We start from the raw sequence: 116,913 nt of genomic DNA on the forward strand, positions 1-116,913 counted from the left end.
ATTGTATTTCCTTCATATATTCTTATAGTAATAGTAGGAATATTTCCAGCAGTATTAGTGATAGTAGGAATATTTCCAGCAGTATTGGTAATAGTAGGAATATTTCCAGCAGTATTAGTAATAGTAGGAATATTACCAGCAGTATTGGTAATAGTAGGAATATTTCCAGCAGTATTAGTAATAGTAGGAATATTACCAGCAGTATTAGTAATAGTAGGAATATTACCAGCAGTATTAGTAATAGTAGGAATATTACCAGCAGTATTAGTAATAGTAGGAATATTACCAGCAGTATTAGTAATAGTAGGAATATTACCAGCAGTATTAGTAATAGTAGGAATATTACCAGCAGTATTAGTAATAGTAGGAATATTACCAGCAGTATTAGTAATAGTAGGAATATTACCAGCAGTATTAGTAATAGTAGGAATATTACCAGCAGTATTGGTAATAGTAGGAATATTCCCAGCAGTATTGGTAATGGTAGGAATATTTCCATCAGTATTAGTAATAGTAGGAATATTACCAGCAGTATTGGTAATAGTAGGAATATTTCCAGCAGTATTAGTAATAGTAGGAATATTACCAGCAGTATTAGTAATAGTAGGAATATTACCAGCAGTATTAGTAATAGTAGGAATATTACCAGCAGTATTAGTAATAGTAGGAATATTACCAGCAGTATTGGTAATAGTAGGAATATTACCAGCAGTATTGGTAATAGTAGGAATATTACCAGCAGTATTGGTAATAGTAGTAATACTACCAGCAGTAATAGTAATAGTAGGAATATTACCAGCAGTATTGGTAATAGTAGGAATATTACCAGCAGTATTGGTAATAGTAGGAATATTACCAGCAGTATTGGTAATAGTAGGAATATTACCAGCAGTATTAATAATAGTAGGAATATTACCAGCAGTATTAGTAATAGTAGGAATATTACCAGCAGTATTAGTAATAGTAGGAATATTTCCAGCAGTATTAGTAATAGTAGGAATATTACCAGCAGTATTAGTAATAGTAGGGATATTACCAGCAGTATTAGTAATAGTAGTAATATTACAGCAGTATTAGTAATAGTAGGAATATTACCAGCAGTATTAGTAATAGTAGGAATATTACCAGCAGTATTAATAATAGTAGGAATATTACCAGCAGTATTAATAATAGTAGGAATATTACCAGCAGTATTAGAAATAGTAGGAATATTACCAGCAGTATTAATAATAGTAGGAATATTACCAGCAGTATTAGTAATAGTAGGAATATTACCAGCAGTATTAGAAATAGTAGGAATATTACCAGCAGTATTAGTAATAGTAGGAATATTATCAGCAGTATTAGTAATAGTAGGAATATTACAGCAGTATTAGTAATAGTAGGAATATTACCAGCAGTATTAGTAATAGTAGGGATATTACCAGCAGTATTAGTAATAGTAGGAATATTACCAGCAGTATTAGTAATAGTAGGGATATTACCAGCAGTATTAGTAATAGTAGTAATATTACCAGCAGTAATAGTAATAGTAGGAATATTACCAGCAGTATTAGTAATAGTAGGAATATTATCAGCAGTATTAGTAATAGTAGGAATATTACCAGCAGTATTAGTAATAGTAGTAATATTACCAGCAGTAATAGTAATAGTAGGAATATTACCAGCAGTATTAGTAATAGTAGGAATATTATCAGCAGTATTAGTAATAGTAGGAATATTACCAGCAGTAATAGTAATAGTAGGAATATTACCAGCCGTATTAGTAATAGTAGTAATATTACCAGCAGTAATAGTAATAGTAGGAATATTACCAGCAGTATTAGTAATAGTAGGAATATTACAGCAGTATTAGTAATAGTAGGAATATTACCAGCAGTAATAGTAATAGTAGGAATATTACCAGCAGTAATAGTAATAGTAGGAATATTACCAGCAGTATTAGTAATAGTAGGAATATTTCCAGCAGTATTAGTAATAGTAGGAATATTACCAGCAGTATTAGTAATAGTAGGGATATTATCAGCAGTATTAGTAATAGTAGTAATATTACCAGCAGTAATAGTAATAGTAGGAATATTACCAGCAGTATTAGTAATAGTAGGAATATTACCAGCAGTATTAGTAATAGTAGGAATATTACCAGCAGTATTGGTAATAGTAGGAATATTCCCAGCAGTATTGGTAATGGTAGGAATATTTCCATCAGTATTAGTAATAGTAGGAATATTACCAGCAGTATTGGTAATAGTAGGAATATTTCCAGCAGTATTAGTAATAGTAGGAATATTACCAGCAGTATTAGTAATAGTAGGAATATTACCAGCAGTATTAGTAATAGTAGGAATATTACCAGCAGTATTAGTAATAGTAGGAATATTACCAGCAGTATTGGTAATAGTAGGAATATTACCAGCAGTATTGGTAATAGTAGGAATATTACCAGCAGTATTGGTAATAGTAGTAATACTACCAGCAGTAATAGTAATAGTAGGAATATTACCAGCAGTATTGGTAATAGTAGGAATATTACCAGCAGTATTGGTAATAGTAGGAATATTACCAGCAGTATTGGTAATAGTAGGAATATTACCAGCAGTATTAATAATAGTAGGAATATTACCAGCAGTATTAGTAATAGTAGGAATATTACCAGCAGTATTAGTAATAGTAGGAATATTTCCAGCAGTATTAGTAATAGTAGGAATATTACCAGCAGTATTAGTAATAGTAGGGATATTACCAGCAGTATTAGTAATAGTAGTAATATTACAGCAGTATTAGTAATAGTAAGAATATTACCAGCAGTATTAGTAATAGTAGGAATATTACCAGCAGTATTAGTAATAGTAGGAATATTACCAGCAGTATTAATAATAGTAGGAATATTACCAGCAGTATTAGAAATAGTAGGAATATTACCAGCAGTATTAATAATAGTAGGAATATTACCAGCAGTATTAGTAATAGTAGGAATATTACCAGCAGTATTAGAAATAGTAGGAATATTACCAGCAGTATTAGTAATAGTAGGAATATTATCAGCAGTATTAGTAATAGTAGGAATATTACAGCAGTATTAGTAATAGTAGGAATATTACCAGCAGTATTAGTAATAGTAGGGATATTACCAGCAGTATTAGTAATAGTAGGAATATTACCAGCAGTATTAGTAATAGTAGGGATATTACCAGCAGTATTAGTAATAGTAGTAATATTACCAGCAGTAATAGTAATAGTAGGAATATTACCAGCAGTATTAGTAATAGTAGGAATATTATCAGCAGTATTAGTAATAGTAGGAATATTACCAGCAGTAATAGTAATAGTAGGAATATTACCAGCCGTATTAGTAATAGTAGTAATATTACCAGCAGTAATAGTAATAGTAGGAATATTACCAGCAGTATTAGTAATAGTAGGAATATTACAGCAGTATTAGTAATAGTAGGAATATTACCAGCAGTAATAGTAATAGTAGGAATATTACCAGCAGTATTAGTAATAGTAGGAATATTACCAGCAGTAATAGTAATAGTAGGAATATTACCAGCAGTATTAGTAATAGTAGGAATATTATCAGCAGTATTAGTAATAGTAGTAATATTACCAGCAGTAATAGTAATAGTAGGAATATTACCAGCAGTATTAGTAATAGTAGGAATATTACAGCAGTATTAGTAATAGTAGGAATATTACCAGCAGTATTAGTAATAGTAGGGATATTACCAGCAGTATTAGTAATAGTAGGAATATTACCAGCAGTATTAGTAATAGTAGGGATATTACCAGCAGTATTAGTAATAGTAGTAATATTACCAGCAGTATTAGTAATAGTAGGAATATTACCAGCAGTATTAGTAATAGTAGGAATATTACCAGCAGTATTAGTAATAGTAGGAATATTACCAGCAGTAATAGTAATAGTAGGAATATTACCAGCCGTATTAGTAATAGTAGGAATATTACCAGCAGTATTAGTAATAGTAGGAATATCACCAGCAGTATTAATAATAGTAGGAATATTACCAGCAGTATTAGTAATAGTAGGAATATTACCAGCAGTATTAGTAATAGTAGGAATATTACCAGCAGTATTGGTAATAGTAGGAATATTACCAGCAGTATTGGTAATAGTAGGAATATTACCAGCAGTATTAGTAATAGTAGGAATATTACCAGCAGTATTAGTAATAGTAGGAATATTACCAGCAGTATTGGTAATAGTAGGAATATTTCCAGCAGTATTAGTAATAGTAGGAATATTACCAGCAGTATTGGTAATAGTAGGAATATTTCCAGCAGTAACAGTGATAGTGATACTTTGGTTTCCATCAGTGGCAGCAGTGTCTCTTCTTCTTCTCAGTGGTAGTATTATATTATTACACTACAATCCTGAGACCCCTCACATCCCCACATTCTCTGCAGAGGACCCTCCTGGATAATAAGGTCCTATCCTCATTATTTATACCTGCAGCCCCCCATCTCTGCTGCCTGTGGAGCTGCTGACAGGGGTGAGAAGCACCCCTCTTTTTCCATACACCCCTTCCCATCTTTGGGGTCTCTCTGGCACCTGCTGGAGGGATAGTGAGACCTTTAGTGGAGTCGTCTCTTGGTTTCTTCTTCTCTGCAGCAAGTTCAGGAGTGAAGTTAAAGTTTCAATTTTTTTTCTTCTTGAACATCTGTCACCAAAAAGGAAACCAAAGTGACATCACTTCCCCAAAAAGAGGGGACCCAGAGTCAGAGAGCAGCACACAGTCACACACAGCCGGCTCTGCTGCAGAACCTCACCTGGACATGGCCTCCTCCTGAGGCTCCTGCAGCACCTGCTCCTGAGCTCCACTCCAGGTGACATGGACTGCACCATCAAGGTAGGTGATGCTGCAGCAGCAGCAGGGAGCCCAGGAGCTGGACACCAGGGCCTGCAGCCACCCCCTTCCTTCTTCCCCTGTGACACTCAGCCCTGGGGCGGTTATTCCGAAGCCCCCACTCTTTCCTTTTGGTACCAGATTTCCTCTTCCTTTAGTGGTTCATGTCTCAGCTTAAATAACAGCAAGAGAAACCTCCAGATCTAGAGCTCAGAGCTGGGACCTGGGGAGGGACCCAGCACCACCCAGGGGAGCAGCATGGGGGACCCACTGCAGACCCCTGGGGGGCTCAGCAAGACTGGGGGGCTGCAGCTGTTACCTGTAGTCAATGGACACGAAGGGAGGAGCAGAGCCTGGTGCTCAGGATCCTGGGGCTGAACAGGTGGGTGATGGCAGCAGAAGGGATAGGTGCTAGGGTGAGGGGAACTAGGAGGAGACCCCCACCCCAGACATGAAAATCTGTAATAAGTCCCAGGACGGTGTAATATAGAATCACTGTCTGTTATTCATTGTTACATTTATATTCTTTGTATTGTTTAATATATTGTGCAAATTGGCTTCAACATTTTGTTTTCCATAATTGCTAAAAATATAATATAACGAGATAAGGTAGAAGTATTTTATATGAAATAATATTCTGCTGCCTCCACTTATATAGTCGAAAAAGATATCATTTCCAGTACTGGGATATTTTATAATTATATATATATATATATATATATATATATATATATATAATTTTATATTAATTTTACCTATTTATATGTATATTTTGCTTATCTGTATATGAGATAATATTCTGCTGCCTCCACTTATATAGTCGTAAAAAATATAATTTCCAGTACTGGGATGTTTTATAATTATATATATATATATGTTAATTTTACTTATTTATATGTATATTTTGCTTATCTGTATATACGTGTGTGTGTGTGTATATATATATATATATAGATATATATTCACATTTTATATCCTATTACATTTAGATTTATATATAATTATTCTTATTAATAACAGTTGTAATTAATGATAGTTCTTTTATAATTATTAATAATTAATATAAACGATAGATTTTATATTTATACATTCTGCACATATATTATATATAGATGCTATATATATGTGAGCCCATAGAGATATATATATATATATATATATATATATATATATATATATATATATATATGTATATATATTCCTAAATGCTCACATTCTAAGCTTCTGCATTTGTAACATTTCTTTCGCAGTGCATTTATTTCTTTAATATTTCTTTTCCTTCTCTATAACTTTTCATGCTTCATTTTTAGATTGTCGTTTAGATTCTAGTTCTCAAAGACATTTGCGCTTTTTTTTTTATCATTTTCCATCAGGGCAGGGGGGCTCATGTTTAAAAAGCTGCAGCTAAAAATGGCGAATATGGAGGGTTGATGAGATGAGTAAAGATTAAGAGATAAAAGGAATCTGGGCGCGAATAAGATGATGATGATGATGGTGGTTGTAGTCTCAGGTTGGGGACCACTATAAGTAAAATTCTCTCCCAGATTCTGGATCTTTTGTGTAACCATCTTTATTATTACAGATCTTTATGTTATGTCTGAATTTATACGATTGATGTGAATGCATCGATTACATTTCCATACCTGTGTTATAGATTTATGTTTTGTTATATTTGTTCTATTATTTGCCCTAATTATGATTTCTTATTGCTGCATTTATTTTGTTTACTAAGATATGTTTATATATATATATATATAATCTTTTTCTTTTTAAATATTGCTGCATTTATTTTGTTTACTAAGATATGTTTATATATATATATATATATATATATATATAATCTTAATCTTTTTAATTATTGCTGCATTTATTTTGTTTACTAAGATATGTTTATATATATATATATATATATATATATATATTTATATATATATAATCTTTTTCTTTTTAAATATTGCTGCATTTATTTTGTTTACTAAGATATGTTTATATATATGTGTATATATATATATATATATAATCTTTTTCTTTTTAATTATTGCTGCATTTATTTTGTTTACTAAGAGATATATATATATATATATATATATATATATATAATCATTTTCTTTTTAGTTATTGTGGCCTTTACTTATTTATTATATTTTGGCTTGGTTTTCATTTAATATTATTTGATTATTTTATTTGCAATTTATTTTTATTCTTTTGCATTTGTTAAATGTCGTTTTTTTTTTTCAGATTTTTTTTATTGATTGATTTCACTTTTTTTTATTTGTAGTTTTTTTTTATTTTCATTTTGTATCATTCTCTGAAAAAAAAAAAAAGGGACCAATTAGTGCAGTTGTTCTGATCTCCATCAGTAATGTTCTTCACACGATAACTCCTAGCAGGAGGCATGCTGAGAGTTGTAGTCAGAGCCACTGGTTGGAGTCCAGAGTATGTTTTCTATGGGGCTGCATTAATAACAAATATAAGTCCTATAATAATAAGAGAATTAGAAGGAGACGTGATGGAACGTTCATGAATTATCCAGATAAATGGAGTTTTCTGTGTTACTTAGTTGCAGTTTTTGGTGAGTTTAGCAGATGAGGAAGCTGCTGTTTCCGCAAAGTGAAGCAGATTCGGAGAGGGGGAGTTAACCCCTTGTGGGGAGAATAGTTTCAGAGCTCCAGATGTAGCAGAGCCGAGAGTGTCATAAAGGTGAACACTAATGCATAGAATTGTGATCTCATCTTTAGCCAGGTCTAAGGACACACTCAGCTCTGCCTCATCCATGTCAGGTGTCCACTGTAATGGAGGGAAAATGGAAAACCAGATGACAAACTCAGCTTTCCTACTTATATATTATGATAATACTGTAAGATTCAAAAACCCAGATGCCGATTTCTTGAGTTTTTTTGAGAATGGAAAAACTCAGCTCTGCTACATGTGTATATGAGGTTTGGTGTTAGAAGATATTTTACCAACTGTAATGCTGATTTCTTCAGTTTTGAGAATGACAGTCTCATCTCTGCTGCATTTATATATTAAAAGATGTTTTAGCAAATATAATAAATGCTGATTTATTGGATTGTGGAGTATGACAAACTCAGCTCTGCTACAACTCTATTAGGAATTTATAATAATGCTGAGAAATGAAATATATAAAATAAATAATAATAATAATAAATATATAATATAATAATTATATATTATATTATATATGATATATTATAATATTATATATTCTATTATTATTATATATTAGATTATATATAATAATAATAATAATAATAATACAATAGATACTGCTTTCTGGAGTTGTAAATTAAAACAAACTCAGCTCTGCTACAACTCTATTAGGAATTTATATTAATGCTGAAAGTTTAAATATGTAAAATAAATAATAATAATAAATATATAATATAATAATATTATAATTATATATTATAATATTAAATATATTATTTTATATATTATATTTTTATTTATATTATATATATTACATATTATTATTATATTATTATTTATATTATATATTATAATAATAATAATATAATAGATACTACTTTCTGGAGTTAAAAAGTAAAACAACTCAGCTCTGTTACAAGACTATGAAGAATTTATAATGACGCTGAGAGTTGATATATATTATATATCATAAATAGTGAAAAATATAATATATCATAATATAATAATATAATATGATATAGTATAATATAACATAACAGATGCTGATTTCTGGAGTTTTAGAGTAAAACAAACTCAGCTCTGCTACATCCCCATATTGTGTCTCTATATTAGGCATAGATAATATGAATTATATATAGGTAAGTTTACTTCCACATAAAACTATTAATACAATTCATTATTTTATGGCATACAGATGTAGCAGAGCTGACTTTGTCATTCAACTCTCTGGGTATTTGTAGGCAGTACATTCTGATAGATAGGCAGTTAATGCAATCTGGGGTTCACATGTGAGGGTCTGAGCTAATGAGACGTTCCCACAATGGGGTCCTCTGCTGTCTGCGCCCGCCATAATCTAGTTTCGCCCTTTGTGGCGGTCACCATTGTTGCAGATGTTGTGTTCTTGCACGTTGGTGTCAGCGTTGTGTAACCTCAGCCCCACCGTCGCACGCCCGCCACCATTTACGGAAAGTGCTTACACAACACTGTTAACCCTTCTCGTGCTGCAGGAAATCTGCTGAATCTCTGGGCCCATTGTTGTGTCAGAGCCGGGGCCCCGGCAGCATCCTCTGGTTTCAGACCAGCATGTTTGTACCTACGGCATATTGTGGACCAAATCCTGACCCGTCCGCGGGTCCAATCACCCAAAGTGACAACTTCAGAGGCGGGGGAAGATCGGGGCTGTAATATGGGCCCAAAGATCTGAAAAACTGCCCGCCGCCTCCATCATCAGTATCTGGTGACTGCCCGTCACCTCCATCATCAGTATCTGGTGACCACCCGTCTCCTCCATCTTCAGTATCTGGTGACCACCCATCACCTCCATCATCAGTATCTGGTGACCGCCCGTCACCTCCATCATCAGTATCTGGTGACCGTCCGTCACCTCCATCATCAGTATCTGGTGACCGCCCGTCACCTCCATCATCAGTATCTGGTGACCGCCCGTCACCTCCATCATCAGTATCTGGTGACCGCCCATCTCCTCCATCATCAGTATCTGGTGACCGCCCATCCCCTCCATCATCAGTATCTGGTGACCACCCGTCTCCTCCATCATCAGTATCTGGTGACCGCCCGTCACCTCCATCATCAGTATCTGGTGACCGCCCGTCACCTCCATCATCAGTATCTGGTGACCGCCCATCCCCTCCATCATCAGTATCTGGTGACCACCCGTCTCCTCCATCATCAGTATCTGGTGACCGCCCGTCACCTCCATCATCAGTATCTGGTGACCACCCGTCTCCTCCATCATCAGTATCTGGTGACCGCCCATCCCCTCCATCATCAGTATCTGGTGACCGCCCATCTCCTCCATCATCAGTATCTGGTGACCGCCCATCCCCTCCATCATCAGTATCTGGTGACCGCCCATCCCCTCCATCATCAGTATCTGGTGACCGCCCGTCACCTCCATCATCAGTATCTGGTGACCGCCCATCCCCTCCATCATCAGTATCTGGTGACCGCCCATCCCCTCCATCATCAGTATCTGGTGACCGCCCATCTCCTCCATCATCAGTATCTGGTGACCGCCCATCCCCTCCATCATCAGTATCTGGTGACCGCCCATCCCCTCCATCATCAGTATCTGGTGACCGCCCATCTCCTCCATCATCAGTATCTGGTGACCGCCCATCCCCTCCATCATCAGTATCTGGTGACCGCCCATCCCCTCCATCATCAGTATCTGGTGACCGCCCATCCCCTCCATCATCAGTATCTGGTGACCGCCCATCCCCTCCATCATCAGTATCTGGTGACCGCCCATCCCCTCCATCATCAGTATCTGGTGACTGCCCGTCACCTCCATCATCAGTATCTGGTGACCGCCCGTCTCCTCCATCATCAGTATCTGGTGACCGCCCGTCTCCTCCATCATCAGTACCTGGTGACCGCCCGTCTCCTCCATCATCAGTATCTGGTGACCGCCCATCTCCTCCATCATCAGTATCTGGTGACCGCCCATCCCCTCCATCATCAGTATCTGGTGACCGCCCATCCCCTCCATCATCAGTATCTGGTGACCGCCCGTCACCTCCATCATCAGTATCTGGTGACCGCCCGTCTCCTCCATCATCAGTATCTGGTGACCGCCCGTCTCCTCCATCATCAGTATCTGGTGACCGCCCGTCTCCTCCATCATCAGTATCTGGTGACCACCCATCGCCTTCATCATCTCTGTCCTCTGCTGATGGTTTGTTACATTGTATCAAGTTTTGGAGAATAGAGAATTGTCTAAACTGGATGCAACAGTAACAAACGCTCTGCTGTGCAATAATTAGGACTTGTTCTGATCCTCCCTGTTGTGGTAGGCGGCTCCTCGGGGGCGGGGCTAAAGGTGCTCAGGTCAAAGGTCATTCTGGATGAGAGCTGCACAATGTAAGAAAGTGAACGAGAAAAATCTATAAAGGAGAAATCTCCGAATATCTATCTGGTGATAAAATATAAATTACCGGCAGTCACATGACCGGCGCCGCGACTAACGCTGACCGAGATCGGATACAGCAATGCACACCACGGGCCGGATCTGAGACTGTACCACACATTACAGTCTTAGGTACACTGGACTGGGATTAGATACACAGCTCAGCAGTCGGTATCACACAGGAGAGGATTAGATACACGGCTCAGCAGTCAGTATCACACAGGAGAGGATTAGATACACGGCTCAGCAGTCAGTATCACACAGGATAGGATTAGATACACGGCTCAGCAGACAGTATCACACAGGATAGGATTAGATACACGGCTCAGCAGACAGTATCACACAGGATAGGATTAGATACACGGCTCAGCAGTCAGTATCACACAGGAGAGGATTAGATACACGGCTCAGCAGTCAGTATCACAGGAGAGGATTAGATACACGGCTCAGCAGACAGTATCACACAGGAGAGGATTAGATACACGGCTCAGCAGTCAGTATCACACAGGATAGGATTAGATACACGGCTCAGCAGACAGTATCACACAGGATAGGATTAGATACACGGCTCAGCAGACAGTATCACACAGTAGAGGATTAGATACCAGGCTGAGCAGACAGTATCACACAGGATAGGATTAGATACACGGCTCAGCAGACAGTATCACACAGGAGAGGATTAGATACACGGCTCAGCAGACAGTATCACACAGGATAGGATTAGATACACGGCTCAGCAGACAGTATCACACAGGAGAGGATTAGATACACGGCTCAGCAGACAGTATCACACAGGAGAGGATTAGATACACGGCTCAGCAGTCAGTATCACACAGGAGAGGATTAGATACACGGCTCAGCAGTCAGTATCACACAGGAGAGGATTAGATACACAACCCAGCAGACAGTATCACACAGGAGAGGATTAGATACACGGCTCAGCAGTCAGTATCACACAGGAGAGGATTAGATACACAACCCAGCAGACAGTATCACACAGGAGAGGATTAGATACACGGCTCAGCAGTCAGTATCACACAGGAGAGGATTAGATGCACGGCTCAGCAGTCAGTATCACACAGGAGAGGATTAGATACACGGCTCAGCAGTCAGTATCACACAGGATAGGATTAGATACACGGCTCAGCAGACAGTATCACACAGTAGAGGATTAGATACCAGGCTCAGCAGACAGTATCACACAGGATAGGATTAGATACACGGCTCAGCAGACAGTATCACACAGGAGAGGATTAGATACACGGCTCAGCAGACAGTATCACACAGGATAGGATTAGATACACGGCTCAGCAGACAGTATCACACAGGAGAGGATTAGATACACGGCTCAGCAGACAGTATCACACAGGAGAGGATTAGATACACGGCTCAGCAGTCAGTATCACACAGGAGAGGATTAGATACACGGCTCAGCAGACAGTATCACACAGGATAGGATTAGATACACGGCTCAGCAGTCAGTATCACACAGGAGAGGATTAGATACACAACCCAGCAGACAGTATCACACAGGAGAGGATTAGATACACGGCTCAGCAGTCAGTATCACACAGGAGAGGATTAGATGCACGGCTCAGCAGTCAGTATCACACAGGAGAGGATTAGATACACGGCTCAGCAGTCAGTATCACACAGGATAGGATTAGATACACGGCTCAGCAGACAGTATCACACAGGAGAGAATTAGATACACGTCTCAGCAGTCAGTATCACACAGGAGAGGATTAGATACACGGCTCAGCAGTCAGTATCACACAGGAGAGGATTAGATACACGGCTCAGCAGTCAGTATCACACAGGAGAGGATTAGATACACGGCTCAGCAGTCAGTATCACACAGGATAGGATTAGATACACGGCTCAGCAGTCAGTATCACACAGGAGAGGATTAGATACACGGCTCAGCAGTCAGTATCACACAGGATGGGATTAGATACACGGCTCAGCAGTCAGTATCACACAGGATAGGATTAGATACACGGTTCAGCAGACAGTATCACACAGGAGAGGATTAGATGCACGGCTCAGCAGTCAGTATCACACAGGAGAGGATTAGATACACGGCTCAGCAGTCAGTATCACACAGGATAGGATTAGATACACGGCTCAGCAGACAGTATCACACAGGAGAGAATTAGATACACGTCTCAGCAGTCAGTATCACACAGGAGAGGATTAGATACACGGCTCAGCAGTCAGTATCACACAGGAGAGGATTAGATACACGGCTCAGCAGACAGTATCACACAGGATGGGATTAGATACACGGCTCAGCAGTCAGTATCACACAGGACAGGATTAGATACACAGCTCAGCAGTCAGTATCACACAGGAGAGGATTAGATACACGGCTCAGCAGTCAGTATCACACAGGATAGGATTAGATACACGGCTCAGCAGACAGTATCACACAGGAGAGAATTAGATACACGTCTCAGCAGTCAGTATCACACAGGAGAGGATTAGATACACGGCTCAGCAGTCAGTATCACACAGGAGAGGATTAGATACACGGCTCAGCAGTCAGTATCACACAGGATAGGATTAGATACACGGCTCAGCAGTCAGTATCACACAGGAGAGGATTAGATACACGGCTCAGCAGTCAGTATCACACAGGAGAGGATTAGATACACGGCTCAGCAGTCAGTATCACACAGGATGGGATTAGATACACGGCTCAGCAGTCAGTATCACACAGGATAGGATTAGATACACGGTTCAGCAGTCAGTATCACACAGGAGAGGATTAGATACACGGCTCAGCAGACAGTATCACTCAGGAGAGGATTAGATACACGGCTCAGCAGTCAGTATCACACAGGAGAGGATTAGATACACGGCTCAGCAGTCAGTATCACACAGGAGAGGATTAGATACACGGCTCAGCAGTTAGTATCACACAGGAGAGGATTAGATACATGGCTCAGCAGTCAGTATCACACAGGATAGGATTAGATACACGGCTCAGCAGACAGTATCACACAGGAGAGAATTAGATACACGTCTCAGCAGTCAGTATCACACAGGAGAGGATTAGATACACGGCTCAGCAGTCAGTATCACACAGGAGAGGATTAGATACACGGCTCAGCAGTCAGTATCACACAGGATAGGATTAGATACACGGCTCAGCAGTCAGTATCACACAGGAGAGGATTAGATACACGGCTCAGCAGTTAGTATCACACAGGAGAGGATTAGATACACGGCTCAGCAGTCAGTATCACACAGGAGAGGATTAGATACACGGCTCAGCAGTTAGTATCACACAGGAGAGGATTAGATACACGGCTCAGCAGTCAGTATCACACAGGAGAGGATTAGATACATGGCTCAGCAGTCAGTATCACACAGGATAGGATTAGATACACGGCTCAGCAGACAGTGTCACACAGGATAGGATTAGATACACGGCTCAGCAGACAGTATCACACAGGGGAGGATTAGATACACGACTCAGCAGCCCGTATCACAGAGGAGAGGATTAGATACACGGCTCAGCAGCCAGTATCACACAGGGGAGGATTAGATACACGGCTCAGCGGACAGTATCACACAGGAGAGGATTAGATACAGGGCTCAGCAGTCAGTATCACACAGGAAAGGATTAGATACATGGCTCAGCAGACAGTATCACACAGGAGAGGATTAGATACACGGCTCAGCAGACAGTATCACTCAGGAGAGGATTAGATACACGGTTCAGCAGTCAGTATCACACAGGATAGGATTAGATACACAGCTCAGCAGACAGTGTCACACAGGATAGGATTAGATACATGGCTCAGCAGACAGTATCACACAGGAGAGGATTAGATACACGGCTCAGCAGACAGTATCACTCAGGAGAGGATTAGATACACGGCTCAGCAGTCAGTATCACACAGGATAGGATTAGATACACAGCTCAGCAGACAGTGTCACACAGGATAGGATTAGATACATGGCTCAGCAGACAGTATCACACAGGAGAGGATTAGATACACGGCTCAGCAGTCAGTATCACACAGGATAGGATTAGATACACAGTTCAGCAGTCAGTATCACACAGGATAGGATTAGATACACAGTTCAGCAGACAGTATCACACAGGATAGGATTAGATACACGGCTCAGCAGACAGTATCACACAGGATAGGATTAGATACATGGCTCAGCAGTCAGTATCACACAGGAGAGGATTAGATACACGGCTCAGCAGTCAGTATCACACAGGAGAGGATTAGATACATGGCTCAGCAGACAGTATCACACAGGATAGGATTAGATACACGGCTCAGCAGTCAGTATCACACAGGATAGGATTAGATACACGGCTCAGCAGACAGTATCACACAGGAGAGGATTAGATACACGGCTCAGCAGTCAGTATCACACAGGAGAGGATTAGATACACGGCTCAGCAGACAGTATCACACAGGAGAGGATTAGATACATGGCTCAGCAGTCAGTATCACACAGGATAGGATTAGATACACGGCTCAGCAGTCAGTATCACACAGGATAGGATTAGATACACAGCTCAGCAGTCAGTATCACACAGGATAGGATTAGATACACGGCTCAGCAGTCAGTATCACACAGGAGAGGATTAGATACACGGCTCAGCAGTCAGTATCACACAGGAGAGGATTAGATACATGGCTCAGCAGACAGTATCACACAGGATAGGATTAGATACACGGCTCAGCAGTCAGTATCACACAGGAGAGGATTAGATACACGGCTCAGCAGACAGTATCACACAGGAGAGGATTAGATACACGGCTCAGCAGACAGTATCACACAGGAGAGGATTAGATACACGGCTCAGTGTACAGTGTGATGGGAGTTGTAGTCCTCCATAGCTGATAGTTGTTATTACAGGTTTCCTGTTCTCTCAGTGTCACCTGCAGTCGGACCTTTATCTCACTGACTGTTTCCAGGTTTGAGCAGTTTCCTTCCTCCTTTGCTCCCGGCCCATCCGCAGCCCCTCAGATCTGTGCCCCCCGGACTGTGACGCTGGGGATCGTCCTAGTACTTAACCCAAAGAGATTATACCTGCTGCCATATTGGACAGTCATGTGATCTGGGGGTCTGGGCCGGGTTCACACTCTGGGGGTCTGGGCCGGGTTCATACTCTGGGGGTCTGGGCCGGGTTCACACTCTGGGGTCTGGGCGGGGTTCACACTCTGGGGGTCTGGGCCGGGTTCATACTCTGGGGGTCTGGGCCGGGTTGATACTCTGGGGGTCTGGGCTGGGTTCACACTCTGGGGTCTGGGCCGAGTTCATACTCTGGGGGTCTGGGCCGGGTTCACACTCTGGGGTCTGGGCGGGGTTCACACTCTGGGGGTCTGGGCCGGGTTCATACTCTGGGGGTCTGGGCCGGGTTGATACTCTGGGGGTCTGGGCTGGGTTCACACTCTGGGGTCTGGGCCGAGTTCATACTCTGGGGGTCTGGGCCGGGTTCACACTCTGGGGTCTGGGCCGGGTTCACACTCTGGGGGTCTGGGCCGGGTTCACACTCTGGGGGTCTGGGCCGAGTTCATACTCTGGGGGTCTGGGCCGGGTTCACACTCTGGGGTCTGGGCGGGGTTCACACTCTGGGGGTCTGGGCCGGGTTGATACTCTGGGGTCTGGGCCGGGTTCACACTCTGGGGGTCCGGGCCGGGTTCACACTCTGGGGGTCTGGGCCGGGTTCACACTCTGGGGGTCCGGGCCGGGTTCACACTCTGGGGGTCTGGGCCGGGTTCACACTCTGGGGGTCTGGGCCGGGTTCGCACTCTGGGGGTCCGGGCCGGGTTCACACTCTGGGGGTCTGGGCCAGGTTCACACTCTGGGGTCTGGGCGGGGTTCACACTCTGGGGGTCTGGGCCGGGTTGATACTCTGGGGTCTGGGCCGGGTTCACACTCTGGGGGTCCGGGCCGGGTTCACACTCTGGGGGTCTGGGCCGGGTTCACACTCTGGGGGTCCGGGCCGGGTTCACACTCTGGGGGTCTGGGCCGGGTTCACACTCTGGGGGTCTGGGCCGGGTTCGCACTCTGGGGGTCCGGGCCGGGTTCACACTCTGGGGGTCCGGGCCGGGTTCACACTCTGGGGGTCCGGGCCGGGTTCACACTCTGGGGGTCTGGGCCGGGTTCACACTCTGGGGGTCTGGGCCGGGTTCGCACTCTGGGGTCTGGGCCGGGTTCGCACTCTGGGGGTCTGAGCCGGGTTCACACTCTGGGGTCTGGGGGGGTTCACACTCTGGGGGTCTGAGCCGGGTTCACACTCTGGGGTCTGGGGGGGTTCACACTCTGGGGGTCTGGGCCGGGTTCACACTCTGGGGTCTGGGCTGGGTTCACACTCTGGGGGTCCGGGCCGGGTTCACACTCTGGGGGTCCGAGCCGGGTTCACACTCTGGGGGTCTGGGCCGGGTTCACACTCTGGGGGTCTGGGCCGGGTTCGCACTCTGGGGTCTGGGCCGGGTTCGCACTCTGGGGGTCTGAGCCGGGTTCACACTCTGGGGTCTGGGGGGGTTCACACTCTGGGGGTCTGAGCCGGGTTCACACTCTGGGGTCTGGGGGGGTTCACACTCTGGGGGTCTGGGCCGGGTTCACACTCTGGGGTCTGGGCCGGGTTCACACTCTGGGGGTCTGGGCCGGGTTCACACTCTGGGGGTCTGGGCCGGGTTCACACTCTGGGGTCTGGGCCGGGTTCACACTCTGGGGTCTGGGCCGGGTTCACACTCTGGGGGTCTGGGCCGGGTTCACACTCTGGGGGTCTGGGCCGGGTTCACACTCTGGGGGTCTGGGCCGGGTTCACACTCTGGGGGTCTGGGCCGGGTTCGCACTCTGGGGGTCTGAGCCGGGTTCACACTCTGGGGGTCTGGGCCGGGTTCGCACTCTGGGGGTCTGGGCCGGGTTCGCACTCTGGGGGTCTGAGCCGGGTTCACACTCTGGGGGTCTGGGCCGGGTTCGCACTCTGGGGGTCTGAGCCGGGTTCACACTCTGGGGGTCTGGGCCGGGTTCACACTCTGGGGGTCTGGGCCGGGTTCGCACTCTGGGGGTCTGAGCTGGGTTCACACTCTGGGGTCTGGGGGGGTTCACACTCTGGGGTCTGGGCCGGGTTCACACTCTGGGGTCTGGGCCGGGTTCACACTCTGGGGGTCTGGGCCGGGTTCACACTCTGGGGTCTGGGGGGGTTCACACTCTGGGGTCTGGGGGGGTTCACACTCTGGGGTCTGGGCCGGGTTCACACTCTGGGGTCTGGGCCGGGTTCACACTCTGGGGGTCTGGGCCGGGTTCACACTCTGGGAGTCTGGGCCGGGTTCACGCCCAGGGGGCAATACCGTCCGTTTCTTATGGGACCACCTTTGATCACTTCTCTGTGACTATTTGTGGATTGAGACATGTTATTTGTTCTGCTCCGGAGTCCGATATGTCTCAGTCTGGAGTCCAGAGGATTATTGAGACTGGATACATTGTAGCAAACCTTCAGCTGTGAGAAGTTTTGGAGGATTTTTTAGATAAGGTTCGTTCCCTGACAGCAAGCAGAGGGATGTCAGCTCATGAGCCGCCGCTCACTGTGGATGACTCCGACAGCGGCCGAGTGCAGCCATTCCAATACCATTACATTGGAAAATCGCTCGTAAGGCAATTCCCACTGCCCTTGACCTTCAATTACTGGCGCACCTCGCTGTAACGTGTAGTCGACGCCGCGTCTCCGAGCTGGAAAGCTGCCGAAACGGGCGGTTACCTGTCTTCAATACGTGGAATTGGCGACTAATGGACCCCCACGCGACTAATTAAAGGTTACGGGGTCGCCGCTCCTACATTGCATAGGACAGGGGGGCACCTACATGACTCCATGTAAGCTGATGGCTTGCTGGGACTTGTAGTGAGGCCTGCAGCCCCCGTTATCAGGACTGGTGGCCGCTCACCACTTCTTCTCCAGCACAGGAAGCCGCGCGTCCATTGTGATAATCCGCTCTTATCTGAAGCTCCAGACGGTAGGAAATTTCCGTCCCGGCATCCGGAGTATCCCCCCTGCACAATCAGGGAGAGGCCTGGACCCAGAGGAATGCGGGATCTGGAGAAACACCCGATCCCCCCAATCCTGAGACCCCCGGACGCCAATCCGCTACATGCGATGCCGCATTACGACCGTCCGCGATGGCGAGACGGAGCCGCAAACGCTTCCAAATCTGAAAACTCACCGTAGACTTCAATGCAAACCCCGGACCACCGAAAACATCCCGGCCTCGCCGCAGTGCGGCCATATTAGAGATACGAGTCGCCACCGTGCACGACTCACGTTGAAGTCTATGGAATCTAAGTCGCATGCAACTCGCAACCTGCATCTGAGCGACACTGCGGCAGCCGCGCCGTGGTCACAGTCGGCCGTGGGTCGCAACGTGACGCTATTGACCACCGCTAGACGCCGCCATCTTCATGCCACGCGATACACGGCACCCCGCGATATAGTCAGGACTTTGGCCACGTGACATTTTTGCCCCCAAACGACCTTTCAGCAATTGCGACTGTTGCAAATGAAAAAAACAAAAACTTTTAGGTCGAAGTTGCAAATTGCGCGCAACTTTGCCCCAAAAACGTAAAGACCCCGGCAGGTTCTGTCGGAGCTCGGTGTGACTCTCATTGAAGTCCATGCACCTGGCCAGAAATCCATCAGGTTTGGACTCATTGCGATCTTATGGCGTGATGTCAGTGGCCCCAATGCAAATTCTCCCATGGGGCCCCGTAGTCCCCAGGGCCCGGGTGCATCCCCTGCACCCACCATAGTTACCCCCTGGGGCAGCACATGTGACTCTTGCCAGCGGCTGGCAGCGAGATCATGCGATGTCTTGGCGGCAGGGCGCGGCTCGGGTGCGGTGCCGCTTGTGGTTTTTCAGATTTCGCAGCCGGGTCACGTAACGTCTGATGGTTTCCTATCATAACAGAATCTTGCAGCCTCCGGCCGTCGCCATACAGCGGCTCTGTAGTTAGCGGAGCTGAAATTCAACATTGGAGCCGTTTTTATTGTATTATTTTGCTGCTGTCACTTTTTTTTTTTTTTTGCAGTATTTTACTTCCATCTGGAAACCGTCAGCAAGCAGCTGTTAACGCAATCTGTTCATAAAAAGGAAAATCTGACACATGCGTTAAGCGTACAGGATGACCCGTGTTAACACTGGCGGGGTCTGTTTTTTTGGCTCTGCTCCATTGAAGTGTACGGGACTGAGGTGCAATACCACGACCTACCAGCGGACAGGTGTGGTGCTGTTTTTGGAGGAAAGCAGCCACGTTTTGCTACTCTTGATCCATGGCCTCCATATATTGCATGTAACCACCCCGCTATAACGTGGGGGCGCAGGTTGGGCAGGAGCGCTGCTCTGATCGCTTGTGGTTTCTGCTCTTCCTGTTTACCAGGGAACCTTCTATCTGTTCTCTCATCTCCTCTCTTCACACATCTTACTATTTTCGTCCGTGCCGTCATTCACATTGAGCGGAAATGACGGTTTCTGTCAAACGGTTGCTGCAATGGCGTCCTCGGGGCTGAGAGTACCCACGTTTACCGAAACTACTCCGCTGCTATAACATAGGGCTGCAGCACAGAGCATTTCAGGAGAAGAGCAAACGAGAAGTCACTTTAGAACATAAGAATCTGTGGGTTTCACAGCAGGACAGAGTATTTAAGAAAAGAAAACTCCGGGAGGACGATGGAGAAAGTTGTACAGTGCCTTGCGAAAGTATTCGGCCCCCTGGAACTTTTCAGCCTTTTCACACACATCATGCTTCAGACATAAAGATGCCAAATCTAAATTTTCGGTGAAGAATCAACAAGTGGAACACAATTGTGAAGTTGAACGAAATTTATTGGTTATTTTAAACTTTTGTGGAAATTCAAAACCTGAAAAGTGGGGGGTGCAATATTATTCGGCCTCTTTACTTTCAGTGCAGAAGTTCATTGTGGATCTCTGAATGATCCACTGTCGTCCTAAATGCCTAATGATGATAAATATAATCCACCTGTGTGTGATCAAGTCTCCGTACAAATGCACCTGCTCTGTGATAGTCTCAGGGTTCTGTGTGAAGCATCATGAAGACCAAGGAACACAACAGGCAGGTCCGTGATACTGTTGTGGAGACGTTTAAAGCCAGATTTGGATACAAAATGATTTCCAAAACGTTAAACATCCCAAGGAGCACTGTGCAAGCGATCATATTGAAATGGAAGGAGCATCATACCACTGAAAATCTACCAAGACCCGGCCATCCCTCTAAACTTTCATCTCAAGCAAGGAGAAGACTGATCAGAGATGCAGCCGAGAGGCCCATGATCACTCTGGATCAACTGCAGAGATCTACAGGTGAGGTGGGACAGTCTGTCCATAGGACAACAATCAGTCGTACACTGCACAGATCTGGCCTTTATGGAAGAGTGGCAAGAAGAAAGCCATTTCTCATAGATATCCATAAAAAATGTTGTTTAAAGTTTGCAACAAGCCACCTGGGAGACACCAAACATGTGGAAGAAGGTGCTCTGCTCAGATGAAACCAAAATCGAACTTTTTGGCAACAATTCCAAACGATATGTTTGGCGTAAAGGCAACATAGCTCATCACCCTGAACACACCATCCCCACTGTCAAACATGGTGGTGGCAGCATCATGGTTTGGGCCTGCTTTTCTTCAGCACGGACAGGGAAGATGGTTAAAATTGATGGGAAGATGGATGGAGCCAAATACAGGACCATTCTAGAAGAAAACCTGTTGGGAGTCTGCAAAAGACCTGAGACTGGGACGAGGATTTGTCTTCCAACAAGACAATGATCCCAAACATAAAGCAAAATCTACAATGGAATGGTTCACAAATAAACGTCTCCAGGTGTTAGAATGGCCAAGTCAGAGTCCAGACCTCAATCCAATCGAGAATCTGTGGAAAGAGCTGAAAACTGCTGTTCACAAACGATCTCCATCAAACCTCACTGAGCCCGAGCTGTTTGCCAGGAAGAACGGGCGAGAATTTCAGTCTCTCCATGTACAAAACTGATAGAGACAAACCCCAAGAGACTTGTAATTGCAGCAAAAGGGGCGCAACAAAGTATTAAGTTACAGGGGCCGAATAATATTGCACGCCCCACTTTTCAGTTTTTGAAATTCCACAAAAATGTAAAATAACCAATACATTTTATTCAACTTCACAATTGTGTTCCACTTGTTGATTCTTCACCAAAAATTTACATTTGGTATCTTTATGTTTGAAGCATGATATGTGGGAAATGGTTGAAAAGTTCCAGGGAGCCGAATACTTTTGCAAGGCACTGTATATAAACTTCATAACATGAGCTACAGCACAGATTATTTCAGGAGCGGAGAGTGCTGTCCTTATGGGAAGTTACTATTTGTGAGTGACATAAGGGAAGAAGCCGAGTTTTCCATTAGTACAGAGTATTTCTGGAGAGGAGAGTGCTATCCTTGTGGGAAGTTACTATTTGTGAGTGACATAAGGGAAGAAGCCGAGTTTTCCATTGGTACAGAGTATTTCAGGAGAGGAGAGTGCTGTCTTTATGGGAAGTTACTATTTGTGAGTGACATAAGGGAAGAAACCGGGTTTTCCAGTAGCGCAGAGTATTTCAGGAAAGGAGAGTGCTATCCTTGTGGGAAGATACTATTTGTGAGTGACATAAGGGAAGAAGCCGGTTTTTCCAGTAGCACAGAGTATTTCAGGAGAGGAGAGTGCTGTCCTTATGGGAAGTTACTATTTGTGAGTGACATAAGGGAAGAAGCCGGGTTTTCCAGTAGCGCAGAGTATTTCAGGAGAGGAGAGTGCTGTCCTTATGGGAAGTTACTATTTGTGAGTGACATAAGGGAAGAAACCGGGTTTTCCAGTAGCGCAGAGTATTTCAGGAAAGGAGAGTGCTATCCTTGTGGGAAGATACTATTTGTGAGTGACATAAGGGAAGAAGCCGGGTTTTCCAGTAGCGCAGAGTATTTTTGGAGAGGAGAGTGCTATCCTTGTGGGAAGTTACTATTTGTGAGTGACATAAGGGAAGAAGCCGAGTTTTCCATTAGTACAGAGTATTTCAGGAGAGGAGAGTGCTGTCCTTATGGGAAGTTACTATTTGTGAGTGACATAAGGGAAGAAACCGGGTTTTCCAGTAGCGCAGAGTATTTCAGGAAAGGAGAGTGCTATCATTGTGGGAAGAAACTATTTGTGAGTGACATAAAGGAAAAAGCCGGGTTTTCCAGTAGTGCAGAGTATTTCAGGAGAGGAGAGTGCTGTCCTTATGGGAAGTTACTATTTGTGAGTGACATAAGGGAAGAAACCGGGTTTTCCAGTAGCGCAGAGTATTTCAGGAAGGGAGAGTGCTGTCCTTATGGGAAGTTACTATTTGTGAGTGACATAAGGGAAGAAACGGGTGTTCCAGTAGTGCAGAGTATTTCAGGAGGGGAGAGTGCTGTTCTCATGGGAAGTTACTATTTGTGAGTGACATACGGGAAGAAGCCGGGTTTTCCAGTAGTGCAGAGAATTTCAGGAGAGGAGAGTGCTGTCGTTATGGCAAGTTACTATTTATGAGTGACATAAGGGAAGAAGCCGGGTTTTCCAGTAATGCAGAGTATTTCAGGAGGAGAGAGTGCTGATCTAGAGAGGTACAAATTCCAGGAAACATGGTCCCCAGCAGCACAGAGTATGTCAGGAGAGGAGTATCTGTGAAAATGACAGACTGAGAGGTACAAGGTAGAAGAAGTTGAGTCAGGGGAAGGAGCGGTGTGTGTGTTTGTTCATGCAGGACCAGTGCTCTAGCCGATGGGAGGCGATTGGAAACATTGGGTAGGTAGTTTCATATTCAATAAGAGCATTACCATACTGGCAGTACAGAGTATTTCAGGAATGGCGTGCACTAATCCTGTAGTAAGCAATAACCTGTATATAACAGGAGGAGAAAGCAGCAAAACTGAACATCAAGTGGGCGAACGGCAAAGGAAGGGTTAATTCTGGGCAGTCACCAAGCGACGCGTTTCGCCCTCAGACCAAGGTCTTCATCAGGCTCTTGGGACGCTGAGCTGGGTGTGATCTCGGTCACTCTGTGGCTCTGATTCTAACCCCATGTCTTACGTCACTCCCCAAGCATTGGTTCAGGTCACCAGCAGCACAGAGTATTTCAGATGAAAAGTCAATTACATTACCAGAAATGGAAATAAATGCAGTTTTGCAGAAATCTTTCCCCCTCTGTAGAGAAGACTCTGTGTCCCCTCAGCTACGAGATCATTTACCGATATAGACATCACAGTCATTGTGAAACTCCAATAAAGCAGCGACACTTCTGCTGTAAGAAACCAGAAAACACAGACGAGGCCAGAAAGTGCACAAAAGATGGCGGATTCTCACCAGCGTCCATTACCATCTACTTATAATGGCTCTGACTACAAGCTTGCTGACTGTTTCCATAAACAATATGCAGAATAAAGAGATAGAATGTATCAAAAATGTGTCGGCGCAGTGTAAGAAGGTGACAGAGATTGTAAAATAGCAAGAAGGTGATGACACCAGAGAACAGTAGAAATGGCCGCACTGCTTCACCTGGAACTGATCCACCCGGACCGAGCGGACGACCTGTACAGAGCGACCCGGAGGCCAGAGCTCGGAGTACAGGATCATAACGCCGGACCAGTCCACTCATGGAGAGGAATGATGGCAACGATGAGAGCCCTAAACCCAACCTGAGTGATACTGACTGCTGAGCTGTGTATCTAATCCTCTCCTGTGTGATACTGACTGCTGAGCCGTGTATCTAATCCTCTCCTGTGTGATACTGTCTGCTGAGCCGTGTATCTAATCCTCTCCTGTGTGATACTGACTGCTGAGCCGTGTATCTAATCCTCTCCTGTGTGATACTGACTGCTGAGCCGTGTATCTAATCCTATCCTGTGTGATACTGACTGCTGAGCCGTGTATCTAATCCTCTCCTGTGTGATACTGTCTGCTGAGCCGTGTATCTAATCCTCTCCTGTGTGATACTGTCTGCTGAGCCGTGTATCTAATCCTCTCCTGTGTGATACTGACTGCTGAGCCGTGTAGCTAATCCTCTCCTGTGTGATACTGACTGCTGAGCCGTGTATCTAATCCTCTCCTGTGTGAAACTGACTGCTGAGCTGTGTATCTAATCCTCTCCTGTGTGATACTGACTGCTGAGCCGTGTAGCTAATCCTCTCCTGTGTGATACTGACTGCTGAGCCGTGTATCTAATCCTCTCCTGTGTGAAACTGACTGCTGAGCCGTGTATCTAATCCTATCCTGTGTGATACTGACTGCTGAGCCGTGTATCTAATCCTCTCCTGTGTGATACTGACTGCTGAGCCGTGTATCTAATCCTCTCCTGTGTGATACTGACTGCTGAGCCGTGTATCTAATCCTCTCCTGTGTGATACTGACTGCTGAGCTGTGTATCTAATCCTCTCCTGTGTGATACTGACTGCTGAGCCGTGTATCTAATCCTCTCCTGTGTGATACTGTCTGCTGAGCCGTGTATCTAATCCTCTCCTGTGTAATACTGTCTGCTGAGCTGTGTATCTAATCCTCTCCTGTGTGATACTGACTGCTGAGCCGTGTATCTAATCCTCTCCTGTGTGATACTGACTGCTGAGCCGTGTATCTAATCCTCTCCTGTGTGATACTGTCTGCTGAGCCGTGTATCTAATCCTCTCCTGTGTAATACTGTCTGCTGAGCTGTGTATCTAATCCTCTCCTGTGTGATACTGACTGCTGAGCCGTGTATCTAATCCTCTCCTGTGTGATACTGACTGCTGAGCCGTGTATCTAATCCTCTCCTGTGCGATACTGACTGCTGAGCCGTGTATCTAATCCTCTCCTGTGTGATACTGACTGCTGAGCCGTGTATCTAATCCTCTCCTGTGTGATACTGACTGCTGAGCCGTGTATCTAATCCCATCCTGTGTGATACTGACTGCTGAGCCATGTATCTAATCCTCTCCTGTGTGATACTGACTGCTGAGCCGTGTATCTAATCCTCTCCTGTGTGATACTGACTGCTGAGCCGTGTATCTAATCCTCTCCTGTGTGATACTGACTGCTGAGCCGTGTATCTAATCCTCTCCTGTGTGATACTGTCTGCTGAGCCGTGTATCTAATCCTCTCCTGTGTGATACTGACTGCTGAGCCGTGTATCTAATCCTCTCCTGAGTGATACTGACTGCTGAGCCGTGTATCTAATCCTCTCCTGTGTGATACTGACTGCTGAGCCGTGTATCTAATCCTCTCCTGTGTGATACTGACTGCTGAGCCGTGTATCTAATCCTCTCCTGTGTGATACTGTCTGCTGAGCCGTGTATCTAATCCTCTCCTGTGTGATACTGTCTGCTGAGCCGTGTATCTAATCCTCTCCTGTGTGATACTGTCTGCTGAGCCGTGTATCTAATCCTCTCCTGAGTGATACTGACTGCTGAGCCGTGTATCTAATCCTCTCCTGTGTGATACTGACTGCTGAGCCGTGTATCTAATCCTCTCCTGTGTGATACTGTCTGCTGAGCCGTGTATCTAATCCTCTCCTGTGTGATACTGTCTGCTGAGCCGTGTATCTAATCCTCTCCTGTGTGATACTGACTGCTGAGCCGTGTATCTAATCCTCTCCTGTGTGATACTGACTGCTGAGCCGTGTATCTAATCCTCTCCTGTGTGATACTGACTGCTGAGCCGTGTATCTAATCCTCTCCTGAGTGATACTGACTGCTGAGCCGTGTATCTAATCCTCTCCTGTGTGATACTGACTGCTGAGCCGTGTATCTAATCCTCTCCTGTGTGATACTGTCTGCTGAGCCGTGTATCTAATCCTCTCCTGTGTGATACTGTCTGCTGAGCCGTGTATCTAATCCTCTCCTGTGTGATACTGACTGCTGAGCCATGTATCTAATCCTCTCCTGTGTGATACTGTCTGCTGAGCCGTGTATCTAATCCTCTCCTGTGTGATACTGACTGCTGAGCCGTGTATCTAATCCTCTCCTGAGTGATACTGACTGCTGAGCCGTGTATCTAATCCTCTCCTGTGTGATACTGACTGCTGAGCCGTGTATCTAATCCTCTCCTGTGTGATACTGACTGCTGAGCCGTGTATCTAATCCTCTCCTGAGTGATACTGACTGCTGAGCCGTGTATCTAATCCTCTCCTGTGTGATACTGACTGCTGAGCCGTGTATCTAATCCTCTCCTGTGTGATACTGACTGCTGAGCCGTGTATCTAATCCTATCCTGTGTGATACTGTCTGCTGAGCCGTGTATCTAATCCTCTCCTGTGTGATACTGACTGCTGAGCCGTGTATCTAATCCTCTCCTGCGTAACACTGACTACTGAGCCGTGTATCTAATCCTCTCCTGCGTGATACTGAGTGCTAAGCCGTGTATCTAATCCTCTCCTGTGTGATACTGACTGCTGAGCCATGTATCTAATTCTATCCTGTGTTATACTGACTGCTGAGCCGTGTATCTAATCCTCTCCTGTGTGATACTGACTGCTGAGCTGTGTATCTAATCCTATCCTGTGTTATACTGACTGCTGAGCCGTGTATCTAATTGTATCCTGTGTGATACTGACTGCTGAGCCGTGTATCTAATCCTCTCCTGTGTGATACTGACTGCTGAGCTGTGTATCTAATCCTCTCCTGTGTGATACTGACTGCTGAGCCGTGTATCTAATCCTCTCCTGTGTGATACTGACTGCTGAGCCGTGCATCTAATCCTATCCTGTGTGATACTGACTGCTGAGCCGTGTATCTAATCCTCTCCTGTGTGATACTGACTGCTGAGCCGTGTATCTAATCCCGTGTGTCATTCTTCCCTCTGCCCTGATAAGGCGGTCTATGGGGTAACATGGGTTTGTGTAACCTGAGGTCCATGGGGCAATGTCTGCTGGTCGTACAAAGTGAAGCAATATGGAGGAGGCGCTGGGTGAGATCTTGCGGATCTGCAGTCCTGTGCCAGGACACACGGGACTGCAGGTATTACCTGTGGGATGAATACGGGACAGGAGCATAAAGAGCAATTTCCTGATATAACGATTATTAGAAATCCTGTAGTCGTGGCCAAAAGTTCTGATACTGACAAAAAATGTTGCTTCTCATGTACTTTTGCTGCTTTGGTTTTTATATTGCCAGTTTCCATTAAATCTGGATTATTATACAAATTAATTGCAAAATAAACTTCTGCTCCCCCTTCTCATCCCCCTCCTCCTCCACCTGCGGCTCCTCCTGCTCCCTCTTCTCCACCTCCTGCTCCCCCTTCTGCTCCTCCACCTCCTACTCCTCTTCCTTTCCATATTTTGCAGTCATCATATTATACAGCACTGTGTACTTACAATTGCTCATTTTACCCTTGTACCCAGATAATTCTTCTCTTTTCTCTGCTCTATGAAGAAACAGGAAGTCTCTTGTTCCTGCAGAAATCATTCCCCTTTTCAACCCCTGTCCAGGCTTCTCCCTCCTCCTCCAGTCTGTCATTGACTTTTGCAGTGAGTGTTGACTCATTCAGGCAGAATTGACCTCCTGTTTCTACTTAGAGCTTAGGAGGATTCAGTTTTTAATCGCATGATGTCATAGACTTAATGAAAAACTGAAGAATTAGCTGGGTAGAAAGACAAAATGAGCAACTGTAAGTGCACAGTGTCATATCATATGATGACTACAATATATTAAGAGGATAAAAACTTTGATGGGAGGAGGAGGAGAAATAAGGGGGAGGAGGAGTGCTTCTCTAAAAGCAAAAAACATTTCCACGTAATTTCAGCTCCCCTCACAAATGATCTGCTTAGATTATTTCAGTGATCGTCTCGTAAGTTCAGGAGAAAGTGTTAACCAGGACAAGGCAGCTGATATCACATTGTGATGCTGATTGACATATCAGAGCAAACTGGTTGCTTTATTATAGGGCTTGTTCTTGAAATCATTATTTTCTTCTCTAAACCATCATTACTTTGCAGTTATAATTGTTTGGCATTTTAAAGAGCTTTACATGCAAGGGCATTGATCTTGTAAGCATTGCTTTGCATGAAAAGGGCTTTATAGGAAAGGACATTGCTGCTTGTAAGATTGACCCTAAATCAACCATTTATCAAATCATGAAAAGATTCAAAGGCAAAGGGTTCAATTGCTGCGAAGGAGTCTTCGGGGTGTCCAAGAAAGTTCAGAAAGTGCCAGCAACTTCTCCTAAAGAGAATTCAGCTACAGGATCGGTTATGCACAGCTGCAGAGCTTGCTCTGGAATGGCAGCAGACAGGTGTTGTGAAGCGAAGGCTTTTGGAAGCTGCCTGGTGTTGCTTTGCTTTTTCCACTGTATTTGGATACAGAGTGAGGACATCCCAATTCCACGGACACATGACATCACCATATAACCACCCCACCCTTCCACCACATCTCATGAGATGACATCATGGGGCCTGGGCGTGATGTCACCTGGATGACATCTTATCAAAAAAATCTGAAAAAGGGAAAAAAAAAAAAAACTTTTAAGTGGAAATCCCCTTTAAGACTTCTGAAGGTCAAGGGTGGAGTAGTAACCCAAAAAGAAGTCTGTGGAATTTCCGGAGATACAAAGAATCGCAATAAAATGTATTTATACTCAGATGATAACTTCTAGAAATTTCTTGGCTGAAGTTTCGGCCATTGTTGTCGCTTCCCCTGGGAAAATGTATTTGTTTCAGCGGTTTAAAGAACTATTTACCTGTTTACATAGACTTGACGGGGGTCTGGTCAGAAGGAGAGCCAAATATTGGGGGGGGCAAAAAGCCTTAGAGGAAAAAGAACGAGATGATCTGTTATATGACACCTCTTAGCCAGTCAGAAGAACTATCTGAAGTCACATATGACACCCATTAGAAATAACTGAAGTGACGTGACACACTTCCTGCTGCTGCATTAAGTAGGAGGTGACCTCTATTAAGGAGTCAGGAAGGCGGGGCTAGCTTCTTCTTGACCTCTGAGTGACACCTCTGGGGTTATTTAGGGGGGTTTGATTGTAATCATGGTTTTAATACTTATGAGACATTGTATAGATGACCTATTTAAATCCGGAGACGGTATCCCTTTAACTCATTGAGTGACACCCATAGATATCATTGTGTTGGACACTATGTATGGTCTTCTCTTCCAGGAGGCCCTCACAGTGGTCAGTGAGGACCACCATCTCTACCCTCTTCTGATGAAGACTGAGATGCCCGATGAATATTCACCCAGCATTAAGGAACGTGGTGGGAACCTTCCCGAGGCCACATGGGTGTCCACCAGTGATCGCCATCAGAACATTAAGCAGGAGGCTGAGGAGCACTCTCAGAACCGGTGAGAGAGCATTGAGTCTAGATATATCTATATATATATTTGTATCTAGAAGTCTTGTGGTTGTTTTGCAAACTCTGCAGAACCAAAAGTCAAGAGAAGACCCATCCAAATATATCCACAAGATGTGATGATTCCACTCATGATGAAAGCTGATACATCTTGGACCATACCAGAAGGATGGTGTCCACCATTCAGGAAGACCAAGCATGGGCTATGGTGTTGGAGATTCATCTCCCCGACCTGAAGTACTTAGTGCCCATGGTCGGCCATACCAAGTTCTCACAGTGAAGACAACCCTCGAGGAGTAGATCTTCACACTCAAGAATTTCCAACCCCAATGAGGAGAAGAGGCTGAGATATCTGGTCATAGATCTGTAGGAATCCCATCAGTCCCGATGGATCAATGCAACCTCAAACAGCGCCCCTGGTGGTTGAAGTGCAACACACAATCCCTGTACAACATCAATACTCCTCTTTTCTTCTCTCGTTCAGACTCTCCCATGTTGGGGCAACTATAGAAGAAACAGAAGAAGAAAGCGAGACCCCACATACAAATTACCAGACCAACTACCCTGACTCCACGAGCAACAGGACACAGTCACCGAGTCAAATTAACGGCAACGAGGAAAAGAGGGTGATCGTACCGGCAGGTCAGGAACTATGTGTAACACGGAAAATCAAGTCACAGCAGTATTATAGTACTTATATTCTTGTACATAGGTGCAGTATTATTGTAGTTATATTCTTGTACATAGGAGCAGTATTATAGTAGTTATATTCTTGTACATAGGAGCAGTATTATAGTAGTTATATTCTTGTACATAGGGGCAGTATTATAGTAGTTATATTCTTGTACATAGGAGCAGTATTATAGTAGTTATATTCTTGTACATAGGAGCAGTATTATAGTAGTTATATTCTTGTACATAGGGGCAGTATTATAGTAGTTATATTCTTGTACATAGAGGCAGTATTATAGTAGTTATATTCTTGTATATAGGAGGCAGTATTATAGTGGTTATATTCTTCTATATAGGGGCAGTATTATAGTGGTTATATTCTTGTACATAGGGGCAGTATTATAGTAGTTATATTCGTGTACATAGGGGCAGTATTATAGTGGTTATATTCTTGTACATAGGGGCAGTATTATAGTAGTTATATTCTTGTACATAGGGGCAGTATTATAGTAGTTATATTCTTGTACATAGGAGCAGTATTATAGTAGTTATATTCTTGTACATAGGAGCAGTATTATAGTAGTTATATTCTTGTACATAGGAGCAGTATTATAGCAGTTATATTCTTGTACATAGGGGCAGTATTATAGTAGTTATATTCTTGTACATAGGAGCAGTATTATAGTAGTTATATTCTTGTACATAGGAGCAGTATTATAGTAGTTATATTCTTGTACATAGGATCAGTATTATAGTAGTTATATTCTTGTACATAGGAGCAGTATTATAGCAGTTATATTCTTGTACATAGGAGCAGTATTATAGTAGTTATATTCTTGTACATAGGAGCAGTATTATAGTAGTTATATTCTTGTACATAGGGGCAGTATTATAGTAGTTATATTCTTGTACATAGGAGCAGTATTATAGTAGTTATATTCTTGTACATAGGAGCAGTATTATAGCAGTTATATTCTTGTACATAGGGGCAGTATTATAGTAGTTATATTCTTGTACATAGGAGCAGTATTATAGTAGTTATATTCTTGTACATAGGGGCAGTATTATAGTAGTTATATTCTTGTACATAGGAGCAGTATTATAGTAGTTATATTCTTGTACATAGGGGCAGTATTATAGTAGTTATATTCTTGTACATAGGAGCAGTATTATAGTAGTTATATTCTTGTACATAGGATCAGTATTATAGTAGTTATAGTCTTGTACATGGGAGCAGTATTATAGTAGTTATATTCTTGTACATAGTAGCAGTATTATAGTAGTTATATTCTTGTACATAGGGGCAGTATTATAGTAGTTATATTCTTGTACATAGAGGCAGTATTATAGTAGTTATATTCTTGTACATAGGGGCAGTATTATAGTAGTTATATTCTTGTACATAGGGGCAGTATTATAGTAGTTATATTTTTGTACATAGGAGCAGTATTATAGTAGTTATATTTTTGTACATAGGAGCAGTATTATAGTAGTTATATTCTTGTACATAGGGGGCAGTATTATAGTAGTTATATTCGTGTACATAGGGGCAGTATTATAGTGGTTATATTCTTGTACATAGGGGCAGTATTATAGTAGTTATATTCTTGTACATAAGAGCAGTATTATAGTAGTTATATTCTTGTACATAGGGGCAGTATTATAGTAGTTATATTTTTGTACATAGGGGCAGTATTATAGTAGTTATATTCTTGTACATAGGGGCAGTATTATATTAGTTATATTCTTGTACATAGGAGCAGTATTATAGTAGTTATATTCTTGTACATAGGGGCAGTATTATAGTAGTTATATTCTTGTACATAGGGGCAGTATTATAGTAGTTATATTTTTGTACATAGGAGCAGTATTATAGTAGTTATATTTTTGTACATAGGAGCAGTATTATAGTAGTTATATTCTTGTACATAGGGGGCAGTATTATAGTAGTTATATTCGTGTACATAGGGGCAGTATTATAGTGGTTATATTCTTGTACATAGGGGCAGTATTATAGTAGTTATATTCTTGTACATAAGAGCAGTATTATAGTAGTTATATTCTTGTACATAGGGGCAGTATTATAGTAGTTATATTTTTGTACATAGGGGCAGTATTATAGTAGTTATATTCTTGTACATAGGGGCAGTATTATATTAGTTATATTCTTGTACATAGGAGCAGTATTATAGTAGTTATATTCTTGTACATAGGGGCAGTATTATAGTAGTTATATTCTTGTACATAGGGGCAGTATTATAGTAGTAATATTCTTGTACATAGGAGCAGTATTATAGTAGTTATATTCTTGTATATAGGAGCAGTATTATAGTAGTTATATTCTTGTACATAGGGGCAGTATTATAGCAGTTATATTCTTGTACATAGGATCAGCATTATAGTAGTTATATTCTTGTACATAGTGAGCAGTATTATAGTAGTTATATTCTTGTACATAGGATCAGTATTATAGTAGTTATATTCTTGTACATAGGAGCAGTATTATAGTAGTTATATTCTTGTACATAGGAGCAGTATTATAGTAGTTATATTCTTGTACATAGGGGGCAGTATTATAGTAGTTATATACTTGTACATAGGAGCAGTATTATAGTAGTTATATTCTTGTACATAGTGAGCAGTATTATAGTAGTTATATTCTTGTACATAGGATCAGTATTATAGTAGTTATATTCTTGTACATAGGAGCAGTATTATAGTAGTTATATTCTTGTACATAGGAGCAGTATTATAGTAGTTATATTCTTGTACATAGGAGCAGTATTATAGTAGTTATATTCTTGTACATATAGACAGTATTATAGTAGTTATATTCTTGTACATAGGGGGCAGTATTATAGTAGTTATATTCTTGTACATAGGAGCAGTATTATAGTAGTTATATTCTTGTACATAGGATCAGTATTATAGTAGTTATATTCTTGTACATAGTGAGCAGTATTATAGTAGTTATATTCTTGTACATAGGAGCAGTATTATAGTAGTTATATTCTTGTACATAGGAGCAGTATTATAGTAGTTATATTCTTGTACATAGGAGCAGTATTATAGTAGTTATATTCTTGTACATAGGAGCAGTATTATAGTAGTTATATTCTTGTACATAGGGGCAGTATTATAGTAGTTATATTCTTGTACATAGGAGCAGTATTATAGTAGTTATATTCTTGTACATAGTGAGCAGTATTATAGTAGTTATATTCTTGTACATAGGATCAGTATAGTAGTTATATTCCTGTACATAGGATCAGTATTATAGTAGTTATATTCTTGTATATAGGAGCAGTATTATAGTAGTTATATTCTTGTACATAGGAGCAGTATTATAGTAGTTATATTCTTGTACATATAGACAGTATTATAGTAGTTATATTCTTGTACATAGGGGGCAGTATTATAGTAGTTATATTCTTGTACATAGGAGCAGTATTATAGTAGTTATATTCTTGTACATAGGAGCAGTATTATAGTAGTTATATTCTTGTACATAGGGGCAGTATTATAGTAGTTATATTCTTGTACATAAGAGCAGTATTATAGTAGTTATATTCTTGTACATAGGGGCAGTATTATAGTAGTTATATTTTTGTACATAGGGGCAGTATTATAGTAGTTATATTCTTGTACATAGGGGCAGTATTATATTAGTTATATTCTTGTACATAGGAGCAGTATTATAGTAGTTATATTCTTGTACATAGGGGCAGTATTATAGTAGTTATATTCTTGTACATAGGGGCAGTATTATAGTAGTAATATTCTTGTACATAGGAGCAGTATTATAGTAGTTATATTCTTGTATATAGGAGCAGTATTATAGTAGTTATATTCTTGTACATAGGGGCAGTATTATAGCAGTTATATTCTTGTACATAGGATCAGCATTATAGTAGTTATATTCTTGTACATAGTGAGCAGTATTATAGTAGTTATATTCTTGTACATAGGATCAGTATTATAGTAGTTATATTCTTGTACATAGGAGCAGTATTATAGTAGTTATATTCTTGTACATAGGAGCAGTATTATAGTAGTTATATTCTTGTACATAGGGGGCAGTATTATAGTAGTTATATACTTGTACATAGGAGCAGTATTATAGTAGTTATATTCTTGTACATAGTGAGCAGTATTATAGTAGTTATATTCTTGTACATAGGATCAGTATTATAGTAGTTATATTCTTGTACATAGGAGCAGTATTATAGTAGTTATATTCTTGTACATAGGAGCAGTATTATAGTAGTTATATTCTTGTACATAGGAGCAGTATTATAGTAGTTATATTCTTGTACATATAGACAGTATTATAGTAGTTATATTCTTGTACATAGGGGGCAGTATTATAGTAGTTATATTCTTGTACATAGGAGCAGTATTATAGTAGTTATATTCTTGTACATAGGATCAGTATTATAGTAGTTATATTCTTGTACATAGTGAGCAGTATTATAGTAGTTATATTCTTGTACATAGGAGCAGTATTATAGTAGTTATATTCTTGTACATAGGAGCAGTATTATAGTAGTTATATTCTTGTACATAGGAGCAGTATTATAGTAGTTATATTCTTGTACATAGGAGCAGTATTATAGTAGTTATATTCTTGTACATAGGGGCAGTATTATAGTAGTTATATTCTTGTACATAGGAGCAGTATTATAGTAGTTATATTCTTGTACATAGTGAGCAGTATTATAGTAGTTATATTCTTGTACATAGGATCAGTATAGTAGTTATATTCCTGTACATAGGATCAGTATTATAGTAGTTATATTCTTGTATATAGGAGCAGTATTATAGTAGTTATATTCTTGTACATAGGATCAGTATAGTAGTTATACAGCTTTGGCAAAAATTAAGAGACCACTGGAAAATGTTTATTTTGTCTGATTTTTCTCTTTATATTTTTGAGTAAAATGTCCTTTTATTCTATAAACTACTGACAACATGTCTCTGAAGTTCCAAGCAATACATTTTGTATTTATTTTCTGAAAATGAGAAATAGTCAAAATATAAAAAAAATTGCATTGCTTGCAGACCTCAAATAATGCAAAAAAAAAAAAAAACAAGTTCATAATCATTTAGAACAACAATACTAATGTTTTATCTCAGGAAGAGTTCAGAAATCAATATTTTGTGGAATAACCATGATTGTTAATCCCGGCTTTCATGCGTCTTAGCAGCTTTCCTCCAGTCTCTCACACGGCTCCTGGGTGACCTGATGCCGCTCCTGGTACAATAATGTCAGCAGTTCTTCTTTGTTTGATGGTTGTGATGATCCATCTTCCTCCTGATTACTTTCCAGAGGTTTTCAATGGGGTTCAGGTCTGGAGATTGGGCGGCCATGACAGGGATTTGATGTGGTGGTCCTTCATCCACACCTTGATTGACCTAGCTGTGTGGCATGGCGCATTGTCCTGCTGGAAAAACCAGTCCTCAGAGTTGGGAAACATTGCCTAATCAGAAGGAATCAGCTGTTTTTCCAGGAGAACCTTGTATATGGCTTGATTCATAAGTCCTTCACAAAGAACAAACTGCCCAATTCCAGCCTTGCTGAAGCCTCCCCAGATCATCACCGATCCTCCACCAAATTTCACAGTGGGTGCAAAACACTGTGGCTTGTACGCCTCTCCAGGTCTCCGTCTAACCATTAGACGACCAGGTGTTGGGCAAAGCTGAAAATTAGACTCATCACAGAAGATTACCTTACTCCAGTCCTCTATGGTCCAATCCTTGTGGTCTTTGGCAGTCTTCAGCCTGGCTCTCCTTTGCTTCTCATTGAAGAAAGGCTTTTTTTCTAGCTTTGCATAACTTGAGTCCTGCCTCTATGAGCCTGTTACAACTATTCTTGCCGTGCACTTCACCCCAGCTGCCATTCCTTTCGTAGGTCACTTGATGTCCTCCTGCGGTTGCTGAGTGACATTCGAATAAGTTGACGGTCATCCCGGTCAGTGGAGAGTCGTTTTCACCCTCTGCCGGTCTGTAGCTTTGTTGTCCCTAATTTCTGCTGCTTGACCTTGTTGTAATGGACTGCCATCTTAGAAATTTTAAGGATGGAGGCAACAGGACGCTCACTGTGTCCCTCTGCTAGTAAAGCCAGACTTGAGCCCTTCTTTTCCTCACTCAATTCTTTTCTTTTCATCTCCTTTGGCATGGTTAAAAGTTATTTTTTCATTCTTATTACTTTTGGGATATTCCTAGCACTTGTTTTGCCATCCAGCTTGTCCTATTGCAGGAGGATTGTGAACACCACAGCAGGGCTTTTTATACTTTCCTTCATTAAATAAGATTTGGTTCAGGTGATCACCCAATCAGAAGCTCATTAAGTAGAATGAGGCGTCCTCTGGTCGGAATTCAGCTGACACTGGGATGGGATGGAAGTCAGACATGGAGAGAAGCGGATTTTTGTAAAACTGTGCAGTGGTCTCTTCATTTTTGCCAGAGCTGTATTCTTGTACATAGTAGCGGTATTATTATAAAGTTTATAGTGATGCGATTATGTCTCTGACTACAGACCCCTTGGCGTGGACGCAGGAACATGTCACCCAGTGGTTAGATTGGGCGGTGAAGGAATATGGCCTCTGTGATGTGAACACCTCGCTGATGCAGGGAGTGGACGGGAAGGAGCTGTGCCGGATGACCCGGGAGGACTTTCTACGCATGGCCTCATTATACAGCACCGAACTGCTCTTCTCACATTTAGCATTTCTTCGCCAAAGTATGTTCTCCCCCCAAATGTCCTATCAGTCATTAACTCTTTCCCTCCCGGGACTGATATTTTCCTTCTGCTTCCCATAGACAGCCCGACGTTCACATATTCGGTGGCTCCGGCTGCTCCGTCTCATCCTGTGACCCCAAGGAACCCGGTGAAGTCAGGTAGGACAGGTGACCAGATGTCACGTCAACGCTCCGTGCCTTTTGCCCTCTTGGTGTCCGACTATCTTTCCCGCCATATTTACAGAACCGATGTATGAGGACGTGCGGCGGACGAGCTGGAATCCCATCAGCAGCGGCACCATCCACCGAGGTGAGAAAGAGTCTATCGATCGATCCCAGAAATGACCCCCGGGGATCAATAGAAATAAGACGGAATATATTTATTGTATATTTTATTATAGGTTCTCCTTCCCCGACTCCGGCAGCCCCCATACGCAACACCCCAGGTGAGAGGGCACCGTACACACTGGAGACTAGAGAGCAAATGGATCCAAAAGAAAGTTCTGCAACTTTGTAGCGTCAAAAAAAAGTGATGAAATGTGTAACATTAATGACTTTCACTGACAGCAAGCGGAGATCTGCACAGTGATGAGAAACTGACGCATAATATTAACTTTAGAGCTGCAAAAGTTCTGGATCATTTCTTTGCACTGAGAAAAAACACTTTTTTTTTTGCAGATCCGTATCAGGTTCTGGGGCCGACAAGCAGCCGTCTGTCTAATCCAGGTGAGAGAGCACATCACATAGTTGGTGGAGTGGAATTTAGCAAAAATTATAAATATAATATATATATATATACACACACTGCTCAAAAAAATAAAGGGAACACTAAAATCCCACATCCTAGATATCACTGAATGAAATATTCCAGTTGTAAATTTTTATTCATTACATAGTGGAATGTGTTCAAAACAATAAAACCTAAAAATGATCAAAGTAAATCACAACTAATATCCCACGGAGGTCTGGAGTTGGAATGATGCTCAAAATCAAAGTGGAAAATCAAATTACAGGCTGATCCAACTTCAGCGGAAATGCCTCAAGACAAGGAAATGATGCTCAGTAGTGTGTGTGGCCTCCACGTGCCTGTATGATCTCCCTACAATGCCTGGGCATGCTCCTAATGAGGCGGCAGATGGTCTCCTGAGGGATCTCCTCCCAGACCTGGACTAAAGTATCCGCCAACTCCTGGACAGTCTGTGGTGCAACGTGACATTGGTGGATGGTGCAAGACATGATGTCCCAGATGTGTTCAATCGGATTCGGGTCTGGGGAACGGGCGGCCAGTCCATAGCTTCAATGCCTTCATCTTGCAGGAACTGCTGACACACTCCAGCCACATGAGGTCTGGCATTGTCCTGCATTAGGAGGAACCTAGGGCCAACCGCACCAGCATATGGTCTCACAAGGGGTCTGAGGGTCTCATCTCGGTACCTAATGACAGTCAGGCTACCTCTGGCGAGCACATGGAGGGCTGTGCGGCCCTCCAAAGAAATGCCACCCCTCACCATTACTGACGCACTGCCAAACCGGTCATGCTGAAGGATGTTGCAGGCAGCAGATCGCTCTCCACGGCGTCTCCAGACTCTGTCACATCTGTCACATGTGCTCAGTGTGAACCTGCTTTCATCTGTGAAGAGCACAAGGCGCCAGTGGCGAATTTGCCAGTCCTGGTGTTCTGTGGCAAATGCCAAGCGTCCTGCACGGTGTTGGGCTGTGAGCACAACCCCCATCTGTGGATGTCGGGCACTCAGACCATCCTCATGGAGTCGGTTTCTAACCGTTTGTGCAGACACATGCACATTTGTGGCCTGCTGGAGGTCATTTTGCAGGGCTCTGGCTGTGCTCCTCCTTGCACAAAGGCTGAGGTAGCGGTCCTGCTGCTGGGTTGTTGCCCTCCTACGGCCCCCTCCACGTCTCCTGGTGTACTGGCCTGTCTCCTGGTAGCGCCTCCAGCCTCTGGACACTACGCTGACAGACACAGCAAATCTTCTTGCCACAGCTCGCATTGACGTGCCATCCTGGATGAGCTGCACTACCTGAGCCACTTGTGTGGGTTATAGAGTCCGTCTCATGCTACCACGAGTGTGAAACCACAACCAACATTCAAAAGTGACCAAAACATCAGCCAGAAAGCATTGGTACTGAGATGTGGTCTGTGGTCCCCACTATGCTCCTTTATTGAGGGGGTCTTGATAATTGCCAATAATTTCCATCTGTTGTCTATTCCATTTGCACAACAGCATGTGAGACTGATTGTCAGTCAGTGTTGCTTCCTAAGTGGAAAGTTTGATTCCACAGAAGTGTGATTTACTTGGAGTTAGATTCTGTTGTTTAAGTGTTCCCTTTATTTTTTTATTTATACATACACCCTCAAGGAACATGTTAATATATCAAAAATGGGATACACATAGTGAATGACTCTAAAAGGGCCACTAAGGACGCGGTTGATATTAGCACTGCTGTTGCCCGGAGAAACACCTTGAGATCACTCCCATCATCCTTCGAGGTGGAGCAGGTTTCTCGGTCCCATCTTGCAGGGAAGAACTGGGCTCGATGTCGCCCCCTGCTAAGTAACACTATATATACACTCTACCCATAGCACTGAAAAAAAGTTTTTTAAAAGTTCTGAAATGGTCAAAATAAAATGGTAAATTGCGTACAAAGCGATTACAAATGTGCATGTATTAAAAAGCAGGGGGTCCATCACTGATCAGATTGCTCCATAAGCCGGGAGGATTTGGTAATGGCCCCCACGCTGCCGCTGCGTGTTGTGTCAGTAAACATTGCCGTGTTGTAATTCTCATTAGGGGACATCTCCGCTGCCCCCCAGGATCGCTGCCCGTCTCCTCCTGCCATCCACTGACTTCTGCCTGATCAGCTGGCGGCCACTTGTAGCTCCCAGCGAGCAGATTAGGCCTCTCCGCGGGGCGTCTGGCCCTTTAATTACTTGCTCTTTAAGACTACAAATGTGTAAATGTTTTTATTAGTCCGTCCCTAATAATCCGGGCTTATAATAAACGAGCCTGTAATCGCCTTATAATGACTTCAGCCCTAAAGTAAAGCTGAAGAGATGTGGGACAATTTCACGTATTTTTAATCTGGGGGGGTGGGAAATGGGCGAACGCGCAATGTTATCGTTATTAATCCGACTTAAATGGGGGTCGTCCAACTTTTTTCTTTAAATCCATGCGTTCAGGGATAAAATAAATCAATCACGTTTTCATTAAAAACTTTTGTATTGTTGGCTGCAGAATGAGTTAACTGAGGATCCATCAGCGAGCTCCTTCCAAGCCGAGTTTGTAGCTTTTAACAATTGACGACCAGTGATCGCATCGAGGTAGAACCCCAACATTGGGGCTCGCTGACTTTTCCACCATTTTTTTCCTGTAGGCAGCGGCCAGATCCAGCTGTGGCAGTTCCTCCTCGAGCTCCTGTCGGACAGCGGGAACGCCGGCTGCATCGCCTGGGAAGGAGTGAACGGCGAGTTCAAGATGACGGATCCGGACGAGGTGGCGCGCCGCTGGGGGGAGCGCAAGAGCAAACCCAACATGAACTACGACAAGCTGAGCCGGGCGCTGCGCTACTACTACGACAAGAACATCATGAGCAAAGTGCACGGCAAGAGATACGCCTACAGGTTCGACTTCCAGGGGATCCAGGTGGTCCAGCAATCCCACCACAACAACGACCCGTCAGGGTGCAAGTATCAGGACGGGAACTATTATACCCAGCAAGCCAAGTCCGCCGTGCAGCCACCCCCCCACCATAACCAGTCCCCGACCCTGCCCGCCATCATCCCCGTGCAGTACTACAGCACGCCTCCAGGGGGCGGACTGTACCCGGGGCAGACACGGCAACACGGCGGCCAGCTGGGGGCGTACTACTGAAGAGGGCGAACTACAGAACCCAGGAGAACTTTGTGAATAGTCTCAGGCACTGAGATTTGGATCTACGCCGGGGTCTTGGGGGGGTCTCGCCCCTTTCTGTGAATTTTCTCGGGGTTTTATATATTTTGTATTTTACTTATTACGTGCATTAGGCTTGGACTCGTCTTCTAGATTCGGGCCGGATTCGGGGAGAAGTTCTGGCTCAGGTTTATGGGGGGTTTTTTTTTTGCAGATTTTGGTTGAGGAGGTGAAAGGGTTAAGCAGGATGGTGTAAAGTGTTTCCTATCTGTAATAATAAATTATATTCTCCTGTAGATTATAAGATCGCGCCGATACATTATATCCGTCCGGGGGAGGAGGAAAGCCAGGCTGTAAGAATACTACAGCTATTGCTCTCTGGTTTCAGCCATTTCACACAGGGAAGAAGCGGACTTCTATCTTCCTGCATTTCTAGAGAGGTCCTGTCCTCATAGTTGGGGGGCTGGAGACCCCACAGTTGGGCTAGGAATTGCCCCCACTATACCGGCAAACGTGCTGAATAAAGTGACCTCGCGGCCCCCGCTATACCGGCACACGTGATCCGTGCAGTGACCTCGCGGCCCCCGCTATACCAGCACACGTGATCCGTGCAGTGACCTCGCGGCCCCCGCTATACTGGCACACGTGATCCGTGCAGTGACCTCGCGGCCCTCGCTATACCAGCACACGTGTTCCGTGCAGTGACCTCGCGGCCCCCGCTATACCAGCACACGTGATCCGTGCAGTGACCTCGCGGCCCTCGCTATACCGGCACACGTGATCCGTGCAGTGACCTCGCGGCCCCCGCTATACCGGCACACGTGATCCGTGCAGTGACCTCGCGGCCCTCGCTATACCGGCACACGTGTTCCGTGCAGTGACCTCGCGGCCCCCCGCTATACCAGCACACGTGATCCGTGCAGTGACCTCGCGGCCCTCGCTATACCGGCACACGTGATCCGTGCAGTGACCTCGCGGCCCCCGCTATACCGGCACACGTGATCCGTGCAGTGACCTCGCGGCCCCCGCTATACCGGCACACGTGATCCGTGCAGTGACCTCGCGCCCCCCGCTATACTGGCACACGTGATCCGTGCAGTGACCTCGCGGCCCCCGCTATACCAGCACACATGATCCATGCAGTGACCTCGTGGCCCCCGCTGTACCGGCACGTGATCCATGCAGTGACCTCGCGGCCCCCGCTATACCGGCACACGTGATCCGTGCAGTGACCTCGCGGCCCCCGCTATACCGGCACACGTGATCCGTGCAGTGACCTCGCGGCCCCCGCTATACCGGCACACGTGATTCATGCAGTGACCTCGCGGCCCCCGCTATACCGGCACACGTGATTCATGCAGTGACCTCGCGGCCCCCCGCTATACCGGCACACGTTATCCGTGCAGTGACCTCGCGGCCCCCACTATACCGGCACACGTGATCCGTGCAGTGACCTCGCGCCCCCCGCTATACCGGCACACGTGATCCGTGCAGTGACCTCGCGGCCCCCGCTATACCGGCACACGTGATCCGTGCAGTGACCTCGCGGCCCCCGCTATACCGGCACACGTGATCCGTGCAGTGACCTCGCGCCCCCCGCTATACTGGCACACGTGATCCGTGCAGTGACCTCGCGGCCCCCGCTATACCGGCACACGTGATTCATGCAGTGACCTCGCGGCCCCCGCTATACCGGCACACGTGATTCATGCAGTGACCTCGCGGCCCCCGCTGTACCGGCACGTGATCCATGCAGTGACCTCACGGCCCCCGCTGTACCGGCACGTGATCCATGCAGTGACCTCGTGGCGTCCGCTATACCGTCACACGTGACCCATGCAGTGACCTCGCGGCCCCCACTATCCCAGCACACATGATCCATGCAGTGACCTCGCGGCCCCCACTATCCCAGCACACTTGATCCATGCAGTGACCTCACGGCCCCCGCTGTACCGGCACGTGATCCATGCAGTGACCTCGTGGCGTCCGCTATACCGTCACACGTGACCCATGCAGTGACCTCGCGGCCCCCGCTATCCCAGCACACATGATCCATGCAGTGACCTCGTGGCCCCCGCTATACCGGCACACGTGATCCATGCAGTGACCTCACGGCCCCCGCTATACCGGCACACTTGATCCATGCAGTGACCTCACGGCCCCCGCTGTACCGGCACGTGATCCATGCAGTGACCTCGTGGCGTCCGCTATACCGTCACACGTGACCCATGCAGTGACCTCGCGGCCCCCGCTATCCCAGCACACATGATCCATGCAGTGACCTCGTGGCGTCCGCTATACCGTCACACGTGACCCATGCAGTGACCTCGCGGCCCCCGCTATCCCAGCACACATGATCCATGCAGTGACCTCGTGGCCCCCGCTATACCGGCACACGTGATCCATGCAGTGACCTCACGGCCCCCGCTGTACCGGCACGTGATCCATGCAGTGACCTCGTGGCGTCCGCTATACCGTCACACGTGACCCATGCAGTGACCTCGCGGCCCCCGCTATCCCAGCACACATGATCCATGCAGTGACCTCGTGGCCCCCGCTATACCGGCACACTTGATCCATGCAGTGACCTCACGGCCCCCGCTGTACCGGCACGTGATCCATGCAGTGACCTCGTGGCGTCCGCTATACCGTCACACGTGACCCATGCAGTGACCTCGCGGCCCCCGCTATCCCAGCACACATGATCCATGCAGTGACCTCGTGGCGTCCGCTATACCGTCACACGTGACCCATGCAGTGACCTCGTGGCCCCCGCTATACCGGCACACGTGATCCATGCAGTGACCTCACGGCCCCCGCTATACCGGCACACGCAGGAGGATGATAACTGTACCCTGGAAAGAAAAGAAGGGCTGAAAGGGACTACAAGTACCAGCCCCACCAGCTTAGATGCGCATCCCATTTTAGTGATCACCGTGAGGGTACCATGTTTTGGGTCTTTTATGCTACACGGAGGGTCCCGTGAGGGCTGACAGTGACAGCCGCCCCCATATCCTGTGTGATCGTATACCCGCAGACCATTAATGCACATCCTGTGTACGCCACATGCGCAGCCGGCTTCCTGTTTATCAGGAAATAGGACAATGGACGGGCCGGGCTCCCACAATCCCCAGCTCCTGAAGGGTGAAGGAGGCACAAGGAAAGAGGTAGTCAATGATTACTGAAACGTGGGGGCTTTCTTCCAAGAACAACGCCCCTCATATCCACAGGAGGCCTCTGGTACTGCAGCTCCTTATTCCCCACAATGGACAGAGCTATGGTAGAGGGTCCATAGATAGCGAGTGTAGTCACATCGGGGGGCAGTGGGGTAGGGGGTCCCCAGTGATCAGGAGTAGTGCAGTAGGGGGTCCCCAGTCAGAGTGTAGTTAGTGGGAGTAGTGCAGTAGGGGGTCCTAAGACATAGGGTGTAGTTATGGGGAGCAGTGTGGTAGGGGGTCCCCAGAAATAGTGTCTAGTTATTGGGAGTAGTGTGGTAGGGGTCTCCCAGTTAACGGGTGTTATTATGGAGAGCAGAGCAGTAGAGTCCCCAGATAGAAGGTGTAGTAATGGGGAGCAATGCAGTAGGGGGTCCCCAGTGATCAGGAGCAGAGCAGTAGGGGGTCCTAAGACATAGGGTGTAGTTATGGGGAGCAATGCAGTAGGGGGTCCCCAGTGATCAGGAGCAGAGCAGTAGGGGGTCCTAAGACATAGGGTGTAGTTATGGGGAGCAGTGCTGTAGGGAGTCCCCAAACATATGGTGTAGTTATTGGGAGTAGTGCAGTAGGGGGTCCCCAGTGATCCGGAGCAGTGCAATAGGGGGTCCTAAGACATAGGGTCTAGCTATTGGGAGTAGTGCAGTAGGGGGTCCCCAGTTATAGGGTGTAGTTATGGGGAGTAGTGCGGTAGGGGGTCCCCAGTTATAAGGTGTAGTTATGGGGAGTAGTGCAGTAGGGGGTCCCCAGTTTTCGGATGTAGTTATGGGGAGCAGGAGATAAAACAAAAGCTCCCAGTAATTTGCTTTGGGGCGCAGAGCGTTTCAGCTTACGTACGAGAACGAGTGGTGGAGAGGGGAGCAGCATGGAATAGGGGTACACAGCTATAACAGTAATGTGGTCCAGGCCGGGCTACTGATATTCCCAGGATATAAGTCAGAAGAAAAAAAACCATGAAAAGAAAATGGACATTAACTTTATTTACACTGTACATCGGCCGACCATGAAAGACCAATCATCTGCGGGGAAATCTGATATAAATATACAGTAAGACACAAGAGGGTGCGGCGCAGAGGGGGTTAATATTTCCGGACTCCTGTGAAGGAGACATCTGCAGCTTCTTATAAGGGTGTATGGCGTCACCTGCTGGCCATTAGTGGTAGTGCCACATCCCGCACTTGGGGAAGGTCCCGGACCCCCATGTCCCCCGGATGTAGCAATCAGCCATAAACAACAAACAACAAATCAAAAAGTTGGCTTTATAGACTCTAATAAAGGGGGTGGGGGATCTGATGCCGCACTGACCGGACAGACCAGGCTCAGGCTGTCACTTGGCATCGCTCAGCAGTTCCCGTGTGTCTGGGGTTATCTCAGGCCGAGCTTCTTCTTCTCCCGCTGCTTCTTGCGCACAATGTCTATATTTCGGTCCTTCCACATGCTCTTCCGGAGCTTGATGGGCCGAGAGCCGACATATTTGCCTGCAGAAGATGAAATAAGTCAGGAAAAAAATAAATCCTAAGCATCGGCGCGAGCTTCATAGGTGCGGACTCGTTACAGTGTATCAGAGCTCCACGATCAATCCAGATGTGCACAAGAATATTCACATTCACTGACAGCAAGCAGGGATATTGAAAATGAACCATTCCTTACAGAACGATGGCCACAGAGGACACGCCAACATGGCTCCACGGATCAGAGGGAAAGGAAGCGACAGCCCCCCATCTTCACTCACCGTTCATCTCCCTCATTGCCCGGACGTAATCATTGGGGTCTTTGAAGCTCACGAAGCCGTATCCTTTTGTTTTGCCCGTACGCTTGTCTCGAATCACTTTGGCCTTCAGGAAGGAGGGGTAGCGACTGAACGCCCGGGCCAGTATGTCGTCGTTCACCTCGTTTCCCAGGTCCCCGCAGAATATCCGGAAATCATCTGTGGGGTTTAAGCAAAATGCATTTACATATTGTCAGACGCAGTAAGATCCTACCAAGGAGCCGACAAGGGGCTAAAGCCATGGAAGGATGGGCTGCAGCCTTAATACGTGCCAAGTGGCAGTACGGACGGGCCTCGACCAGACACCCCCGCTCATCGGCTCGTATGGTGGGGGGCTGTCCCAGCCTAGAAGTCTTCAGGGGCCACTACCACAGGTGCCAGGACGCTTCTGGGACATCCTGCAGAAGTGGCCGCTTTCCCCCTGGAGCCACGTCTGCCCGCGGCGGAGACATCTGTCCAGTCCTCACCAGTATCCCACTCCAGTAGACTCTGGTCTTCCCAGGACGTCCCGGCTGCGGTTCGGATACAGCGCTTCAGCTTTTCCGGCTTCATCTTTTTTTTGTCTTCCTGCACTGGCTCCGGGATCACCTAGAAGACCACGGCTGTAAATAACGGGGACAGACCGGACTACAGACCCCATCATCTTCATACACGGACCTCGGGCTGTACGGGCTCCAACTCCGGCATGCTGGGGCCAATCACCGCTTCTTCATAACTCAGCTCCTTGTCCTCCGTCAGGGCCGGAGGTTCTGGGATTTCCTCCTAAAGACATGAGTGATGTGAGGAGCAGTGGAAAACTGGGAAGGACGCCGCGGCAAAAAGGGCAAGGACGCCGTGGCAAAAGGGGCCAGGACTCACCTCTATCTTCCTCACAGGAGGGGCTGTATACACCGTGGGGGCTGCCTGAATGACCGTCGGGTTGATTTTTGGAGAAGCCTGTATAACAGGACGAGGTGGAGGCGGCATTGGACCGACTGGGGCCGGCTGCAAGAGCAAAATCATAAAATGTTGACACTTCATGTGTGGGGTCGCACGCATTCAGCAAAGCATCGCATTAGCTAAGCATCAAGCTAAAAGGCAGTTACTCCATGGCAGTCAGTCAGGGCAGGAGTCGGGTAGCCCACACTCTGCTCTCCCTGTTATCCATGTGCTTTATTCCTATCCTCCTATGTTCCCTTGCAATCCACATCCACCGCCCCATCCCCCCTCCATTACGACTCATACATCAGCCCCTCTCTCCTTCCCTCTCCCATGTACAGCTCCCATGCACTTCTCACCTTCCTGAAAAACCTCAGCCCATCTTGCCCAAACACACTGCACAAAAAAATCTTCGTACAATTTCAAAAACTTCTTGCTTTTTATCCTCCTACTGATTTCGGGGGACATCTCCCCCAACCCAGGTCCCCCATCTCCCAACAGCTACCGTACCTCACATCAAAACCATACTAACCTTATTAATATTACTTGCACTCCCTCACCCCTCTCAATTGTGCCCTTTGGAATCCACGGTCTGTATGTAACAAGCTTCCTTTCCTGCACAACTACTTTCTGAACAACTCTCTTAATCTGTTGGCCCTCACTGAAACCTGGATCCAGGATTCTGACACGGTCTCCCCTGCTGCCATTTCCCATGGTGGCTTACAATTCTCCCATTCCCCGAGACCCACAAACAGACCTGGTGGTGGAGTCGTCATACTCTTGTCCCCACAATGCACCTTCCAGGTCATCCCCCAGCTCCATCACTCTCATTCCCTTCTTTTGAGGTCCACACCATCTGGCTCTTCCGTCCCCTTTCCCTCAGAGTAGCGGTCATATACCGGCCCCCAGGCTCACCCACCCACTTCCTGGACCATTTCTCTGCCTGGCTGCCGCACTTCATGCCCTCAGAACTACCAACCCTTATCCTGGGAGACTTTAACATCCCCACTAACAGGCCCACTTCCACATCTGCATTCCGGCTTCTATCACTAACCACTTCGCTCGGCCTCTTGTAGCTCTCAACCTCTGAGACACACAAGGACGGTAACACCCTGGACCTGGTCTTCGCCCGGCTTTGCTCAATCTCCTACCTAAATAACTCACCGCTTCCCCTCTCCGACCGCAACATTCTCTCCTTCACACTCAAAATCCCTCGCCCACCCCAGCGAGCCTCCTACCTACCACACATTCAGAAATCTACATGCTGTCAACCCTCACACACTTTCAGACTCCCTACACTCATCACTGTCCCCAATCTCTTCTTTTTCCTGTCCTGATCTGGCGGTACATCACTACAATGACACTCTTAGAAGCACCCTGGACCAAGTAGCTCCCCTCACCCTCAGAACCTCCAAACACAGAGTGAAACAGCCCTGGCTCACAAACTCTTGAGCACCTAGTCTACTCCCGCCTTACCCGTTACCTCTCCACTTACTCCCTCCTAGACCCTTCACAGTCCGGCTTCCGCCCCCTACACTCGACAAACTGCACTCAAAGTGACCAATGACATTCTGACAGCAAAACGGAATGGTGACCACTCTCTGCTCATTCTTCTCGATCTTTCTGCAGCTTTCGACACTGTTGACCACCCTCTCCCACTCTCTAGGCTCCAGTCACTAGGCATTAAGGACACTGCTCTCTCCTGGTTCTCCTCATATCTTTCTGACCGCTCCTTCAGTGTTCTGTTCTCTGGCTCCACTTCATCTCCTCTTCCTCTCACTGTTGGGGTACCTCAGGGCCCAGTCCTTGGCCCCCTTCTCTTCTCCCTCTACACGGCCCCAATTGGACAGACCATCAGCAGATTTGGCTTTCAGTACCATCTTTATGCCGACGACACACAACTATATACGTCATCCCCTGACCTTACCCCCGCTGTACTACAGAACACCACTGTCTGTCCGCAGTCTCCGACATCATGTCCGCTCTCTATCTGAAACTCAATCTCTCCAAAACTGAACTTCTTCTGCTCCCGCCATCTACTAACCTCTCTAAACCTGACATTTCCCTCTCCGTGGGTGGCACCATAATAACACCCCGGCAGCAGGTGCGCTGTCTGGGTGTTATGTTTGACTCCGATCTCTCCTTCACCTCCCATGTACAATCTCTTGCCCGCTCGTGCCGCTTACACCTAAAGAACATTTCTAGAATCCGCCCTTTTCTCACCATGGAAACAACAAAAACCCTCACTGTCGCCCTGATCCACTCCCCCCTGGACTACTGTAATGCTCTATTAATTGGCCTCCCCCTCACTCGACTTTCCCCTCTCCAGTCCATCCTTAATGCAGCAGCCAGGGTCGTCCATCTGGCTAATCGTTACTCAGACGCGTCCGCTCTTCGCCAGTCGTTACACTGGCTGCCCATTCATTACAGGATACAATTCAAAGTACTTGTTCTCACCCACAAAGCTCTCCACAGTGCGGCACCCCCTTACATCTCCTCCCTCATTTCTGTCTATCGGCCTAGCCGACCGTTGCGCTCTGCAAATGACTTTCGGCTAACCTCTGCACTAATCCGTACCTCCCACTCCCGACTCCAAGACTTCTCCCGTGCTGCGCCAATCCTCTGGAATGCTCTACCCCAAGATATTAGGACCATCCACAATTTGCATAGTTTTAGGCGCTCGCTCAAAACACATTTCTTCAGAGCGGCCTATCATGTTCCCTAATCAAAGTTATGTTATGTTTGTGTGTGTGTCGCCCATTCACTGTCTCCATCTACCCCCACCCCCTGAAGATGGCCGGACCCTCATTGTAAATACATCATTGTAAATACACACCTGTACTTTGTATCTCCCCCACCTCATTGTAGATTGTAAGCTCTCACAAGCAGGGGCGGCTTATTTTGCTTTAAAGGGACTCTGTCACCTGAATTTGGCGGGACTGGTTTTGGGTCATATGGGTGGAGTTTTCGGGTGTTTGATTCACCCTTTCCTTACCTGCTGGCTGCATGCTGGCTGCAATATTGGATTGAAGTTCATTCTCTGTCCTCCGTGGTACACGCCTGCACAGTGCAATCTTGCCTTGCACAGGTGTGTACTATGGAGGACAGAGAATGAACTTCAATCCAATATTGCAGCCAGCATGCAGCCAGCGGGTAAGGAAAGGGTGAATCAAACACCCGAAAACTCCGCCCATATGACCCAAAACCTGTCCCGCCAAATTCAGGTGACAGGTTCCCTTTAATTATTGTATTGTTAACGTTGTTACTCATGACTGTTGTGTTTGAAACTGTTAAACTGTAAAGCGCTGCGGAATATGTTGGCGCTATATAAATAAAGATTATTATTAAATGTTGCCTTGGTTATCGGCCACTTCAGAGTGGCCAGTCTATTAAGCAGTAATACACGCTTGCAAGCGTCGCTCTCGATGTTAGCTGGATCACTAGATCCCCCAGCTTCAGTGCACCTGCTCTCCCTCAATGATGCAACCATTCCACCAGCTAGAGCTGTCAAACATCAGAGGACTCACCGGTGGGCCGGTTCTCATGTTTAAAGGGGGAGGAGGCATATGACTCATCAGAGGTGGCGGAGGTCCGTGCATGGGATGTGCCATCAGAGGCTGTGGTGGAGGCATGCCGGGGTGTCGGGGACCCACTGAGGAATAAAGACAGAGTTACAACAGGAACGGCAAAATAGAAAGCTATTTCAGAAGCAACAAGAGGCCGCACTTACTGGTTCGCTGGTGCTGCAGGACGTGTGGGATGAAGGACAGCCGCGGCGGCATCACAGGATGAGGCTCCGAGGGTCTCTGTAACGCGTGAGGGATAAAACTGTGCCTCATAATAGGTGGTCTGGGGGGAGGGATCGCTGGTGGGCAAAAAGGAAAATAGGGATTTTTGTGTACTCACCATAAAATCCTTTTCTCCGAGCCACTCATTGGGGGACACAGGACCGTGGGTGTTATGCTGCTGCCACTAGGAGGAGACTAAGTAAATACAAAAAAGGGTTAGCTCCTCTTATGCAGTATACACCACCCACTGGCTCCGGATAGAACCAGTTCAGTGACCAAGCAGTAGGAGATTAACAAAAATTAACCGTAGGTACAACATGTCAAAACTAGAACACTCATCATAGGCAACAGGCCAAAAGGGTGGGTGCTTTGTCCCCCAATGAGTGGCTCGGAGAAAAGGATTTTACGGTGAGTACACAAAAATCCCTATTCTCCATTGCCACATTGGGGGACATAGGACCGTGGGACATCCCAAAGATGTCCCTGGGTGGGAAGTAACAACATAACAGAGTAAACTCCCGGCGCCTGCTGTCTAAAGATACACTACCGCTGCCTGCATGATAGGTCTACCCAGGCTTGCGTCTGCAGATGCCAGAGTATGGACATTATAATGCTTTGAGAAAGTGTGCAGGCTTGACCAGGTCGCAGCTTTACAAACCTGCTGGATGGGGACGGTCTGAGGACCACCTTGTCATGGTGAATAACCAGAAAGGGAGCTTGACAGGAAAGAGAAGCCAACTCAGACTCTTCTGATCCAAGTAATCGCTACAAGGAAGGCAACCTTCCATGAAAGTAGAGATAGGGAGATGTCACGTGGGAGACTCCCTGAAAGAACGTTCTCATCTGGGGTTTGGAAGCAATCTTAGGCTGGCACAGGACGGACAAGGCCGAGACCTGCCCTTTGAGGGAACTTGGCGCTAGACCGAAGTCCAGACCAGACTGAAGAAATTCCAAAATGGTCTGAATGTTGAAATTGAGCAGAGGAGGACCTCTGCTTCTGCACTAATCGAAGAAGATTTTCCGGATCAGATGATAGATACACACACACACACACAGACACCGGCTTTCGAGAATTGATCATAGTGGAAACTACTTTGCGGGAAAAACCCACTCGAGTCAGAACCCAGGATTCAACGGCCAAGCCGTCAAACACAGGGCCCCTGAGTTCTGGTGGTAAATCAGACCCTGAGAAAGCAGATCCGGCCAATCTGGGAGTCCCAAAGGGACGTCTGTGACCAACTGACCGAGTTCTGCGTACCACTCTCGGCGTGGCCAGTCCGGGGCAATGAGAGTCACCGGTACCCCCTCCGCCTTGATCTTCCAGATGACCTTCGGAATCAAGGGTAAGTGGGGAAACAGATATGGAAGACGGAAGTAACTCCAGGGGAGGACCAGCGCATCCACCCCAATAGCTCTCGGGTCACGGGATCAGGCCACAAACTTTGGTACCTTTGCACTGAACCGAGAAGCCATCAGGTCTACGTTAAAAGTCCCCCAGAGAAGGCAGATCTGCTGGAAAATGTCCTGATTGAGAGATCACTCTCCCGAGGCCAGGCCTTGACGGCTGAGGAAAACCGCAGCCCAGTTTTCCGCTCCTGGAACGTGAACGGCTGATATGACTGAGTGGTTCCTTTCGACTCAGCGAAGGATGTGTTCCACCTCGCGCATTGCGGCTTTGCTGCGAGTGCCTCCTTGATTGATGTAGGCCACAGCTGCGGCATTCTCCGACTGGATATGGATGGGGCGGCCTGCTAGGAGACGATGGAACTGACGCAGGGACAGCCAAATCGCTTGGATCTCCAGGACATTGATGGGAAGCAAGATTCTTGCGGGGACCAACTGCCCTGAGCAGTGTGATGATGAAAAACAGCTCCCCAGCCGAGAAGACTGGCCTCAGTCGTGACCACCAGCCAATGGACCGGGAGAAAGAACTTTCCTTGAAGGAGGGAGGACACGAAAGTCCACCACTGGAGTACCTGCTTGATCCGAGGGGTCAGTCGACATGGACGATCGAGGGAAGGACTCTTGTCCCATGCATACAAGAGTGCGTGTTGCAGGGGCCGAAGATGGAGTTGGGCGAACGGGATTGCTTCCACTGCGGCTACCATCTTTCTGAGAATCCTCATGCCGAAACGGATGGAACAAGGAAATGATTGACAGAGCTCCCGAACTCCATGTTGAAGGGCTAGGACCTTGTCCTGAGGGAGAATCACCAACCCTCGTGGAGTGTCCAGGATCATGCCAAGGAAGGACATCTGCTGAGCCGGAACGGGAGAGGACTTGTTCAGGTTGATTAACCAGCCAAGCCGAGAAAAAGTATCCAAGGAAATGCGGATGCACTCCTCGCAGGCTTGGAAAGATGGCTCCTTGATCAGTAGGTCGTCTAGATAAGGTAGAACGACTAAGCCCCCAGAGTGTAGAATGGACATGGCAGCCGCATTGACCTTTGTGAATACCCTGGGGGCGGTGGCGAGGCCAAAGGGCACGGCTGTGAACTGAAAATGTTCTTTAGTGAGGAGGAAAAATTGGGATGTGAAGATCGGCATCCTGAATGTCGATGGAGGCTAGAAACTCCCCTCGGTCCATTGAGGAGAATAAGGAACAGAGGGACTCCATCCTTCTTTGGTACCGTGAACAGGTTTGAATAGAACCCTTGGAACCTTTTGTTCTCTGGGACTGGGGTAATAACCCTGTCTCGGTGGAGAGACTCGTTGGCTTGGTAAAAAGCCCGACCCCGCGTACCCGCCTCGGGCGAATGGGAAGCAAAGAATCGGGTTGGAGGAGGGGAAGAAAATTCTATTTTGTACCCGAAGGACACCAGATCTCTGATCCACTCGTCGTGAACGACTGCGAGCCAGACATGCTCACGAGCACCTCCCCCCCCCACCCCCCCAGATGAAAAACTCACCGCTGAGGTTTCCGGATCTCCTCCTGGAGGAAGCGATGGGAAGAGCTGCTACAATACACGCAGGTCAGGGCTGCAATAGGGACAGTGCAGGAACCCTCAATCCGCCATCCCTTTGACAGGGAGGGGGAGAGGGACCGTCCAGCTCCCTGCAGCTCCGCTGTTCCATCAGTGGTGGTGCAGTGGGAGCAGCACGGACGCCATGGAGGGGGGAGAGCCTCTGTTTCCTAAGGGTTCGCTCCCCTAGGATTTCACAAAGCTGTGGCCTGGCTCAGAAGGGGGTACATGGAGGCGACACTCCGTGTTCCCGTCTGCTGCTGATGGAGATCGGCGCCCTGAAGGGAACAGTCGCCCCTAAAATAGCTCAGACCTGGCATCCCACGTCGCAGGAGAGGGTACAGGGAGGCGACTCTCGCCTGTTGTTGTTTGGGGGAGATCGGCCGCTTGAAAGGGTCCGTCGCACCAGTCTACCTTTTGCGCAAAAAGTTTTATAAAAAATATAAAACATAAAAATGGGTATGGTCTGAATAGCAGACCCCAGTGTGCCTCCTACAGACACTGTGCATGAACTGGTGCTATCCGGAGCCAGAGGGCGGCATATACTGAAGGGAGGAGCAACACTTTCTGTATTCACTTAGTGTAACAGCAGCAAACACCCACGGTCTGTGTCCCCCAATGTGGCCAAGGAGGAACATCACATAGGGGTCTCTTACTACAGCAGAAGAAGAAAGCAAAGTCCAGAGCTGAGGCAAGACAGGTAATGTATGTAGACAGTGACTGCACCAGCAGAATAGTGAGTGCAGCTCTGGAGTATAATACAGGATCAGTAATGTAATGTATGTACACAGTGACTACACCAGCAGAATAGTGAGTGCAGCTCTGGAGTATAATACAGGATCAGTAATGTAATGTATGTACACAGTGACTACACCAGCAGAATAGTGAGTGCAGCTCTGGGGTATAATACAGGAGGTAACTCAGGATCAGTAATGTAATGTATGTACACAGTGACTGTACCAGCAGAATAGTGAGTGCAGCTCTGGAGTATAATACAGGATCAGTAATGTAATGTATGTACACAGTGACTGCACCAGCAGAATAGTGAGTGCAGCTCTGGAGTATAATACAGGATCAGTAATGTAATGTATGTACACAGTGACTACACCAGCAGAATAGTGAGTGCAGCTCTGGGGTATAATACAGGATGTAACTCAGGATCAGTAATGTAATGTATGTACACAGTGACTGCACCAGCAGAATAGTGAGTGCAGCTCTGGAGTATAATACAGGAGGTAACTCAGGATCAGTAATGTAATGTATGTACACAGTGACTGCACCAGCAGAATAGTGAGTGCAGCTCTGGAGTATAATACAGGAGGTAACTCAGGATCAGTAATGTAATGTATGTACACAGTGACTGTACCAGCAGAATAGTGAGTGCAGCTCTGGAGTATAATACAGGAGGTAACTCAGGATCAGTAATGTAATGTATGTACACAGTGACTGCACCAGCAGAATAGTGAGTGCAGCTCTGGGGTATAATACAGGATGTAACTCAGGATCAGTAATGTAATGTATGTACACAGTGACTGCACCAGCAGAATAGTGAATGCAGCTCTGGAGTATAATACAGGATGTAACTCAGGATCAGTAATGTAATGTATGTACACAGTGACTGCACCAGCAGAATAGTGAGTGCAGCTCTGGAGTATAATACAGGATGTAACTCAGGATCAGTAATGTAATGTATGTACACAGTGACTGCACCAGCAGAATAGTGAATGCAGCTCTGGAGTATAATACAGGATGTAACTCAGGATCAGTAATGTAATGTATGTACACAGTGACTGCACCAGCAGAATAGTGAGTGCAGCTCTGGGGTATAATACAGGATGTAACTCAGGATCAGTAATGTAATGTATGTACTCAGTGACTGCACCAGCAGAATAGTGAGTGCAGCTCTGGGGTATAATACAGGAGGTAACTCAGGATCAGTAATGTAATGTATGTACACAGTGACTGCACCAGCAGAATAGTGAGTGCTGCTCTGGGGTATAATACAGGAGGTAACTCAGGATCAGTAATGTAATGTATGTACACAGTGACTGCACCAGCAGAATAGTGAGTGCAGCTCTGGGGTATAATACAGGAGGTAACTCAGGATCAGTAATGTAATGTATGTACACAGTGACTGCACCAGCAGAATAGTGAGTGCAGCTCTGGAGTATAATACAGGATGTAACTCAGGATCAGTAATGTAATGTATGTACACAGTGACTGCACCAGCAGAATAGTGAGTGCAGCTCTGGGGTATAATACAGGAGGTAACTCAGGATCAGTAATGTAATGTATGTGCACAGTGACTGCACCAGCAGAATAGTGAGTGCAGCTCTGGAGTATAATACAGGATGTAACTCAGGATCAGTAATGTAATGTATGTACACAGTGACTGCACCAGCAGAATAGTGAGTGCAGCTCTGGGGTATAATACAGGAGGTAACTCAGGATCAGTAATGTAATGTATGTGCACAGTGACTGCACCAGCAGAATAGTGAGTGCAGCTCTGGAGTATAATACAGGAGGTAACTCAGGATCAGTAATGTAATGTATGTGCACAGTGACTGCACCAGCAGAATAGTGAGTGCAGCTCTGGAGTATAATACAGGATGTAACTCAGGATCAGTAATGTATGTACACAGTGACTGCACCAGCAGAATAGTGAGTGCAGCTCTGGGGTATAATACAGGAGGTAACTCAGGATCAGTAATGTAATGTATGTACACAGTGACTGCACCAGCAGAATAGTGAGTGCAGCTCTGGGGTATAATACAGGATGTAACTCAGGATCAGTAATGTAAAGTATGTATACAGTGACTGCACCAGCAGAATAGTGAGTGCAGCTCTGGAGTATAATACAGGATGTAACTCAGGATCAGTAATGTAATGTATGTACACAGTGACTGCACCAGCAGAATAGTGAGTGCAGCTCTGGGGTATAATACAGGAGGTAACTCAGGATCAGTAATGTAATGTATGTACACAGTGACTGCACCAGCAGAATAGTGAGTGCAGCTCTGGAGTATAATACAGGATGTAACTCAGGATCAGTAATGTAATGTATGTACACAGTGACTGCACCAGCAGAATAGTGAGTGCAGCTCTGGGGTATAATACAGGAGGTAACTCAGGATCAGTAATGTAATGTATGTGCACAGTGACTGCACCAGCAGAATAGTGAGTGCAGCTCTGGAGTATAATACAGGATGTAACTCAGGATCAGTAATGTAATGTATGTGCACAGTGACTGCACCAGCAGAATAGTGAGTGCAGCTCTGGGGTATAATACAGGATGTAACTCAGGATCAGTAATGTAATGTATGTGCACAGTGACTGCACCAGCAGAATAGTGAGTGCAGCTCTGGAGTATAATACAGGATGTAACTCAGGATCAGTAATGTAATGTATGTGCACAGTGACTGCACCAGCAGAATAGTGAGTGCAGCTCTGGAGTATAATACAGGATGTAACTCAGGATCAGTAATGTAATGTATGTACACAGTGACTGCACCAGCAGAATAGTGAGTGCAGCTCTGGAGTATAATACAGGATGTAACTCAGGATCAGTGTAATAGTGATTATGAGACACGTTTATTCCTACCTGGTCCTACAAACGGCACGGGTGGAGCCATCAGCGGGGGGACCACACTCGCGGCGGCGGCGGCCCGCGCGTCCAGGCTCTGCTGCACCTGTGATGGACGCACACATTACTATCTCCCGGTGGTGCTGGCTCGGCCCCGCACGGTGCTGAGCTCCTACCTGGCTGTAGGTGTTGGTCCCTATAACCGGGCGGATCACGGGCACGGCAGCGGGGGGCACCGGCTCTCCGGGCGGCTGCGCTATGGGGGCGCCCAGCACCTCCTGTTCAAATCTGAAAAAAAACATAAGAAAGTGACAAGTTCTACACAGGAGTGAGGGGAGGACGGTCTCCAGCAGCTGTGGCGGCGGGCAGGTCACACGGCCTCCTCTCTGCCCCTACGAGTGCTGAGAGAAGCACTACAAGTCCCAGCACACCCCGGACATCACTCACAGCGCCATCTCCGCCTCCATCGCCTTCAGCTTCTCCTCCCCGCTCTTCCCGGCCATGGCGCCGCTTCACAGACAAGGAACAAGTAGCGACACTCCTCTCCTTCCCTCCTCTCTCTCCGCCATACACTGGTGCACGTCGCGGCGCACGGTTTCTACGTCACTTCCGTTTCTGGCCTTGCGTGCATGGTAAATGACAGACTTCCGGGTGTGACGTCACTTCCGGGGGCGTGTTCTGATAGCACAGGCTGGAGGAGAAGCCGCCATCCCTCTGAGCCGTGTGACGCCGGTGTAGGGGAGCAGCAGCGAGGAGGTCAGTGTCTCGGTGGGAAAACAGCAGGGTTTATCTATTAAAGGGGTTGATGTTTTCTTAAAGGCTACTTTCACACTTCCGTCTTCCAAACCTGCACAGGATCCGTCAACATGTTGAAATGGTGGATCCTGTGCAGATTGTGGTAAGGCTACGTTCACACTAGCATCGTACCGAGGCAAACTGCGGAAAAAAATGAACAACGGGGGGCAGCGGATGCAGTTTTACCAGCGCATGCGCTGCCCCATTGTAATCTCCGGGGAGGAGGGGGCGGAGTTTTGGCCGCGCATGCGCGGTCGGAAATGGCGGACACAACGCACAAAAAAAACGTTATATGTAACTTTTTTTTGTGCCAAGGGTCCGCCAAAACACGACAGAGCCAACGTGTGGCCATGCGTCGCAATGCGTCGGCTAATGCAAGTCTACGGAGAAAAAACGCATCCTGCGGGCAACTTTGCAGGATGCGTTTTTTTCCCAAAACGAGGCATTGCGACGGACATCAAACGACACAAGTGTGAAAGTAGCCTAATACAAGTCTATGGGAAAAACGACGGATTGTGACGCGAGCTGAAAAAACGGAAGTGTGAACAAGGCCTTAGGCTACTTTCACATTTCCGTTTTTTTTGCCATCCGTCGTTTTGGTAAAAAAAAAAAACGGATCCTGCAAATGTGCCCGTGGGATGCGGTTTTTTTTTTTGCCATAGACTTTTATTGACGACGGATGGACACACGTCGCATCCATCGTGCGACGGATGCGTCGTGTTTTTTGCGGACCATCGTGACGGAAAAAAACGTTCAAGGGAACGTTTTGTCGTCTGTCGGATCCGCCATTTCCGACTGCGCATGCGCGGCCGGAACTCCGCCCAGGACTTCAGAATTGGACAGCGGATGCGTCGGAAAACTGCTTCCGCTGCCCACGTTGTGCACAATTTTGCACAACGTGCGTCGGGCTGACGGAAATGTGAAGGGCTGCGTTCCCATTGCGTTATGGGACCGCGTTTAACGGACAGTGTTGCACGGCGAAATTAACGCCGTGCAACGCGTCCGTTAACGCGCCCATTGAAGGCAATGGGAACGCGCTTGACTAGCGCGTGCCATGTTCGGCACGCGCTAGCGACGCGCCGGTGATTCCTGGCGCGCCGCGGACGCTGCTTGCAGCGTCCGAGGCGCGCCCGCGGTCCGTTCCCCGCTCTCGCAGATCGGGGACGTTACCGCAACCCCGACCGCAGCCCCATAGAAAACATTGCGTTAGCGCAATCCGCTAGCGCTAAACGGATTGCACTAACGCAATGTGACCCTAGGGCTTCTTTCACACTTCTGGCGGCCGTCACAATGCATCGGCGCGACGTACTGACGGATGCGTCAAAAATAGTGAGAAACGGATGCAACGCATACAGTATTTCAACGGATCCGCTAGACCAGAGGTGTCAAACTGCATTCCTCGAGGGCTGCAAACCGGTCATGTTTTCAGGATTTCCTTAGTATTGCACAGGTGCTGGAATCATTCTCTGCAGGTGGTTAAATTATCACCTGTGCAGTACAAGGAAATCCTGAAAACACGACCTGTTTGCAGCCCTCGAGGAATGCAGTTTGACACCTCTGCGCTAGACGGTTCCGTCGAAAAACTTGATCCGTTGCATCCGTCTTGTCCGTTTTACCATCCGTTTTTTTGACGGATCCGTTTTCCATGCCTAATAATGGGAGTCTCCCAAATGTGATTGGCTACTGGAAAATAAGGGAAACCATTATACTGACTGTTTTTATTCCCCGTCTTTGACAGGGTTTAGAGAAAGTGGCAGAGATGGAGGAAGTCCTTATGAAGATTGCGAACCTGGTTACTGATGTGATTTTTGAGACCAATCGGCTGGATATAATAGTTCGGGAGAAGGAGGCAGCAGCAGAAAGACGGTGGATTCTTCAACAGCGACGTCGCCGGCGCCGCCGCCTATCGATACATCCCATAAACGCCCAGCGGATGACCCGGGGCGTGTACTCAACTCTCTACATGGAGTTGCGGCAGAACCCGGATAGATTCTTTAATTACGTTCGAATGAGACAGGATCACTTCGATGTTTTGTTGGAACGTGTTGGGGATGTCATCCGTAGGCAGGACACGCGGTTCAGTGGTTCCATCTCACCGGCGGAGCAGCTGATGGTGACACTGCGGTAAGCCTATGTTTATGGTTTTTTTTTTTATAATTGTTCATAGTTAATACCGTGTGCACATGTTAACCTATGGAAAACCACATCAGCGGTGAACACGCTGCAGAAAATACTGCGCTGAAACACTGCGTGTGTTCAACACCTGCTCCATAATAGGGTTGCACAGATGTAAAAATGCTGGTTTAACCCCTTTCTGCCATTAGACGTACTATTCCGTCCATGTGGGGTGGGCCCTACTTCCCAAAGACGGAATAGTACATCATAGGCGATCGGCCGCGCTCACGGGGGGAGCGCGGCCGGGTGTCAGCTGCTCATCGCAGCTGACATCCGGCACTATGTGCCAGGAGCGGTCACGGACCGCCCCCGGCACATTAACCCCCGGCACACCGCGATCTAACATGATCGCGATGTGCCGGCGGTGCAGGGAAGCATTGCGCAGGGAGGGGGCTCCCTGCGGGCTTCCCTTAGACCCCCGCAGCAACGCGATGTGATCGCGTTGCTCCAGGGGTCTCCTACCTCCCTCCCTGCAGAAAGTCCCGGATCCAAGATGGCCGCGGATCCGGGTCCTGCAGGGAGGGAGGTGGCTTCACAGAGCCTGCTCAGAGCAGGCACTTGGTGAGAGAGATCGGTGATCTGTCAGAGTGCTGTGCAAACTGTCAGATCACCGATCTGTATTGTCCCTCCCTGGGACAAAGTAAAAAAGTTAAAAAAATTTTTTACAAGTGTGTCAAAAAATTAAAAAAAAAAATCCTAAATAATGAAAAAAAAAAAAATATTATTCCCATAAATACATTTCTTTATCTAAATAAAAAAACAAACAATAAAAGTACATATTTTGTATCGCCGCGTCCGTAACGGCCCGACCTATAAAACTGGCTCACTAGTTAACCCCTTCAGTAAACACCGTAAGGAAAAAAAAAAGCGAGGCAGAAAACAACGCTTTATTATCATACAGCCGAACAAAAAGTGGAATAACACGCGATCAAAAAGACAGATATAAATAACCATGGTACCGCTGAAAACATCATCTTGTCCCGCAAAAAACGAGCTGCCATACAGCATCATCAGCAAAAAAATAAAAGTTATAGTCCTGAGAATAAAGCGATGCAAAAATAATTATTTTTTCTATAATAGTTTTTATCGTATAAAAGCGCCAAAACATAAAAAAATGATATAAATGAGGTATCGCTGTAATCGTACTGACCCGAAGAATAAAGCTGCTTTATCAATTTTACCAAACGCGGAACGGTATAAACGCCTCCCCCAAAAGAAATTCATGAATACCTGGTTTTTGGTCATTCTGCCTCACAAAAATCGGAATAAAAAGCGATCAAAAAATGTCACGTGCCCGAAAATGTTACCAATAAAAACGTCAACTCGTCCCGCAAAAAACAAGACCTCACATGACTCTGTGAACCAAAATATGGAAAAATTATAGCTCTCAAAATGTGGTAACGCAAAAAATATTTTTTGCAATAAAAAGCGTCTTTCAGTGTGTGACGGCTGCCAATCATAAAAATCCGCTAAAAAACCCGCTATAAAAGTAAATCAAACCCCCCTTCATCACCCCCTTAGGGAAAAATTAAAAAAATGTATTTATTTCCATTTTCCGGTTAGGGCTAGGGTTAGGGTTAGGGCTAGGGTTAGGGCTAGGGTTAGGGCTATGGTTAGGGTTAGGGCTACGGTTAGGGCTACATTTAGGGCTGCAGTTAGGGTTAAGGCTAAAGTTACAGTTAGGGTTTGGATTACATTTACGGCTGGGATTAGGGTTAGGGGTGTGTCAGGGTTAGGGGTGTGGTTAGGGTTACCGTTGGGATTAGGGTTAGGGATGTGTTTGGATTAGGGTTTCAGTTATAATTGGGAGGTTTCCACTGTTTAGGCACATCAGGGGCTCTCCAAACGCGACATGGCATCCGATCTCAATTCCAGCCAATTCTGCGTTGAAAAAGTAAAACAGTGCTCCTTCCCTTCCGAGCTCTCCCATGTGCCCAAACAGGGGTTTACCCCAACATATGGGGTATCAGCGTACTCAGGACAAATAGGACAACAACTGTTGGGGTCCAATTTCTCCTGTTACCCTTGGGAAAATACAAAACTGGGGGCTAAAAAATAATTTTTGTGGGAAAAAAAAGATTTTTTATTTTCACGGCTCTGCGTTATAAACTGTAGTGAAACACTTGGGGGTTCAAAGTTCTCACAACACATCCAGATAAGTTCGTGGGGGGGTCTAGTTTCCAATATGGGGTCACTTGTGGGGGGTTTCTACTGTTTAGGTACATTAGGGGCTCTGCAAACGCAATGTGACACCTGCAGACCAATCCATCTAAGTCTGTATTCCAAACGGGGCTCCTTCCCTTCTGAGCTCTGCCATGCGCCCAAACAGTGGTTTACCCCCACATATGGGGTATCATCGCACTCAGGACGAATTGTGCAACAACTTTTTGTTTCCAATTTCTTCTCTTACCATTGGGAAAATAAAAAATTGGGGGCGAAAAGATAATTTTTGTGAAGAAAAAAAAATGATTTTTTATTTTTACGGTTCTGCATTATAAACTTCTGTGAAGCACTTGGTGGGTCAAAGTGCTCACCACACCTCTAGATAAGTTCCTTAGGGGGTCTACTTTCCAAAATGGTGTCACTTGTGGGGGGTTTCAATGTTTAGGCACATCAGTGGCTCTCCAAACGCAACATGGCGTCCCATCTCAATTCCTGTCAATTTTGCATTGAAAAGTCAAACGGCGCTCCTTCCCTTCCGAGCTCTCCCATGCGCCCAAACAGTGGTTTACTGCCACATATGGGGTATCAGCGTACTCAGGACAAATTGTACAACAACTTTTAGGGTCCATTTTCTCCTGTAACCCTTGGTAAAATAAAACAAATTGGAGCTGAAGTAATTTTTTTGTGAAAAAAAAGTTAAATGTTAATTTTTATTTAAACATTCCAAAAATTCCTGTGAAACACCTGAAGGGTTAATAAACTTCTTGAATGTGGTTTTGAGCACCTTGAGGGGTGCAGTTTTTAGAATGGTGTCACACTTGGGTATTTTCTATCATATAGACCCCTCAAAATGACTTCAAATGAGATGTGGTCCCTAAAATAAAATGGTGGTGTAAAAATGAGAAATTGCTGGTCAACTTTTAACCCTTATAACTCCCTAACAAAAAAAAATTTTGGTTCCAAAATTGTGCTGATGTGAAGTAGACATGTGGGAAATGTTACTTATTAAGTATTTTGTGTGACATATCTCTGTGATTTAAGGGCATGAAAAATCAAAGTTTGAAAATTGCGAAATTTTCAAAATTTTCGCCATATTTCCGTTTTTTTCACAAATTAAACGCAGGTAATATCAAAGAAATTTTACCACTATCATGAAGTACAATATGTCACAAGAAAACAATGTCAGAATCACCGGGATCCGTTGAAGCGTTCCAGAGTTATAACCTCATAAAGGGACAGTGGTCAGAATTGTAAAAATTGTCCCGGTCCATAACGTGCAAACCACCCTTGGGGGTAAAGGGGTTAAATGTGCACTCAAACAAAAAAAAGCAAAAAAACTTCTGCAGTGCCGTTTAACAAAATTAAAAAAAATTAAAGATATTATTATATTTTTGAAAATTGCTTTAACCCCTTCCCGACCTGTGACGCCACGTAGGCGTCATGAAAGTCGGTGCCAATCCGACCTGTGACGCTTATGTGGCGTCACGAAGGGTTATCATCCCTGCAGATCGGGTGAAAGGGTTAACTCCAATTTCACCCGATCTGCAGGGACAGGGGGAGTGGTACTTCAGTCCGGGGGGGAGGGGGAGGCGCCTACGATCGCACTGATTGGCTGTTGAAAGATGTCGCCATCTTCCAAAATGGCAGGCGCATGTGCAGTGCGCCCGCCGAATCTTCCGGCCGGCAGATTTGTCCCAGGTACATTTTGATCACTGTGATAGGTTATATCACAGTGATCAAAAAAAAAAAAAATAGTAAATAAAGCCCCCCGCCCCCCCCCCCCCTTCCCTTATCACCCCCATAGGTAGGGACAATAATGAAATAAAATATATTTATTTTTACTTTTGGGTTGCAATTAGGGTTAGAATTAGTCTATGTGCGGATTTGGCTGCGGATCCGCAGCAGAGTTCCATCACGTTTACAGTAACATGTAAACCTATGGAAAACCAAATCCGCTGTGCCCATGGTGCGGAAAATACCGTGGCGGAAACGCTGCGTTGTATTTTCCGCAGCATGTCAATTCTTTGAGTGGAATCCGCAGCATTTTACACCTGTTCCTCAATAGGATTCAGCAGGTTAAATCCGCACAAAAAAACACTGGAAATCCGCAAGTAAAACGCAGCGTGACGCCTGCAGACCATTCCATCAAAGTCTGCATTTCAAAACGTCACTACTTCCTTTCTGAGCCCCGACGTGCGCCCAAACAGTGGTTTACCCCCACATATGGGGTATCGGCGTACTCGGGACAAACTGGACAACAACTATTGGGGTTCAGTTTCTCCTGTTACCCTTGTGAAAATAAAAAAATTGGGGACAAAAAAAATATTTTTGTGGGGGGAAAAATTATTTTTTATTTTCACGTCTCTGCGTTATAAACTTTTGTGAAGCACTTGGGGGTTCAGAGTGCTCATCACACATCTAGATAAGTTCCTTGGGGGGTCTAGTTTCCAAAATGGTTTCACTTGTGGGAGAGTTCAAATGTTTAGCCACACAGGGGCTCTCCAAACACAACATGGTGACCGCTAACGATTGGAGCTAATTTTTCATTCAAAAAGTCAAATGGCGCGCCTTCCCTGCCGTGTGCCCAGTGGTTTGCCCCCACATGTGAGGTATCGGTGTACTCAGGAGAAATTGCCAAAAACATTTTAAGATCCACTTTATCCTGTTGTCCATGAGAAAATGAAGAATTTGAGGCTAAAAGAATTTTTTTGGTGAAAAAAAAGTACTTTTTCATTTTTATGTATCAATTTCTGAAGCACCTGGGGGTTTAAAGTGCTCACTATGCATCTAGATAAGTTCCTTGGGGCGTCTAGTTTCCAAAATGGGGTCACTTGTGGGGGAGCTCCAATTTTTAGGCACACGGGGGCTCTCCAAACGCGACATGGTGTCCGCTAAAGAGTGGAGCCAATTTTTCATTCAAAAAGTCAAATGGCGCTCCTTCCCTTCCAAGCCCTGTTGTGCGCCCAAACAGTGATTTTCCCCCCACATATGGGGTATCGGCGTACTCTGGACGAATTGTACAACAACTTTCGGGGTCCAGTTTCTCCTTTTACCCTTGGGAAAATAAAAAAAATTGTTGCTAAAAGGTGTTTTTTTTTTTTTGTTTTTTTTTGTAAGTTAAATGTTCATTTTTTTCTTTTTTTTTCCTTCCATGTTGCTTCTGCTGCTGTGAAACACCTGAAGGGTTAATAAACTTCTGGAATGTGGTTTTGAGCACCTTGAGGGGTGCAGTTTTTAAAATGGTGTCACTTTTGGGTATTTTCAGCCATATAGACCCCTCAATCTGACTTCAAATGTGAGGTGGTCCCTAAAAAAAACAAATTTGTAAATTTTGTTGTAAAAATGAGAAATCGCTGGTCAAATTTTAACCCTTATAACTTCCTATAAAAAAGTGTTTCCAAAATTGTGCTGATGTAAAGTAAACATGTGGGAAATGTTATTTATTAACTATTTTGTGTCGCATAACTCTCTCGTTTAACAGAATAAAAATTCAAAATTTGAAAATTGCAAAATTTTCAAAATTTTTGCCAAATTTCCATTTTTTTTTCACAAGTAAGCGCAAAAATTATTGACCTAAATTTACCACTAACATGAAGCCCAATATGTCACGAAAATACAATTTCAGAACCGCTAGGATCCGTTGAAGCGTTCCTGAGTTATTACCTCATAAAGGGACACTGGTCAGAATTGCAAAAAAACGGCAAGGTCATTAAGGTCAAAATAGGCTGGGTCATGAAGGGGTTAAAATGTAATATTGGTGCTTCCATTTTTTTATTTATTTTTATTTTTTTTCCACAGATTCCTTGCTACCGGAGAATCCGTAACATCACTGCATTATCAGTTTCGTCTGGAAATCTCCACAATTTCTGGAATTGTTAAAGTGACCTGCCGCGCAATATGGGATACTTTGCACCAGGAACACATTCCGAATCAGACCATGGACATCTGGCAACAGAGTGCTGAAAATTTTGAAAAACTGTGCCTTTTCCCTAATTGCGTGGGTGCCGTAGATGGCAAACATATCCGGATTTCAAAACCTGCAGGATCTGGCTCCGAGTACTATAACTACAAAAAGTACTTTTCCATAGTACTCATGGCCATAGCGGATGCCAATTGTAAGTTTATTGCAGTGGACATTGGAGCCTATGGCCGCTCAAACGACTCTCAGGTCTTCAACACATCTCCTATTGGCCGTTGTCTATATGGAGACGGCTATGATTTCCCACCACCAAGACCACTCCCGGGAACATCCGGCCCACCCATGCCATTCGTCTGTGTTGGTGATGAGGCTTTCCAGCTGTCACCACACCTACTGAAACCTTATTCGAGCAAAGGATCGACCAGAACCAAACGAGTGTTTAATTACCGTTTAATCAGAGCCAGACGAGTGGTGGAGTGCGCGTTCGGCATTTTAACCGCAAAGTGGCGCGTGCTGCTAACCGCCATCAAACTGCACACAGAGACCGTGGATGAGGTCGTCAAGGCCTGTGTGGTGCTGCACAATTACGTGATTTCCCAGGAGCCGGTTTCCACGGATGATGAGGACTCTCGGACAACCTTGTGGGACTATCAAAGCAACTCTGTCCGGACCGCAGATGCGGTTTCCAGAATGAGGGACAACTTCGCTGATTATTTCATGTCACCTGAAGGCAGAGTTCCATGGCAGGATTACATAGTTTGAGATGGTTCTGTCAATAATGTTTCTGTACAAAGTCTCACGATTTTCTTGACACCAAGTTTTACTTAGTTCCCTAAAGTTTGGTATGTTTTCTAATAAACCAAAATGTTACAGCTTGTCAACGTGTGTTATGTTTTTGTACCTTTTTTTTTTTTTTTTCTTACCGTACTTAAATGAAGACACTTAACAATAAAATAGTTTTTAAACAAAACCAAATTTTATTTTACATATTTTTATTAAACACTTTTTTTAACCTTTTTGGGTAAAACACATTTTTGGGTTAAACAAAATACTTTTAAAAATGTTTATTACACAAAATTATAAAACATTACACTTTATAACACCAATAGAAATTGCAGCAGCAGCACTCACCGATCTTGTGTGGTCCAAGTCCTTTATTAAAAACAATTACAACGACATCTTCACGGCTTGAGGGAGCAGAAGCTGAGAGGAGGTGAGCAGGGAATAAAGACGACGGCCGTTTGGCGTCTACAACAGCGCTTCAACGGGTCTCTTACCCCCTTGAAGCGCTGTTGTAGACGCGAAACGGCCGTCTTTATTCCCTGCTCACCTCCTCTCAGCTTCTGCTCCCTCGAGCCGTGAAGATGTCGTTGTAATTGTTTCTAATAAAGGACTTGAACCACACAAGATCGGTGAGTGCTGCTGCAATTTCTATTGGTGTTATGGATTCATTACTGTTTTTCATGTGAGCACCTCCGGTCTGAAGACTGGTTCCTCCAGCACACCACGCAGGCATAACGGCCAGTACACAGTACGGTTGTGCAGCCCCACCTTTTTTTTTTCTTTTCTATTACACTTTATAAATCTGTAAATTGTGGGGTGGAGATACTAACGGAGGGGCTGGAAGGTTGGACCACGTCGATAGTGGGGGAAAGCCTACTGTGTTGGGGTTGATCTGTAGTGGAGTAGGGGGAAACGTGAGGCTGAGCAGGGAGGTCAGTTTGGACAGGGGGTGGTGTTGAGGTAGGTGGAAAACTAAACGGGGAAGGAAAATTTGATAGGGAAGGAAACAGTGGGGAGGACATTGGGATTTGGGCTTGGGTTGGGAAACGATAAGTAGTTGGAAAGGGTTGGTAGGAGAGACAGTGGCTGTGTGGGAGTTGGAGGGGCTTGGGTGATGGCCTGCACTAGAGCAGCATGGCAGCCTTGCATTACCTGCACCTGCTGGTCAAGAGTTAGCTTTTCCATGCTCCTGAGCGTTGATTGAAAAAAAAGATTATTTGGAGCTTCCCTTGCATCTGAATGCAGCCTATCCAAGCGACTGCTGAGTTCACTGATGCGTGTTGGCACCATGCTGAACCCAGCAGTCACTTATTCTCCCAAAAGTTTGATGGCGCTCTGGAAGGCTGCATTCACATGCAAGAACTCAGGAGCATAACTCCTTTCCTGACCCCTCCGTCGATGCCGCCCCGAACCTAATGGTGTTCTAGAGGTGGCAGGATCAGAAGGGTGGGGTAAAGGGAACGCTAACTCGTCACCAGCATGTAACGAAGTCTGCGATGATGCTCCAGCGCTGGCGGATATTGGCATGGATGGGGCAGAGGTACCGGAAGGGTCAGAAGAGGGTTGGGGTCTACCAACCTGGCCCACGGTGGCGGACTCCTGTGGGATCGCTCCAGAGGGGTCCAAGGTAAAAGCAGGCTCCCGAGTGCTACAGAAAGTGCTGTGAAATAATAGAAAAAGATAACAATATACTGTTAGGAAAAAGCCCTGCCTGAAACAAAAAAAAGGTTTGACAGGTAAACATGGTGAATTATTCAATGGGCTGTTGAATATTTACCTTCCTCTCAACATTGTTTCCCGGAGGGAGGACAGGGCTATGTTTGTACTGTGGCCTGCGTCCTCTAGATCCACCCGGGGCCTGCATCTCCTGGTTAAACTCCATCTTGAAGCGATCCCTGAGTGACCGCCACCGCACGATAACCCTGTTACCTGTAAAGAGAAGAATGAAATAAAAAAAAAATGGGTTAATTACGACACATTCCGTCCTGCTCCAGAAATGACTGAAATGTGACTACTTACGTTCTCGAGTCTGCTGCCTTGGATCAAGGTCCTCGCAGTTGGCCGCAACGTTGTCGCAGACTTCCTCCCAGAGCCGACGGGTCACCAACTGATCTGCATGCCTGCGGTCAGCCATGTTCCACAGCGGCTCCCGCTCGCGGACCTCCTCCACATCTAGTCCGCTGTCCTCAACATCTGAGTCGGGAGCACGTGGGGAAGACTGTGAAAAGAGCACAAAAAAAAATGAGTACACTGAAAAACAACTCACTGGAGGCTGACCGCTGCGGCGACTACAACGCCGACTCTGGGAGGTTCTTCATGGCGTTGGCCAGAATGTGCAGCAGACTAAAAAAAAAAAGGAAAAAGAATTATGTTGGATGTAGGCATATGTTGTATGTGTACTGTGATGTATGATGATCAGTTTTGTATGTGTTGGGTGCACTGTGATGTGTGAAGCGACTGTTTCGGCACAACTTACGCTCTGTGCGCCCGCTCCGGGCGTTTCTCCACCCATCACGTCTCCTTCTGAGAGGCCCTCGGCTGCTTCAGCTTCCTGTGAAAACATAATGTATATAGTGATCAACCGAAAATTGACCACATATGTGATCTAAAAAGATCCCTTTAAAAATTACTTAAAAAAAAAAAAAAAAAATACATATTAAAAATTTTCAATAACCTTTAATATTAAAAAATAAACCCTCAACCAACACTGTATGGCGTGTGTGGACATTTGTACATACACCACACTTTAAAATTTACCTTTATGAAATGATACTACGGACATTTTGAATTAAGATTTTTTAATAATTCTTTTTTAATTTTTTTTTTTTTTTTTTTTACCATCACAATTTGGAGCTACAATGCTCTTTATTTTAAATACAAGTACGCTAACTGTAAATGTTTCTCCAGTCACCTTCCACGACAGCGGTACTGGAGGATGTCTCCCCGCCCTAATGGGGGACAGGAAACACAAAGAGGTTAAATACCCTCCCCTTCCTGCCACCTCCAGTGTTTTTCCTGTCCCCTATGGGGCATGAAGAGGTCCTGCGGTAGTGCTGCCGTGGCCGGCGATCGGAGCACTCAAGATCTTACCTAGCCGGGCAGCCTGGGTCGGGATGTTTCTCCTCCCTGCGGCGCTGCTCCCGTCTCCCCACAATGTGCGGACTCGGGACCCTTCCTCCGCTCCTCCCGCGCTCCTTCGGGAGTAAAGCGGAGCGGTGTGGTGCGGCCGGAGTCCCCGCGCGGCTCCCCGGCATTCCTCCTCTCCTGCATGGCCGGAAACGGACGCGCGAACCGGAAGTACCCGAACTTCCGGTTCACGGCATGTGCGTTCCAGCGGTGGAACGCACGCGCGTCGGAAACCAATTCTGATAGGGCATGGCAGTTCTCTCCCCTATGCCTGGGACCGGGAGGAGGAGCACACGATTGGACGCAGCTTCCACGGTATTTAACCCTGGTAGTCACCTCCAGGTAAGGCCCCCTGTCTGACTGACTGGACTTCAGTACTGACTGACCATGGAAGATGACAGACCTATTTCTGCTTCTGCCGAGCCCTGCGTCCTCCCTCCTACCGTGAGTAGCGGCTTAAGGTCCCTTTATCCCTGTATTCCTTAGGGTGCTATATACTTAGTCCTCCTTCTCTCTCTCTTTTAGGGAGACAAGGCCTCTGCCCCTAGGAAGGACAGATCTTCCAAGACAAAATCGGAAGATCGGAAATGTGGTGTTTGTGCACCAAAGCTACCTTCTTCTTACAAGAAGAGACTGTGCCAGCCCTGCACCGATGAAATATTACGCTCAGAACAGCCATCCTTGTTTGAGAGCATTAAATCCCTCATTAAACAGGAAGTTCAGTCCTCAGTATCGGCCCTTTCCCAGTCTCTGTTACCTCCGCCACCTCCTCCTAAAAAAAGGAAGATGGCAACGGTTACGTCTGATTCAGACTCTGGTGAACTTCATTCCTCCGGCTCGGAGGATTTGTGGGAGAATGAGGGCTCCACTTCCACCCCCAGAGAGGAGAGTAAGAAATACTATTTTTCCTCAGAAGACATACATGAGTTAATTAGTATGGTCAGGGGGACAATGGGCGTTGAGGAGGAGGAGAAACCATCAGTGCAGGATGAGATATTCGGTGGGTTAAAGCCAAAAAAAATTAAAGGGGTTCCCTATACATGAGAATGTACAGAGTCTCATCCTTCATGAATGGGAATCGCCCGAAAAGGGACTTACTGTTCCCTCTGAGCTTAAAAATCGTTTCTCTCTCGATGGAGACGTCTCTCTGTGGGATACCCCTAAGGTAGATGTGCAGGTCTCTAGAGTGTCAAAAAAGACAACCTTCCCTTTCGAGGATTCTTCCCAACTCAGAGACCCTATGGACCGCAAGATGGAGAGTTTACTAAGAAGATCGTGGGAGACGTCTACCAATCTCCGCACGCTTGAAGACCACCTTACCCAGGGAACATCTAGGGAAGTAATCTTAGATTCTCTCCCGCTTCTCCAGAAAGCTACAGGCTTCCTTGCCGATGCTTCGGCAGAGTCCGTAAGAGTGGCTGCCAAGTCGGCAGTTCTCTCTAACTCAGCCAGAAGAGCTCTATGGCTCAAGTCTTGGAGTGGGGATATAACGTCCAAAACAAAGCTCTGTGCCATTCCCTTTCAGGGCCGCTATCTGTTCGGGCAGGCCCTGGATGATATTCTGGAGAAAGCAACGGACAAGAAGAAAGCGCTTCCGGAACAGAGGAATCCGAAGAAACGTTTTTTTCGTCCCTCAAAAGAACAACCCTTCCAACGGGAGTTCAAAGGGAAAGGCAAATCCTAAAGGGGGGAAAGGTAGGAACATCCTGGTTCCCCAGTCCCAGCAGACCCCGGATAAGCAGTGACTACGCCCAGGGCGTTGGGGGGCGTCTCTCGAGCTTCATCAACCAGTGGAGTTCCATTTTGTCGAACCAGTGGGTACTCGACACTATTCAGAATGGACTAAAATTAGAGTTCGAGAGCCCTCCCCCTCATCACATAAGGATGACCTCATTGCAGAGTCTCAGCCCTCAGGGCGCATTCCTTTCCGGCCTCCAGAACTTACTCCAGGAAGGAGTAATTTCCCCAGTACCTCAACAAGAAAGAGGCAGAGGACACTATTCCCACCTGTTTCTGATCAAGAAGCCTTCGGGAAAGCACCGAATAATAATCAACTTGAAACCCCTGAATCGAGTAATAACCTACAGGAGGTTCAAGATGGAGTCGGTCAAAACTGCGATCCCTCTGATAGGACAGAACTGGGCGATGGCTACAGTGGATCTGAGGGACGCTTATTACCACGTCCCAATCCATCCAGAATTCCGGAAGTACCTAAGATTCGCAATATCTCAGGATCGGGAGATTACTACCAGTTCAACTCCCTTCCCTTCGGAATCGCCTCAGCTCCCAGAGTCTTTACAAAGATCATGACAGAAGCCATTATATTCATCCGTCTTCAGGGGATCTGCATAGTACCCTATTTAGACGATCTACTCATTGTCGCTCCTTCAGTTTCCCGCCTCAGGGCGGACTTATCAAAATCTCTAGAAATACTAAAGTCGTTGGGTTGGATCCCGAATCCAGAGAAATCGGACCTACTTCCCTCCAGGAGGAAGAAGTTCCTAGGGGTCTTTCTGGACTCGGAGGTGAGGAGTTCCTTTCTGCCCAGAGAACGTCAACTCGATCTGGTACAGAAGATAACTGCATTCAGAACCCTGAAGACTCCTACTCTACGACATTCCATGTCTATACTGGGATCTCTAACATCTTGTATCCAGATGGTACCTTGGGCACAAGCCCACACGAGAGTCCTCCAAACCCATGTCCTATCATTTTGGGACGGACAGCAGAGTTCTCTTTCCAAAAGGATTTCCCTCCCCAATCATGTCAGGACAACCCTGACATGGTGGCTACGGCTCCGAAACCTCCAACGGGGGGTCAGTTGGGACCAGATCCCGCTAAAGACACTTACATCGGACGCCAGTCAAAGGGGATGGGGTGCTATAGTCGAAGGAACCCATTTCCAGGGCACCTGGGCCCCAGACATCAGAGCAAGCTCTTCAAACTTCAGAGAACTGAAGGCGGTGGAAGAGGCGTTAAAAGCCGCATCCTTTATTGTTCAGGGACACCATGTCAGGATATATTCCGACAATATGACCACAGTAGCATACCTTCGTCATCAGGGAGGCACAAGATTCAGGAAACTAAAAACCTTAGCCTCAAACATTTTTTTTCTGGGCAGAGAGGCACCTCCTCTCTATTTCGGCAGTTCACCTGAAAGGGTCAGCCAATACCCAAGCGGATTTCCTGAGCAGAAGGGATGTACATCCAGGGGAATGGTGTCTGGACCAGGAGGTCTTCCTCTCCCTGATTTCCAGATGGGGGATCCCAGAGGTGGACCTTTTTGCCAACAGTCAGAATGCTAAGATGCAAACTTATTTCTCCCTGAATATGGCAGACAGAGCACTGGGCATGGATGCGTTCTCTCACCCATGGAGGTTCAACCTCGTTTATGCTTTTCCTCCGATCCCATTGCTGTCAAAAACTCTACAGAAGATCCGATCGGAGCGAGTTACGGCGATTCTAATCGCGCCAACATGGCCGGGGAGGAGTTGGTACAGCGCCCTGTTAGACATGGCTCAGGAAGGTCCAGTATGTCTACCTCAGAAGGAGAATCTTCTTCATCAAGGGCCTTTGCTGCATCCAAACCTTCACAGGTTAAATCTTTCAGCATGGCTTCTGAGGCCGAGATACTAAAGGCAAGAGGTCTCTTAGATGAAGTAATTCATACTCTCCAAAACAGTAGAAAACCCGTGACAAATGCCATTTATGCCAAGACCTGGAAGAAGTTTTCTTCATGGTATCTTCCAGATATTCCAGACCCATTTCATCCAAATATTGCCAAGATTCTGGACTTCTTGCAAAAGGGTCTAGAGTTGGGTCTTAGGCCCAATACCTTAAAAGTACAAATTTCAGCACTTAGCTCCTATTTTGACGAGGAACTAGCCAAACATCGGTGGATCAGGCGTTTTATAACTTCAGCAAGTAGAATCCGTCCCAGAGTTCTCAACAATACTCCTCCTTGGGACCTTAATTTGGTCCTTAATAGTCTAACTCGGGACCCTTTCGAACCTTTATCTCAGGCTTCATTAAAGGTTCTTACCCTAAAAACGGTCTTTTTAGTGGCTATTACCTCTGCCAGACGGATAGGAGAACTACATGCCCTATCCATACAAGAGCCTTACTTATGGGTAACATCTGATAGTATAATCCTTTGTCTAGATCCTACTTTCCTACCTAAAGTAACATCAGACTTTCATAGAGGTCAGGACATAGTGTTGCCCTCATTCTACCCGGATCCTTCTAATGTGAGAGAAGAGTTCTTCCACACTCTGGATGTCCGCAGAGTGGTTCTATATTATCTTTCACAAACAGAGAGTTGGAGGATTGATCAAAATCTCTTCATTCAACTCTCCGGAAAAAAACAAAGGTAGAAAGGCGACAAAAAATACTATCGCCAACTGGATTAAACAAGCCATATCTCTGGCATACTCATCCCAGAATCTATCACCTCCTCCATCACTGAAGGCCCATTCTACACGGTCGGTGTCAACATCATGGGCAGAGAGGGGTGACACTTCTACGGAGCAGATTTGCAGAGCCGCCACCTGGTCATCAGTACATACGTTCACCAGGCACTACAGGCTTGATTTCAACCGGGATTTAACTTTCGGCAGAACAGTTCTGCAGGCGGTTGTCCCCCCCTAGAAATTGTTTGTTGGTACTACTCCAGTACCGCTGTCGTGGAAGGTGACTGGAGAAAATAGAATTATTCTTACCGTTAATTCGGTTTCTAGGAACCTTCCACGACAGCACTAATTTCCCTCCCTATCTGATAATTTTATTGGATGATTCCTGCACTTAAGTGGTAACTATACATGCTACTGTGTCCAGAAAAAACACTGGAGGTGGCAGGAAGGGGAGGGTATTTAACCTCTTTGTGTTTCCTGTCCCCCATTAGGGCGGGGAGACATCCTCCAGTACCGCTGTCGTGGAAGGTTCCTAGAAACCGAATTAACGGTAAGAATAATTCTATTTTTCAACAATGCAATTAAAAATTTTTTTTTTTAATAAAAAACAAACACACACACACACGCAAGACACACGCTCACACCACCATTACACACACACTGAAACCACATGCTGCACACACCGCACTACTTGATAAATACATCACGAACAAACTATCCATACAAACGTAGTCATAAGTCCAAATATGTGCAAAATACAAAAATTCTTTTTTAATCACAACAGGCTAAAAGACAGCAGATAGGAATGGTCCCTGTGCTACCCTCAGCACGTACAAAAAAGGGAGCAGGGGTGGGTGCAAGAGAATTATGTCAATGATATCAACATAAATAATACCCATGTAGTATCCTCATCAATAGGTCGGTACCATCATTTATACATAGTGCCAGTAGCAAGTATCAGCAAATAAGACAGATGTACAAAATATACATACCAATCAACGTGAAAGCACCAGTGTGCAAGCACCCCACACCCGTCCACCCCGACGCGCGTTTCGGAGAATGCCTTCCTCAAGGGGACTTTCCCCTATTGGGAAAATAATTACTGGTGACTGTTATGTATTCCATAAAGTGTTTATACGATGTGCCACTACGGATCCTGCGTCCATAGGCTTCCATTCTAGCCAACGACGTATGCCGCAGGATCTGTCGTGGCACGTTTTTTTGACGCAGATAAAAAAAACGTTACATTGAACGTTTTTTTTCCAGACGTCGTGTCGCCAAATTCTGACGGATCCAGTGCACGACGGACGAAATGTGTGGCCATACGTCGTGATCCGTCGCTAATACAAGTCTATGGGAAAAAGACGCATCCTGCGGGCAAATTTGCAGGATGCATTTTTTTCCCAAAATGACGCACTGTGACGGATCTAAAAAGACAGAAGTGTGAAAGAGGCCTTAGACTTTTGGCTGAGGGAGCCTGATACTTGGGGCTGTTTAGTGGGACTCGGGGTGTTAATGTTTGTGTGATCTGGGAGCTTTGGGGGGATTAATATACGCCTGTGGGGCTCCCCGGGGCAGATTAATGCACACATGTAGGGTCTGGTTGGACCTGGTGAGTGAAGGGGTTAATGCACGCTTGTGTGGTCTGGTCAAGCTCCAGAGGGGTTAATGCACGCTTATAGGGTCTGGTTTGGCTCCCGTGGGGTTAATGCACACTTGTTATTACTACTAATAATATATATTCATTGGTAGAGCGGCCGTGGCCCAATCAGACAGGCAGCAGTTATGATATTGGCCTGAGGGGCCGGTCTAGAAACCTGACCTCAGACCAAAGTTATAAATTTAGGCTGCAGACAGAGAATTGTGTTCACATGTGAGGGCAGCCTGGGAAGCTGGTGTGATCCACCAACTCCATTCACCCCCCCCCCCTCAGGGAGTAGAAAGCAACTACCAGTTAGATGATTTCTGTAGGTTTTTTCCTGCTTATTTTGACATTGTTTGCATAAGTTGTATGTCTTTTTATTATCATATTGTTATACCTTTTTCTTATTGTAAGCATTGAACCTTTTGCTATTAAAGTATAAAACTTTAAGTTGAACCTTGAATGTTCTAAAGAATCCATAGCCTAAGTTGTGTGAGCTTTATGAGTGATAAACATATTTTTATTAGTTATTTCTGGGACTCATCGCCCGTGTATTCGATGAGTGGTGGCAGCGTGAATGAGCGGGTGTGTGGCCTGGGTCGGTGTGTGATTTATGCTCCCATTACAGCATAGGACAGAGGTTGAATGCTGGACTGAGAGTGGGGAGATAGATTAACCCTTGCAAGCACAACCCCAAGTCACGTGTGAGAGCAGGCACATGACGAATAAGTGACACCACGGAGAAGGGATCGGTGACAATGTGTAAAAAAAAAATCCTAAATAAATAATAAAAAAATATATATATTGTTCCAATAAATACATTCCTTTATCTAAATAAAACAATCAAAACAATAAAAGTACACATATTTAATATCGCCACGTTCGTAATGACCCGACCTATAAAACTGTCCCACTAGTTAACCCCTTCAGTAAACACAGTAAAAAGAAAAAAAAAAAAAAAACAGCACAAAATATGCAGCATTTACGCTACATGTGAACACGCCTCTAGAGTTATATTTTTATTTCATTTTTTATGGGTTTAATAGAGAAAAAAAAATCACGCCCTTTTTTTACGTCACTGAACGATCCTCGTTAATAATTTAACCCCTTTCTGACCTCGGACGGGATAGTACGTCCGAGGTCAGATACCGTGCTTTGATGCAGGGCTCCGGCGGTGAGCCCACATCAAAGCCGCGACATGTCAGCTGTTTTGAACAGCTGACATGTGCGCGCAATAGCGGCGAGTGGAATCGCGATCCACCCGCAGCTATTAACTAGTTAAATGCTGCTGACAGTGGCATTTAACTACCGCTTCCTGCTGCGCGACCGGAAATGCGCTCATCGCCGACCCCCATCACATGATCGGGGGTCAACGATGCGTCGGCATAGTAACCAGGGGTCTTCTTGAGACCTCTATGGCTGCTGATGCCGGTTTGCTGTGAGCGCCACCCTGTGGTCAGCGCTCATAGCAATGCAGGAATTCAGCTACATAGCAGCGATCTGATCATCGCTCCCATGTAAGAGCCGATCGAGTTGTGCCTGCTTCTACTATTGAAGCATGACAAAAGTAAAAAAAAAATTGTTTAAAAAAATATTAAATAAATAACATAGTAACATAGTAACATAGTTAGTAAGGCCGAAAAAAGACATTTGTCCATCCAGTTCAGCCTATATTCCATCATAATAAATCCCCAGATCTACGTCCTTCTACAGAACCTAATAATTGTATGATACAATATTGTTCTGCTCCAGGAAGACATCCAGGCCTCTCTTGAACCCCTCGACTGAGTTCGCCATCACCACCTCCTCAGGCAAGCAATTCCAGATTCTCACTGCCCTAACAGTAAAGAATCCTCTTCTATGTTGGTGGAAAAACCTTCTCTCCTCCAGACGCAAAGAATGCCCCCTTGTGCCCGTCACCTTCCTTGGTATAAACAGATCCTCAGCGAGATATTTGTATTGTCCCCTTATATACTTATACATGGTTATTAGATCGCCCCTCAGTCGTCTTTTTTCTAGACTAAATAATCCTAATTTCGCTAATCTATCTGGGTATTGTAGTTCTCCCATCCCCTTTATTAATTTTGTTGCCCTCCTTTGTACTCTCTCTAGTTCCATTATATCCTTCCTGAGCACCGGTGCCCAAAACTGGACACAGTACTCCATGTGCGGTCTAACTAGGGATTTGTAGAGGGGTTACTTGGCGTGCACTCAACCAATGAAGGGCGAGGTGCTGGTGTAATGGGCCAAGGCCCAATAGCAGTAAAGTAACAAATTTCACCGCACTCTCTTAGTAATAAATTGTGCAAAGGTTCTGTACATTTATTAGTGTAAACTAGGAGCACAACAGAATATTACAGTATATGCGATGAGCAACGTTTCGGCTTTAACCTAAGCCTTGATCCCGTATCGCTGTAAAAAATATGCAAAGAAAATAAACAAAATAAATAACAACAGAAAATAACCAGAATAAACATAACAAAATAGATAAATAGTGGGTCGTCCTAGGGATCAAGGGACATATGTCTACCAACAGACATAAAGGGACGTCAAGGAAGTGATAGACCAGGGATCAAGTGTCACAGTGAGGTGCAAAAGGGTCCTGCGTATCCTGCGGGTAGGGATATTACAATGAGTATACATCAACATGAATATACGTCAGAGAGAGGAGAAATGCAATTGACATATAATAGTGGTAGAACAGAGGGTTTCAGACCCATAACTGGAAGGAGTAGCATAGGTAGTTACCTTATTCCAAAGATGGAATATAGTGCAGATAGGGAAGAATCCCAGCAATAGATTGAAAGTTCTGTAGAAAACATTAGGCAGAGATTAGCTGGGACCAGCAAAGAAGGCCGTGTCCATAGAATCTAAGAAAATACCTTAAGCAATATCTTTAATACATAGGCAGAGGCTCCTTAGTAGAAATGTAAACCTGTATAGGGTAAACAATAAGCTGGTGATATCTCCGCGGAATATGGGAAGGAGTAGTGCACAGGGGTATATAGAATGATGTGCCCGTAAGGACTACCTGAGTACCTTAGAGTGATTCAATTGCTGCGCTTGCAAAGAGCTCATTGGTGGACAGTATGGACAGAGGTTGAATGCTCGACCAACTCCAACCGCAAGCGTTTTTTACCCAAGGGACCCAGAGGGGGACACCATCAAGGAGACCCTGTAGGCGAGCAAGGCGAAAGAATGGCAACAAGATCACAGGTGAGACCCCTAACCTAGTGGTCAATATATCTGATCATCTCCTTTCCCCGGCCGAATTTGCAGTACTCCAGAAAGGACTTTCTTTCTGCCCCACTCCAACCTGGGACGCCTTGCAACTCAAAAAAGACTTGGAAGGATTCTATCGGTCAATCAGACTTAAGACTCATTTTGGACTAAATAAGGACATTACTCGTAATCCAATACCGTCAACAATCGATGCTATACCACCTACATTATCTATCACTAACCTTGGGCTCCGGAATCGGAGCAGTTTTTGTCCTCCTAGGATCTACCATGCGACGGAAACGTTTATTTCATTGGTGGACCGAGAGGTCGATTCTTTAATTCATCAACAACGGTTGGGTCTCTTTCCTTCTCATTCTAATCTTATCTCTGTTGAAAAACAAGCTCTGTCTTCCCTTCGTGCAAACACCTCTATTATAGTGAAATCAGCTGACAAAGGGGGAGCAATTGTGGTGATGAACCGTGTGCAGTATATGAGTGAAGTGTATCGTCAATTGGCAGATACTAATACCTATGATACTATATCTAGGGATCCAGTCACAGCTATCAGTCACAAAATCAAAACCATTATTGACATGTATCTGACTCGACACACTATTGATCAGAAAACGGCATCATTCCTCATTAATCCCCATCCGGTAACACCAGTATTCTATGTGTTACCTAAAATTCATAAGTCACTACGAAATCCTCCGGGTAGACCGATTGTTGCCTCAACAGACTCCATCCTGTCTCCCTTATCTGTCTTCTTGGAAAAAATCCTCACACCTCTAGTCAAAACCACTCGATCCTTTCTGTTGGACACTGGACATTTCCTTGATATCATTAACCAACTTGCCAGAGTACCTTCCAGGAGTATCTTAGTTACACTTGACGTTTGTAGCCTATATACGTCAATCCAGCACACCAAAGGCATAGAGGCCACTAAACATCTACTATGCCAATCTTCACTATCAGAGGATGCCATCCAGTTCTGCCTGGACTTACTTACTTTAGTGCTATATGAAAATTATTTTCTATTCGAGGATACGTTTTATATTCAGAAATGTGGGACCGCAATGGGTTCGAATGTCGCGCCAGCCTATGCCAACGCGTTTATGAACCATTTCGAAATAAATCATGTATTCACTCATAGTTTGTTCTTACAACATGTAACATGTTACCATCGATACATCGATGACATTTTTCTCATCTGGACTGATACTACTGACACATTAATATCCTTTCATTCCTATCTTAACTCCATTCTTCCAGAACTACAATTTACCATTCATCATAGTACCAATTCTGTACCCTTCCTGGACACCATGGTCCTTAAAGACTCTGACGGGGAACTGTCTACCGACATCTATTGCAAATCTACGGATCGTAACAGTTTGCTTCTCTACACTAGCTGTCATCCACGCTCATTGAAAGACAGCCTACCACGCTCCCAGCTCAATAGAGTGGCGCGCATTGTTTCTGACCCCGGAACACTTAATGACAGATTAGAGGAAATGACTTCCAAATTCCGAGCAAGGCATTACCCCCCTAAACTACTTATGGAAGAGAAGGCACGTGTCCTTTCACCTCCATCACCCCGACCACCAAGAAACACACATGAAAGGATCCCATTTGTGCATGGATTTCATCCATTAGTACCAAAAGTTCATTCCATTATTAGGAAACATTGGCCTCTTTTAACCAAATCATATCCTTCTATTCCACCTTTTGAAGAACCGGTACTGATGTGCATTAAAAGACCGTTCAACATTAAGGATAAACTTGTGAGGGCAGATGTTGGCAGCAAACTACCCACCACTACTCAGAGGCTATTAGGCACTAGACGTAACGGTACTTTTCCTTGTCTCAATTGTGCTAGTTGCTCAAATGTCATCAAAACAGATACTATCACTCACCCTAGGACAGGTAAATCATACCCAGTACGGGGCTTCTATACGTGTGACTCGAATTTTGTTGTGTACCTTATAAAATGCCCATGTGGCCTCCTATATATAGGAGAAACCACGCAACACATAAGGGACAGAATTGCCAGCCACAAGTCTACAATTAGATGTGGCAAAAACTGGTTACCTCTTCCAGATCACTTTTCTAAATTCAGGCATACGGTTGCCCAATTAAAATTTCAGATTATTGAACATGTCCCTCGCCCCAGAAGAGGGGGCGACCATATTAGACTTCTGAGAGCACGTGAGACCTACTGGATTTACAAACTGGATACCCTGACCCCAAAAGGACTCAACAGAGAAATTGACTGGTCAGCATGAGCCTTGTGTATTGGATTTATTTCACCTTGATATTTCCTTTTTTTCAGACCCGCTAACTTATGACTACACATGGTCTATTGGGTGAGTTGTCCTGAGCCCCTTATCTTGTTAATAACAATAGTTTTCCCTTGTAAATAGTTTCCCCTTGTATATAATAATATAATAATCTTCTCCCCATTTATAATTTTCCCCTTATTATTTATGATCTCCCATCACTTGTATTATCCTGCAGGCTATAATTCACGTCCACTACACATTTATTCTTGGTCAGAACCTTGCATTTCATTCATGAGGGCTTTTTTTCTTGGCTGCACACAGCACATAGTCATTTAGGAAGGCTGCGCAGGCGCCCTGGGACCCTATTCAGTAGCGATATGTCATTTCCGGTCCGCACCGCTCACTTCCGGTGCGGCGGTGATTTAATCCCCACATGCCGCTCACTGGCAGACCAGACGCACACAGCATTGGAGCACAGCGCGGGAGCGCCGCTCTTTCTGAGGTAATCCACAGACGCCACTAGCTTCCTCCCCTGACAGGCACTCTGCTAGGATACATCCTTATTATTTATTCCATACAGGTCCATACTGTCCACCAATGAGCTCTTTGCAAGCGCAGCAATTGAATCACTCTAAGGTACTCAGGTAGTCCTTACGGGCACATCATTCTATATACCCCTGTGCACTACTCCTTCCCATATTCCGCGGAGATATCACCAGCTTATTGTTTACCCTATACAGGTTTACATTTCTACTAAGGAGCCTCTGCCTATGTATTAAAGATATTGCTTAAGGTATTTTCTTAGATTCTATGGACACGGCCTTCTTTGCTGGTCCCAGCTAATCTCTGCCTAATGTTTTCTACAGAACTTTCAATCTATTGCTGGGATTCTTCCCTATCTGCACTATATTCCATCTTTGGAATAAGGTAACTACCTATGCTACTCCTTCCAGTTATGGGTCTGAAACCCTCTGTTCTACCACTATTATATGTCAATTGCATTTCTCCTCTCTCTGACGTATATTCATGTTGATGTATACTCATTGTAATATCCCTACCCGCAGGATACGCAGGACCCTTTTGCACCTCACTGTGACACTTGATCCCTGGTCTATCACTTCCTTGACGTCCCTTTATGTCTGTTGGTAGACATATGTCCCTTGATCCCTAGGACGACCCACTATTTATCTATTTTGTTATGTTTATTCTGGTTATTTTCTGTTGTTATTTATTTTGTTTATTTTCTTTGCATATTTTTTACAGCGATACGTGATCAAGGCTTAGGTTAAAGCCGAAACGTTGCTCATCGCATATACTGTAATATTCTGTTGTGCTCCTAGTTTACACTAATAAATGTACAGAACCTTTGCACAATTTATTACTAAGAGAGTGCGGTGAAATTTGTTACCTTATAACTAGGGATTTGTACAGAGGCAGTATAATGCTCTCATCATGTGTATCCAGACCTCTTTTAATGCACCCCATGATCCTGTTTGCCTTGGCAGCTGCTGCCTGGCACTGGCTGCTCCAGGTAAGTTTATCATTAACTAGGATCCCCAAGTCCTTCTCCCTGTCAGATTTACCCAGTGGTTTCCCGTTCAGTGTGTAATGGTGATATTGATTCCCTCTTCCCATGTGTATAACCTTACATTTATCATTGTTAAACCTCATCTGCCACCTTTCAGCCCAAGTTTCCAACTTATCCAGATCCATCTGTAGCAGAATACTATCTTCTCTTGTATTAACTGCTTTACATAGTTTTGTATCATCTGCAAATATCGATATTTTACTGTGTAAACCTTCTACCAGATCATTAATGAATATGTTGAAGAGAACAGGTCCCAATACTGACCCCTGCGGTACCCCACTGGTCACAGCGACCCAGTTAGAGACTATACCATTTATAACCACCCTCTGCTTTCTATCACTAAGCCAGTTACTAACCCATTTACACACATTTTCCCCCAGACCAAGCATTCTCATTTTGTGTACCAACCTCTTGTGCGGCACGGTATCAAACGCTTTGGAAAAATCGAGATATACCACGTCCAATGACTCACCGTGGTCCAGCCTATAGCTTACCTCTTCATAAAAACTGATTAGATTGGTTTGACAGGAGCGATTTCTCATAAACCCATGCTGATATGGAGTTAAACAGTTATTCTCATTGAGATAATCCAGAATAACATCCCTCAGAAACCCTTCAAATATTTTACCAACAATAGAGGTTAGACTTACTGGCCTATAATTTCCAGGTTCACTTTTAGAGCCCTTTTTGAATATTGGCACCACATTTGCTATGCGCCAGTCCTGCGGAACAGACCCTGTCGCTATAGAGTCCCTAAAAATAAGAAATAATGGTTTATCTATTACATTACTTAGTTCTCTTAGTACTCGTGGGTGTATGCCATCCGGACCCGGAGATTTATCTATTTTAATCTTATTTAGCCGGTTTCGCACCTCTTCTTGGGTTAGATTGGTGACCCTTAATATAGGGTTTTCATTGTTTCTTGGGATTTCACCTAGCATTTCATTTTCCACCGTGAATACCGTGGAGAAGAAGGTGTTTAATATGTTAGCTTTTTCCTCGTCATCTACAACCATTCTTTCCTCACTATTTTTTAAGGGGCCTACATTTTCAGTTTTTATTCTTTTACTATTGATATAGTTGAAGAACAGTTTGGGATTAGTTTTACTCTCCTTAGCAATGTGCTTCTCTGTTTCCTTTTTGGCAGCTTTAATTAGTTTTTTAGATAAAGTATTTTTCTCCCTATAGTTTTTTAGAGCTTCAACGGTGCCATCCTGCTTTAGTAGTGCAAATGCTTTCTTTTTACTGTTAATTGCCTGTCTTACTTCTTTGTTTAGCCACATTGGGTTTTTCCTATTTCTAGTCCTTTTATTCCCACAAGGTATAAACCGCTTACACTGCCTATTTAGGATGTTCTTAAACATTTCCCATTTATTATCTGTATTCTCATTTCTGAGGATATTGTCCCAGTCTACCAGATTAAGGGCATCTCTAAGCTGGTCAAACTTTGCCTTCCTAAAGTTCAATGTTTTTGTGACTCCCTGACAAGTCCCCCTAGTGAAAGACAGGTGAAACTGCACAATATTGTGGTCGCTATTTCCTAAATGCCCAACCACCTGCAGATTTGTTATTCTGTCAGGTCTATTAGATAGTATTAGGTCTAAAAGTGCTGCTCCTCTGGTTGGATTCTGCACCAATTGTGAGAGATAATTTTTCTTGGTTATTAGCAGAAACCTGTTGCCTTTATGGGTTTCACAGGTTTCTGTTTCCCAGTTAATATCCGGGTAGTTAAAGTCCCCCATAACCAGGACCTCATTATGGGTTGCAGCTTCATCTATCTGCTTTAGAAGTAGACTTTCCATGCTTTCTGTTATATTTGGGGGTTTGTAACAGACCCCAATGAGAATTTTGTTACCATTTTTCCCTCCATGAATTTCGACCCATATGGACTCGACATCCTCATTTCCTTCGCTAATATCCTCCCTTAAAGTGGACTTTAGACAAGACTTTACATAGAGACAAACCCCTCCTCCTCTCCGATTTTTACGATCCTTTCTAAACAGACTGTAACCCTGTAAGTTAACTGCCCAGTCATAGCTTTCATCTAACCATGTCTCGGTTATTCCCACTATGTCAAAGTTACCTGTAGATATTTCTGCTTCTAGTTCTTCCATCTTGTTTGTCAGGCTTCTGGCGTTTGCGAGCATGCAGTTTAGAGGATTTTGTTTTGTTCCAATCTCCTCACTGTGGATTGTTTTAGAAATGTTCTTACCTCCCTTCAGAGTATGTTTTCCTGGGTCGTCTTTGTTCGAGTCTAATGTTTTTCTTCCCGTCCCCTCTTCTTCTAGTTTAACGCCCTCCTGATGAGTGTAGCGAGTCTTCTGGCGAATGTGTGTTTCCCAGGTTTGTTGAGGTGTAGTCCGTCTCTGGCGAGGAGTCCATCATACCAGTAATTCACACCGTGGTCCAGGAATCCAAATCCTTGTTGTCTGCACCATCGTCTTAGCCAGTTGTTTGCATCAAGGATCCTGTTCCATCTCCTGGTGCCATGCCCGTCTACTGGAAGGATAGAAGAAAAAACTACCTGTGCATCCAGTTCCTTTACTTTCTTCCCCAACTCTTCAAAGTCCTTGCAGATTGTCGGTAGGTCCTTCCTTGCCGTGTCATTGGTGCCAACATGTATCAGAAGAAATGGGTGGACGTCCTTGGAGCTGAAGAGTTTTGGTATCCTATCGGTCACATCCTTGATCATCGCACCTGGAAGGCAGCATACTTCTCTTGCAGTTATGTCCGGTCTGCAGATGGCTGCTTCGGTGCCTCTCAGTAGTGAGTCTCCCACCACCACCACTCTTCGTTGCTTCTTGGCTGTACTTTTTGCTGTCACTTGTTGCTCTGTGCCCTTTTCTTTTTTGCTTGCTGGTATTGCTTCATAAAAAAATATAAAAGTTGAAATCACCCCCTTTTCGCCCTATTCAATATAAAACAATAAAAAAATGAAACCTACACATATTTGGTATTGCCGCGTTCAGAATCGCCCAATCTATCAATGAAAAAAAGCATTAATCTGATCGCTAAATGGCGTAGCGAGAAAAAAATTTGAAACTCCAAAATTTTGTTTTTTTGGTCGCCGCGACATTGCATTAAAATCCAATAACGGGCGATCAAAAGAACCTATCTGCCTCAAAATGGTATCACTAAAAACATCAGCTCGGCACACAAAAAATAAGCCCTCAACCGACCCCAGATCAAGAAAAATGGAGACGCTATGGGTATCGGAAAATGGCGCAATTTTTTTTTTTTTTTTAGCAAAGTTTTTAATTTTTTTTCACCACTTAGATAAAAAATAACCTAGTCATATTTGGTATCTATGAACTCGTAATGACCTGGAGAATCACAATGGCAGCTCAGTTTTAGCATTTAGTGAACCTAGCAAAAAAAGCCAAACAAAAAAAAACACGCATGGGATTTCACTTTTATTTTTTTGCAATTTCACCGCACTTGGAATTTTTTTTCCCATTTTCTAGTACACGACATTGTAAAACCAATGCTGTCGTTCAAAATTAAAACTCGTCCCGCAAAAAATAAGCCCCCTCACATGGCCGTATTGACGGAAAAATAAAAAAAAGTGATGGCTCTGGGAAGGAGGGGAGCGAAAAACGAACACGGAAAAACGGAAAAGCCCAAGGTCTTGAAGGGGTTAAACACTGCGTTGTGCAGGGCGTTACAATTACATGGACGCTAAATATGTCTGGTATTTGCTGATTTGTGATGTTCATTATTTAAAAAAAAAAAAAAAAAAAGCGAATTAAGATGACAATATTTTAAGTGTTTTTCATAATGTTTAGAAAATGTATAAGATAAAAAAAAAAATCTCTTTTATTCTCCCTCTAGAATCCAGAAATATAGAAATACTCTGCTGCGTACAGTGTATCAGTACAATCTGCCTGCGGAGTCGGAGCCTGCGGTGCAGATCAAGTGCACAGAATTCTCCCCATTGCATCACTAGAGCTTGAGGCTCAGTACATTTAGCTCCTGCCTGTAATGTTTAAGGTCGTGGGTTCGAGACCTCGGGAGACTCGCAAAAAAAAAAAAAAAGGGAAAATTATGTTTTTGTAATTGTTTTTAGTAGTTTTATAGTTTTATAGGAACATAAAAATCTGACCTTTCTTCACCTCAGTATACAGGTACATAGAAATACAGCGCTATGTACAATGTATCTCTATGCACTAGTATACTCTGCTTCAGACAGAGGTGAGGATTTGATGACGGGTCAAAGCCCTGATGTGAGTCCTGACCGACTCACTATGCGGTAAAAGTTACAGATTTTGATTTAATTTTAATGATTGATAATTGATGTAATTTTAATTACAGATTTTGAAGCATTTTGAACTTTAAAAAAATAATAAAATTGGTCAATGACACCATTTTCGAGAGCTGTAGCTGTTATTTTTGGAGAGGGCATGTTTTTTTTTTTTTGCACGGCGAGTTGTTTTTATTGGTATCATTTTTGGCCCCATCGAAGATTTTTTCACTTTTTTTTTTCAGTTTTGGGGGGGGGGGACAAAGTGCGGTGACCGAAAAACAGCTGATTTTTTTTTAATGGTGTTTACAAATTAAATCATTTGTAATCTCTCCATCAACTCAGATCGAGCTGCAATTTTTTTTTTCTTGGTTTGCCATAGGTGCAAGTCTTAAATGGGACCTCGACTTGAAACCTAAAAAAAAAAGAAAACTCCAGGAAACTTCAGAAAACTTTTATGCTCGCAGATGGCCATGGCCGCCCTTTAGCCCTGACCTAAAAACCCACAGGAGGGACAAAAGGAGATGGATTTGCGCGTCTTCGCCTTGTTCATGGCCCCCGGTCATGGTTCATTCAGATGGTGAGGTCTGGGCCGCGTGTGCTGCGCTGATAAGACGTTCATCGAGGATTGGCTCCGTGGATAAAGACCACCATTCCCCACTACGGGAAACTCGGACATGACAAGTTTTCATAAGGGACATGAAAAAGAAGGAATGGTGCAATGAAGGCACTAGTAACCCAAAAATAATAATATAAGGCGGACTGCATGGCAAAAATAGTGATATATTTTATTAGGTACTTATCGTGAAGAAGAAAGAGTTAAAAACATTCGAAAGGCAAAAAAAAGGGCGAGATGGTTTATTTTTTTTGCACACTGACAAACCTGATCTCCAAAGAGTAAAAGATAGAGATCAGGACGGGCGCTCTACAAGCCAAAAACCCTAATCAAATGCAAACCCTAGACCGGACCCCCTAATCACAAATAGACCCCAGATTAGATCCCATGAACAAATACAAACCCTAGACCCCCCCAAACAAATACATACCACCTACTTGACCGCCTAATCAAATACAGATACCCTAAACTAATACCTACCCTGGACCAGACCCCTTAATTAAATAAAGACCCCCTTATAATACAGACCCCAGACAAGACCCCCTCTCCTAATCAAATACAGATCCCAGACTCCTTAAACTAATACACACCCGAGCAAAGACCTCCTAAATAAAGACCCCCAGGCCAGACCCCTAAACGAATTCATACCTTGGACCAGACCCCTTATTTAAATACAGACCCCCTAATAACATACAGACTCCAGACAATACCCCTTCAATTAAATACAGATCCAAGACCAGACCCCCTAATGATATATAGACCCCCCAGATCAGATCCTATAAACAAATACAAACTCTAGACCCCTTAAATAAATGCATACCACAGAAAAGACCGCCTAATTAAATACAGACCCCAGACCAGATCCCCTATACTAATGCACACACCAGAACAGACCACCAATTAAATGCAGACCCCCTAATCACTTATAGACTACAGACAAGACCCCGTAATCAAATACAGATCCCAGACTAGATCCCCTAAACTAATACATGCTTGGGCCGAGACCCCCTAAATACACACCCTAGCCTGTACCCTCTAATCAAAAACAGGCTCCGGACCAATTCCCCTAATCAACTACAGACCACCCCCCACACTGACACCAACCAAAACCACCCAATCATATAGACATCTCATACCAGACCCCATAAACAAATACATATACTGGACCAGACCCCCAAATCAAATACAGACCCCCCTGATCACACACAGACCGCAAACAAGACCCTCTAGGCAAATACAGACCCCTTGAACTAATACATATTGACGACCAGACCCTTTAATCATATACAGACCCCCCTAAACTAATATATACTAGGGCTAAGACCCCCAAAAGTACAGACCTCATGCCATACTCTCCTAATCAAAAACAGACTCCCCCTAAACAAGTAAAGTCCACAGATGAGACCCTCTAATGAATACATACCAGAGGCCAGACCTTCCTAAACAAAGACCCCAGTCTATACCTCCTTAACACAGACCAGACCCCCTAACCAAATATAGACCAACCCCCTAATTATATATAGACGCCAGATCAGATCCCATTGACAAATACAAACCCTAGACCAGACCCCTGTGATCAGGGAAAGACTCCAGACCAGACACCTCTAATGATATACAGACCCCCATAATGAAATACAGATCCCAGACTGGACCCCCTAATCAAATACAGACCCACTCATCATATACAGACCCCATCCCAGATCCCCTAAACAAATACAAACCTTAGACCAGACCCCTGTAATCAAAGAAAGACTCCAGACCAGACCCCTCTAATCAAATACAGACCCCAGACCAGACCCCTTTTAATCAAATACAGACTAAACACATACAAGAAAGAGAGGGTGGGGGTTCTTGTTGTCTGTCCAGCAGTGTACCCATAAAATAATGAGGTGTTAATGAAATTCCTGGCACTTGGGGCCTAATGAAGGACCTCCAGTCAGCCATATTTATACTCCCATTAGCAGAGGTGTAGATAGAAATCTTGGATCACCGGGGTCACAGACGAACGTATCTCACAACTATGCAGCCTTTACAAAGTAATGTTCCTCCTACTGAAGACCTAGATCCCCTTTTCATTGCCCCCTTAAAGTATGATGCCAACAAAAGTGCCCCGAAATACTATATGATACCCCCAGAGTGACATCCTCCACACACACACACAGTATGATGTCCCTACTGTACCTCACCTCAACTCCCCCCGTTAAAGTATGCTAACCCTTATACAGTACTATCCCCAAACTGTGACCCCCACACAGCCCTCCATGCAGTATAGCGGAATTACAGTTTATTTGCCCACACACCTATCCACACTGTATAATGGCCCCTACTAGCGCTCCAAACAGTATAAAGGCCCCACACAGCCCTCCATGCAGTATAATGGAGCTACACACAGTATAATGGCATACACACCTCTCAGGTACTTCACTAGGGTGTTGTTAGTATCTTTTTCTATTTTGACTTATTTACATGTGAATTATTGTTGTGTCTGTTTTGGGAATATCCCTTATTTTAACATAATATTAATAAAAAGTATTTCATTAAGTCCAAACAGTATAGTGCACTCCCCATAGTTATCCACGCAGTATAATGAGCTCCCCATAGTGCTCCATACAGTATAATGCACTCCAAACAGTATAATACACACCTGATAGTCATTTATAAAGTATAATGCACTCCCTATAGTCTTCCATACGGTGTAATGCACTCCCCATACAATATAATGCACTCCCCATAGTACTTCATACAGTATAATCCGCTACCCATAGTCCTTCACGTAGAAAAATGTACCCCAAAGTCTATACAGTATAACGTGCTCCCCGTAGTTTTACATACAGTATAATGCACTCTCCACATTCCTCCATATAGTATAATACACCTCATAGCCCTCCATAATCCTACATATTGTATAATGCACTCCCCATACTCCTCTGTATAGTAGAATACACTCCTCATAGTCCTCTGTACAGTATAATGCACTGCACATAGTCCTACATATAGTAGAATGCACTGCCCATAGTCCTCTGTACAGTATAATGCACTGCACATAGTCCTACATATAGTAGAATGCACTGCCCATAGTCCTCTGTATAGTATAATGCACTCCTCATAGTCCTCTGTATAGTATAATGCACTCCTCATAGTCCTCTGTATAGTTTATTGCACTCCTCATAGTCCTCTGTAGAGTATAATGCACTCTTCATAGTCCTCTATACAGTATAATGCACTCCTTGTGGTCCTCTGTATAGTAGAATACACTCCTCATAGTCCTCTGTACAGTATAATGCACTGCACATAGTCCTACATATAGTAGAATGCACTCCCCATAGTCCTCTGTATAGTATAATGCACTCCTCATAGTCCTCTGTAGAGTATAATGCACTCCTCATAGTCCTCTGTGTAGTATAATGCACTCCTCATAGTCCTCTGTATAGTAATGCACTCTTCATAGTCCTCTGTATAGTATAATGTACTCCTCATAGTCCTATGTATAGTATAATGCACTCCTCATAGTCCTCTGTATAGTCTAATGCACTCCGCATAGTCCTCTGTATAGTATAATGCACTCCTCATAGTCCTCTGTATAGTGTAATGCACTCCTTATAGTCCTCTGTATAGTATAATGCACTCCTCATAGTCCTCTGTATAGTATAATGCACTCCTCGTAGTCCTCTGTATAGTTTATTGCACTCCTCATAGTCCTCTGTAGAGTATAATGCACTCATCATAGTCCTCTGTAGAGTATAATGCACTCATCATAGTCCTCTATATAGGCATAATGTACTCCTCATAGTCTTCTGTATAGTAATGCACTCCTCATAGTCCTCTGTAGAGTATAATGCACTCCTCATAGCCCTCTGTATAGTAATGCACTCTTCATAGTCATCTGTATAGTAATGCACTCCTCATAGTTCCCTGTATAGTATAATGCACTCCTCATAGTCCTCTGTATAGTATAATGCACTCCTCATAGTCCTCTGTATAGTAATGCACTCTTCATAGTCCTCTGTATAGTATAATGCACTTCTCATAGTCCTCTGTATAGTATAATGCACTGCCCATAGTCCTACATATAGTAGAATGCACTCCCCATAGTCCTCTGTATAGTATAATGCACTCCTCATAGTCCTCTGTATAGTATAATGCACTCCTCATAGTCCTCTGTATAGTATAATACACTCCTCATATTCCTCTGTATAGTATAATGCACTCCTCATAGTCCTCTGTATAGTATAATGCACTCCTCATAGTCCTATGTATAGTTTATTGCACTTCTCATAGTCCTCTGTAGAGTATAATGCACTCTTCATAGTCCTCTATACAGTATAATGCACTCCTTGTGGTCCTCTGTATAGTAGAATACATTCCTCATAGTCCTCTGTACAGTATAATGCACTGCACATAGTCCTACATATAGTAGAATGCACTCCCCATAGTCCTCTGTATAGTATAATGCACTCCTCATAGTCCTCTGTAGAGTATAATGCACTCCTCATAGTCCTCTGTGTAGTATAATGCACTCCTCATAGTCCTCTGTATAGTAATGCACTCTTCATAGTCCTCTGTATAGTATAATGCACTCCTCATAGTCCCCTGTATAGTATAATGCACTCCTCATAGTCCTCTGTATAGTATAATGCACTCCTCATAGTCCTTTGTATAGTTTATTGCACTCCTCATAGTCCTCTGTAGAGTATAATGCACTCCTCATAGTCCTCTGTAGAGTATAATGCACTCCTCATAGTCCTCTATATAGATATAATGTACTCTTCATAGTCCTCTGTATAGTAATGCACTCCTCATAGTCCTCTGTATAGTAATGCACTCCTCATAGTCCTCTGTATAGTAATGCACTCTTCATAGTCCTCTGTATAGTATAATGCACTGCCCATAGTCCTGCATATAGTAGAATGCACACCCCATAGTCCTCTGTATAGTATAATGCACTCCTCATAGTCCTCTGTGTAGTATAATGCACTCCTCATAGTCCTCTGTATAGTATAATACACTCCTCATATTCCTCTGTATAGTATAATGCACTCCTCATAGTCCTCTGTATAGTATAATGTGTTGTGAATTCTGTGGCTGAATTCACTCCTGTGGTCACAAGTGGTACTGCAGCTTCTGAGCTTCCTCCCTCAGGTGTTCTGGTGAGCTCGTTAACTGCTTCATTACTTAACTCCGCCTGATGCTGCTATCCTTGCTCCTTGTCAATGTTTCAGTGTTGGATCTGAGCTTCTCCTGATTGTTCCTGTGACCTGCTGCTCTGTATAGCTAAGTGCTTTTTGCTTTTTTGTTGCTTTTTTTCTGTCCAGCTTGTCTTTTGTTTTGCTGGAAGCTCTGAGACGCAAAGGGTGTACCGCCGTGCCGTTAGTTCGGCACGGTGGGTTTTTTTTTGCCCCCTTTGCGTGGTTTTGCTTTAGGGTGTTTTGTAGACTGCAAAGTTCGCTTTACTGTCCTCGCTCTGTCCTAGAATATCGGGCCCCACTTTGCTGAATCTATTTCATCCCTACGTTTTGTCTTTTCATCTTACTCACAGTCATTATATGTGGGGGGCTGCCTTTTCCTTTGGGGAATTTCTCTGGGGCAAGTCAGGCCTATTTTTCTATCTTCAGGCTAGCTAGTTTCTTAGGCTGTGCCGAGTTGCCTAGGTAGTTGTTAGGCGCAATCCACAGCCGCTTTTAGTTGTGTTTAGGATAGGATCAGGTGTGCAGTCTACAGAGTTTCCACGTCTCAGAGCTCGTTCTTGTATTTTTGGGTATTTGTCTGATCACTGTGTGCGCTCTGATCGCGAAGCACGCTGTGTTTCTGGATTGCCTTCATAACACCTGTCATTAGCAAACATAACAGTACAAGGAGCCCAAACTAATGATTCTCAATAGAGGGAAAGAAAAAGTTCTGACATAATTTTTTTTTTTTTTTCTGCTCTGTGTTCACTTTTTTTTTGTCCCCTAGACATTTGGGTGATTCTGGACACAGGTGTGGACATGGATATTCAGGGTCTGTGCTCTTCAATGGATAATCTCGTTATAAATGTACAAAAAATTCAAGATACTATTGATCAGAAATCTATGTTAGAACCAAGAATTCCTATTCCTGATTTGTTTTTTGGAGATAGAACTAAGTTTCTAAGTTTCAAAAATAATTGTAAGCTATTTCTGGCCTTGAAACCTCATTCTTCTGGTAATCCTATTCAACAGGTTTTGATTATTATTTCTTTTTTGCGCGGCGACCCTCAAGACTGGGCATTTTCTCTTGCGCCAGGAGACCCTGCATTGAGTAGTGTCGATGCGTTTTTCCTGGCGCTCAGATTGCTGTACGATGAGCCTAATTCAGTGGATCAGGCTGAGAAAAATTTGCTGGCTTTGTGCCAGGGTCAGGATGATATAGAAGTATATTGTCAGAAATTTAGGAAATGGTCAGTACTCACTCAGTGGAATGAATCTGCGCTGGCAGCTTTGTTCAGAAAGGGTCTCTCTGAGGCTCTTAAGGAAGTCATGGTGGGATTTCCTATGCCTGCTGGTTTGAATGAGTCTTTGTCTTTGGCCATTCAGATCGGTCGACGCTTGCGCGAGCGTAAATCTGTGCACCATTTGGCGGTACTGCCTGAGGTTAAACCTGAGCCTATGCAGTGCGATAGGACTATGACTAGAGTTGAACGGCAGGAATACAGACGTCTGAATGGGCTGTGTTTCTACTGTGGTGATTCCACTCATGCTATTTCTGATTGTCCTAAGCGCACTAAGCGGTCCGCTAGGTCTGCCGTCATTGGTACTGTACAGTCCAAATTCCTTCTGTCCATTACCTTGATATGCTCTTTGTCGTCGTTTTCTGTCATGGCGTTTGTGGATTTGGGCGCTGCCCTGAATCTGATGGATTTGGATTATGCTAAACGTTGTGGGTTTTTCTTGGAGCCTTTGCGGTGTCCTATTCCATTGAGAGGAATTGATGCTACACCTTTGGCCAAGAATAAACCTCAATACTGGGCCCAGCTGACCATGTGCATGGCTCCTGCACATCAGGAAGTTATTCGCTTTGTGGTGTTGCATAATCTGCATGATGTGGTCGTGTTGGGGTTGCCATGGCTACAAACCCATAATCCAGTATTGGATTGGAATTCCATGTCGGTATCCAGCTGGGGTTGTCAGGGGGTACATGGTGATGTTCCATTTTTGTCTATTTCGTCATCCACCCCTTCTGAGGTCCCAGAGTTCTTGTCTGATTATCAGGATGTATTTGAAGAGCCCAAGTCCGATGCTCTACCTCCGCATAGGGATTGTGATTGTGCTATCAATTTGATTCCTGGTAGTAAATTCCCTAAAGGTCGATTATTTAATTTATCCGTGCCTGAACACGCCGCTATGCGCAGTTATGTGAAGGAATCCCTGGAGAAGGGACATATTCGCCCATCGTCATCACCACTGGGAGCAGGGTTCTTCTTTGTAGCCAAGAAGGATGGTTCGCTGAGACCGTGTATTGATTACCGCCTTCTTAATAAGATCACTGTTAAATTTCAGTATCCCTTGCCATTGTTATCTGACTTGTTTGCTCGGATTAAGGGGGCTAGTTGGTTCACTAAGATAGATCTTCGTGGTGCGTATAATCTGGTGAGAATCAGGCAAGGAGATGAATGGAAAACTGCGTTCAATACGCCCGAGGGTCATTTTGAGTATCTAGTGATGCCGTTCGGACTTGCCAATGCTCCATCTGTGTTTCAGTCTTTTATGCATGACATCTTCCGTGAGTATCTGGATAAATTCCTGATTGTTTACTTGGATGACATTTTGATCTTCTCAGATGATTGGGAGTCTCATGTGAAGCAGGTCAGAATGGTTTTTCAGGTCCTGCGTGCTAACTCTTTGTTTGTGAAGGGATCAAAGTGTCTCTTCGGTGTGCAGAAAGTTTCATTTTTTGGGGTTCATCTTTACCCCTTCTACTATCGAGATGGATCCAGTTAAGGTCCAAGCCATCCAGGATTGGATTCAGCCGACATCTCTGAAAAGTCTGCAAAAGTTCCTGGGCTTTGCTAATTTTTATCGTCGCTTCATCTGTAATTTTTCTAGCATTGCCAAACCATTGACCGATTTGACCAAGAAGGGTGCTGATTTGGTTAATTGGTCTTCTGCTGCTGTGGAAGCTTTTCAGGAGTTGAAGCGTCGTTTTTGTTCTGCCCCTGTGTTGTGTCAGCCAGATGTTTCTCTTCCGTTCCAGGTCGAGGTTGATGCTTCTGAGATTGGAGCAGGGGTGGTTTTGTCGCAGAGAAGTTCTGATGGCTCGGTGATGAAACCATGTGCCTTCTTTTCCAGGAAGTTTTCGCCCGCTGAGCGTAATTATGATGTGGGCAATCGAGAGTTGCTGGCCATGAAGTGGGCATTCGAGGAATGGCGTCATTGGCTTGAAGGAGCTAAGCATCGCGTGGTGGTATTGACTGATCATAAGAACTTGACTTATCTCGAGTCTGCCAAGCGCTTGAATCCTAGACAGGCCCGTTGGTCGTTATTTTTTGCCCTCTTCGACTTTGTGATTTCGTACCTTCCGGGCTCTAAAAATGTGAAGGCGGATGCTCTGTCTAGGAGTTTTGTGCCCGACTCTCCGGGTTTATCTGAGCCAGCGGGTATCCTCAAGGAAGGAGTCATTGTGTCTGCCATCTCCCCTGATTTGCGGCGGGTGCTGCAAAAATTTCAGGCGAATAAACCTGATCGTTGTCCAGCAGAGAAACTGTTCGTCCCTGATAGGTGGACTAATAAACTTATCTCTGAACTTCATTGTTCGGTGTTGGCTGGTCATCCTGGAATCTTTGGTACCAGAGAGTTAGTGGCTAGATCCTTCTGGTGGCCATCTCTGTCACGGGATGTACGTACTTTTGTGCAGTCCTGTGGGATTTGTGCTAGGGCTAAGCCCTGCTGTTCTCGTGCCAGTGGGTTGCTTTTGCCCTTGCCGGTCCCAAAGAGGCCTTGGACACATATTTCAATGGATTTCATTTCTGACCTTCCCGTTTCTCAAAAGATGTCAGTCATTTGGGTGGTCTGTGATCGCTTTTCTAAAATGGTCCATCTGGTGCCCTTGGCTAAATTGCCTTCCTCCTCTGATTTGGTACCTTTGTTCTTTCAGCATGTGGTTCGGTTGCATGGCATTCCTGAGAATATTGTTTCTGACAGAGGTTCCCAGTTTGTTTCAAGGTTTTGGCGAGCCTTTTGTGGTAGGATGGGCATTGACCTATCCTTTTCCTCGGCTTTCCATCCTCAGACTAATGGCCAGACCGAACAAACCAATCAGACCTTGGAAACATATCTGAGATGTTTTGTTTCTGCAGACCAGGATGATTGGGTGTCCTTTTTGCCGTTGGCTGAGTTCGCCCTTAATAATCGGGCCAGCTCGGCTACCTTGGTTTCTCCATTTTTTTGCAATTCTGGGTTCCATCCTCGTTTCTCTTCAGGACAGGTTGAGTCTTCGGACTGTCCTGGTGTGGATTCTGTGGTGGATAGGTTGCAGCAGATCTGGACTCAGGTAGTGGACAATTTGATCTTGTCCCAGGAGAAGGCTCAACTTTTCGCTAATCGCAGACGCCGTGTGGGTCCCCGACTTCGTGTTGGGGATCTGGTTTGGTTATCTTCTCGTCATATTCCTATGAAGGTTTCCTCTCCTAAATTTAAACCTCGTTTTATTGGTCCGTATAGGATTTCTGAGGTTCTCAATCCTGTGTCTTTTCGTTTGACCCTCCCAGACTCCTTTTCCATACATAATGTATTCCATAGGTCGTTGTTGCGGAGATACGTGGCACCTATGGTTCCATCTGTTGAGCCTCCTGCCCCGGTTTTGGTGGAGGGGGAATTGGAGTATATTGTGGAGAAGATTTTGGATTCTCGTGTTTCTAGACGGAAACTCCAGTATCTGGTTAAATGGAAGGGTTATGCTCAGGAAGATAATTCCTGGGTTTTTGCCTCTGATGTTCATGCTTCCGATCTTGTTCGTGCCTTTCATGCGGCTCATCCTGGTCGGCCTGGGGGCTCTGGTGAGGGTTCGGTGACCCCTCCTCAAGGGGGGGGTACTGTTGTGAATTCTGTGGCTGAATTCACTCCTGTGGTCACAAGTGGTACTGCAGCTTCTGAGCTTCCTCCCTCAGGTGTTCTGGTGAGCTCGTTAACTGCTTCATTACTTAACTCCGCCTGATGCTGCTATCCTTGCTCCTTGTCAATGTTTCAGTGTTGGATCTGAGCTTCTCCTGATTGTTCCTGTGACCTGCTGCTCTGTATAGCTAAGTGCTTTTTGCTTTTTTGTTGCTTTTTTTCTGTCCAGCTTGTCTTTTGTTTTGCTGGAAGCTCTGAGACGCAAAGGGTGTACCGCCGTGCCGTTAGTTCGGCACGGTGGTTTTTTTTTTGCCCCCTTTGCGTGGTTTTGCTTTAGGGTGTTTTGTAGACTGCAAAGTTCGCTTTACTGTCCTCGCTCTGTCCTAGAATATCGGGCCCCACTTTGCTGAATCTATTTCATCCCTACGTTTTGTCTTTTCATCTTACTCACAGTCATTATATGTGGGGGGCTGCCTTTTCCTTTGGGGAATTTCTCTGGGGCAAGTCAGGCCTATTTTTCTATCTTCAGGCTAGCTAGTTTCTTAGGCTGTGCCGAGTTGCCTAGGTAGTTGTTAGGCGCAATCCACAGCCGCTTTTAGTTGTGTTTAGGATAGGATCAGGTGTGCAGTCTACAGAGTTTCCACGTCTCAGAGCTCGTTCTTGTATTTTTGGGTATTTGTCTGATCACTGTGTGCGCTCTGATCGCTAAGCACACTGTGTTTCTGGATTGCCTTCATAACACCTGTCATTAGCAAACATAACAATAATGCACTCCTCATAGTCCTCTGTATAGTATAATACACTCCTCATATTCCTCTGTATAGTATAACGCACTCCTCATAGTCCTCTGTATAGTATAATGCACTCCTCATAGTCCTCTGTATAGTATAATACACTCCTCATATTCCTCTGTATAGTATAATGCACTCCTCATAGTCCCCTGTATAGTATAATGCACTCCTCATAGTCCTCTGTATAGTATAATGCACTCCTCATAGTCCTCTGTATAGTTTATTGCACTCCTCGTAGTCCTCTGTAGAGTATAATGCACTCCTCATTGTCCTCTATATAGATATAATGTACTCTTCATAGTCCTCTGTATAGTAATGCACTCCTCATAGTCCTCTGTATAGTAATGCACTCCTCATAGTCCTCTGTATAGTATAATGCACTCCTCATAGTCCTCTGTAAAGTATAATGCACTCCTCATAGTCTTCTGTATAGTATAATGCACTTCTCATAGTTCTCTGTGTAGTATAATGCACTCCTCATAGTCCTCTGTAAAGTATAATGCACTCCTCATAGTCTTCTGTATAGTATAATGCACTTCTCATAGTCCTCTGTATAGTATAATGCAAAGCAAAAAAAAAGGGAAGAAGCCAGCACTGCTTATGGTCAGAACGCAATAACTGAAGTGCAAATGCACATAAATTCTAACTGTATTTCAAATATGAGACATTTAGCAAACAATTGATCAATTCTTTGAGCTACCCCGCCACTTCACGGCAATCTCATAATGGGGCAGTCCTAATCTTTGTATTTTATTTACGTTGTGCCATTATGGCTTCCTGAATGTATAAAAAAAAAAAAGAGGACCACATTAAATGCGAACTGTACCTGGAGCATTTTCAGAATCACTCCCTTGGTGCCAGGAAAGGCAAGCGCAGGTAAAGGCCGATCAGGTCCAGTGCGGACATTTCAGATCTGGCTTCCACACTGCCAAACCCGCACCAAAGATGAAGGGTGAGACAGGCTGAGACACAGGTGCACAATTAACTTGAGCCTGAGGCGAGGCAGGGCTGCTGTGTGTGTGCACAGCAGCCTATCAATCACAGTGAACACAGAAAGAATGGCGCACATAACCCAGCGTGCGCGGCAACAGTGGTGGTCAGCCACATACCAATGCAAAGCAAAAAAAAAAAAAAAAGGGAAGAAGCCAGCACTGCTTATGGTCAGAACGCAATAACTGAAGTGCAATTGCACATAAATTCTAACTGTATTTCAAATATGAGACATTTAGCAAACAATTGTTGCCGCGCACGCTGGGTTATGTGCGCCATTCTTTCCTGGCACCAAGGGAGTGATTCTGAAAATGCTCCAGGTACAGTTCGCATTTAATGTGGTCCTTTTTTTTTATACATTCAGGAAGCCATAATGGCACAACGTTAATAAAATACGAAGATTAGGACTGCCCCATTATGAGATTGCCGTGAAGTGGCGGGGTAGCTCAAAGAATTGATCAATTGTTTGCTAAATGTCTCATATTTGAAATACAGTTAGAATTTATGTGCAATTGCACTTCAGTTATTGCGTTCTGACCATAAGCAGTGCTGGCTTCTTCCCTTTTTTTTTGCATAGTATAATGCACCCCTCATAGTCCTCTGTACAGTATAATGCACTCCTCATAGTCCTCTGTACAGTATAATGCACTCCTCATAGTCCTCTGTATAGTATAATGCACTCCTCATAGTCCTCTGTAAAGTATAATGCACTCCTTATAGTCTTCTGTATAGTATAATGCACTTCTCATAGTCCTCTGTATAGTATAATGCACTCCTCATAGTCCTCTGTACAGTATAATGCACTCCTCATAGTCCTCTGTACAGTATAATGCACTCCTCATAGTCCTCTGTATAGTATAATGCACTTCTCATAGTCCTCTGTATAGTATAATGCACTCCTCATAGTCCTCTGTATAGTATAATGCACTCGTCATAGTCCTCTGTAGAGTATAATGCACTCCTCATAGTCCTCTATATAGATATAATGTACTCCTCATAGTCCTCTGTATAGTAATGCACTCCTCATAGTCCTCTGTATAGTATAATGCACTCCTCATAGTCCCCTGTATAGTATAATGCACTCCTCTTAGTCCTCTGTATAGTAAAATGCACTCCTCATAGTCCTTTGTATAGTTTATTGCACTCCTCATAGTCCTCTGTAGAGTATAATGCACTCCTCATAGTCCTCTGTAGAGTATAATGCACTCCTCATAGTCCTCTATATAGATATAATGTACTCTTCATAGTCCTCTGTATAGTAATGCACTCCTCATAGTCCATTGTATAGTAATGCACTCCTCATAGTCCTCTGTATAGTAATGCACTCTTCATAGTCCTCTGTATAGTATAATGCACTTCTCATAGTCCTCTGTATAGTATAATGCACTGCCCATAGTCCTACATATATTAGAATGCACACCCCATAGTCCTCTGTATAGTATAATGCACTCCTCATAGTCCTCTGTATAGTATAATGCACTCCTCATAGTCCTCTGTATAGTATAATACACTCCTCATATTCCTCTGTATAGTATAATGCACTCCTCATAGTCCTCTGTATAGTATAATGCACTTCTCATAGTCCTCTGTATAGTATAATACACTCCTCATATTCCTCTGTATAGTATAATGCACTCCTCATAGTCCTCTGTATAGTATAATGCACTCCTCATAGTCCTCTGTATAGTATAATACACTCCTCATATTCCTCTGTATAGTATAATGCACTCCTCATAGTCCCCTGTATAGTATCATGCACTCCTCATAGTCCTCTGTATAGTATAATGCACTCCTCATAGTCCTCTGTATAGTTTATTGCACTCCTCGTAGTCCTATGTAGAGTATAATGCACTCCTCATTGTCCTCTATATAGATATAATGTACTCTTCATAGTCCTCTGTATAGTAATGCACTCCTCATAGTCCTCTGTATAGTAATGCACTTCTCATAGTCCTCTGTATAGTATAATGCACTCCTCATAGTCTTCTGTATAGTATAATGCGCTTCTCATAGTCCTCTGTATAGTATAATGCACTCCTCATAGTCCTCTGTAAAGTATAATGCACTCCTCATAGTCTTCTGTATAGTATAATGCGCTTCTCATAGTCCTCTGTATAGTATAATGCACTCCTCATAGTCCTCTGTAAAGTATAATGCACTCCTCATAGTCTTCTGTATAGTATAATGCGCTTCTCATAGTCCTCTGTATAGTATAATGCACTCCTCATAGTCCTCTGTAAAGTATAATGCACTCCTCATAGTCTTCTGTATAGTATAATGCACTTCTCATAGTCCTCTGTATAGTATAATGCACTCCTCATAGTCCTCTGTACAGTATAATGCACTCCTCATAGTCCTCTGTACAGTATAATGCACTCCTCATAGTCCTCTGTACAGTATAATGCACTCCTCATAGTCTGTATAGTATAATGCACTTCTCATAGTCCTCTGTATAGTATAATGCACTCCTCATAGTCCTCTGTATGGTATAATGCACTCCTCATAATCGGTAGAGTATAATGCACTCCTCATAGTCCTCTATATAGATATAATGTACTCTTCATAGTCCTCTGTATAGTAATGCACTCCTCATAGTCCTCTGTATAGTAATGCACTCCTCATAGTCCTCTGTATAGTATAATGCACTCCTCATAGTCCTCTGTATAGTATAATGCACTCCTCATAGTCCTCTGTATAGTATAATGCACTCCTCATAGTCCTCTTTATAGTATAATGCACTCCTCATAGACCTCTGTATAGTATAATGCACTCCTCATAGTCCTCTGTAGACTATAATGCACTCCTCATAGTCCTCTATATAGATATAATGTACTCCTCATAGTCCTCTGTATAGTAATGCACTCCTCATAGTCCTCTGTATAGTAATGCACTCCTCATAGTCCTCTGTATAGTATAATGCACTCCTCATAGTCCTCTGTATAGTAATGCACTCCTCATAGTCCTCTGTATAGTAATGCACTCCTCATAGTTCTCTGTATAGCATAATACACTCCCCATATTCCTCTGTATAGTATAATGCACTCCTCTTAGTCCTCTGTATACTATAATGCACTTCTCATAGTCCTCTATATAATATAATGCACTACTCATAGTCCTCTGTATACTATAATGCACTCCTCATAGTCCAAAAAAAAAGAACAATGTCCAATTCCACTGAATCCGTGAGAATAACATTTCTTTATTCACAAACTTGTAGCATAGAGGATACAAACTTCAGCACAAACCATGTGGGTGTGAATCTCAATGCGTTTCTGGAGACTAAGCTCCCTTAATTTGATCCTTAATCCTCTATGCTATAAGTTTGCGATTAAAGAAATTTTATTCTCACGGATTCGGTGGAGCATCTTTTTTTTTGGACTTTACACATTTGGGCACAGCGGGTTCGTGTTCCTGAAGTTCAACTAGTGCATCTCAGGTGAGCTGGTTTATTTCTCTTTTCTTCAAAACTCCTCATAGTCCTTTGTACAGTATAATGTACTCCTCATAGTCCTCTGTATACTATAATGCACTTCTCATAGTCCTCTATAGTATAATGCACTCCTCATAGTCCTCTATACAGTATAATGCACTACTCATAGTCTTCTGTACAGTATAATGCACTCCTCATAGTCCTCTGTATACTATAATGCACTTCTCATAGTCCTCTGTATAGTAATGCACTCCTCATAGTCCTCTGTACAGTACAATGCACTCCTCATAGTCCTCTGTACAGTATAATGCACTCCTCATAGTCCTCTGTATACTATAATGCACTCCTCATAGTCCTCTGTATAGTATAATGCACTCTCTATAGTCCTCTGTATACTATAATGCACTCTCTATAGTCCTCTGTATGCTATAATGCACTCCTCATAGTTATCTGCACAGTATAATGCACTCCTCATAGTCCTCTGTATAGTATAATGCACTGCCCATAGTCCTACATATAGTAGAATGCACTCCTCATAGTCCTCTGTATAGTATAATGCACTTCTCATAGTCCTCTGTATAGTATAATGCACTGCCCATAGTCCTACATATAGTAGAATGCACTCCCCATAGTCCTCTGTATAGTATAATGCACTCCTCATAGTCCTCTGTATAGTGTAATGCACTTCTCATAGTCCTCTGTATAGTATAATGCACTGCCCATAGTCCTACATATAGTAGAATGCACTCCCCATAGTCCTCTGTATAGTATTATGCACTCCTCATAGTCCCCTGTATAGTATAATGCACTCCTCTTAGTCCTCTGTATAGTAAAATGCACTCCTCATAGTCCTTTGTATAGTTTATTGCACTCCTCATAGTCCTCTGTAGAGTATAATGCACTCCTCATAGTCCTCTGTAGAGTATAATGCACTCCTCATAGTCCTCTATATAGATATAATGTACTCTTCATAGTCCTCTGTATAGTAATGCACTCCTCATAGTCCATTGTATAGTAATGCACTCCTCATAGTCCTCTGTATAGTAATGCACTCTTCATAGTCCTCTGTATAGTATAATGCACTTCTCATAGTCCTCTGTATAGTATAATGCACTGCCCATAGTCCTACATATATTAGAATGCACACCCCATAGTCCTCTGTATAGTATAATGCACTCCTCATAGTCCTCTGTATAGTATAATGCACTCCTCATAGTCCTCTGTATAGTATAATACACTCCTCATATTCCTCTGTATAGTATAATGCACTCCTCATAGTCCTCTGTATAGTATAATGCACTTCTCATAGTCCTCTGTATAGTATAATACACTCCTCATATTCCTCTGTATAGTATAATGCACTCCTCATAGTCCTCTGTATAGTATAATGCACTCCTCATAGTCCTCTGTATAGTATAATACACTCCTCATATTCCTCTGTATAGTATAATGCACTCCTCATAGTCCCCTGTATAGTATCATGCACTCCTCATAGTCCTCTGTATAGTATAATGCACTCCTCATAGTCCTCTGTATAGTTTATTGCACTCCTCGTAGTCCTATGTAGAGTATAATGCACTCCTCATTGTCCTCTATATAGATATAATGTACTCTTCATAGTCCTCTGTATAGTAATGCACTCCTCATAGTCCTCTGTATAGTAATGCACTTCTCATAGTCCTCTGTATAGTATAATGCACTCCTCATAGTCCTCTGTAAAGTATAATGCACTCCTCATAGTCTTCTGTATAGTATAATGCGCTTCTCATAGTCCTCTGTATAGTATAATGCACTCCTCATAGTCCTCTGTAAAGTATAATGCACTCCTCATAGTCTTCTGTATAGTATAATGCACTTCTCATAGTCCTCTGTATAGTATAATGCACTCCTCATAGTCCTCTGTACAGTATAATGCACTCCTCATAGTCCTCTGTACAGTATAATGCACTCCTCATAGTCCTCTGTACAGTATAATGCACTCCTCATAGTCTGTATAGTATAATGCACTTCTCATAGTCCTCTGTATAGTATAATGCACTCCTCATAGTCCTCTGTATGGTATAATGCACTCCTCATAGTCCTCGGTAGAGTATAATGCACTCCTCATAGTCCTCTATATAGATATAATGTACTCCTCATAGTCCTCTGTATAGTAATGCACTCCTCATAGTCCTCTGTATAGTAATGCACTCCTCATAGTCCTCTGTATAGTATAATGCACTCCTCATAGTCCTCTGTATAGTATAATGCACTCCTCATAGTCCTCTGTATAGTATAATGCACTCCTCATAGTCCTCTCTATAGTATAATGCACTCCTCATAGACCTCTGTATAGTATAATGCACTCCTCATAGTCCTCTGTAGACTATAATGCACTCCTCATAGTCCTCTATATAGATATAATGTACTCCTCATAGTCCTCTGTATAGTAATGCACTCCTCATAGTCCTCTGTATAGTAATGCACTCCTCATAGTCCTCTGTATAGTATAATGCACTCCTCATAGTCCTCTGTATAGTAATGCACTCCTCATAGTCCTCTGTATAGTAATGCACTCCTCATAGTTCTCTGTATAGCATAATACACTCCCCATATTCCTCTGTATAGTATAATGCACTCCTCTTAGTCCTCTGTATACTATAATGCACTTCTCATAGTCCTCTATATAATATAATGCACTACTCATAGTCCTCTGTATACTATAATGCACTCCTCATAGTCCAAAAAAAAAGAACAATGTCCAATTCCACTGAATCCGTGAGAATAAAATTTCTTTATTCACAAACTTGTAGCATAGAGGATACAAACTTCAGCACAAACCATGTGGGTGTGAATCTCAATGCGTTTCTGGAGAATAAGCTCCCTTAATTTGATCCTTAATCCTCTATGCTATAAGTTTGCGATTAAAGAAATTTTATTCTCACGGATTCGGTGGAGCATCTTTTTTTTTGGACTTTACACATTTGGGCACAGCGGGTTCGTGTTCCTGAAGTTCAACTAGTGCATCTCAGGTGAGCTGGTTTATTTCTCTTTTCTTCAAAACTCCTCATAGTCCTTTGTACAGTATAATGTACTCCTCATAGTCCTCTGTATAGTGTAATGCACTTCTCATAGTCCTCTGTATAGTATAATGCACTGCCCATAGTCCTACATATAGTAGAATGCACTCCCCATAGTCCTCTGTATAGTATTATGCACTCCTCATAGTCCTCTGTATAGTAATGCACTCCTCATAGTCCTCTGTACAGTACAATGCACTCCTCATAGTCCTCTGTACAGTATAATGCACTCCTCATAGTCCTCTGTATACTATAATGCACTCCTCATAGTCCTCTGTATAGTATAATGCACTCTCCATAGTCCTCTGTATACTATAATGCACTCTCTATAGTCCTCTGTATACTATAATGCACTCCTCATAGTCCTCTGCACAGTATAATGCACTCCTCATAGTCCTCTGTATACTATAATGCACTCATCATAGTCCTCTGTATAGTAATGCACTCCTCATAGTCCTCTGTACAGCATAATGCACTCCTCATAGTCCTCTGTATACTATAATGCACTCCTCATAGTCCTCTGTATAGTAATGCACTCCTCATAGTCCTCTGTATAGCATAATGCACTCCTCATAGTCCTCTGTATAGTATAATGCACTCCTCATAGTCCTCTGTACAGTATAATGCACTCCTCATAGTCCTCTGTACAGTATAATGCACTCCTCATAGTCCTCTGTATAGTATAATGCACTCCTCATAGTCCTCTGTATACTATAATGCACTCCTCATAGTCCTCTGGATAGTATAATGCACTCCTCATAGTCCTCTGTATACTATAATGCACTCCTCATAGTCTTCTGTACTGTTTAATGCACGCCTCATAGTCCTCTGTATAGTATAATGCACTCTTCATAGTCCTCTGTACAGTATAATGCACTCCTCATAGTCCTCTGTATAGTATAATGCACTCCTCATAGTCCTCTGCACAGTATAATGCACTCCTCATAGTCCTCTGTACAGTATAATGCACTCCTCATAGTCCTCTGTATAGTACAATGCACTCCTCATAGTCCTCTGTAAAGTATAATGCATTCCTCATAGTCCTCTGTATAGTATAATGCACTGCCCATAGTCCTACATATAGGAGAATGCACTCCCCATAGTCCTCTGTATAGTATAATGCACTCCTCATAGTCCTCTGTATAGTATAATGCACTCCTCATAGTCCTCTGTATAGTATAATGCACTGCCCATAGTCCTACATATAGTAGAATGCACTCCTCATAGTCCTCTGTATAGTATAATGCACTTCTCATAGTCCTCTGTATAGTATAATGCACTGTCCATAGTCCTACATATAGTAGAATGCACTCCTCATAGTCCTCTGTAAAGTATAATGCACTCCTCATAGTCCTCTGTATAGTATAATGCACTGCCCATAGTCCTATATATAGGAGAATGCACTCCTCATAGTCCTCTGTATAGTATAATGCACTCCTCATAGTCCTCTGTATAGTATAATGCACTCCTCATAGTCCTCTGCACAGTATAATGCACTCCTCATAGTCCTCTGTACAGTATAATGCACTCCTCATAGTCCTCTGTATAGTATAATGCACTCCTCATAGTCCTCTGTAAAGTATAATGCACTCCTCATAGTCCTCTGTATAGTATAATGCACTGCCCATAGTCCTACATATAGGAGAATGCACTCCCCATAGTCCTCTGTATAGTATAATGCACTCCTCATAGTCCTCTGTATAGTATAATGCACTCCTCATAGTCCTCTGTATAGTATAATGCACTGCCCATAGTCCTACATATAGTAGAATGTACTCCTCATAGTCCTCTGTATAGTATAATGCACTTCTCATAGTCCTCTGTGTAGTATAATGCACTCCTCATAGTCCTCTGTATAGTATAATGCACTCCTCATAGTCCTCTGTAAAGTATAATGCACTCCTCATAGTCCTCTGTATAGTATAATGCACTCCTCATAGTCCTCTATACAGTATAATGCGCTCCTCATAGTCCTCTGTATACTATAGTGCACTCCTCATAGTCCTCTGTATAGTATAATGCACTCCTCATAGTCCTCTGTACAGTATAATGCACTCCTCATAGTCCTCTGTATAGTATAATGCACTCCTCATAGTCCTCTGTATAGTATAATGCAGAGAAAAGAAAAAAAAAAAGGTGAATTCCAGCTCCTTAAAACATGACGTTTATTGTATCCAAATAAAAAATCCAAATGTCCATGGTGTGCAACCTCCCACCGGTAAGTGCCTGGGATGACAGAGATAAACGGCTACGCGTTTCGATCGGAGTGATCTTTATCAAAGCCATACCTGGATCAGGCAGCTTCTCCTACTTATAAGGAGGCTCACCCAACCAGATCATTCATTTGAGTCACATGGCAATTTGACAGGTCCTTTCATCTAAAATCATTGTTCTATATGTAACAACATAACAAAAATAAAGGATTAAAATCACATTCAGCAATAATGTAACATAACTTCATGTCTTTTATTCAATCCTGTTGGGACACAGGTGTTCAATTGGAAAATCCAATATGCTTCTCGTGTGAGAAGCCGGCGTCTAATGTCACCACCCCGACTAGGGGTATTAACCCGTTCTATGCCCTGAACCTGAAGAGTGACAGTGCTGCGTGCATGGTGCCTAACAAAATGTTTGGATGCTGCTGATATATTCCTGTCATTATTCTGAGTGTTACCTATGTCATATAAGTGTTCCCTAATGCGTGTTTTCAATTTTCTGGACGTACAGCCCACATACGACAGGTTACACTCTATACATTTGATTTTGTATACCACATTGCAAGAATTACAATTGATGTACTGCTTTATATCAAATTTGATAGTTTCATCCGCATTATAAAATGTCTTTTCAATACTGGCGAATTTACATGTGCTACAATTTCGTGTGCCACACCTGAAAAATCCTGGATAATTTAACCAGGTTCTGATGGATTTATTTTTGGAGCAGAACAAGCTAGGGGCTATTTTATTACCAATGGTCGGGGCTCTTCTCGACACCACATTAATGCCAGAATTTAGTATGTTATACAGCTGCGGATCTTCATATAAAATAGGTAAATATCTGTTGACAATATCTCTAATTCTAGCGAACTGCGGGCTATATTGAAAGCATATGTATGGCTTTTGTTCCATTTGTAAATTTCTATGCTTTTGTGCTGTAACTAGTTCTTTACGATCTTTTCCTGCTACTATTTTTTTGGCCCGATTAATTGTCCATTGAGGGTATTGTCGATATGTTAATTTATTTGCTATTTGCTCGATTTCACCCTTGAGATCTTTTTCTGAGCTGCAATTCCTTTTAATCCTGGTGAACTCACCCACCGGAATTGATTTAATTGTATGCCTGCTATGGCTGCTTTTGGCATGCAGTATTGTGTTACCCCTCACTGGCTTGTGATGTGTTCTGGTGACGATATTTGAATCTATTTGCCCCGTGAGCTCCAGATCTAGAAATGATATACTTTTGCTATCTGCCCTATGCGTGAATCTAATATTGTACTCATTCTGATTCAGGTACTCCATGAAGCGCGGTATGGCAGACACATCACCCTCCCATATCATGAGCGTATCATCAATGTATCTGCCATACCACGCCACATATTCCAAATACGGATTGTTCACGGAAAAAACGCACTCCATCTCCCAAAAGGACATAACCAAATTAGCAAGGGAGGGAGAGTATTTCGCACCCATGGCCACTCCAGCTTGCTGCATATAAAATTGATTATCAAATGCAAAAAAGTTACTAGTGAGCAAAAAATGTATTACCATCAGCAGATATTCAATCAAATCCTCAGAATACTGACTGAATTTGACAAGGTGATATTGGATCGCTCTTATTGCTAGATCGTGCGGGATGCATGTATATAAAGATATAACGTCGCAGCAGAGCCAGGAATAATTTTTTTGCCATATCTTACCATCAAAAATACGTAATACCTCCTTAGAGTCTTTTATATATCCAGGGGAACGTTTTACAAGTGGCTGGAGGAGAGAGTCTACCCATTGACAGAGTCTTTCATTGCAGGACCCGATTCCAGATACTATGGGTCGCATTGGGGGAATCCCCTCTTTTTTATGTATTTTAGGGACCCCATATATTATAGGAGTGACTGGACATTCAACTATTAGATATTCCATTTGTGTTTTAGTTAATACCCCCAGATCGAATCCCTCCTTGATAATGACATCTCTCTTTTTAATAATTTCTTGTGAGGGATTATTTGTTAGTTTCTTATACGTGATTTGATCAGATAATAGTTCCAGCATTTTTTTCTGATAGTCCACTGTGTCCAATACCACTACCACCCCTCCCTTATCTGACATTTTAATTGTAAGATCTGGCATATTTTGTAGCTCTCTTATAGCGTTACGTTTTTTTATAGATATATTCTTAGGGTTGTATTTATTATTAGTTTTTATTTCCTTGTTTAATTGTCTGAGTTCCCTTTCTATGTTTTCTTGAAATTTGTCCATACACTCAGATCTGGCCTGGATTGGATAATAGTAGGGATTTTTTGTAGTAAAATTCTTGGAAACATGCACCCGATCACTATCCAGCAATGTATCTGAGCTGAGATCTTGTAGCGCAATTAGTGCTACTTGTTCTTTAAAGTCCATCTGTGAGTACTCATTATCCACCATAGGTGGTGCTACAGATCCTTCCTGACTTAATTCCTCTTCAGTATTTTGCTCCTGATAAAAATGTTTTCTGATGGTCAGGTTGCGGATAAATTTATTAGTGTCCATAATTGTTGCAAATAGGTCAAAATCCTGGTCAGGAACAAAATTTAATCCCAAGGATAAAACTTGGACCTGTTCTGATGATAAACTTCTGGATGACAGGTTAAGTACATTCGTATATTCATTTATCTTTTGTGCAGTTTCTTGTTGCGTGTAGTCATTCCCCCGTCGTTTGTGTTTTCTCCCCCCCCGCCTGCTGCGTTTTTTGGCTGGCGGTAGTTATTTCTTGGGGTGTATACTCTGTTTTCATTCAGGGAAATGTCTGACGCACTGGCCTGATTGTCTGATGAGTCAGGGTCTGACGAAGTGAAATATACATGCGATTTTTCTTTGCTCTTAGCGTTTTTTCGTTTATGGCGAGATTGACTATACTTCAGTATCGATTTCGGGGTTTTATTTATATTAGTCCAGTTACCCCAATCATACACTTTATTAGTCGCATAATCGTCAGAGTCTCTAGTAAATTTTCTTTTTTTCCGATCCATGATTTGTTCCTCCAAACCCATTATTTTTTCTTTGGTTTGTGTCATAAGTGCATCAAACTGTGCACCTGTTTTATAATCATTCAAAAGAAGATTTACTTCATCTATTTCCTGCTGTATATTTTTCAATTTGTCCTCCTCGTGTTTAATAATAAGATTCATCAAATCCTTCGAACATTTGCTTAGAATAGAATTCCACTCCTCCAAGAATTCTGCTGAGTATACGGTTGTGGGTATTTTTCTAATTCGCAGACCTCTTGGGATCATGTTCTTAGCCACATAATTATTCAATGTGGTTTGATCCCACCACACTTTTGTTTCCTGCATCATAAGTGTTTCCAATTTACTCATATTTTCATTCAGAGTGGATATACCCACATCTTCATTTTCATGAGTAGAGAACACCTGAGCAGCTTTACGCAATCTGTCTCTTGTTAAGTCCATAGCCATGCTGATATGTGAGTAATGATAAAAGAAAAAAGGCTCTGTATCCCTTGGCAACTAAACCGGTAATAGACAGTACATGTGTCCGCAATAACTTTATCAGGGAGTAGTACCAGGAGCACGGCAATCCAGCATTATAAATAGTCACAAAGAGAAAAGGAGTTTGTAGCCAGCTCACCGGTAAATCACCGCAGGTGCACGGAACTCCGCTGCAGGAAGACGATCCAATCATCAGAGAAAAGAAAAAAAAAAAGGTGAATTCCAGCTCCTTAAAACATGACGTTTATTGTATCCAAATAAAAAATCCAAATGTCCATGGTGTGCAACCTCCCACCGGTAAGTGCCTGGGATGACAGAGATAAACGGCTACGCGTTTCGATCGGAGTGATCTTTATCAAAGCCATACCTGGATCAGGCAGCTTCTCCTACTTATAAGGAGGCTCACCCAACCAGATCATTCATTTGAGTCACATGGCAATTTGACAGGTCCTTTCATCTAAAATCATTGTTCTATATGTAACAACATAACAAAAATAAAGGATTAAAATCACATTCAGCAATAATGTAACATAACTTCATGTCTTTTATTCAATCCTGTTGGGACACAGGTGTTCAATTGGAAAATCCAATATGCTTCTCGTGTGAGAAGCCGGCGTCTAATGTCACCACCCCGACTAGGGGTATTAACCCGTTCTATGCCCTGAACCTGAAGAGTGACAGTGCTGCGTGCATGGTGCCTAACAAAATGTTTGGATGCTGCTGATATATTCCTGTCATTATTCTGAGTGTTACCTATGTCATATAAGTGTTCCCTAATGCGTGTTTTCAATTTTCTGGACGTACAGCCCACATACGACAGGTTACACTCTATACATTTGATTTTGTATACCACATTGCAAGAATTACAATTGATGTACTGCTTTATATCAAATTTGATAGTTTCATCCGCATTATAAAATGTCTTTTCAATACTGGCGAATTTACATGTGCTACAATTTCGTGTGCCACACCTGAAAAATCCTGGATAATTTAACCAGGTTCTGATGGATTTATTTTTGGAGCAGAACAAGCTAGGGGCTATTTTATTACCAATGGTCGGGGCTCTTCTCGACACCACATTAATGCCAGAATTTAGTATGTTATACAGCTGCGGATCTTCATATAAAATAGGTAAATATCTGTTGACAATATCTCTAATTCTAGCGAACTGCGGGCTATATTGAAAGCATATGTATGGCTTTTGTTCCATTTGTAAATTTCTATGCTTTTGTGCTGTAACTAGTTCTTTACGATCTTTTCCTGCTACTATTTTTTTGGCCCGATTAATTGTCCATTGAGGGTATTGTCGATATGTTAATTTATTTGCTATTTGCTCGATTTCACCCTTGAGATCTTTTTCTGAGCTGCAATTCCTTTTAATCCTGGTGAACTCACCCACCGGAATTGATTTAATTGTATGCCTGCTATGGCTGCTTTTGGCATGCAGTATTGTGTTACCCCTCACTGGCTTGTGATGTGTTCTGGTGACGATATTTGAATCTATTTGCCCCGTGAGCTCCAGATCTAGAAATGATATACTTTTGCTATCTGCCCTATGCGTGAATCTAATATTGTACTCATTCTGATTCAGGTACTCCATGAAGCGCGGTATGGCAGACACATCACCCTCCCATATCATGAGCGTATCATCAATGTATCTGCCATACCACGCCACATATTCCAAATACGGATTGTTCACGGAAAAAACGCACTCCATCTCCCAAAAGGACATAACCAAATTAGCAAGGGAGGGAGAGTATTTCGCACCCATGGCCACTCCAGCTTGCTGCATATAAAATTGATTATCCAATGCAAAAAAGTTACTAGTGAGCAAAAAATGTATTACCATCAGCAGATATTCAATCAAATCCTCAGAATACTGACTGAATTTGACAAGGTGATATTGGATCGCTCTTATTGCTAGATCGTGCGGGATGCATGTATATAAAGATATAACGTCGCAGCAGAGCCAGGAATAATTTTTTTGCCATATCTTACCATCAAAAATACGTAATACCTCCTTAGAGTCTTTTATATATCCAGGGGAACGTTTTACAAGTGGCTGGAGGAGAGAGTCTACCCATTGACAGAGTCTTTCATTGCAGGACCCGATTCCAGATACTATGGGTCGCATTGGGGGAATCCCCTCTTTTTTATGTATTTTAGGGACCCCATATATTATAGGAGTGACTGGACATTCAACTATTAGATATTCCATTTGTGTTTTAGTTAATACCCCCAGATCGAATCCCTCCTTGATAATGACATCTCTCTTTTTAATAATTTCTTGTGAGGGATTATTTGTTAGTTTCTTATACGTGATTTGATCAGATAATAGTTCCAGCATTTTTTTCTGATAGTCCACTGTGTCCAATACCACTACCACCCCTCCCTTATCTGACATTTTAATTGTAAGATCTGGCATATTTTGTAGCTCTCTTATAGCGTTACGTTTTTTTATAGATATATTCTTAGGGTTGTATTTATTATTAGTTTTTATTTCCTTGTTTAATTGTCTGAGTTCCCTTTCTATGTTTTGTATAGTATAATGCACTCTTCATAGTCCTCTGTATAGTATAATGCACTCCTCATAGTCCTCTGTATACTATAATGCACTCCTCATAGTCCTCTGTATAGTATAATGCACTCCTCATAGTCCTCTGTATACTATAGTGCACTCCTCATAGTCCTCTATACAGTATAATGCACTCCTCATAGTCCTCTGTACAGTATAATGCACTCCTCATAGTCCTCTGTATAGTATAATGCACTCCTCATAGTCCTCTATACAGTATAATGCACTCCTCATAGTCCTCTGTATACTATAATGCACTCCTCATAGTCCTCTGTATAGTATAATGCACTCCTCATAGTCCTCTATACGGTATAATGCACTCCTCATAGTCCTCTGTATAGTATAATGCACTCCTCATAGTCCTCTGTATAGTATAATGCACTCCTCATAGTCCTCTGTATACTATAATGCACTCCTCATAGTCCTCTGTATAGTATAATGCACTCCTCATAGTCCTCTGTATAGTATAATGCACTCCTCATAGACCTCTATACAGTATAATGCACTCCTCATAGTCCTCTATACAGTATAATGCACTCCTCATAGTCCTCTATACAGTATTATGACCACCATAATTTACTCATTGATTTTTTTTTTTTTATATATAATACTTCCCTCTCCTCCTCGTTCCCCCCCTGCCCCAGTCTCAGCAGCGAGCGCCACGTAGCGACCACATCGCGCTGGGATGTTGGACGCTGAAGAAGATGGATGGAGGAGGGAGGCTCAGTACGTCACAGGAATTAATAAAAAGTGAATAAATTCCATTAAAAAGCTGCTAATATCCCATTTTTGTGTTTTTTGGCCTCTGGCTTCCACATGATCTCGCTCACAGGGCGCCGTTTAAGGCCACCGTTATTTTGGCACTGAACGATTCCGACATTCGCATTCTAGAATAGAACAAAACAAAAATAATGACACATTTCCAATAACTTTATTTGTAAAACGCATTCACAACTCCCACATAGAAAAACAAAAACAAAAATAATGACACATTTCCAATAACTTTATTTGTAAAACGCATTCACAACTCCCACATAGAAAAGCCTCCACAAGGATTTATTCCCTTCCCTCAGAACTAAGCGGGAAATTTCGCAGCTCAAGACACAAATAATAGCCCGCTAGAGCGCACAGCCGGCCGGGAACTGTAGTTCCAACAAGCCACATTTTCCATTCAAGTAAATGGGAGCTGAAAGCGCAATAAGACTCGTCACCCACAAGGCAACACGGCCCTCATACATTCTACTTATGGGTCATGTAGTCCGCAATCACCTAGAACTCCATTACTAGAGGGACGGTTTAAACTCCATTTCCCATCACGCCTTGCGCGCCACCTGTACATGCAGCAGTTCGGCCATTATTCGGGATTTTTACTCGGTGGCCCAATTTACTCGGCTATGTGCCGCCTGTCGTTAACCCTCATTACTAGACACCTATCGCTGGAGGAAGGTGTGCAAGTCGTAGCGTCTAGCTGCTTCTTTCTTCTC

General features: G+C 44.3%; 3 protein-coding genes across 6 annotated transcripts; 2 read left to right on the forward strand and 1 right to left on the reverse strand.

Annotated features, from left to right (window-relative positions):
- Window positions 1–4,739: 4,739 nt before the first annotated feature.
- LOC138650897 (Friend leukemia integration 1 transcription factor-like) lies at window positions 4,740–41,926 on the forward strand. Of its 4 annotated transcripts, none has more exons than XM_069740759.1 (9): window positions 4,740–4,871; window positions 30,109–30,293; window positions 30,786–30,943; window positions 37,512–37,715; window positions 37,796–37,873; window positions 37,959–38,024; window positions 38,116–38,160; window positions 38,393–38,440; window positions 41,108–41,926. In XM_069740759.1, exons 1-9 carry the CDS (start codon window positions 4,854–4,856, stop codon window positions 41,602–41,604), a joined length of 1,299 nt encoding a protein of 432 aa, XP_069596860.1. In that variant the 5' UTR covers window positions 4,740–4,853; the 3' UTR covers window positions 41,605–41,926. The 4 variants fall into 4 exon arrangements, with proteins under 4 accessions (XP_069596860.1, XP_069596858.1, XP_069596857.1 ...); XM_069740757.1 differs by lacking the exon at window positions 4,740–4,871 and adding an exon at window positions 5,025–5,250 and having other exon boundaries at window positions 30,374–30,943; XM_069740756.1 differs by lacking the exon at window positions 4,740–4,871 and adding an exon at window positions 5,062–5,250.
- A 3,868-nt stretch (window positions 41,927–45,794) lies between these two features.
- RBM42 (RNA binding motif protein 42) lies at window positions 45,795–58,458 on the reverse strand. Its single transcript, XM_069742495.1, has 10 exons — window positions 58,301–58,458; window positions 58,030–58,141; window positions 57,872–57,959; window positions 51,251–51,385; window positions 51,048–51,172; window positions 47,461–47,586; window positions 47,260–47,364; window positions 47,070–47,190; window positions 46,567–46,761; window positions 45,795–46,312 (listed from the first exon to the last, which is right to left on the reverse strand). Exons 1-10 carry the CDS (start codon window positions 58,354–58,356, stop codon window positions 46,200–46,202), a joined length of 1,176 nt encoding a protein of 391 aa, XP_069598596.1. The 5' UTR covers window positions 58,357–58,458; the 3' UTR covers window positions 45,795–46,199.
- Window positions 58,459–58,510: 52 nt separating this feature from the next.
- Window positions 58,511–67,786, forward strand: LOC138650980 (uncharacterized). The gene is made up of 3 exons (XM_069740873.1): window positions 58,511–58,609; window positions 60,387–60,772; window positions 66,785–67,786. Exons 2-3 carry the CDS (start codon window positions 60,408–60,410, stop codon window positions 67,665–67,667), a joined length of 1,248 nt encoding a protein of 415 aa, XP_069596974.1. The 5' UTR covers window positions 58,511–58,609; window positions 60,387–60,407; the 3' UTR covers window positions 67,668–67,786.
- Window positions 67,787–116,913: the final 49,127 nt, after the last annotated feature.

The sequence above is a fragment of the Ranitomeya imitator genome, chromosome 10 (assembly GCF_032444005.1).
Source record: "Ranitomeya imitator isolate aRanImi1 chromosome 10, aRanImi1.pri, whole genome shotgun sequence".
Classification (NCBI taxonomy): domain Eukaryota; kingdom Metazoa; phylum Chordata; class Amphibia; order Anura; family Dendrobatidae; genus Ranitomeya; species Ranitomeya imitator.

Excerpts from the sequence above, each read along its gene's own strand:
- LOC138650897 (XM_069740756.1), top strand. The coding sequence starts at position 5,197 with ATGGACACGAAGGGAGGAGCAGAGCCTGGTGCTCAGGATCCTGGGGCT. Across the intron at positions 30,294-30,785 it reads GAGGAGCACTCTCAGAACCG|ACTCTCCCATGTTGGGGCAA; the intron begins GTGAGAGAGCAT and ends TCTCTCGTTCAG. Across the intron at positions 37,716-37,795 it reads TTTAGCATTTCTTCGCCAAA|ACAGCCCGACGTTCACATAT; the intron begins GTATGTTCTCCC and ends TGCTTCCCATAG.
- LOC138650980 (XM_069740873.1), top strand. The coding sequence starts at position 60,408 with ATGGAGGAAGTCCTTATGAAGATTGCGAACCTGGTTACTGATGTGATT. Across the intron at positions 60,773-66,784 it reads CAGCTGATGGTGACACTGCG|ATTCCTTGCTACCGGAGAAT; the intron begins GTAAGCCTATGT and ends TTTTTTCCACAG.
- RBM42 (XM_069742495.1), bottom strand. The coding sequence starts at position 58,356 with ATGGCCGGGAAGAGCGGGGAGGAGAAGCTGAAGGCGATGGAGGCGGAG. Across the intron at positions 58,142-58,300 it reads ATGGAGGCGGAGATGGCGCT|ATTTGAACAGGAGGTGCTGG; the intron begins GTGAGTGATGTC and ends GTTTTTTTTCAG. Across the intron at positions 46,762-47,069 it reads TCTACTGGAGTGGGATACTG|ATGATTTCCGGATATTCTGC; the intron begins GTGAGGACTGGA and ends TAAACCCCACAG.